Source organism: Balaenoptera ricei, chromosome 15, assembly GCF_028023285.1.
Source record: "Balaenoptera ricei isolate mBalRic1 chromosome 15, mBalRic1.hap2, whole genome shotgun sequence".
In the NCBI taxonomy this organism is placed as follows: Eukaryota; Metazoa; Chordata; class Mammalia; order Artiodactyla; family Balaenopteridae; genus Balaenoptera; species Balaenoptera ricei.
In genome coordinates, this window is record NC_082653.1 from 33,679,295 (window position 1) to 33,823,473 (window position 144,179).

The following is a 144,179-nucleotide window of genomic DNA, read 5'->3' on the forward strand; positions in this document are numbered from 1 at the left end:
CATCTCCCTGTATGGACACGATGGATACTCTTAAGAGTCAGAGTGTTGAGAGAGAGAGAGCTATATATATCCATATACATATATTTCCCACCCTACAGCAACATGTTCCAGTCTGGGGATCAGTTCTAACAGCCTTTCTTGTGAGATCTGGCTTATCTTCCAAACACCACATTTGGTTTGTTTTATTCAGATGGAGCTGCAGTACAAAGAGTAAAAACTTTTTCAAATAAGCATTTTCAATCAAGATACTAAACATATCCATCACTCCCCCAAATTTCCTCATGCCTTTATAATTCATTCCTCCCTCCCCACTTCACCCCCATTCCTCGGCAAGCACTGATCTGCTATTACTGTAGATTAGTTTTCATTTTCTACAATTTTTTATAAATGAACTCATATGGCATTAAATCCTTTTTTTGTCTTGCCTTTTATACTAAGTAAAATTATTGTTGAGATTCTTCTGCACTGTTGTATTGATAGTTTGTTCCTTTTTTTGTAACCATTCAATTGTTAATGGACATATAGGTTGTTTCCAGTTTGGGGCTCTTACCAATGTGCTGCTATGAACATTCACATGCAAGTCTTTATACAGACATTGGCTTTCATTTCCTGTGCGTAAACAATTAGGAGCAGAATGGCTGGTTGTATGGTAGGTGTATATTTAAATTAAAAACTGAAAGCGGCTCACACATAAGGTCAAAATAAAGCCATTGTTCATTCTCTTACAGGTCATAAGAGATTTTTTTCCATTTCAGCCCAGAGTAGCACACTAATTAAAAAAACAAAAAACAAAAAACAAAAAACTGCTACCTGTTCAGATCCAATAACTTACAAAAGGAAACCTTCCTAACTGCCAATATAAACCCTACCTCCAAATCTTTACATCTTTTCTTCTTAGTCTTTAGTAGAAGCAGCCATTTGCCACTGTCACCTTCAGATTAGTAACTCTTCCCAGAGACTTCATACATTCAGCTCATTTCCTATGGATATTAACTAGGTGAGATTATTATGAAACTATTTCACCTGTTATAAAAAGTATTAAATATTTAAATATGGACATATTGGTGGGCCCCTGACCATTTGAGAAATCTATTTTCTATTTTCAGGAGACTATTATGGGGGAGGGGGGAGGGATAAATGAAGAATTTTGGATTAAAATATACATACTACTATATCTAAAATAGATAACCAACAAGTACCTACTGTATAGCACAGGGAACTATACTCAGTATCTTTTAATAACTTATAATGGAAAAAAATCTTAAAAAGTACCATATATATAACTGAATCACTTTGCTGTACACCTGAAACTAACACAACATTGTAAATCAACTATATTTCAATGCAAATTTAAAAAATAATTTAGTTAATTTAAAAAAGAGAGACTGTTACCACCTCTAATTGATGTAGGCTGATTTTGGCTTTTATTAGTTCTCAGAAATTAGAGTATCTGAATTTCCTCACTACCAAAGCAAGAAATTGGATTTTAAAAGTTCTCTATATACATGTAAACAAAGCATTTCTAGGAGCCACCCATAGGGTGTGGCTCTATGATCAGAGGTCCAGGTTCCAGGAGTTGAGGACATGCAGGACCTCAGTCTCTCCAACTGCAACTCTCAAGAAAGTTTCTGACAGCTCAAGAACTAGAATCAGCCATAGAAAAAATCAGCCATTGGTTGTTACTCATTGGCTAACCCAAGTTAGATGATGCTGTCCCCTCTCTAATCATCAGCTGCTAGAGGGGCAACAAAGATTCTCAGTACCAGGGAGAGGTGGGAAGACATGACAAATTAGCATGGAAAGGGAGGGGCCATAAGGGAGGAATGGGTTAGAGATGCTGGGAAGGAAGTTACATGCTAGAAGTTTCAATAAGCAGGTTTCTGAGGTAAGAGTGGAGTCAAATCCTTTTGGGGGCAGCTGGTTTCTATCTTTGGCACTAGGTAATAAATTTCCTGTGTGCGTGTGGGATCTGCTTACTTAATGGATCGAGCAGCACAGATATAATTCCCTGATGGGCACTCAAAAGACAGAAGGCAAGTATATGTGTATAAAGCACTGGGACAAGCTTCTCTGACAAGCCATCAAAGCAACGTCTTGTTCTTTATATCCTGGACTCATAGACACATAAGTATACAAGGCAAGCAACTAGAAAAGAGAAAATTAAAAAATATATATATATATAAATCTCCTTGGACCAGAAATCAAAACGATGCTGCTGGGTGACTCTAGGGTGGGGTACAATGTCCCCAGTGTCCTTCCAGGCATTAATTGTCAGGTGCCATGATATACCTGGATCTAGACTGAGGTCTTGGAGCCCCTAAGGGAGGCAGCCACAAGACCAGCAGAGAGACTGGAAGAAGGAAGTAAAGACACAGAAACATGATCTTGCATACCAAAACTCCAAAACACATGAGGCACGAGGAAACTCAAAGCCGAAAAAGAAAAAGAAGAGAAAAAGAGATAAAGAAAGAAAAAGAAAAAGCCGATAAAATCAAAATCAGAACAAGAGTTCATTCCAGAACAGCCAGAAAAGGATAAAATAATCAAATAGATTGAAAACGTTCAAAGAGCTAAATGGAAGTTACACTTCCATTTAAAAAAGAACTATAAATTATTTAATAAAAATGGAAGGGAATGAAATAAAATCAGATGGACATAAAGAATCAATTAGAAATCTTGCAAATGAAAAATATGTTTTAATATTTAAAATGCAATTAACTGAGTAAGCTGGATATAGTGAAAGGATGAATGAGTGAATTGGAAGACAACACTGAGGAAATCACCCAAAATGCAACATACACACCTCTCAGATTACATGTATAATAGGCGTCTTAAATATTTTTAGCCAAATCACATCTTCAAATCACATCTCTACTAGAAGAAATAAAATTTGTCAAAGCAGAGCCATTCCAGTTAAAGTAGAGGTGGTAGGACTGATTTATGTCGCTAAATGAGCATTAGGATATAGCTTGGAGACTTTCCTTCTATTGCTCTCTTGGACAACTACTACAATTTTGCATTTTTAAAAATATATATTACCTCAACTAAATAATTAGCATACTGAAAACAGAAGTTAACTTTATTCTACTACCCAAGCCCTCAACAAATATCTGATTTTGGTTATGTTTTAATGAATATAAGGAAATTCAATGCAAGCAGACTAGTTAGAAACTAAAAAACAAGATTTGCACTTTATATAGTGTATACGATATATAGTGCATAGTTTCATTATTATAGAAACATCAGGTCTTAGGAGTACATATTTTTCCTTCTTTTTTTAAAAATTGAAGTTCTTGGGACTTCCCTGGTGGTGCAGTGGTTAAGAAACCACCTGCCAATGCAGGGGACACGGGTTTGAGCCCGGGTCTGGGAAGATCCCACATGCCGTGGAGCAACTAAGCCCGTGCACAACTACTGAACCTGTGCTCTAGAGCCCCTGAGCCACAACTACTGAAGCCTGCGTGCCTAGAACCCGTGCTCTGCAAGAAGAGAAGCCACCACAATGAGAAGCCCACACACAGCAACAAAGACGCAACGCAGCCATAAGTAAATAAATAAATAAATAAAATTAAAAAATAAAGTTCTTGTTCCATTTCCATTAAAACAATATTTGTCTAAGATCAGTTCTATTATTCCATTGTATTTAATATTTAAGTAGATTCAACTCGAGAAGGTACAAATAAATCAAAATTAGGTAGAATTTTTAAAACTAAATTTAAGAGCAGTAATGAACAGGCAATAACTAAAGAAGAAACTGTAAGGGCAGTAAAAAAACACTTGAAAATATGCACATAGTTTTATAGGAGAGTTCATCTAAACTTTCAATGAATAAATGACTCTCACAACATATAAACTGTTCGGCGAAATAGAAAAACCTGAAGAGCTTACTCATTTTATAAGGCTATCCCAAAGGTCTCTTAAACTAGACATAATAGCATAAGAAAACTAAGTCGATCTCATTTATGAGTGTAGATAATAAATCCTAAACAAACTAGCAAATCAGAACTTCATAAATACATTTATACCAGTTGCTGAGGGTAATCCAAATTCAGAAAATATATTAGCATCATTCACTACAGTAAAATTCACAAATAACTAGAATTACATTCTAAATCTTCAAATACTTACTGGATAAATTCAAAACGTATCCCTTGGGGGGCAAGGCGGCGGGGGAAGAGATCTTTTAGCAAACTAAGAAGAAAAGGAAAATTTCTTAACTTGATAAAGGTCACCTACTAGAAACTTCAGCAGCCATCATACTTACTTCCTATGATAGGCAGGAAAAAAACAAGGATGCCTACAACTGTTATTAGCTAATGAAACAAGGCAAGATAAAGAGCTGTTACTTAAAATCAGAAAAACACATTTGCAGAAAATATTTATTTATCTATTCAAAAAATCCCAGAGACCCAATACCTATTTTGACTAATTGAATTCAGCAAAGTAGCTAGATAAGAAAAACAAAAATTAACTGCTAATTATTGGTGAAGAATGTATTTAAGGAAAGTAGTGTTTAAAATAAACTTTAAAAAGTATACAACACCTAAATGAAAAAACTCATTTTACAGGAGGACATAAAAATTCTGAATGGAAACACACCTGTGCTATAAATATTTAGATGTCATATTTTTAAATGCTAATCCTTCCCACACATTAATCCAGAAAATCAATCCAACACTGATCAAGATCTCAAGGGGACTTTGTTGGCTTGAAAAGGTGATTCTTGTGTTATTAAACAAAATATGTGAATTTTTTAAAAATTGAAAAAGGATAAATGGACCACTGACCTATCACATATCATAGTTAAAAGTTATACTAATCACAAGGAAATAGGAAAATCATGGAAGACTCCTAGGTGCCACTTACTGAGATACAGAACACTAGAGGAGGTGGGATGGGAGCAGGTTTGGTGAAAGGAGGGAAAAAGAGCTTTGTTGAGGTACATTAAATGTGAGATGCCCATTAGACCTCCAAGTGGAGAAGCGGTGACAGCTGGATATACGAATCTGGAGCTTAGGAGAGCTCTGGGCTGCAGAGAGACACATTTGAAATCATGGGAGGCCATGGAACTTTTACTAGGTTTTAGTTTTCTTTCTGTGAAATTATATAATTTGGCTTTGCAAGTAAGTTTCAGAAGTTCACCCATCCCACCTGTGTTTCTGTTTTCTATCTGAGGAAACAGGTAGACATATGTTTGGATCAATTTAGTAGAGGACTAGACAAATTAATCTCTGTACTTCTTTTATTATTATTCCTGTACTAATATTACTTTCTTCATTATTTGAAAACACATTTCATCTTAATGTCATTTTCCTTTAAAACCACCAATAAAATTTTACCTCCTGCAAGGATGCAAAGCCTCTGACATCCCAAAATCCTTTCCACTGTTGGGATGGCCCCTTGACCCTCTCTGAACACAATAATACTCTGGCCTCTGAATTTACAAAGGCTGTGCCCAAACTGGCTTCACAACTCCTGACCTCCACCCCATTCTGCAAGGGCTTGAGAGCCTAATGAAGTCTTTGTTCCAATCCATGAGCTCTCTTTCTTACCTCCAACACATACTCATGTGATCTTAATCATATGCTCTCTTACTTTTTAAACATTTCACATCCATTTCTCAAACTATATAAACCCACTAAGAGATATTTCAACAAATTTTCACTCATGAACACCAAATACAGTATTTCTAATATTCATACTTTGCTTTCTACCCCAAAAGCACATGATCCAAACCTAAAACATAAAGGAGTAAATCACTTGTATCCAAATCTCAATTAACAGGACTCCACTGTCAATCTAGCATACCAAACCAGGAATAATGTGAAAAACAAAATGCAGTCAAGATGTGAAGAGAGAGTCAAGGCACAAAGGACAATGATGGTCCCTCAGGACTCATGAAACAGCACCCCCCACAGGTCACGCAAGTTCTATCCGAGGCAGTACCTGCTTCACTTAAGGGCCACTAGCTGCAGGATTTAGGTGTATTGCCCTAGAAAGGGACAAGGCCTGGGGGAAAACTGTACCTTATCTGCCACCTATTCCCGTGACTGTCCCCATTCAGCATGGAGTAGAAAATTGGTTGTGGCAACCCCTTAACTATGTGACCCCAAGAAACGGGTGGAGTGAGAACTCCATGTGTAAACATGCCAACATACATGCACATGCAAGCACACACACTCCAGACAACACGGTCACGTACACCGTACGAAAACGTATGTATGTTGTGAAACAATCTGAGTTAGGAAACTAGGATTGTATTCACCACCATTTATTTATCTAGTTCATAACTAAGTATAGAACACTATGGTACTGCTAGAAATGCAAAGAAGTCCTTGCCCTTAAGGGGCTTACAATCTTATTAGGGAAATATAACAGGCACATAAAAAGTGGGACTACAAGAAAGCATATACTAAAGAATGCCACAAAAATTCAGAAGGCAGCGTCGTATAAGAACACGGGTTTAGGAGTCACAAAGCCCAGTTCTAGTCCCAACCCGGTAAGTCAGTTAACTTGTCTGGGTTTATAACCCAGGCTGAAAAAAAAAAAGTGGTAAGATTTAGAGGCTGTCTGTACTTGTTTGCATCATGAGCTGAGGAATGTTTTTTGGAAGAGGTGGCACCTGAGCTGAATGCAGAAGGAAGACAAGGAAAGCGGTGCTGAGGTAGGCCTAAGCATGGGCTTCAGAGGGAAGAAAGACGAGTGTCACAAGGAGCAATGGGAGTGAGGTCACCGGTGGCTGTGGCTGCCCTCAGGCACCGCTGACACAGCAATGAGCTGTATTCCTCACATTTACATCCAGTCGGTTACAGTACGTAATTCCGGACAGTGGAAAATATCAGAGAACAATGGCAGCATTTTATCAAATATTTCACTCAGTTTCCAGAAAATATAAAATAATTTAACATTATACCTCTACATTTAAAACCGACATCAATAAACTGTTCCAACTGCCAAATGTAAACCAATTCAAACTTTACATTCTTGGTAAACATAACTAAATCTCTTAATTCAAAAAGACATTTGATATAAATTATCCCCAAAATTCCAAAGTTTAGTTTCTACTATGTTCCATGCACTGTGGAAATAAAAATTTGTAAGACAAAGTCCCTGCCCCTGAAGAGCCTGCAGCCTGGTGAGACAAACCTCAACTATGTCTACCTAAAATGTACTATGGTACATGGCATGATCAAGGAATGAACATTGGGCCATGGAGTAGAAAAGGTGGATTCATCCCTTCTTAAGTTTTGGCAAGGGTGCAGCGGAGAGAGGTCAATGAATGGCTTAAGGAGAAATGAGTTTGGCAGGGAGAAAGTATCAAGGAAAAAGAAGGCTTCCAGGCAGAGGTCACATGGCTACAGACAGGAAGTAGTGTAGGAATATGGCGTGGCTAGGGCCTAGCACAGGTACAGTGTAGCTGGAGCAGAGTATACAGGGCAATAGCTAGTGATATGGAAGCCAGGACCTAGTCCTATAAAAATGAGAGCCACTGCTTGCTATGAGTTAATCATCCACTAACCCTGGTGTTTATAAGGTCAGGAAGAGACAGGAAAGAAACTGAGCAGTGAGGTTTTGTCCTTGTCATAAGCAATGGCTGTAAGCTCTTCCAGCAAATTACACAGTTCAGGAAACTGACCCCCACATCACTTCCTTTCCTGTTCTTTCATGATCTGCAGGTCTTCAAAATGGAGCTGGAACTGGAAAGGCACAGGGGAGGAGCAAACAAACACGACTTGAAATACACATATGGCTAATCAAGTTACGGTAAGGTAATGGTAATTGTACTGTACCAGGTCTGCAGATCAAGAAAAGTAATTCTTTTTCAGGAGTTTTCTAAAAGTGCCTAATTCACACCAAGTGTTGGAAAATCTCATTCAACATGAGAAAAGTATATAAAACCCCTGCAGAAGACTCCATTTCCTAAACTATTTTCCATTAAATATCAGTGTTACAAACACAATACCATAGGCTTTTAAAGCCTATCTTCACACAATTAAGATCTGACCAAAGCTGCATTGCTTGGCTTAAAAAAATAAAAAGATACAAATATATAATCCAAGTTTCAGGTTCTCAGCTACTACCAAATCATGTCAATACATGAATAAACTGCCTAGTGAGGAACATGCAATAAAAGGTAAATGCAAATAAGCCATCCTTTCATGGTAGACACTAAATTCCAATTTCTCGTAATAATATAGAACCAATGCTACAAAAGTAACACCTTCTTGAAATTTCATTTTATAATGAAGAAAATAAATCTGTGTATTTTATTCAACATTCATTCATAAGTTACAGTTATGCCAAAACAATCTGCTTCTAATGAAAGAAACCTTGGTATAATCCTAACAACATGCATATACATTTAACAGAATGTTCTGCATTTCTAAATAAATTACATGCATGATATTCATAAACCAATAAAGAATACCAATATAAGGATTCAGGACATTTATTTCTCTGCACAGAGATTTAACTACTGTACAACACACACACAAAACAAACCCACAAAGCAACGGTGTGTAATAGGTAGTGAGAGACACTTAAGCATATTTAAAATGCCTACAAATAGGCTTTTTTTTTCTTTTTTTTTTAGGCAACAAATTATTTTTCAGTCCTTGACACCTTCTCACACTCACCTAGCACCACAGATGCAAGGACTTACAGTAAACGTGTACTATCTCATGCTTAAAACAAAAAGCATGCATTCAACAGAATTTATACATTATCATCTACTGTACTAAGTCCTCAATCCATACTTCTAATATTTCATACATTAAGTTACCCTGCAGCTTTTTGAAATTTTAATATTTATGCAAAACAACTTTTGAAAGATTTATGAAACAAGTTTTCAAGGATCACCTCTAGGCTATTTACACAGGCATTGGTTTGGTTAAGTGGGGAAATGGCAGCAGCCTCAAGGTTCATACTGAATGAAAATGGTGTGAATGTCAATTCATGTGAAAAATACACAGATGGCACAAAGGTTTGTGCAGTTGGAATCACCAGTGCAAATGCATGCATTTGAGGTACTTATTTTTCCCATGGTCAGGTATAATTATGCATAGTCATATTCCTTGAGTGCTAAATATTTCAGACCTGATCAAATGAAAAGCTGTAATAAGTGTAAATATGAGATATTTGTATAGTTAATTTCAAAGCGTTATGTTTTTAATGAATATTTGTTTAACATTATAACTTACATATTTAGTTTAAAATATTTACCAACCAATAAATTTTTTCATTGTAAAGAGACTGACTGGTAATTATACCTGGCCAAGTGATTTAAATAGAATACTTGAAATTCTAGCAAGAACTGTAGTGAAATATTAAAATACTTCATTATTGCTTCACTGGACTGAAAACCTAAAAGGCATAGATAAACAATGCTCAGTGATGAAAAGTGAATACCCAGAACAGCGATGCATGCCCCGAATGGTCTCCACCCAATAAACACTAAGCATTCTCCACATTATCTATGCCGTTGGCATCCACATGGATGTCAGGCTCCCCACAAAAAGACGAGGGGACAAAGCGGCTAACAGTGGGACACAAACAGCTCTTAAGCTCTGGCAATTCTTGCTTCAGACGTTCCAACTGCTCCACTTGGAATATATTTGGCTGTTCAGGCATCCAATCATATATCCTGTGATGAAAAAAACACAAAACATAAAATAGGGTAATTTTATGGTTTACTTAGGACATGTCTGACTTAACCTTTTCAGAAGAATTTGCTTACCGAATGCCTAGAACACCTATACTACAGAGTCCTTTTATTTTTTCTTTAAAAGATATAAGCATCAGTTCTATTCAAAAATATTTCTCTTCTCCCAGTCTTTCCAATAATCCTGAATAGCAGCACTGCCTTTTGTACCCCTGAAGCAAAAGAGCTGATTATAAATTGATAGAATATGAGATCTGTAGCTTATTAGTGATTCTTCAAGTATCTTCTCTCCAAGTTAATCAATCAGCAATGCCTCATTTGACAGATGGAAAGTTACTACACGGTAGAGCTGGAATTCATACCCAGTTCTGACTTCAAAGCACTAAAGATCAAGATGAAAAGGACTGCTCAGGACTTCCCCAGAAGTCCCAGTGGTTAACATTCCAAGCTTCCAGATTGGTTCAACATGGTGGAGTAGAAGGACATGCGCTCACTCTCTCTTGTGACAGCACCAGAAGCACAACTAACTGCTGAACAATTCTCAACAGGAAGACACTGGAACTCACCAAAAAAGACACCCCAAAGCAAAGGAGAAGCTGCAATGAGATGGTAGGAAGGGCTCAATCACAATGAAATCAAATCCCATAATCGCTGGGTGGGCGACTCACAAACTGAACAGTTACACCACAGAAGTCCACCCACTGGAGTGAAGGTTCTGAGCCCCACGTCAGGCTTCCCAACCTGGGGGTCTGGCAACAGGAGAAGGAATACCCTGAGAATCAGAATTTGAAGGCCAGCGGGATTTGACTGCAGGACTTCAACATGACTGGGGGAAACAGAGACTCCACTCTTGGAGGGCACACACAAAGTAGTGTGCGCACAAGGACCCAGGGGAAACTAGCAGTGACCCCTCAGGAGACTGAATCAGACCCACCTGCTAGAGTTGGAGGGTCTCCTGCAGAGGCGGGGGGGGCGGCTGTGGCTCACCACGGGGACAGGATACTGGGAGCAGAAGTTCTGGGAAGTACTTATTGGTGTGAGCCCTCACGGAGCCCACAATTAGCCGCACCAAAGAGCCTGTAGGCTCCAGTGCTGGGTTGACTCAGGCCGAACAACCAACAGAGAGGGAACTCAGCCCCACCCATCAGCAAACAAGCGGATTAAAGTTTTACTGAGCTCTGCCCACCAGAGCAAAACCCAGCTCACCAGTCCCTCCCATCAGGAAGCTTGCACAAGCCTCTTAGACAGCCTCACCTACAAGAGGGCAGACAGCAGAAGCAAGAAGAACTACAATCCTGCAGCCTGCGGAAGGAAAACCACTGTCAAAGAAAGACAGACAAAATGAAAAGGCAGAGGACTATGTCCCAGTTGAAGGAACAAGATAAAACCCCCAAAAAACAATTAATCGAAGTGGAGATAGGCAACTGTCCAGAAAAAGAATTCAGAATAATGATAGTGAAGATGATCCAGGACCCCGGAAAAAGAATGGAGGCAAAGATTGAGAAGATGCAAGAAATATTTAACAAAGACCTAGAAGAATTAAAGAAAAAACAAACAGAGATGAATACAGTAACTGAAATGAAAAATACACTAGAAGGAATCAATAGCAGAATAACTGAGGCAGAAGAACGGATAAGTGACCTAGAAGACAGAAGGGTGGAATTCACTGCCGTGGAACAGAATAAAGAAAAAAGAATGAGAAGAAATGAAGACAGCCTAAGAGATCTCTGGGACAACATTAAACACACCAACATTCTTATTATAGGGGTCCCAGAAGGAGAAGAGAGAGAGAAAGGACCCAAGAAAATACCTGAAGAGATTAGAGTTGAAAACTTCCCTAACATGGGAAAGGAAATAGCCTCCCAAGTCCAGGAAGCAAAGAGAGTCCCAGGCAGGATAAACCCAAGGAGAAACATGCCAAGACACATAGTAATCAAACTGACAGAAATTAAAGACAAAGAAAAATTATTAAAAGCAACAAGGGAAAACTGACAAATAACATACAAGGGAACTCCCATAAGGTTAACAGCTGATTTCTCAGCAGAAACTCTGGAAGCCAGAAGGGAGTGCCACGATATGTTTCAAGTGATAAAAGGGAAGAACCTACAAGCAAGATTACCCAGCAAGGATCTAATTCAGATTCAACAGTAAAATCAAAAGCTTTACAGACAAGCAAAAGCTAAGAGAATTCAGCACCACCAAACCAGATCTACAAAAAAGGCTAAAGGAACTTCTCTAAGTGGGAAACACAAGAGAAGAAAAGGACCTACAAAAACAAACCCATAACAATTAAGAAAATGGTAATAGGAACATACATATTGATAATTACCTTAAATGTAAATGGATTAAATGCTCCAAGCAAAAGACACAGGCTTGCTGGATGGATACAAAAACAAGACCCATATATATGCTGCCTACAAGAGACACACTTCAGACCTAGGGACACATACAGACTGAAAGGGAGGGGATGGAAAAAGATATTCCATGCAAATGGAAATCAAAAGAAAGGTGGAGTAGCAATACTCATATCAGATAAAATAGACTTTAAAATAAAGAATGTTACAAGAGACAAGGAAGGACACTACATAATGATCAAGGGATCAATCCAAGAAGAAGATATAACAATTATAAATATATATGCACCCAACATAGGAGCACCTCAATACATAAGGCAACTGCTAACAGCTATAAAAGAGGAAATCGACAGTAACACAGTAATAGTGGGGGACTTTAACACCTCACTTACACCAATGGATAGATCATCCAGACAGAAAATTAATAAAGAAACACCACAGACCAGACAGATTTAACTGATATTTATAGGACATTCCATCTGAAAACAGCAGATTACACTTTCACTTCAAGTGCACATGGAACATTCTAAAGGATAGATCACATCTTCGGTCACAAATCACGCCTTGGTAAATTTAAGAAAATTGAAATCATATCAAGCATCTTTTCTGACCACAACGCTGAGATTAGAAATCAATTAGAGGGAAAAATATGTAAAAACCATAAACACACAGAGGCTAAATACTAGTAAATAACCAAGAGATCACTGAAGAAATCAAAGAGGAAATCAAAAAATACTTAGAGACAAATGAAAACAAAAACACGACGATCCAAAACCTATGGGACGCAGCAAAAGCAGTTCTAAGAGGGAAGTTTATAGCAATACATCCTACCTCAAGAAACAAGAAAAATCTCAAATAAACAATCTAACCTTACACCTAAAGGAACCAGAGAAAGAACAAACAAAACCCAGAGTTAGTAGAAGGAAAGAAATCATTAAGATCAGAGCAGAAATAAATGAAATAGAAACAAAACAATAGCAAAGATTAATAAAACTAAAAGCTGGTTCTTTGAGAAGATAAACAAACTTGATAAACCTTCAGCCAGATTCATTAAGGGGGAGAGGACTCAAATCAATAAAATTAGAAATGAAAAAGGAGAAGTTACAACGGACACCACAGAAATACAAAGCACCATGAGACTACTTACTACAAACAACTATATGCCAATAAAATTGACAACCTGGAAGAAATGGACAAATTCTTAGAAAGGTATAACCTTCTAAGACTGAACCAGGAAGAAATAGAAAATATGAACAGACCAATCACAAGTAATGAAATTCAAACTGTGATTTAAAATCTTCCAAGAAACACAAGTCGAGGACCACACAGCTTCACCAGTGAATTCTATCAAACATTTAGAGAAGAGCTAACACCTATCCTTCTCAAACTCTTCCAAAAAACTGCAGAGGAACACTCCCAATCTCATTCTACGAGGCCACCAGCACCCTGATACCAAAACCAGACAAACATACTACAAAAAAAGAAAATTACAGACCAATATCACTGATGAATACAGATGCAAAAATCCTCAACAAAATACTAGCAAACAGAATCCAACAACACATTAAAAGGATCATACACCATGACCAAATGGGATTTATCCCAGGGATGCAAGGATTCTTCAATATATGCAAATCAATCAATGTGATACACCATATTAACAAATTGAAGGAGAAAAACCATATGATCATCTCAACAGATGCAGAAAAAGCTTTTGACAAAATTCAACACCCATTTATGATAAAAACTCTGCAGAAAGTGGGCATAGAGGGAACCTACCTCAACATAATAAAGGCCATATATGACAAACCCACAGCAAACAAACATCATTCTCAATGGTGAAAAACTGAAAGCATCTCCTCTAAGATCAGGAAGAAGACAAGGATGTCCACTCTTGTTACTTTTATTCAACATAGTTTTGGAATTCCTAGCCATGGAAATCAGAGAAGAAAACGAAATAAAAGGAATACAAATTGGAAAAGAAGTAAAACTGTCACTGTTTGCAGGTGACATGATACTATACACAGAAAATCCTAAAGATGTCACCAGAAAACTATCGGGGCTAATCAATGAATTTGTTAAAGTAGCAGGATCCAAAATTAATGTATAGAAATCTGTTGCATTCCTATACACCAATGATGAAAAATCAGAAAGAGAAATTAAGGAAACAATGCCATTCACCACTGCAACAAAAAGAATAAAATACCTAGGAATAAATCTACCTAAGGAGGCAAAAGACCTATACTCAGAGAACTATATGACACTGATGAAAGAAATCAAAGACAACACAAACAGATGGAGAGATATACAATGTTCTTGGATTGGAAGAATCAATATTGTGAGAATGAGTATACTACCCAAAGAAATCCACAGATTCAGTACAATCCCTACGAAATTACCAATGGCATTTTCTACAGAACTAGAACAAAAAATCTTAAAATCTGTATGGAGACACAAAAGACCCCGAATAGCCAAAGCAACCTTGAGGGAAAAAAATGGAGCTGGAGGAATCAGACACCCTGACTTCAGACTATACTACAAAGCTACAGTAATCAAGACAAAATGGTACTGGCACAAAAACAGAAATATAGATCAATGGAACAGGATAGAAAGCCCAGAGATAAACCCACACACCTATGGTCAGCTAATCTATGACAAAGGAGGCAAGGATATACAATGGAGAAAAGACAGTTCCTTCAATAAGTGGTGCTGGGAAAACTGGACAGCTGCATGTAAAAGAATGAAATTAGAACAGTCCCTAACACCATACACAAAAATAAACTGAAAATGGAATAAAGACCTAAATGTAAGGCCAGACACTATCATACTCTTAAAGGAAAACATAGGCAGAACACTCTATGACATAAATCACAGCAAGACCCTTTTTGACCCACCTCCTAGAGAAATGGAAATAAAAACAAAATAAACAAATGGGACTTGATGAAACTGCAAAGCTTTTGCACAGCAAAGGAAACCAGAAACAAGACAAAGAAACAACCCTCAGAATGGGAGAAAATATTTGCAAATGAAGCAACTGACAAAGGATTAATCTCCAAAATTTATAAGCAGCTCATGCAGCTCAATATCAAAAAAACAAACAACCCAATCCAAAAATGGGCAGAAGACCTAAATAGACATTTCTCCAAAGAAGATATACAGATTGCCAACAAACACACGAAAGGATGCGCAACGTGACTAATAATTAGAGAAATGCAAATCAAAACTACAATGAGGTATCACCTCACACCAGTCAGAATGGTCATCATCAAAAAATCTACAAACAATAAATGCTGGAGAGGGTGTGGAGAAAAGGGAACCCTCTTGCACTGTTGGTGGGAATGTAAATTGATACAGCCACTCTGGAGAACAGTATGGAGGTTCCTTAAAAAAACTAAAAATAGAATTACCATATGACCCAGCAATCCCACTACTGGGCATATACCCAGAGAAAACCATAATTCAAAAAGAAACATGCACCCCAATGTTCATTGCAGCTCTATGTACAATAGCCAGGACATGGAAGCAACCTAAGTGTCCATCAACAGATAAATGGGTAAAGAAGATGTGGCACATATATACAATGGAATATTAATCAGACATAAAAAGGAACGAAATTGGGTCATTTGTAGAGACGTGGATGGACCTTGAGACTGTCATACAGAGTGAAGTTAAGTCAGAAAGAGAAAAACAAATATCGTATATTAATGCATATATGTGAAATCTAGAAAAATGGTACAGATGAACCTGTTTGCAGGGCAGAAATAGAGACACAGATGTAGAGGACAAACGTATGGACACCAAGGGGGGAAAGCGGGGTGGAGGGGGGTGAATTGGTAGATTGGGATTTACATATATTCACTAATATGTATAAAATAGATAACTAATAAGGAAATAAATAAAAAAAATACCTACCCCCCCCCCCAAAAAGACTCCAAGCTTCCACTGCAGTGGGCACGGGTTTCATCCTTGGTCAGGCAACTAAGACCCTGCATGCCATGCGGCGCCACCAAAAAAATAATAATAAAATAAAGTAAAATAAAATAAAGGACTGCTCACCAGTGTGAAAATTATCCTAAAGCTATGCAGTACTGGCAGATGTACCTAGAGTTGAGAGTCCAGAAAAAGCCCCAAGTGACAATGGCAGCGCTAGCATTGCCTATCAGCAGAGAAAGGAAGGTCTTTCATGCTTTAAATGTGAAAGCCAGACAATTTATGTGAGGCACTAACTCTTTATGACCTCACAGTAGGGAAGAATTTCTTAAACAAGAGTTTTAAAGTATTGATTCTATTAAGTATTTGACTATTCTAACATAAAGACTTTCTGTTAAAGACATACATAAGAGAATGAAAAGTGACCTCTGGGTCAAGGTATCAGACGGAACAAAAGCATCTACGTTCACCCCCTATATTCTGTTAAAAATAAAATGAAGGTATTAAAAGAAAATTCACTGAACATGAGAAGAACCAAAGAGACAGTACAACAGAATTTTGGAAGCTAGAAAACAGATGGATTAAGTAATAACAAAGTGTTTCAGTCAGCAGAATGGATAGGCCAAACCACAAGCCAGTAGTTGACAAAATGAAAAGGGTGAGTTAAAAGCAGCCCCAAACTTCTGTAGAACCTGGGGGGGAAGGAAGGGGCTCAAAGAGGGAGGACAGGATGAAGGCTTGAGCAGCAGCAAGTGGTTCCCTTCCTCTTACTCCCTGCTGCGGAGGCTGCTCTTACCCCACTTGGTCGAGGTTTATTTCCAGAATTAAACAGGAAATCTGGAATGGAGGACAAGACCAGGTTAGAGAGTTTGGGGCATTTTATAAAATGGCCATCAGCATCAGGGATATTAGAGATGGTACAAATACAACACATGCTAAATACAGAGACATGCCCTCCTTCCCCCATCTCTCTTCTCACACTTGACTCCAAGAAACCAGACCTGTATCCTCTAAGCAGAATTTATTAAAGCATCTTCTACAAGGAATCTGACCAGTCAAAAAGCAAAGTTTTTTAATCTACTGACAGATGTATGACCAAACAGGTCACCCAGATCACCCCACAGTAAAATCCCATAAGCCCTATTCACACGCTCAGAGCTTCCAACAAGCTTTTTAGATCTTAATTCCTTATCGTAAGAAGCAGCCAAGAATTTCTAAATATCTGAGGAAAGCTTCTAACAGGTAAAATAGTAAGCAAAAGAAATTTTTTTTTAAAAAAGTTCCTTAATGCCTTCAGACAAATAGTACTTTCATCAAATGAGAACAGGATTTTTTAACTATATATAGAAAAAAAGAGAATCCAGAGAAAAAAAGACAGTTCTTGAAAATTAAAAACACAATAGCAGATAGGAAAAACTCAATAGGATGAGTGAAAGATAAGGTTGAGGAAATCTTTGAAAGTGGAAAAGACAAAGATAGAAAATATGAGAAAAGATAAGAATTTTAAGTCTTGTCCAAGAGTGTATAATATACAACAAAAGGATTCTATAAAGAAAAAAAAAACAAACTCAGAAAAATGGAAGAAATAAAAATCAAAGAAATAATTCACTAACTATTTCACATCTTCAAGGACATGTATCAGTAGACTAAAAGGGCTGCCAAGTGTCCAGCACGATGGGTAAAACCAGACCCACAAGACCATCTCTATGAAAGTTTAGAACACTGGGGACAAAAGAGAAAACTCTCCAAACTTCCAGAGAAGAAACAAAGAAATCACATGTGAGGGAGTAAGAATCAACATGGTTTCACATTCCTTAACAGCACAATGGAATTGTGAAGACGATGGAGAAATGCTTTTAAAAGTCTAAAGGAAATGATTTCTAACATGGAATTTTATGCCTGGCCACAATACTTCCAGACATGCAAGACCTCAAAAACATTTACTCTCCATCCTTTCTCAAGAAGATACTGAAGGATGTGTTCCATAAAAATGACAGTAAAGCAAGAGAGAAAAAGATTTGGACTAAAGGAAACAGAAGGTCTGACACAAGAACTGTAGCTCAGCACGGCAGCTGTGCCCAAAGAAGTCAAACAATATGTACCGGAGGAGCCTGCATGGGTGGGCACGTATGCTCAGGGCTATCACTCCAGGAGGGCCACTGCCCATCCTACCAGCTATGAAACCTACGGACAGAGTGCCCTGAGCCATTTAACATGTGTTGATTCAGTGTCCACTCTACCTGACAGATTTACTATGGGTGGCCTACTCCTGAGAACTGGTAGGAGGCTCCAATGAGCACAGAACAGCCCACTCCATGTACCCATAGTCCTACTGTAATTCCAATGCCTGACCCACGGATAGGTGCCTTGTCATGCTGAACTAGAGACCTAGTGGGTCACAAAATCAGTTCAGAAAGTTAAGAAAAGCATTGAAATAGGTGTGAGCCAGTGGCACAATCATTTAAAAAGCACACACATATAAATAAAATATTCAAGGGGCATTATCTTTTTAATTTAGTTTCAGGTACACACTTGTAGATATACATATCTATGTGTGCACTGGGCTACAATGTGAAATGCATTTCTAACTGGTATTGGGGTCAAAAGGTTTAAGTCATTGCCCTAAAGAAACTTACACACATACCATAGGAGACCTGGTCAACGATGTTTACAGCAAACACTGTAATAGCAAAAACCTGGCAACCACCTCAGTGTTCTCCAATAGTAGAATAAATTGTGGTAGAATCATACAGCCATGAAGATGAATAAATTACAGCTAAACATAACAAATGGATTGATTTTAAGGATATAACAAGTAGGAAAAGAGTACAAATAAAGCTTAAAGCCATGAAAAACTAAATGTTACATTGTTTAGCAATAGATATAAGAATTTAAAAGCTTTTAAAAAAGAGTAATTGCTTGCTTATCAGTTATTATCTGAGGGAGGAGGTAGGGGCATAGAATTAGAGAGGAGAACACAGGGGAGTTCAAATCTAATAATAATGTTCTTTAAATGTGGGTGTCTGTTACTGAATTTTTTAAAATAATTTGAGCAGACACAGTATAAAAAGAGGAAACATTGTTCAATTTACTCTACGAGGCAAGTATTGTCCTCATGCCAAAATTAGACAACAACCATTTGATAAAGGTAAATTAAAGGCCACCTTACTCATTACTACAAATGCAGAAATTCCAAATATCAGCAAATCAAGCATAGCAGCTTATAATATATCACAAAACCATGATTAAATGTAAAATCTGTGTTAATGCCTTTGTAAAAGAGAACAAATTGGTTTTTGATAAACTAAAACACATCACAATGCTCCTACATGTAAAATGAAGCAAAGGCTCTGAATCACTATCATTCAAACCTTCTATAGGTCTAAATTTGATAATGAAAAAATAACAGCATAAGCACCTTAAGTACCAAGAAGTAGTTCCAAAAAAAATTAGGGCACAGGAGTTCAGCTAGAGACAATGAAAGGGATAGGTGTAAGGACTGCTATTTTGTTTTAATTTTTATTTTGGCTGCACCTCGCGGCTTGTGGGATCTTAGCTTCCCGACCAGGGACTGAACCCGGGCCCTCGGCAGTGAAAGCACCGAGTCCTAACCACAGACCACCAGGGAATTCCCAGGACTGTTGGTTTTTATTGTTAGTCTTGTAGAACTATTTGAAGAATATACACACACACACAACACACATATATGTAGTTCATATATATAAGTGTGGTTGATTATATATACATATGTAGTTCTTTGACTAAAACTGAAAAAAGAAGGAAAAACTTCCAAGGATAATAAAGACTGACTTGACTCTAACACGGTCCACCTCTCCTTTCATCAGGTCTGAACAGGAGGCCAGTGCTGGGCTGCCTCCTCAACATCCTCCACACCCTCAACACAGTCCTGCCCTGGTGGCTGCTTGCACCTCTGCCTAAAATGCAAATCCTGTCAAAGCTAATTTAACCACCACCTTCACCCAAATCCATCTCAATCCTTCCTCTTTAAAATTATTGTTGTTGACCGTGAGCCAGGAAGAACTCACTTTCTTTAGGGCCTTTTGTATCACATAGTATCTTCCTGTTCTCCTTGCAAGGTCAGTGTTTGGCTACAACCAAGTAAGGCCCTTTAAGTGAAGGATCTAACTAAAATTTGTATACCCTACAACCGCCGTACCTAGTATAATCTCACAATATACTTTTCTTGCCTGAAAATATTTGCAATCATCCCTTCCTCCTCCTCAAAGAAATAGTCCCCCAAAATTTGCTAAATAAAGCACTTCCATCAAATTGTAATTTAAAAATTTTAATTTTCCTTTAATAAGTTGGAAATGTCTATTAAAAAGAGCTATGAATCATGCCACTTAAAGCAGTATTAACCAAACACTTTAAAAGGCAGGCATTATCCTGGTGGCAGTTTTAAAACCAGACTAATTCAGACAAAATAGTTGGGGTGGGGAAAAGCTTTATTAAGAAAGTGATATAACTTTATAGAACAAACAGTAATATAAACTAAATCCAACGACTGTATTTTTAAAGCAGGCCTGGTAACAATTTCATCACTTACTCTTTCTATGATGCTGCTCAAGTATTAGCAAGCCCACTAATCCCCTCAGCAGAACAAATGACATTCCCTCTAACCCAAAATTTCTTTACACTGAGCAACCTTTTCATCTCTCAGAGATCTCAGACTTACATCCTAAACACCCAGGGAGTTTATTTAAAAAGAAAAGATTAGTTCAACAAATATCTGAGCTTCTACATCTAACCTCTGGTGATACAGCAGTGAACAAAACAGGCAAAGTCTTGCCCTCATGGAGCTTCTGCTTGTGTGGGTGTGTTGAGGGTGGGTTGGGAAAGGAGGTTGGGGAGAAAATAAGTAAAATATAGTATGTATATGGATATATCAGGTGGTGGTAAATATATGGAGAAAAGTCAGGAAGTGCACTGTGAGTAGAGGTTTTGATTTGAATTAGGATGTTTGGGGAAGGCCCTACTAAGAAGGTGACATTTTAGTCTTTCCTGAAATCTTTATCAGAAGAGAAACAGCAGGAGGCCAACTGGGGGCGGGGGCAGGGATCACCTCACATAGGGCCTTGTAAGGATGTGGGATTTTATACTAGGAGACACAGAATACGGGGGGAAGGTTAAGCAGTAACATGATCTGACTTCAGTTTTCAGTCCTGCCCGCCCCCATAATGGACAGCAGGGTGCATGGGTGGACGCAGTCCCAGTGAGCAGGTTACTTCCATAATCTGCCTGAGAAACGATGTGGCTTAGTGGAGAGTGACAACAGTAAAGGATTCAGGATATATTTCGAAGATAGAATCAACATGATTTTGATTTTGTCTGACTGGATTTGGGTATGAGATAAAGAACAGAATCATGAAAGACTCCAGGGATTTGGCCTCAGAAACTGGAAAGAAAGTTGTCATTTATACCGAAATCAGGAAGTCTATAGGAAGAATAGGCATTGATAGATGGATATAAAAGTTTAGAGGTCAGGTGAAAGGCTTGAGTTGGGGATATACAAAGGTATGAAAAGGCACAGAACTGGATGAGATCACCAAGAAAGCTGGTGTAGACAGAGAAGAGGTCTAAGGCAGCCACCTTCACCCGTAAGATGACTCAATACATCTGGGTTAGGGCCCAGTCGTCTGAATTTTTAAATAAGCTTCCCAAGTGACTGTGGTATAACTTCAAAATTTGAAAAATTCCACTGACAAATGTTAAGATAATTCTACTACTTTTTTTCTAACAATCCACGAAAATTTTTCATGAAAAACAAATACCTATCATAAATTAGACCATTAACTCCAAATTCTTTTAATTTCTTTCTGTTTTCAGGATCATTGGTATCATCACCCCAGCAGAATATGACCAGTCCCTTAGCTTTTGCCTCATGAATATAGGACGGGTTTCTGAGAAGGTCTTCAGTATGTGCATTTATCCCCTAAAAGAAGAAAGATAAGTTACTCATGAAAAAGAAACTTATTATATGTATAAAATAGATAACTAATAAGAACCTGCTGCAAAGCAGAATGGACAGGGAAAGAAAATGTTAGAATTTTTTCTTACAATTTATGCAATCAAACAAGTTTACAATCTAACCGTTTTAGATGATTCATAAAACCCACTCAGAAAACTAAACTACAAAACTTACTTAACCTAGGCCTGCAAGAAAATTTTTGTTGGTGGTGGTCATTTAACTGTTTTTCAGAGTCTGAGATTTAATATCCTCATTTTAAGTAGAGCTACCTGCTCATTATACATAGGTCAAAACTAACCAATTAGATGTTAAATTAATATATAACTTTATTTACTAGTGCTCTAAAACATTTTTAAAAAATAAATATTAAAATATTCAACCATAGCTTACCAGTAGATTTTCAAACTGTGCAAAGCTCATTGCAATGGGGGTTGTCCGAGATCTGAGGTCCATGAGTTCAGGGTAAATATCAGATTTTCCCTGAGTCAAAAATAATATGGGATATTTGTTCTGCTTTTGCCGAACCCTAAAAAAGACAGTTTAAAAAATACTTTTCATTGGGGAGATAACCATAATATATTGTTTTGAAATTTTAGAAAATACTAAAAATATAAAGAAACAAAATTTTAAAAGCATACTCATTACTGAGATATAACCACCATTAACGTGTATTGCCTTTTAGTCAAAAAAAGAAAAATTTAGATTATTCTATACAAGAGTTAAAATATTCTCAGAAATGGGCAAAAAGAAATCCCTTGAGGGCTTACAATTTGTTAAGGAGGATATTATACATCTGTAAAATGAAATACAAGGCATGAGGTGCTACAACCCAGCGGGTGTGGAGGGCATCCCAGTAGAGAATATATATAATGGGACTAAGAAAAATCAGGGGTGAAGTCTGGGAACTTCCCCACCTCCAACTACAATCTCTGTACCCTTAGTCCTAGCTACAGTCTAAGCGTATAGGAGAAAAAAACTGAATTACTCACATTGTGCAAATATCTGCATCAAATGAAGAAAATACTATTCTCCTCTTCCCAGAATTTTCTAAGACAGTTTTTAAAATTATATCCAAAAACAGATTCATGTCAAAATATGTTGATAAGTTACCGTCCCATATTCCATCCTATATGGAAGAATAGGAAAACAAAAGTCATTAAATACCTTAGAATCACAGTGCTAGGAAAAATTCTCGAGAACATCTAGTCCAACTCTTATTTTACAGATGAGGAAAGCAAAGGCCTGTGTGAATTATTATCATAATTAGGTATAGAGACACTTATATACAAAGCAATTATAACATCAAAAGACTTTTGCTTTAATAAGGTTAACAAAATAAAAACTAAAACTCTGGAAATTTGAAATCTACCATGACTTTAAAATATTTTTATACAATCTTCATAAACTGTAAGTGGACAAAAAGACTCCACTTCGTTTGCTAACTCACTACCCAAAAAACCCTGGTAATTAAGAATTACCAGTTAAAAATCTCATTCTTTGAGTCTTAGGCATATCAAGTGCCCTCAATAAATAATAAAAATAATTTTCTAATTATAGCTAAGATACCAAGAGCCCTGTTGATATTCAAATATTAAAAATTTTAAGTATTAGTCATTACAATAATTCTAAAAGTTCTGAAAACTAAAAATCACCTACTAGAAAAACCATGGTTGTGCACTTACATGTTACATGTTAGCCAGGACCGGCTTATCATAAATAGCTACAGAGAAGACATGCTTTAAGGGCAGTTATAGATTATTCTGACCAGAACAAATACCAGGATTGCCCAATCATGATGCCTGGATTAATTACTTCCAATGTCCCCCCACCCCAATCAGCCCTCTTACCATGCAGCCTTATCCATTTACACATATCCCCATCTGATACATCCAAGAGTTAGTTGTTTTCCTCGACTAGAAGACTGTTAAGTTTCAGGAAGGCAAGGCTTTATTCTGTTTTCTTCACTACTTAAGCACAGAACTCAGAAAATGCCTGGCCCATAGCAGCTTTTCAATAATAATTGAACAAAAGAATGACTAAATTTCAGAGTGATTTAAAACATGTCTGCAGAAATTTCTTTTCCTGATTAATTATTTATAGCTACTGTCACTTAACAGAAAACTGCTTAGGCAATTATTTAAGGTATATATTGAGACAGGGGGTTAAAAAAACCAAAAACTAATCAGAGTTATAAGGTTCTGACTGGCCAGAGTTCTCACTGTTCACTTTATAAGTGTGCCCAGAAACCATCCATATTAATGTGCACATGAGACACATGTAAATTAGAATTTCTGCTATTAATACATTCATCACTACTTTTAAGAACTCAAATATTAGTGTAAGTGTAAGATATGCTTTACTTAAAAGTTCCAACAAGCACTGTGCTTGCTGGAAGAAGCCACGATTTCAGTTTCATTTATTCCATTAAAACAAAGAGATAGGAATGAATGCATTTCAAGAAACGGGGAGGGAGGAACGAAGAATGTGCCACATGGAAAATGACTTACCCTTTGTTGGCAGATCCATTTTATTTCTATGTTAAACCCTACATCTTCTGGCAAAGACTCTAAAACCTAGAGTTGTGTTTGTTGGTGGTAAATTTTGTTTCATTTTTGGTGAGATGAATGGTAGAATAAGAAGGAAAAAAGAAAAACGGATTAATTACAAAAAGCAAACTATAAGAAAACATATCACTAGTAAGGATAAAGTGTTTTGTGCCTTCAGCAAAAACCACTATCTTTTCTTATACTCAAACTGACAACCTGGTTGATGATTAAGTTGAATAAGAAAGTCAAAAGAAATTAAATAGCAAAGGCAGTAGTCTTTAGCAATATCTGTGATAATCGATCACTACTAACCGCAAAGATGATCCTAACCTAAAATCCTTTTCACCATCACTACTGAACAGCTAAAGTGAGCAGTAATAAGATAGGCAGCCTCATGAATTTAAAGACATTTGTCATGTTCTCTGAATTGCATTCAGGTATGTCAGTCTACTTTACTAAGATATGGTTATATGAAAAACCATGATTTCTAGCTTGTTGTGAAGGTGGTGAAGCTTAACTAACACCACAGTGATAACCTCCTGGAAAGATGTTAACTCCAAATTAAAGAGGCTCATAAATAAATAAGTCTATATCTACATAAATTAACAAATAATATAGTGTCAATATATCTAAATTATCTAGACACTTTGGACTTCCCTGGTGGCACAGTGGTTAAGAATCTGCCTGCCAATGCTGGGGACACGGGTTCAAATCCTGGTCCAGGAAGATCTCACATGCCACGGAGCAACTAAGCCTGTGCACCACAACTACTGAGCCTGCGCTCTAGAGCCCGTGAGCCACAACTACTGAGGCCCATGCGCCTAGAGCCCGTGGTCTGCAACAAGAGAAGCCACCGCAATGAGAAGCCCGTGCATCGCAGTGAAGAGTAGCCCCCGCTCGCCGCAACTAGAGAAAGCCCACATGCAGCAACAAAGACCCAATGCAGCCAAAAATAAATAAAATAAATTTATTAAAAAATTAAAAACTAAATTATCTACACACTTTGCAATAACACCACTTGGGCAGCATAACTAGAAAATCCAATCTAAAATATGAAGCTTGGTTATTAACTTACAAGCAGCTGGTTTGTTTAGTCAGTATTTCAAAGTGTAGAAATCACTTAACATGTATAATATATATGGTACTTAATTTTATAATAGCTAATAAAAGAATTCTAACAGAGTAAGAACACAGCCTGGGACTCTGGTGACCTGGGATCTAGCCCCTGCTGCATGAAAAGTACAGTACCTAAAACAGGTTGTACTCAATCTCCTGTGGGGCTTTTTGACTTTGTTCTCTGATATGTTTAGCCTTATTTAGTTAACGTACCTGCCACAATTTTACTGGACTAATGCAAAATCAGAAAAATAGGACAATAGCGTATATTAGTTTTGAGATTGGTATACATCAAATTTGCAGAAGGATTCCCCTTTATACTAAGATTACGTTTGGCCTTTCTTTGGATTTAAACTTTCTGATTAAATTATAGTGATGGCAAAGTGAATGAATAAATGTGTGCTTAACTTATTTGGCTAAACGAAAGTTGTCAAACCTTTGATAAACAATTTTTTAAAAACCTGTTTTTCTGTTCTATGAAATCACAAGTCTAGAAATCATGGAATTTCTAAGAACCAAACGATTTCAGAATTTTGGACTAGAAGGAATGACTTAGCTGGGCTTCATAAATATCTGAAAATTTATACAAATCATGCTCTAAATGCACTAAGACAATGTCTATTTTAGGGGGTCTCTTGTAGCATCCTTTTTTGGAGGGTGGATAATCATGATAAACTGAAATTACCTATTTTTGCCTAAGAAGTCTATTGTACCTGACACATCACCAGAAAAAGACAGTGGAGAAGAGAAAAAATTAGGAAATGGAGCCAGCAAGAAAAGGAGACTCAGCATGGCCAAAGAAGGTATCTGGTATCCACGCAGGCTTGCCTGATGCTGTCAAAGGAATTCCTCTATGAATTGGGTCTAGTTTTTAAATTTTCATGCCAGTTTTTGTTACACATTTTCAGAGTGAATACTTGAAATCTGTATTTCAAGTAACCAGGGTACTTATTTTCTTTGGTTGGGGAATTTCTCTCTAAAAGCTAAGGACCAGCCTTACAAATTGTAAAAATGCCTCTCCCATCGTCACACTCCCCAACCCCTTTTCTGTGCCCTTTCCTTCCTGTTTATATACAGAAATATGTGAATTTCCTATTCTTAGCAAATTAACCCAGTGAGGTAGGAATTTTATTCATTTGAGCAAATAAGTTTCTCAGAAAAAAAAAAAGGCACCATAGGCACACTTCACAAGAATGTATCTTCTCTAAAAAGCATCAAACGTAAGTTTACATTAATGTTGTCTTTTACACAGCCTTTTTAGTGCCCATTTAAAAGATCAAAATAAATTATTCAGATATAACAGAATAATGATAGCCTGCCCTAGTTTTCCTAAGGAACTTACCATCTTAAGAGAAGGAAATGGCTGATTTTCAGAAAAGGAATTTTCCTCCTCAACCACAGATTCTGAAAATTTAAATTACAAAAACTCAGTAGATAAATGCCATTTTATCACTAAGACTTTTCCTAAATTCTGAAGGCAAAAAAAAGGATGAAGTAGTTATGAGATCCTTTCATATATAGTATTTTTGAAGGCTCCTGTATTTATTAATTTTAACCATTAAAACCCCCATTTTCAAAATAAGCATCCTTTATGAAGACTGGTTTACAACATTTAGTAGGAACATCACAGTTTATGACCTCAACAGTGATTATTTTCTTATAAAAACTGTAATATAATTTTAAGAAAGAAGTCACAAGCAGTGATTTGTTATTTCTCAATGGAATTAATAAGGGCTGTGTAATCTTGCTAATACTTCTACTTGAGATACCAAGTTAGAAATTAAGAGAATCTATAGGTAACATTGTGTCTTTGGTATCATTACCATTTAATCCAAAATTGATTATATCTCAAAGCACACAAGAATTTTTTTCCAAAAGAGAAAAATTTTTATATCAAGATTAAAAAAAAAAATCACCCAGGAACAAACAAAAAGCAAAACAAAAAAGGCAACAAAAATAACCAACCCTAGTGCATTACAAATTCAAAAACTAAATCATGTAAAATTTTCCAGTCAAATAAATTAAAGGTAAAATTGATTTTACTATTAATAGTTATGAACTATTTACAAGCTTGTAAAGTCATATTTATGCTCTGAAAATAATCTTTGGAGTCTTTGGCACCTCACTAATTTCTTCATAAAGGCATTCCAACTATCCTGTTATCCTAAATGCAGATTAACATCTAATTAGTACCTACTATAACCAGAGTACTGTAAATGTTTCAGGGAATATAAAAACATTTCCCCCACCCTTGAGAGGTTTACATCCTGGCGGAAGAGGCAGGACATATAGAAAAATAAAGCGTTAAAAAAAGGACACACCAGGCTAAAATGAATGTCACAGACTATTAAATTCTGTGGAAGTAGAAAGTAAAGTGGAATTACAAAGGGATTTTGTGGGTAGGACAAGCTTTGAGGAAACTGAGGCACAGAGTGGTTAAATAAAGTAACCGAGGTCACAGTTGGTAAATGCTAGAGCTGGTTTCAAACTCCTGGCTCTGGAGCCAGATTCTATACTTGATACATTCTGTACTTTGTAATGCTTAAGAATGTCTGGAAAGAGGGATCTCCCTGGTGGCACAGTGGTTAAGACTCCGTGCTCCCAATGCAGGGGGTCCAGGTTCGATCCCTGGTCAGGGAACTAGATCCCACATGCACGCTGCAACTAAGAGTTTGCATGCCACACTAAGGAGCCTGTGTGCCACAACTAAGGAGCCCACCTGCCACAACTTAGGAGCCCACATGCCACAACTAAGGAGCCCACCTGCCGCAACTAAGACCCAAATTAATTAATTTAAAAAAAAAAGAATGAATACGTACAAAATTATAAAGAATTTTTGATCATCAAGCTAAGAAAATTCATAAAAGTGAAAAATCATGCTTACTATACACATGATGTGTATGCATTTGACAATTAATACATATAAAGCCTTCATGTATATAAAATTACATTTATATAACCCAGTATTATATTCATTAAGGTCATCAAGAGTAAGTTAAAATGATAAGGAAATTCATAATGCTAATTATGAAATGAAAACAGTGTTTTCACATTGGTACATACCTTTCAGTTCTTTAGATTTTAGTGCAGTCACATGAGTGAGCTAGAAAACACACATACACACAAAATGTCATCAGAATAGAACTATAACTTGAAAAGCTAGCAAGTTAGGAGAAATTATAAAATGTAGAATCATCAGTTTAATAAGAATAAGCACTTACCACTGTACATATTCTATATTTACATACATATGCATAAGATCATGATCAAATAACCAAGTAGGGGAGAATATAAAAATTATTAGGTTAGGAAACTGTTTATACTCAATCAACCAATTATTTAGGTATCTAATGAGAATAAGAAGAGGGATCATGTAAAATTACATAGTAAAATACAGGAGGATCTTAGATAGTAGCATAGTTATAAAAATCAACAATAGCATAGAAGTCCAAGTATAAAATAAAACAGAGCTAAAGCAGACCAGAGACAACCTAAGATTATGGCTAGCCCCTATGGCCTATAAAGACTTATAGCCCATCTCCTTCAAAAAAGCAAAAAAAAGATGGGGTCCACAGAAACTGTTAAAGAAGACAGATAGATGAGCACAAACCCATTCTTCCTAACAGAACAGAAAACCAAAGCACAGACTCAATACATGCTGTATATATCTAGTCATCCCCATGCACAAAGAGAACATTACTATATATAAACAAGTACAAATAGTCCTAAAACTGAAAGATAATTTACATTTTACACTATTATTACTACCTTTAACAACTGGAGTTGGTCAAAGGTTAATTCTTTTACTGGAATTTCAAATAATTCAACTGGATCAGCATCAAATTTCTAAAAGAGAGAGAGAAAATTGGGCCCCACGTTATTACTGAATGCTTACTCTAAACTGACCTAATATCTCAATTTACTGATGAGAATAACAGTTTGGTGGCCACAGTGAGCCCACGCAGGGGAGCCCTTGCTACTGAACACCACCTCCCAGCTCTTAAATTCTGGCTTTTGTTTTTAATGTAGGTGGGAGTGCCTGGAAGAAAACAGCTGGGAAGAAGCTGTAGCACTAAAGACACACTGAGAACCAAGCCACAAGTCAGTCATTTCCCCTACTTCCTGTCATGCTGTATATATTTTATTTGACATATATCCATGCTACATGACTAGGAAATCAACAGGCATGCAGGATCTAAGTAAGGATTAGTTTCTATCAGTAAGTTTCTAAACTTTTCTAAACCTTTTAAACTGAAGTTTGGTTAAAAATAGCCACAGAAATCAACTGTCATGAAAAAATCATCTGGTTAGCTGTAAGTAGTAATATTTAATAGGAACCCTAATCTATTATAAATGCTTTCCCAAGGAGCAAATCTGTTTTATTAGATTTTAATATCATATCAATTGTCACACTGTTTAGGCACTTCTATCTTAAGAAAATGAGTTAATGTACCACCAATAAATCATCGATCTAACAAATATATTAAAATCCGTTACATTTATATTCATTCATGTATATATAGTATGAGGCTATATACGTATAAATTTCTTCTGGAAGGACACGCAAGAAACTATTAAGAGAAGAGAGTACGGCCAAGGAGAAAAAGTAAAGGAAGATTTACTTTTCATTTCATAATCTTCTGAACTACTTATAATTTTATAAATGAACATAAATTGGTTTTTTAAGGAAAATACCAACTTAAAAATTAATACTAAAAAATATATAATTCATTGCTTTCATTCCGCAATTAACTGAACCAGGTTCAACTTAAGAGCAGGACAAAGTCTGGCGAAAACTGGGGATCAGTTATACTACTCTTCAATTAGCCCTCATGGATTTTTAGAAATTACAGCTAGAGTCATTAATTTCAATCTTGGTTAGTGAGTTCCTTCACCACTCCATTCCTTCTCATTTCGCTTTGCATTAACATTTCCCCACAGCAAAAACCTGCCCCAATTCTATTAAGTAATTCTACTTCTGTCATCTAAATAGGTGCATCTCGGGAATTCCCGGGAGGTCCAGTGGTTAGGACTCAGTGCTCTCCACTGCCAAGGGCCCAGGTTGAATCCCTGGTCGGGGACCTAAGATCCCACAAGCCACACAGTGTGGCCCCCCAAAAATAAATAAATTTAAACAAATAAATAAATAAATTTAAACAAACAAATAGGCGCATCACCTTCCTTCCTTCTCCTAATACCATTTCACAGAAAGGGAAGGGTCCTTTTCTATAAATGATAATCCAAACTGATATGACTGTTTAGAATCCACTAGCAGGCAGAGTTAGGTGCCTTGTCATAGGTGCCTTGCATACTACACCATGCAGTGTCTGGTACATGTTAGCAAATCAAACTTTATTTATCTTGAAGTATACTTAATTTACAATATTGTGTTACTTTCAGGTGTACAGCAAAGTGATTCTGTTATACTTTTATATATGTGTGTATATATATATAAGTAATTATATATCTATTCTTTTTCAGATTCTTTTCCATACAGGTTATAAGATATTGAATATTGTTCCCTATGCTGTACAATAGGACCTTGTTTTTTATCTATTTTATATATAGTAGTTTGTATCTGCTAATTCCAAACTCTTGATTTATACCTCAACCACCCCTTTTCCCCTTTGGTAACCATAACTTTGTTTTCTAAGTCTGTTTCTGTTTTGTAAATAAGTTCATTTGTGTCATATTTTAGATTCCACATGTAAGTGATATCATATGGTATTTGTCTTTCTTTTTCTAACTTACTTCAATTAGTATGATAATCTCTAGGTCCATTCATGTCACTATAAATGCCATTACTTTATTCTTTTTTATGGCTGAGTAGTATTCCATTGTATGTGTGCATATCTTTACACATTCATCTGTATCCATTCATCTGTCAATGGACATTTAGCCATGTCTTGGCTATTGTGAACAGTGCTGCAATGAACACTGGGGTGCATGTATTTTTTCAAATTATAGTTTTCTCCAGAAATCCCAGGAGTGGGATTTCAGGATCATACAGTAACTCAATTTTTTAGTTTTTTGAGGAACCTCCATACTGGCTGCACCAATTTACTTCCCACCAACAGTGTAGGAAGGTTCCCTTTTCTCCATACCCTCTCCAGCATTTATTATTTTTAGACTTTTTGATGATGGCCATTCTGATTGGTGTGAGGTGATACCTCATTGTAGTTTTGATTTGCGTTTCTCTAACAATTAGAGATACTGAGCATCTTTTCATGTGCCTGTTGGCCATCTGTATGTCTTCTTTGGAGAAATGTCTATTTAGTTCTTCTGCCCACTTTTTTTTTTTTTTTAAAGGGTCTCATCTTTTTTTTTTAAATTTATTTATCACTTATTTTTGGCTGTGTTGGGTCCTCATCTCTGTGCAAGGGCTTTCTCCAGCTGTGGCAAGTGGGGGCCACCCCCTATCGCGATGCACGGGCCCCTCACTATCGCGGCCTCTCTTGTTGTGGAGCACAGGCTCCAGACGCGCAGGCTCAGCAGTTGTGGCCCACAGGCCCAGCCGCTCCGCAGTATGTGGGATCCCCCCAGACCAGGGCCCAAACCCGCGTCCCCCGCACCGGCAGGCAGACCCCCAACCACTGCGCCACCAGGGAAGCCCCTGTCCACTTTTTGATCGGGATTTTTTTTTTTTGATATTAAGCTGTATGAGCTCTTTGTATATTTTGGAAATTAATCCCTTGTCAGTAGCATCATTTGCAAATATTTTCTCCCAGTCAGTAGGTTGTCTTTTTGTTTTGTTTATGGTTTCCTTTACTGTGCAAGAGCTTTAAAGTTTAATTAGGTCCCATTTGTTTATTTTTGTTTTTATTTCCATTACTGTAGGATATAGATCCAAAAAAATATTGCTGCAATTTATGTCAAACATTCTGCCTATGTTTTCCTCTAAGAGTTTTATAGTATCTGGTCTTACATTTAGGTCTTTAATCCAATTTGAGTTTATTCTTATATATGGTGTTAGAGAATGTTCTAATTCATTCTTCTACATGTAGCTGTAGAGTTTTCCCAGCCTTAACTTTAGATCAACACAATGGAAAATGATACCCAACACAGTTTTAAAGAAAATGCCAAAGAAAAGAGTTTTAAAGAACCCTCCTAGTTTAAGTCCCTCAGAAATCACTTGGTTAACTTGTATACTGAAGTCCAGATACTATATAATTATTACAATTATTTCTGTACAACAGTAATTATAATTTTAAAGAAATTATGTGCTTTTCAAATCTCCTTCTGGACTTTCTCCTCTATCACGTCCTCTTTTCCATTCTCACCGTCTCTACTCCAGTTCAGGCTTGTCTTAAGTTTTGGCCCACATTTCCACTCCCCTTGTCTCTAGTCTCTGTCCTCTTAAGTTGTCCTTACATCAGGTACCAAAATATTCATCTGGAAGTTTACTTCTAAACATTTCCCTACTTGGTTCAAAAGTCTTTCAAAAAAAGTCCCTAGCTCCTAAGTCTAAACCCGTGAGGCTCTCCACTATCTGGCTCCGAAGCACTTCTCCAATTTTATTTTTCACTGTGGCTCTTCCCACTAGTCAAATCATATAAGCCTATTAACTTGAGAAAAAGCTTGAAGCAAAAAGAGAAAGGAGCCTGAAAACAAACACTCCGATAGCTTCCTTTCCTACCTCAACAGAGGGACAGTGGCAGAATGATACAGAAACCACGTGTAATATCCTTTTTTTTAAATAACATAAAAAAAGGAAAGTTCAGCAATACAGAGAAAATACTCTAGAAAATTAATTCCTGACTCTTCCCTCTCTCTCGATGTTGTAGGAAGGAGCTTGAGAGAGGAAAGAATTGGCAGTAATTCCCCAAGAAAATGAACTAACCAACTCTATTAAATAAATAATTAAATATATAGTCATCCATCAGTATCTGCAGGGGATTGGTTCCAAGACTCCTCACAGATACCAAAATCTACAGATGCTCATGTCCCTTATGTAAAATGGCATAGTATGTGTATACAAAACTTCCTAGTTTTAAAACCTATTGTCTAACTGTAAGAGTTTAAAATAAAGGAATTTCTACATACCTTTTTCATAGTCAAACAACAGGTCAGATCATGATACACTACAGGCACAAAATCTTTTGAAAGATGTACATCAAATTCTACAAAGGCTGCACCCTGACAGAAATAAAAGAAACAAGTATTTGAAAAATATTATCTGGCCCACTATACATCTAAAACTATAAGAACATGAGAAATTTATTGTTCACCATAAAATTACAGACTTGTACACACAAAACTTCTTCATGAATTATTTAATGCTATACTTCAAGCTTTTCCTAAAAGGTAATTTCTTCTTTTAAAACAATTATAATTTCTTTTTTGCAATAGCACAGCAATTTTTTCCTGGCAAAATAATGGGTTCTGATCCTACTCGAACACACCCTGGGGCCCTTCTGTAGCAGTGGATAGCCTCCACCAGTGTCACCTCTGCTACTGCTATTAGCAGAAATGGCGCCTGGAGCATGGCCACCTCGCACCTCGTTGCCCCTACACACCTCAGATGGACAGGGGAACCTCAACGGTGAGGTGGGAACAAGAATAAGCTTCAGTCTCTTAGCTCTGCTCCTTGGTGCACTTGAGCAGTATACTTTACAACCTTTCTTAATAAAACCTCAATAATCATACTGAAGAGGAAACTATAACTTCTGCTGAAAAGAAAGAGAAAGCAGAAATGGGCAACAAGAATGATGCATATGCCAAATTTCCTAATAGAAGCCTAAACAGAAGAAAGGTGGACACAAATTAGACTTAAGTCAGATCCATCATGACATATGAATTAATCCAAATAAAGACTGAGAACATAAACTGACATACAAATTTGTGCATTCACTAAAAGAAAGCCAGCTGGGATCAAAGAATACAAGGTTTGAGGATTCTGTAATGTGTCTATGGCCCAGAGAAGTGCTGTGTAAGAATGGATGGACACGTTTCCATCCCTTACCCTAGCTTTTGGGTCAAGGAAGATGCTCAACTTTTCAGTACATATGGATCAGAGACTAGAACCAAAGGAGCCTACTTCCTCAATGACTTCTGAAGCAGGAAATAAGCTTAGCTCCTTCTGTTGTCAACAAGATGATGACACAAATCATTTTTACCAAAGAGAACAAACCCTATGTCCCCTAAATAGTTACAACGATTAAAAGAAATTATAGCTTGCCAGTTTAAAAGTTTTTTTTTTTTTAAAAGATTTATTTATTTTATTGATTGATTGATTGCTATGTTGGGTCTTCGTTTCTGTGCTAGGGCTTTCTCTAGTTGCGGCAAGCGGGGGCCACTCTTCATTGTTGTGCGTGGGCCTCTCACTATCGCGGCCTCTCTTGTTGCAGAGCACAGGCTCCAGACGCGCAGGCTCAGTAGTTGTGGCCCACGGGCCCAGTTGCTCCACGGCATGTGGGATCTTCCCAGACCAGGGCTCGAACCCATGTCCCCTGCATTAGCAGGCAGACTCTCAACCACTGCGCCACCAGAGAAGCCCTAAAAGTTTAATTTTACATGATCACCATCCTTTAGAAAGATAAATTTACTAAGAGGTAAAACTTGATCTCAAAATTCATGTGTAAGGGACTTCCCTGGCAGTCCAGTGGTCAAGACTCCGCGCTTCCATTGCAGGGGTGTGGGTTGGATCCCTGGTCAGGGAACTAATCCCGCGTGCTGTGCAGTGCAGCCAAAAATTTTAAAAAAAGAAAAAATTTATGTGTGAGCAAGCTTTAAGAAATAAGCCAATAATAACCAAAATCTCTTCAAAGATGTCTTTAACATTAAATCAAACCAGCCTTTCATAACTAACATAAGATCCATAAGAGTACAAAGGGTTTCAACAGAAGAAAAGGGCTTAATGAAATCCTCTCTCAAAAAGCAGAGACCCTAAAAATTCTTTATTAGGGATCTTCATGTGTTGACAGCTAATAAAACCACATTTAGATTACTTAGCTACAATGAACTAAAACTGGTTCCAAATAATGCCCTACAGCACAACATACTCACAGATTTAATATCCTTTCAATACAAAGACAGAACTATCCACTATTAACATTTTTAAACATTAAAATAAATAATTATGATAATCAATCTAATATGTCATGAAATACAAAATGCATCATTATTTTATATACCACTAAGAGGGAGAAAAAACAACGCCAATCAAACCATGACAAGCTAAAACAGCTGTAAAACTATCCCAATTTTAGAGAGATTAAAATATGAAAAAAGTATGTCTTAGAATAGATGTTTGCTCATGTAAGTGATAAAGTTAAACATCTGACAAATCAAATTTATTTGGTGAACTATTTTAAAAAAGCCTAAGTTTAAGGCATGTGGAGGACACTGGAAAAAAACCAAAATAAAATGAGATGTTCCTCCATTTTCCCCTTAGTTTAACTTGAGAACATGAGGCTTAACTTGAGGTATAGTGGAATGCAGGGGGAAATACGCAGGTTCTTGATTAAAAATGTCAAGTTTCAGGTGCTGAAAAAACTAAAAGCTAAAAAAAAAAAGGACTCACTCTGAATAATTATATAAAAGGAGTTAAGAAATTCAACATAATCAAGTTGGTATACAGGATGCAAACTGACAGACTTTAAAAAGTGTTACATAAAATCACTATCAAATCCTTCTGTAAACATTATTTCCAAAGTGAGTATCTAAATGAGCATAGTAATTCAATTGATGAAATGCAGTGCTTAATGGGGAAAGTTTTTCATTCCTCAAACACTTAAAATGATATCTCAAAAAAAAAGGATGCTTAAAAAACAAATGGGACAAAATTAAACTTAAAAGCTTTTGTACAGCAAAGCAAACCATCAACAAAATGAAAAGACAACATACTGAATGGGAGAAAATATTTGCATGTGATTATGACTCATGAGGAGTTAATATCCAACATATATAAAAAGCTCATGCAACTCAACATCAAAAAAACAAAGTACCCAAGTAAAAAACTGGCAGAAGAAATGAATTGACATTTTTCCAAAGAGGAAATGCAGATGGTCAACAGGCAGATGGAAAGATGCTCAGGGACTTCCCTGGTGATGCAGTGGATGAGACTCCGTGCTCCCAATGCAGGGGGCCCAGGTTCGATCCCTGGTCAGAGAACTAGATCCCACATGCATGCCACAACTAAGGAGCCTGCCTACTGCAACTAAGACCTGGTGCAACCAAATAAATAAATATTTAAAAAAAAAAAAAAGATGCTCAGCATCGCTAATCATTAGGGAAATGCAAATCAAAACTACAATGAGTTATCACCTCACAACTGTCAGAATGGCTTTCATCAAAAAGAACACAAATACAAATGTTGGAAAGGATGTAAAGAAAAGGGAGCCCTCCTACACTGTTGATGGGAATGTAAACTGGTATAGCCACTGTGGCAAACAGTATGGAGGTTTTTCAAAAAATTAAAAAGAGAACTACTATATGATCCAGCAATTCCTCTCCGGAGTGTACAAAGAAAACAAAAACACTAATTCGAAAAGGCATATGCACTGCAATGTTCACAGCACATTAGTTACAACTGCCAAGATATGGGAGCAACCTAAGTGAATGGATAAAGAAGGTATGTGTGTGCGTGTGTATACACACACACACACACACACACACACACACAATGGAATACTGCTCAACCATAAAAAAAGGATGACATTTTGCCATTTGTGATAACATGGATGGACTTGGAGGGTATTATGCTAAGTGAAGTAAGTCAGAGAAAGACAAATACTGTATGACATCACTTAGGTGGAATCTAAAGAACATAACAACTAGTGAATATAACAAAAAAGAAACAGACTCACAGATACAGAGAACAAATTAGTGGTTACCAGTGGGGAGAGGGAAGGCGGGAGGAGGGGCAATAAAGGGGTAGGGGGTTAAGTGGTACAAACTATTAGGCTTAAAATAAGCTACAAGGATATATTGTACAACACGGGGAATACAGCAAATATTTTATAATAACTATAAATGGAGAATAATCTTTAAAAATTGTGAATTACTATATTGTAGAGCTGTAATTTATATAATATACATCAACTATACTTCAAATTAATTAATTAATTAATTTTTAAGAGGATGCTTAGGATTCCATTGTTTTAACTCCAATCTTCACCATGAGTCTAAATAAAAATGCCTAGAAATACTTTATCTTCACTTAGGAATATATTCAGAAAAAGCATAAATATTCTCCCTTTTAACCTATTAATGCAGACTGAAGGAGGCTCTCCAGACCTACATTTCTCTACTTTTCTACCTTTGGACCACCAGTCCAAAGTTGTTTAAAGAAAGAGAGATTCACTTACATGACTAGCAGCATTTCTTAAAGAAGCGATAGTATTTTCTTGAACTTTAGCAAGCCTGAAAGAAAAGAAATATATAGAAATATAGTTATCATTACTATAGAAAAGATAAATTTAGTAAAGAAGTCAACTACATTTTCAACAATGGACATAGTACTTATTCTCTATTTTGAGGCTAACTTTGCCATCCCCAAAATAAGACTGTGACCATCACTTGGTTGGTGTGTGCATTCATTCCATAAGTCAAGCTCTAACAATTTTAGGTATTTACAAGCTGAATACAGACATATCCTATACCACCCTATACCTCCCCAAGTGAGGTGACCAGTTAAGGAAAACAATCCTTTGCAATGGGCATGAAGTAGTGGAGAAACTTGCTCCCTGCATTGAAGCCTCAGGTGACTTGATACTGGCAGACCAGGGAAGGGTGGAAAAGGGCAGACACACCAACAGGGTGAAAGTATGGAAACTGTACTGAGAACAGGTGAGGAAACTAAGACCCTGAGAGAAAAACATGCTGAAAGTCAGGACCACAACACAGACACACTGATGTCATCAGGCTGACTGCATCAAGCTCTCCCCTCCTGGCTTTCTAGTTTTAATGTCTCTCTCATCAATTCAGCAGAATACTAAAAAGACTGACCAGAACCTTACAAGAGAGTTAGTCTCTAATTAATTTGAACTGGAAACCCCAATTACCAAATTACATTTAAATCCCAGGGTAAGAATTAAAAGGATCATTTGACCTTTTAGTTGGTCAAACCTATTTAACTTTATCAAGCATGAGCTACCAAATGCTAGTACTACTCAAATATTCAACCTACTGAGCCGTTGTTGTAGAATTCCCTGCACCTCGATGTCCAACATCCAATGGTATTCTTGGCTTCCAATACTTGGAAAATGAAGATTTCATGTCACAATTGTATCCTGGTAACGGCTTAATAATTATATAGTCAACTTTCATGTGAAAAAAAGGGGGGAAGGGAAATAAAGACAATTAAAAAAAGGCTATGACGAGCTCAATTACACTTAAAACCCACTCAAAACAGCTTTATCAATCGACCAAATAGAAAGAAATCAAGTCAAAACGCATTCAAATTAAAGCTTCCAGAAAATTAGATATGTCCTTATTGTTATTGTATTTGTCAATATTCTAAAACAACTTATTAATTTAATTCTTTACCATTCTCAAAAGCTCAATTTGAAACTAATTAAAATCCTAACTTAATCTGCTTATTTGTAAAGGGTCACCGTGCTTCTCCAGGCTTACCTCTCACTTTGCCTATTGTTTTTCTGGAATTTCTGCTCATGATGGGAAGAGTAAGGATTCCAGCACTCTTCCCACTCTCTGCAATGGTGGATGATAAGAGGCATGCTGCACCCACATGTCCAGGAAGAGCATCGCCCTGAACTATGTGTTCACTGAGATCTTCCTGAAAAATGAGGTTAAGAATAACCCAAATTCTTTTACTTCAATATTTTCCATTTAAAGATCAAAAGACACCCTTTAAAATCAACTCAATCTATGGAGGAAGATCAGTAAGAAATACAACCAAATTTATATTCAGGTAATTTAGATAGCTTTATTGTAATGAGTAACACATTTTCTTTTAGCATATAAAGATATTTAGTATATAGTATATTTAAGATTTTATGTGTTACTTTATTGATCAAAACTGTTGATTTGTACTTCTGATCCTCTAACATGTATTAGGTGAATATAAAGCTCAGACTGAAAGTTTTTAAGTACTTTTACATTCCAATACTAAGATACACCTGTAGTGACTTTTAATGTATACTTTATTCATTAAAAATGCATCTACACAGATGACACAGAGGGATAGGACACCGAATACTCAACTTTGAGATTATACAGCATATTTTATCCGCCTAGTCTATGAATAAATTTGTATTTCCAAAACTGCTAACCAAATGAAAGGGAAGTTAGGCTGCTCGAGAGATTATTAAGAGGTAGGTACTAAAAGAACAAGGAAATGTTCAACCAAAACCTCATATTTTTAGAATAAAAGTCTCACAGATCTTATTAATTAGGCAAGATCTAATTATAAGGTTATAACTTTATTATAAGTGTTATGTACTGGACTCTAATCCATCCTGAATTTTGCTATTTTAAGAAACAGTGGCTAGGTGCTACTGTTGGGCAAGGAATATTCCCTACTCTCAAAAAGCTAAACTCTAATCTAGTGGAAATGAGAGTGGAAACACCAAAGAGCCAGGACCTTAGGGGAGGACCCAGTGTTATTCGTGAGGAGCAGCTGAACAGCCCATAAGCAGAGAGCTCTAGTGTAAAGTGGCAAAAGCAGCTCTGGAAAGTTGGCAGCACAGATTCTGAATAACCTGGCACAATTTTCATAGCAACTATTTTTTCCTACATATTTATAATATCAAGTAAAGTTGCAAAAATGGGTCCACTGTTAAAATGAATTCTTATAAAATGCTTCAATAAACCACAGACTTCAGTCATAAAGGACTCAATCATGCTAGTTACATCAGTTTGCCACCAAGAGTTACACAGCCTGCCCTTACTTCTATCCTTGGAAGCTCCTCTGGATACAATTCATTTATATTTAGAATAGACACAGACATCAAGACATCTGGTCTTGATTTAAAACATCAATTCTGAATTCTGCAGCCCGTGGAATGAAAACCCCATTCACAGAAAGATAGACAAAATGAAAAGGCAGAGGACTACGTACCAGATGAAGGAACAAGATAAAAACCCCAGAAAAACAACTAAATGAAGTGGAGACAGGCAACCTTCCAGAAAAAGAATTCAGAATAATGATAGTGAAGATGATCCAGGACCTTGGAAAAAGAATGGAGGCAAAGATCGAGAAGATGCAAGAAATGTTTAATAAAGACCTAGAAGAATTAAAGAGCAAACACCTAGAAGATTAAAGAACAAACAAACTGAGATGAACAATACAATAATTGAAATGAAAAATACACTAGAAGGAATCAATAGCAGAATAACTGAGGCAGAAGAACGGATAAGTGACCTGGAAGACAGAATGGTGGAATTCACTGCCACGGAACAAAATAAAGAAAAAAGAATGAAAAGAAATGAAGACAGCCTAAGAGTCCTCTGGGACAACATTAAATGCACCACCATTCGCATTATAGGGGTCCCAGAAAGGGAAGAGAGAAAGAAGGGACCCGAGAAAATATCTGAAGAGATTATAGTCGAAAATTATTGAAAACATCAATTCTGAAGTTCTCAATTATATTTTTAATAGTATCTGAATCTGTCAACTCTTGCGTTTTTAAAATCTGCTAACATGTATAGAGGAGTAAGCATCTAAAAAGTTGTATGAATGATGCATTTACACAAATTAAACTATGATAAAAATCAAAACATATGTAAAAATAAGCTCTTGTCTGCATTGTCCCTCACCCCCCTCAGTGAAATATACTCACCTCAAAAAAATCAAATATTAGTTCCAGGTTATCTGGTTCCATTGTCTGTATACTATACTCTGTCCAACGATCAGGCTGTAAGCCATACCCACACTCCGGCTGTGAATGCCTGCACTTGAACTCATTGTCGCTTATTAAGGATATCTCCAGAGTATTGGACATTTTGTGAAGAACAGTGGGAGATACCCTATCATCGTCATCTTCCTCCAGACCCTCTAGTGTCAGCTTTACCCTACATAAAAGGAACAAATAATGAAATGCAAAAAGTGAAAAAGAGGGAAAATCCATATAAATGTTACCAAAACATTAAATTTAAAAATGCTCCTTGTATATGCTAAACCCTCAAATAAAAATATTACACAGACTACACATACTACAGGTTAAGGCATTAGTTATACTTTATAAAATAGTGATGTTTTACCTCCACACATTTCTGCAAAGTATTAAAATGAGATAAATGCTCATTATGCCTAAGGCTGTTTTCATTAATTCTTTAGGTTTTTTAAAATGAATCTAAAAGGACATTTACTATTATCCATTTATAATTGGCTATCTCAATTTCTTATGAGAAGTTTCACAAATATATATATAAAACAAGTACAAATTTGAACCATATTGTTAGTGTGCATTAGAAGACTGTTAGAGTTGGCAGTTGTAAATTTTTACATTTCCTCTTTCTTCTCCTCACCACAGTGAGTCCAGGTACTTTGTGAACAGTACATCATTAAAGAAAATTATTGTATTAAATATATATATTTGTATGTATTCATGGTTTTATGTGTATGTATGTACCTTTTTAATGAAACAAATGAATAAAAAAATAAACCAAGAGTCTAAAACTCTTATAGACTCCACAGCAATGAAAACAAAAGACAAGTTACCCAGGCTACTGGGTCACAAAGACTAGTTTACTCCCAATGAGAAGCGATTAGTTGCACAGAGCACTTGTAATGCCAAACAGTCAACTCAATTCTAGAATATTTCTTGCACCAACTGGAATGTACATAGATTAAGCAACTCTAATACCAGTGATGTAGAAGCAACGTTATTGTACAGAATACAGCTGCGCTAGGAAAACTTTTCATTCTAGATTTAAATGAGATCCACTTAATAATACAAGTAACAGAACTGTATTAGTGAGGCCTGCTCTCTCCGAATGACGTTGCTGCCTTCAACCACCGTGCAGACTTGCCTCACAGGCACACACTCTGAGACCTTCCAGAGGGGATATGAACACAGGTTATTCAATTAGTAATAATGTTCCGTAATCATACTGTAAAACCAAAAGTAGCACCACTTTAATAATCCAAACAAAAATGATCATCTCTTCTCTCCAAACTCTTAGGAACAGTTCTGAACAACTGATTTACTGATTTTGTTGGTGAGCCTGAAGGAACAAACATTCTCTACCAGGACGTATGAAAAGCGACCACAAGTGGATAGTAATGAACAAGCAAGGAAGGAATGGAAGATTAAAAATGGCTATTCTAGGGACTTCCCTGGTGGTCCAGTGGTTAAGATTCCACGCTCCCAATACAGGGGGCAGGGGTTCGATCCCTGGTCAGGGAACTAGAATCCCACATGCCATAGCCAAAAAAAAAAAAAAAAAGGCTAATCTACAAATAGCAATGTGCATCTATCCGCCCCCCAAAAAAAATCAAGTTTAAAGGGATCTATGAAAGAATTTAGTTCTAAATGAACTAAATATTAAAGGTTTTACTCAAATAGCTATATAAATGTTATAGTCTATCATAAGTAACATTGCTTTCCAAGTTCTGGTGGAATCAAGCGAAAGAGAAACTTGTGTTGTTGAAAACGTGGTGGTAATGAGATAAAACATCATGTCTAGTGTTTTATTTAAAATGTAAATGCTGTTGCTAAGTTTTTAAAAGTCCTGATAAACTTGCAGATAAATTTATTTTCTGGCCAAGGAAGGCTTAACCTATCAATAATATGAATTTGGGGGAAAAAAGATGGTCAAAACAAACATTGGTTTCTAGCTATGCACAATTATTTCAGTAGGAATCAGTCATTTAATTTGTAGAGCCCAACTAAGTATGGTTATAAAAATCTTCCAGTTTAAGCCTAAGCAATACAATAATACATACAAACACTCAATTACTATATAAACAAGAACAGTACAGGACTCAGTATGCATGTGCAATCCAATCAGAACCCCATTAATTATCTATTAATTTTTTTTTTTTGGCCATACCGTGGCATGCAGGATCTTAGTTCTCCAACCAAGGATCGAACCTGTTCTCCCTGCAGTGGAAGCAGAGTCCTAACCAATGGACTGCCAGGGAATTCCCTCTATTAATTTCTTAATTACAGTCAAAGAAAAAAAAAAATCCTAATAAGCCCAACTAACCAAGGCTTTATCTTCTACTGCTACCTTTATTTCATGGTCTTATGCTAATAAAACACTTTATAGCGGTTAATACAATTTATTTGCTTCCTTTAACATGTAAATAAAATATTCAGTTATTTATGACTAACTGGTTAGAGAATCTGTGATCAAATGGATCTTGCAGATCAGCCACGTGGTCCAATTACCTAGGTTTTTCAGAAGCAAAGCAGAGGCCTAGAAAAGCTAATGAACAGAGGCAAGGTACACCCAAAACTCTTACTCACAGAATAGCCAATGGAAAGGAATGTGAAGTGTTACCCACCCTTTCCCTTAGGTATTTTATGACTGGTATAGGTAAGTACTATAATATTTTCAGCAGTTGTTGTAAAACATTTATGGATTTACAAACTGCAACATCATTATCAATTTTATTCTGAAGATAATAAGTATTACTATTAATTACTTCAGTTACTGAAAATGGCCCTTTCAACCCAGCCCTGACATTTTGTCAGAAAAAGCTGCATAACGTATCAAGACTTAGAACTCTCAGTCCCAAAGTTACAAAAATTCAAATGATAGGGCTGCCTCGGTCGTTGAGAAATCAGTTCACTCAAAGATATACATGGTGACATTACAGAAAAATTAACTTACTTACTATTTTGTTATTTATACAAAGCTTGACATCTAAATCTTCTTAAGATTAAAATTAAACTAATCTGGAACTGCTATGGTAACTGTGACCTCTCCTTAACGAAAAAGTTTCTCGTTTTCAAGCCACTGGAAAATTTAGGACACTGAAGTATATTTCCAACAATCATTTTTCTCTGTTCATGCCATTCTCCCCTCATTTAGCACAAAATCACTTCGTTACGTCAATTTTAAAACAAAATATTTACTGCTATACTAAGAAATTTTAAATGGTAGAAACTACAAAGATACATAAGCCTAGAAATCATTTATCTAAGTAAAAACAAAATTTTCTGGTTTCCAATTTGGAGATTAAGACTAACATAAGTACATTTAACTGTAGCAATCTTCAGGCAGGGAAGCAGTTCACTCTCACAAGACACTGTATTTATTAGAAAATGTGACATTATCTGTAAGTGTGTTATTTTCTTAGTTTATACACATAAAGGCTATAACCAGATGGATCAGAAATCTACAGCATTAGTGAAAATAAATAGCCTAAGTAACAAATACACATGGTCATACCTAAATCTAGATTTTTTTAATTTTTTCTTGGTTATTGAGACAGGAGGTTTCTCAGAATAATGCAAACGTAATCTGATTTCAGTCTGACATGTCAGCCATCCAGAATCCAGAGTTTCAACACCATCTGGCAAAGTAAATATGAAGAACAGTAATTAATATACACATTTTTAAAGCCAATCCAATAAGTACAATATATATTGACAATTCTAGTTCACATTCACAGTTTAATATACTCAGGTTATCTATCACTGGTATTTCTCTCCAAAGCAAATATATAAGTAGTCTTGTCATTGAAAAAGAACTTTTATATCAAGTAGGGGGGAAAAGTTAAATGAACATTAACAACTAGCCAAACTTTAGCACTAAAGTAAATTAAAATACTTCTGTTGAATATATTATTGAAGTAATACAAATCTATCTCAGAAAGAATACATATTCCAAGAAAGCTTCTAACCTAGCATTTGTTCCACTGGCAGTGGATCACTACTACACTTCCAAAGCTTCACATGAAATATTCAGCTGAAACTAGTTATTCCACTAGTGCTGGCAGTGGAGATATGAGGTGGTAATAACAAAACAAATGTATTCTCCATTTACATATTCTGCCATAGATAAACTGCATGATTGTGATAACACTGTTAGCACTGTTTAACTTGAAATTTCTTACTAACAAAGGTAACAACATTTTCATAAATACCAGGGAGCTGACAACTGTTTTGGGCCTAAGTTCTTCATCAAGAGGACTTCAAAAAAAAAAAAAAAAATCAAGAAACTTTTCTCCTTAGGTATGATTTCATAACTATCAAATTTCATACATGAAGAGAAACCATTACCATCTCTTAATTTTAAACTGTTTTCAGAAATGGACAGAGTTGGAGAAATGGCTTTCTATCCTGAAGGCCAACTAAAGCTGAATTTAGGAAGATGACGACAACAGCAACAGATGACAAAAGAAATGCCATGCGTTTATAACCATGCATAGTAACTAACATATAATAGAAGGATATAATGTCATCACCACAGTTGAAGAAATGAGAAAACAACTTCTCCATTACAAAAGCTCTCCAAAACATGTAGCATAAATTTTGCGTAGTCTCTAAAACACTAAATAAAACTATTTGAGTATGTTAGACTACCTTATGATGTGATATAAATAATCCCAACAAAATCAAGAAAAATAAGTTAAATTCCTGCCCAAATACTGCAAAAGCATGTACATTTCTAAAGTGGATAAACATATGTACTAAGTAAAACCACAACCAAAACATTCAGGCCCTATTCCTTCCTCAACAGGAATGCAAACTGGTTATGAGCAATTATCTCTGGTTCACAGTCAATGCAAGCACACATTCTGTCCACCCCCTTTACACCTTTTGACTCCTACAGTATAGTATCTAAAATGAAAATGCAGTTTAGCATGATAATGCTGATACATTGAAGAAACAACTTGAATCCTTCGGATAAAGTATTTACTGATGCAGAAAGTATATGAATGCATATTCCACTGTAAATTAATTGTTTAAATACTCAGCCATAATTACTAGAACATTCTGCTACTTAGTCTTGATTTTACTATAAATGCACATACAAACACAAAATGCACAAACGTAGCTTATGAGTAACACTTCACACTTTAAATGTTGAGAACAATTAACATCATTTTCAAACATAGTAGTGTTAAGTGATGATATAGTAACAGTTAAGTATAATACTTTTAAATTAATTATATTAATTCATATACCTAAAGTCACCAGCCAAATAAAAACTAAAAAATTAACAAAATTTTAAAGCATAAGAATTATACTGGAGGGAATTCCCTGGCGGTCCAGCAGTTAGGACTCTGCACTTCCACTGCAGGGGGTGCGGGTTCAATCCCCCTGGTTCGGGAACTAAGATCCCACAAGCCATGTGGCATGGCCCAAAATAATAATAATAATTATTATTATACTGGAAACTATTATTTAACACAATGCATTTGTTTTTTGGATCTAGTCTTCTAGTCTCTATTTCCAATATCATACTCTCATATTTCCCTGTGCTGTTTCTAATGAAATGTAAGGTAACATCTCAACCATGTGAATAAAAATTTTCAAAACTCAGTCTCACTTACTGTGGATTCCAAATAGTCCATCGTCAATAATAATTTCACTTTCTAAAATTGAAGAAAAATAGAAAATCTAGTTAAAATTCATGATGTATATACAGAATGAACAATTGAGAAATTACCCACCTTAAGGATTTTTTTAAAAATTAATTTAGAATTTAAAAGCAGCCCAAAGTGAATAAGCATATTTATTGTAGCCCTCAGTAAAGAAATCCCTTTTAAGGAGGCTATCAAACAGTAATGGTTCTTATATTCATGGTGATTATTCACAATGTTGTAAGGAAGAGAAAGAAAACTCCTCAGAGAGGTGCTCTAGAGGCACTGGTACAAATGTTTATACCAACCAATGTATGAGACTGACAAGTTGCTGGACAACAATATCTCCTGGTTGAGTTTTCAAACCAAAGGTCTTGGCACAATTAAAATGCTTATTCTTACGTAGTGCGTATTCTGAACTTACCTAAAATATAATGCTCCTCAAACCCCAACTATTCTCTATAGCCAGCTAAAAGCTTTTTAAACAGCATAAACTTACCTGTATATATAGAGCTATGAGGAATTACCAAAAAGTAAGTGTTTGCACATTGCCTCCTAACAGAAATTTCAACTAAATGAGAAAAGCTGTTAAGCCCCACCCTCTGAGTAAAATACTAATTATCTTCCCTGCTATTTCCTTTCCCAGTTTACTTTAAACATAAATCTGAATTTGTCAAAATAAGTGTGACAGTTCCCAATAAAGATTCTCTGGTATATTTCACGCAGCTGTTAAGTTCAGAAGTTATATTTTTCAGAAGTTATATTTTCCAAAAGTATAAAATACATTTATTAAAAAGACAAGAAACAAAATCATCCTTTCTCAAAATAAGAAAATATATTTAACTGCAAGATGCTTCAAAATGCAATTTTTTAAATATCCAATTCCTAATAATTTCCAACCTCAGTATGGCACTATTTTATGGCATTCTAAAGTACACTACATAAAAATTCTAAATATACTATCAAAAATATATTACAAAAATGTATATACAAAAAGAAAATCCAATAAAGAGGATGGAATGAGATAGCTGTTTAAACGAGATGTGTCCTTGCTGCATACAGGGTAAAGCAGAATCTCTCACTACTTTCTAATCTAAGCTAGTAACTAACAAGCCATTTATTCTTTAAATTCTAATTTTCTCTGGAAACTAAAGTAGAGTTTTCAGCACACTAAGTCAATTTATAGATGAAACCAAGTAGGTAATTTAATGTATGTGAAAAGAACTTCAAATTTTAATCTCAGTATGGAAAAGGAAATTCAAAAATACTTGTATGAAGAGAAATGCCATTTTTAGGCACAAGAAAACTAAATAACGTTTAAACAAACAAACAAAAATTATCTGAATAGCAACTTTAACACAGCCAGCAGGGTATTGGGGGAAAATGTCTGCTACAACCAAGAAATCTGAATTCATTCATACAAGTTTATTCAAGTATTTACTAGTTTAAAAAACACACACAAATAGAATAACTTATTCTATTACTATTCAAAGTTAAAAATGTAAGAATCATTGTTTTGGATTAATTCTTTCCTCAAATGTTCTAAGTTCTCTGAGCAAGTAATATCAAAGCCACGGATGGATGCTCAGTTAAATAAATGCTATTTTATAAACTTTTGTAAATACTCCAAATGTAAATATATATTCCACAATAAACCCATCTAATTCAAGAAATTAAAAATAACTAGGCAAGCATTTCTAAAGTTTATGAAGAAAGGCAATTAAGAACTGTTTAGTTTTGAAAGTAAGACCCATGATATGCTAAGTGAAACTTGTAGTACTGACAATGCATTGACCTTAAACTTTAAAATAAATATTTATTAAATCCCACTAAGCCATTGTGCAGCATATTAGTAACTTTATGCATATGCCTCAAACAGATGCAGTTAATGCCCATACCTAAAGGGGTTATTGATCGTGGTTGTAGATGAGTCTCCCACTTGTGAACTATGACTTGACATGGACCACCGATAGTCTGCAATTTAAAAGTTAAACGTCTGCAATAATTTCTTGTATCTTATTTTCTACCCATGACGCCATTAGATGTTTGTGGCCTAAGTCTTATACTAATTATGAAACCAAGAGATTCACCTTGTTAATATCAATATTATATGCGAAAAATCAGGAATGTACCAGGTCAAAAAACATGATAAATGCTGGAAGAAAATGAGGGTGAGGCAGTAAACAAAAATAAGATGAACTGGCACATAAAACCATTTTAAACCCATTCTTAAATCTGCCTACAATACTCAGTTTTAATCTTTAACTGATATTCTGTCGTAAGTTAAAGTTAACAGCAAATATACTTTATGTTTGGTATGTCGGAAGTCAAGGAAGTATTACTGGAAGATTGAAGTAACTCCTCAAGTGTTTGGAAAAAGCCTAAACTCTCTGATAGTAGAAATACTGAGAACGAATACTTCAAGATCAATTATCACAAGTTACTCAAGAAACTAGAGGGCATAATAAAGTTCTTTATTACATATATTTAACTAGTAAGTAGGTAACAGGAAGAATATCAGATTCTCGTATCATAGTAACCAGTGTTTCTAAGGAACACAGGAAGCCCTTTCCTTTAGGAAAGGACACATGCATGGGTAAATCTGAAGAACAAGTTTGATTAAAGGGGAATGAACATCCAGTTTTACTCTTAATGCCTTAAAGTTTATAAATTCATACAGTGTGAAAAATTTTAATACTGTCTTGTTATCAAATTCTCTTACTAAAAAAGAAAATAAAGCTTTATGTATTGTTGATAATGTCTACAGCAATTTAAAAGCAAGAATGAACTACCACAAGGATTCCCTTGTGTGTTCCTAAAGTACTGAAGTATGAAGTGTTTCCTAATTTTCCTTGAAGTATTTAAAACAAAACAAAAAACCCTAAACTTGTCTAATTAAACTTATGTGCCAAAATACAATCCTTAAATACATATTTTAAAAGCAAAATTTCAAACTATATCCTTACAAGGTATTTTTCTTTCTTCTTCTCAAGAAATTTAGTAAAATACAGAGAAGCAAAAAGAAACAAAAATCACCCATTATCACACTACTTAGGGATAATCACTATCAATATTTTCACATATCTTTAAACCCTTGTCTAGGCATATATATACTCTTAAGTCTGGAACATATAAGCTTCTCTCTTTATTACATCTGTAGATGGCATTAAATACTCTTCTATAACATTTTATAGGATTTCAATATTGATTTTATTTAATAATAAATGTGCCAAATGATAACAAATAAGTATGTAACAAATCAGGCAAGAGATAATTCTGTCACTTAAAATAACCAGAGGTTAAAATCATTTTTAAAACTTGCAAACTTTTGAAGTTTGAAAACTAAAATTGCATTAGATATACATTCAATTCCTTAATCCTGGGATAATACAGGAACTCATTTTCTCTAGCTGAATACATCCTTGTTATAAGGGTTCACTTGTGAATTGATAATAAACTGTGTAGACGTTTTTAAAAATGTAAATGTGAAAGTGCTAATCTTAAAATATGGTGAATTACGCTAAAAAAACAAGAAACATCTGATCCTGCATCTGCCAGATGTTTTTTACAACTTTTTGCTGTCACTTTTTTGAATTTGTTTTCACACATCAAACTTTCTAACCCTCAAAAGATGCAAATGTATACATTAAAATAGGAATGTTTCTTAGCAATAATGGGCAACCAGAAATAACTAATCTATTCCCTTCTTCCACCCCTCCATGTCCCCTGCACTCCCCTCAAAAAAAAAAAATCCTCTTCGCTACAAAAGTGGTGTAGATCCATATTCTTATAAAAGTTACTAATCAAATGTGACTTGAAAGGGTGCCATGAACATAATAGTAAATATCAGCAGGGATTAAAAGTGGGTAGAAGAAAGGAGAGACTTTGTTTTTGTTTTAACTTTTTGTTTTAATTCAATGAACATAATAGTAAATATCAGCAGGGATTAAAAGTGGGTAAAAGAAAGGAGAGACTTTTTGTTTTAACTTTTTGTTTTAATTCAGGTGTCAGGGGAATTCCACAAAAAGTGTTGATTACAGTATCTATACTTAATCATGTAAGAATAGCCCTGTGGATTAAACACTTGAGAGGGAACATATTTTAGTAGTAATTTTTAAAACTCCACCCCTAACTGTTTTAGTAACAAACCCACTAATCATAGCATAAAGCAAACTAGGCTTGAACAGAATGGAGTCTTGAGGAGCAGTCCAAAGGGCCAATTCAACAGATGGCTTATAATTGTGTCTACTGGCGTTCACACTACAAATTCATGGTTGGTACACAAAATGTTATAATATTGACAAATGAACCAAGTTTTAAAACACACTGAATTTCCAAAATTGTTATGACTACTTTATTAAACTTTAGTAGGTAATCTTAAATTTTAGCTTACCAATGTTCTTTAAAACAAAAAAAACCTTAACACCTGAGCACTGGGAAATTAAAGATCTTAGTAACGATTCCAAAACATGCAATCCTTTTTAATATGCTAAATGCAGTAAGTCATTCTTCAAGATCTTAGGGAAAAAAGCAAGAGTTCCATTCTGTAAAAGACTGCCACAATTTTAAGCACTTTGGAGTCAAGCGGAAAATGGCTCTTTGGAGACAAAAGTAACAATATCAGTCCAAGACAGTACTCCACTAACAGGACTGGTAGAGTTATTTCACATTTTAGCATGTGTTAAATCAGATGATTGCTGGAATGTTTCTCAAACATGCATATTAACAAAAATACAAAAAACCTGTTTCCACAAAAAAGTCATAATGTCTGCTTTCTTAAACAGTTATTGATTGACATCACTCAGCTATATCAAGCACTGAGAAAAAGAAACAAGATTATATAAGAGGTAGACTGGGGTTTTTGTTTTTAACAGACCACCAAGCAAAACTATCACTATCGTGGAATATCACTGCTTTCAAATATCATAAAAACTGTTAAGCGTAAACTTTAAAAATTTCACTGTTTCCTTTCTACGATTTTGAAAAAAATGGAAAAAAAATGCCCATGTGAAAGGGGCTCTGAATTTTTAATCTATGTCAGAGGCCAGAGCCAGTTAGTTAAAAATCACTATTTTTAACAAGACTAGGAAGAAAAACGGTCACTTAGGAGTGAGTAAAGCAAAGAAGGCTAGGCCGACATACATCTCTGAGATGGTTCAAATTCAAAGTTAACAGCTGAGGGTATTTAGCATCCAGAAGAATTTTATTAAGAAACCATTGTACAAAATGACAACCTGGGCTATTCTGAAAATAAACAATTGTCTGCCTACCAGATGATTGATTCTTTTGTTAAAGGATTTAAATAAAAATCAAGGGACATTAAGAACAAGGTAAAAGAATTTGTAATGAATCTAATTATGAGTGAATGTTAACACCTGTAAAAATTAAAAGCAGATGTTACTGAAAAATAAAGAGCTATTTCACTGAAATGAATGAAAATTTCAAAGACAATATAATTAAAAAGTGGCTAACATCTCAGTATGAGACAACAATCCCTAATTCCAGCCACAAATAAAAAGGGGTGAACATGGATTAAAAAATGTTTAAATTACACATTAATTCAAAAATTATCTTTGGTGAAGATGTGAAATTAATGGGTTATCTGCAGACTCACAGCAATGTTTCCATTCCAGGAATATCTACTACCTTTGTTTGTTATGTTTAAATAAGATAATATTTGTCACCTGTAAAAAATTATTTTAGAATTTAATATATTAACAACTTATTCTAATTCTACAAAGTATAAGAACATACAGCTGTGAGAAATTAAGAGAAAAAGGACTTCAAGACTCTTTAACTTCTAAACTAAAAGGAATATGACAGAAAGAACAAATTACGGAAGAGAAACTATGAATGGTAAAATTTTATTTATAGAAAAATTTTAGCAATGGAAGGGATGTAAGAAATCTATAGTTCAAACCCTTCATTTTATAGATGAGGAAGCTGAATTCTGAAGGTCAAGTGACAAGATCACAAGATTTTTAGCTTAGGTTCTACAACTGCTTGGATAACCTAAAACTTTGACCCAGTAAAATTAACCTTATTACCCATTTCAGTTTTTCAATGCTTTCATAATTATTTTGCTTTCCAATCATTCTTTATATTCATAAGATATATACTCCAATAATTTACATCATTTCACGATTTAAGATTCCTTGCACATTAGTTCTATCATTTGACAATGCACAATTGAGACAAAGTTTCTAATTACTTCTATTAAAAATTATGATTCATTTAAAAAGCGCCACCAACTTTAAAAAGAAAAGAAGTGTCACTTTAAGCTGGCGTGTGGGAAAAAAAAAAAAACCTCTAGCCATATGCATGGGATTTTATGTGGCTATTTACTCTATTCCATGAAAAACATACTTACCATGGCAGCCCCTGCATCACACGGTACATGTGTACACGATACAGAGCACCTACTTAAAGAAACACACTCACCAACACATACTGTAAACTTTTGCAAGTATTACAAGGGGAAAAACTTGTTTCTTACGGTAAGCAGACTTCGTGCCAATTTTTTGGAAAAGGCATTTTGGACGGATTTGCTGCTTTTGGTTACATTTTCAATGAAAAGAGAAAATACTGTAGGTTGGCTTAATTTGACCTGTGTTGACAACAGTCTTACTTTAGGAAACTACGCCCAAAAGACTCATTATGATTTTTCTTGTCCAAATGCCCCCTTAAGTAAAATTTAGTTAATTTCACATACCAGGATCCTCAAATAAGCTTTCAAAGTCATGAGTGCTATGATCTACATAACTACGCACAAATGTTCACTTTATACTAAAGAACTTTGCCACAATGCACAACCCCTATGCCAAATAAATGATCTTTTCCTTAGTCATTAAAGTGAGACTATTGTCAAGATAAGCCAACATAATGATCAACTATAATGTAATTTAATTTTAATTACTGAGTATATTCACAATATATTCTTGGAATAAGAAACGTAATAGGTGCAAAAGACAGCTGAAGTGGGTTTGTCAGTTTTTCTCTCTTTTATAATGGTGGCTAAGAGACTGAGATAACAGTGGCTGCTTGCATTTTTTTTTTTTAACATGTAACAAGTATTCAAGGACCCCAAAGGGAAATAAATTTTTAAAAAGATCTAATCCATGTTTGCTTCCTAGACTCCTCCCTAAGCCCTTGTTCACATGCAGCCCAAAGTGTGCTCAAAGGTAAAAATCTGAAAGAAAAGAATCCTTTCAGCAAATAAGTATCTTTAAAATAAAGAATCAACTTTCTTTTTCTAAATATGAAAATGTTCCCAAAATAATAAATAAATCATTGTGAGCAAGCAGATTTAGATCTAACTGATATTCCAAAGGCCTTCAGAAAGATCCTGGTCTATCAACACTATCACTGAAAAAAATCTAAAAGGAATGACTTCATTTTGATAGGAGTTAATGCAGCCACTAAGAGATGGCTGCGTTGAAATAATTTTTTCAAAGTTACTTAAAGCTGGCTATATACACCTCTAAATATATCTATACCACAGACGAATTAAAAAAATGAAACAAAAAGAAAAACCCTTACTACTGGTTACTAACTAGTTTACAAAAGTTACAGAAAATGCACACCTATCAAGAACACTTATCATTAAAACCAATTTCATGATAAGAATATTGCAGAACATACTTACTATTAGTCTTTTAAAAATTCCATTGCACACACTATTTGCCTCTGAAGAGGCTACTTCCTTTCTTTTTGGTACTAAAATATTATTAATCTAGAGTTCTTTTTTCCTTATTTGATCTAAACAAACTCATTTTATTTTTAATGTTTCCAAACTTAAGTTAGTTGCTTTTGAAAGAAGTCTTCTAAAGAAACTGGAAACTAGATAAAGAAAACATACCTTTGGTTCTAAAAAGCACCCTTTGAAGTAGCGGTACTGAACTGATACTCCTCTACTAAGTACAATGGTTGCTTTCCATAACATGCTGTGAGAAAAAAGAATTAAAGCAGCAGCATCAGTATCAAACTAAAATGCATAAGGTCTTCATTAATTCATAAAACCCCTCAAGTAAGGTCTGTGATCAATACCATTTATTTATTCCTACACAAAATTTTACTCCAGGCCTATCTGAACCAGGTACTGGGAACACAGTGATGAATAAGGCAGAAAGAGCTCCATCTTCAAGGAGATTGCTTGCTTATGTGGATAGACAAATATATAAGCAAACAGCATACATAGGAAGGGCTAGCTGACCTTTCTGAGGTAACAAGTTTTGGAGGGAGACCTCAACAAGAAAGAACTGTCTGAGTTGAGACGTAAATGATGAGCCATACAAAGAACCAGGAGAAGTAGTATTCCAAACAGAAAAGGCAAGCAGTGCAGACCTCTGAATCTTCTCTAACTTTCCACTTAGCTAGGGATGTTACATGGCTGCTAAGAGGCTTTCAGGCCAAGGCCACTAACTTAAATGCCTGTTCCCAACCTCCCTTATTCTGTCCTGCCCAGCCTCTGGCTATTTCCCTAGCCAAGCAATCAGTGTCTGCATCTTACTTGTACTTGTATCTTACTCAATGTCTTCCTCTGAACTATGTCATTCTACATATTCTAATGCTAATTCTAAAGCTTGGACTCAACAGTGAAAGAATTCACTACAATTCATGATTATAACTGATTTTTAGCTTCAAATCATAGGCCAATGATATTCAAAGTGTGGTCCCAGGACCATCAGTATCAACTGGGAGCTTGTTAGAAATGCAAAATCTCAGGCCAGGGCTTCCCTGGTTGCGCAGGGGTTAAGAATCTGCCTACTAATGCAGGGGACACGGGTTCGAGCCCTGGTCCGGGAAGATCCCACATGCCGCGAAACAACTAAGTCCATGTGCCACAACTACTGAGCCTGCGCTCTACAGCCCACATGCCACAACTACTGAGACTGCATGCCACAACTACTGAAACCCACGCGCCTAGAGCCCGTGCTCCACAACAAGAGAAGCCACCGCAATAAGAAGCCTGCGCACCGCAACGAAGAGTAGCTCCCGCTTGACGCAACTAAAGAAAGCCTGCATGCAGCAACGAAAACCTAATACAGCCAAAAATAAATTAAAAAAAAAAAAAATCTCAGGCCACATCTAGACCTACTGAATTAGAAACTCTGGGGGAGGGCCCAAGCACTCTGTAATTTAACAAGCGTCCAGGTGACTCTGATGATGAACACAAGTTTAAGAGCCCATGTCATAGACCATTACCCAAACATTAATTCAGCATGAATAGTTCAGTGACTAAACGGCAGCTCCAAATATTCTTCCATGATACCAGATGGCTAGCACTGCTCCCCACCTGGCTCTGCCAAGACAGACTTAGGGCGTTATCCTCACTCTGACTCAATTCTGATTTCTAACAAAATATCCACAACCAGCTGTCACCCCTGGTCCTAGCTTCAACAATCAGATTAACCTGGTAATAATAAAATACATATGCCCTGGCTCCACCCTGGGAAACTCTGGTTTCACAGATCTGGGGTGCAGCTTGGTCTCGTGGAGTTTGATAAACTGGACATATGTGATTGGTTGAGAAACACTGCTGCACAACAAGGACAGCCTAAATGCTCGGACATGTGCCCTGACTACTTCTCCCTGATAAGCCTCAGAATCCTTTTCAACACAGGGTTCCAGGCAGATTCTACCAACTCTGAGATGAAATTTATTTCCCATCTCTGCTACCAAAAAAAAAAAAAGGCAAATTTCCAGTATTATTTCACCCATAAAACCAGCCAGAGTATGTGAAACTAGCCCCAGATGTGCACAGCAGAATTAGTGGGAAGCTTTAAAAATGTGCTGGGGCCCCTCTCTCGTGCACTATTTATCAATCTTACAGGAGCAGCGTCTAGGCATTTTTTTAAAAGCCCCCTTTTTTAAAGTGCTTTAAACCAGTTAAAGTGCTTTTTAAATCATTTTTTAAAGTGATTCCAATGTGCTCCCCTGGTTCAGAACCACCAAACGAAAAGATAAGATGGTGAGAACAATAAAATGAGTCTTTTTACTTTACTTCCCTAAGCAAACATAGCAAAGTTATAAATGAACCAGAGGGACTTCCCTGGTGGAACAGTGGTTAAGAATCCGCCTGCCAATGCAGGGGACGCGGGTTCGATCCCTGGTCCGGGAAGATCCCACGTGCCGCGGAGCAACTAAGCCTGTGCGCCACAATTACTGAGCCTGCGCTCTAGAGCCCACAAGCCACAAGTGCTGAGCCCACGGGCCTAGAGCCCACGCTCCACAACAAGAGAAGCCACCGCACCACAACAAAGAGTAGCCCCGGCTCAGCGCAACTAGAGAGAAAGCCCGAGTGCAGCAACAAATACCCAATGCAGCCATGAATGAATGAATGAATAAATAAATAAAATTACTTAAAAAAAAAAATGAACCAGAACTGTTCAGTGATGTCAAGAATGAACGTAACCTGATGAAACTCAAGAAAAACCAGGAAAGAGGGGCAGTGAGAAGGTTTAGTGCACCTGTCTGATTTTGAATTGCCCTCATATCCTCCCCACAAAAATACCATAAAATCTCCAAGGAGGGCAAATAAAATCATGAGTGACCCACATTTTCTGCATTATTAGGAAATAACACCACAACCTTCAAATTGTTTGTAAGAAAAAAATTCCAACAGAGCTCTTGTCACCACAAACCTGTAGGTACAGAGAGACTTAAGAGACTCTGAAAAGGAGGAACAGAGGACTTAAATGCAGAGTACACTGAAATCCCAAAGAAACACAGTTCTAAAACACAAGACTGGGGAATTCCCTGGTGGTCCAGTGGTTAGGACTCTGAGCTTCCACTGAAGGGGGAAGGGTTCAATTCCTGGTCCGGGAACTAAGATCCAGCACGCTGCCAAAAACAAACCAACCAACCAAAAACCCCCACAAGACTGTTGTTTACAGGCAAACAGATTTGTTTACCTTTTGTATCATCTTGTATCAACTACTTATATCACCTGTGTCATCTACTTCCTTTCTCTTTGTGAAGCACTGTTTATCTGCCATATATGAATCAATTATACTTCATTGTACAGCAATGTCAAAATGGCTGCTTCCTTAAAATTAAGAAGTTAACTGTTCTCATTCTGTTCACATCACTTTGACCAGGTTGGCTAGAATGGACTTAAGACAGGTAACAGGGCAGCTCAAGAGTTCAGAGCAGAGGTAAACAAGTTTAGAAAGATATGAGGTTTCACTTCAGACGGGAGTGACTAATCCACAAATCAAGGAAAAAATAGCCACTAGAAGAGAATAAACATCTCGTTTTCCTGTGATCCCAATATCATTTGTCAACAGAACTTAACTTATAAAAACAGAAGAGAATTGGCTGAGAAAATGTGTCACACTAATGACAAATAGAGAAACAGGTGTTCTATGTATGTTTTTTGTTTTCTTTTCCTGAGTTTACATTATGGTATTGTTTTACTTTCCTTGTTATTTCCCTCTGCTTTGCCATCAGTGCTCCTCAAACTGTCTGCTGTGAAGGACCAGTTTCTGTTTACTTCTTTGTGTTACCCTACTTGTCCCGTGACCAATACTTCTGGTCTATGATGTACCCAGTTCAATGAGGTAAGTCCATGACATGCATGGGTATCCCAGCAATGTCAAACTGCCATAAACATTTCTAAATGCTTGCTCTCAATTTTTCTATTTCTCACATCGTGCACTGATAAAAAAAATGTTTTTTGTCTAGCACTGAGTCCACAGGCCACATTTTTAGTAGCGCTGCTTAATAATCATCTAATCTGATGTTTCTCCCTGGGGGCACTGCATGTACTTGTATACTATTTAGAATCTCCTCATCTTTCCTTTACCCCCACACATACATCTTGACAATCCATAACACTTCAAAATACCCACACAGAGAAGGACCACCTTTGTTGACAACACTGATTCTATCCTAACGCCTTTACCATGCAAATAAAGGAACCGAGGTTTAGAGGTATAAGATCTGCCCAAGATCACAGCTAACTGCGGAACTGAAACTGGCACCCAGATCCTCCTTTCCCCACTCCAATGCACCAACACACCCATGCTAAGTTTAGTGCTGCATTTAATGTCAGTAGTAAACTCATTTCATTACATTAGCTAAAATTTCTAAGGATGTGTTCCACTCTCTGCTACTTTTAAAAGAATATATGTCTCAAGAAAATTATTTCATAGGCTAAAGCAAAAATTAGATCTTTTATCAAGAATAGTACTGAGAAGCCAAAAAATGCCTTAAAAAGTTTTTGAAAATAAGAAATAACAATATAAGCCTGTTTAGAAATATGGTATTAAGCATCAAAAGAACCAGCCAACAGCCAAGAGTTGAAAATGACTTTTTGCAAGGTGGAAATCGAGAAACAGAGGAACTTGTTTATTCACAGCAAACTTTGTAAAATGATTTCACTCTTTATACATATGTGATAAGTTTGATAAAAATTAAAAGAAAAATATAGCAAGGTATCTTAGAAACCCCCAAGTTTATAATCTGAATGTCACAATTATTCAGTATTATGACATGTCCATGCTTACCTTTCACCTGTCTCATTCTCTGGAAGAAGAGCCACAGCATTTTGAGGATTCCAGTTTCCCAAAGCATCAGAGCTTCCACATATTGCAAAAACCTCTCCTAAAGAAACGTAACGAGTTATAGTGGGTTAAGTAGGAACATCTCATTTTAGTTTTAGGAAACTGCACTAATTTAATGGGATGCAGAGTCCCTTGCAGTGGAGATGGAAGAGCTTCAGCGGAGAAACGGGTTTGGACCCATGTGCCACTCACACTAGCACCTGCGTTATTAACCTGACCCACCTCTACAGAACCAAAGGCAGAGAAAAGGAAGGATGTATAGGGACAGACTCTTCTTCATTTTTCAACTACTTACTGAGCCAATAATGAGCACCAAGAAGACAAGGTGATCAAACGGCAGTCCTTGCCTTCAAGGCAGCTTCCAATTTAAAGGAGCATATAAGTATCCTACAGAACCAGTACCTGATATATTCCAGGAACTCAAACAGTAGCTACCAAGAAGCTAAAGATCAAGAAAATTATCAATGGGACATGAGCAATGTAACAACAACAACCAAAGAAAAAAAAGTCCCCAGAACAAAGACTAGTGAAAAACTAGCCAAAAATCTCGTATTCCTTACTAAAATAAAGACTATCACACTTCATCTGAACACTTGTCATCAACACACAAACCAACATATAGCCATCACCTATGTTTGCTAATTTCCATATATTTAGCAAAAGTCTACATCTTCTTGAATATAAGTATGCAGATATCTTTAACTTACATATCAACACATTCTGAATTACTATAACTAAAATCCATAAAGAAAAAACAAGGAACTGAGCCCAAATGAACAAACTTCAGGACAAACTCCTCCACACTCTTGAGAGTAGCTTGGTTTCCAAGCTCTGGGCACTACTATAGTAAGACTAGAGTTCTAATTGGCTTTAGCCACCTGCATGGCATTTTATATGTTTGGACTGTCTAAAACTTAACTAAAATCCCAAGTGTGGTAGTCATTCAGGAGTTTTCAGGGTTCTAAACACATGTCTGTAAAAGCATACGGTGGTTACGTATAAAGATTTCATGTTAAAATATTCACCAATCCTTTAAAGTAACCAGATTTTTTTTTTTGCAATTAACTTAGGTTATCACTACCTCTTCGGATTAAAAAAAAAAAAAAAGATAAACACTATTGCTAAATACAAAGCACAAATATTTATTCTCAAGATCATATATGTTGCTCTGCATATGCACAGCATATGCAGCTCAAAGTACAGATTACCATCTGTACTCACTGTAGCTCAAAGTACAGATTACCATCAAATCACTGATTCAGGCCGGTTGCGCTTCCTTTGTAAAGGAGATTCTCATTAACCTTTCTCATGGAGTCAGTTATTTCTTATCCCCATTCAAAATAGCAGCTATTCTCTGCTCTGCAAAGAACATGTATCCCACATGGAAAAAGTGAAACTTGGACAATCTGTGGTTACTTTCCTTCTATATAAGTGCTCCTGCATTTTACCAATTCCCTCCTGCAATGTCTCTTTCTGCTGATTGCCTTTGAATATGGCTTCTATGAGAAAAAAAGGGAAACTTTTTACCAGAACAGACCTCTTTCTTTAATTGGATTTTATTTATAAAAGATTATAAAGACCTGAATGCTAACTAAAGGAATCTGCAAACAGCACCCCCACATATTCTTTTTACTTGTTCCCTCTTACTTCACTTCTCTCTGCAGTCTCTCCACTTTCAGCAGAGAACACTTCCTCCTTGCTTTGGGGAGGAAATCAAGGTGACATGAGATCTGGAGGGGAGGTGAGAATCCACCCCAACAACCCCTCCCTGTCCCTCTACCTCCTTTCCTTCCCACCTACAGATTCACCTACATTCACATCTGCCACTAGTCCTTGAGAAGGAGTTCCACCTTGTCAAGCTGACCCTTCTGTGGCTAATTCTGTGGTCACCACATTTGCCTGATGTGGCCAGCTCCTTCTAGCTTAAACTGCCTATGCACAAAAGTATGATATAGGTCTGCAGTCTTCTCTCCACAGAAGAGGTTACACACAGGACAAGAGGTGAGTACTAGACCCAAGGGAGCAACCCCATCAACTGACTAGCAATCTTCAATCTGCAGAATCTTGCCCAGAGGTGGAGCTGTACAAAATCATCTTGGCTAAGAATCTGAACTTGGACAAACACACACCGTCAGGTGCTGTGATGGATGCTGTATCAAAGATGCTTGACATACAGAATGAATCATTCATTCATTGTTCGAACACATACTTACCCCTGCTCTGAGCCAGACACTGTGCTAGGTACAGGAATTCAGCACGAATAAGATAAAGTCACATTTTTTTTCATAGAGCTTACAATCTGTCCACAAGAAAAATTACTCAAATAACTCCATAAAACTCATAAGAGGTACTACAAAAAAGAACCTTGAATTTCACAGGGACCTTAACCTAGTTGAATACGGGAAGTTGGGATAAGGAGAGTTAGGGGGGTGGCGGGTGGGGGCACAGATCTAAACAAAGGAAACAATTTGAGAAACCCCTAAAGGAGGAAAGGAATGCAAAAGATTTGAGCAACTGGCCAGCATAGCCAGAGTGTGTTAAACAAGGAATTTTTTAACCCAGGTGTGATACTGTTTGTTTTTTGTTTTTTTTGTTTTTTGGGCCACACTGTGCGGCATGTGGGATCTTCGTTCCCCAACCAGGGATCGAACCCGTGTCCCCTGCAGCAGAAGGGAGGAGTCTTAACCACTGGACCACCAGGGAAGTAGCAAGGTGTGATACTGTTTTGACATGCTACCTTACACTAAAATTATTTCACACTGCTTCAGTAGACAGCAGAAAATACAATAAAGCTTAAAAAAAAAGATGTACAAGTAAGGAACAAATTTACCTTCGCCAAATATTTCACCAACTTCTCAACACTAGAAAAACTTCCTTCATTTTCATGACTTAAAAATCATAGCTCAGAGAATTCCCTGGCGGTCCAGTGGTTAGGACTGCACGCTCTTACTGACGAGGGCCCAGGTTCAGTCCCTAGTCGGGGAACTAAGGTACCACAAGCTGCACAGTACAGCCAAAAAAAAAAAAAAAAAAAAAAAATCACAGTTCAATTATCTGTCCTGTGCAAAATTCACAGCTTTCCTGGAAAACATGAGACTAAGACATTTACTGTTTGGGAAGCTTTTTTTTCTTGAATTTGTTATGCTCCGAGCACATTCCTGTTATCAGGCATGTCCTAAAGATACTTTCATCTAATAATTAGGCTCACTCTAGTAACAACTCTATATTTAAGATAATCCAGATAAGAAAAACGCTCATTTATTTATTTTTTTTAAATGTTTAAAAGTAAAGTTTTACAATACCTGGTAAAAGAGCTCCTCTTATTTCAAAGGTAACTTGAGAAGGTGTCATTCTGATGGATTTATTTTAGGATGTCGTGCTAGAAAGAAAAAGATGTCATTTATAGTACATGAATATCAGCTCTAGATAGCTACCACCAAGAAACAAGTTAAAAAACACAAAAACAAAAATGAATCTCAGCTGTGAGCAAAAGATTTCAGAGACCTTATATAAAGAGACTGAATTATTTAGGAAGTACCTAGCAAGTTTTAGGACCTAGTGTTACAAACCTATTCTGTAAGAATGTATGGACCAGAAAAATCTGCAAAACAAGTGTGTCCAAACTTTTTTTAAGAATTCAAGATTATCTTGTCATATACCTTCTCCTCTAATAAGCGGCTGTTCTGAACTCAACCTATCTTTCCTGACCAGGCTCATGTTTACAGTGGAGGGAAACACACACACCAACAACTAGAGACAGAAAAAAACTTGGCTCTAGAGAGCATTTCTACTTTAATTAAGAAGGTTCCAATTTTAATAACAAGAAAACAACCAAAGAACTTAATTAAGTACCACCCACTGAAACAAACTAGTTACGTTCTGAAACAAGTTTGAGAACCTGCTTCTAAGTGACCTAACCAATGGCTTAAAAAAAACAATAACAAAAACCCCTTCCCCGTCACAAATCACTCTTTTCAAGTGTCTCTTTATTAACCACAGGCCCATCATTACTGTAGTTCTGCAGACTTGAATTTAGAGTCTCAACTCTGCAATCTATTGGGTTGGCCAAAAAGTTCGTTCGGTTTTAAGTAGCCATTTTTCTTTTTTTTTTAATATATTCATTTTTGGCTGCATTGGGTCTTCATTGCTGCGCGTGAGCTTTTCTCTAGTTGCTGGGAGCGGGGGCTACTCTTCACTGCGGTGTGCAGGCTTCTCACTGCGGTGGCTTCTCTTGTTGCGGAGCACGGGCTCTAGGCGTGCGGGCTTCAGTAGTTGTGGCACACAGGCTTAGTTGCTCTGCGGCATGTGGGATCTTCCTGGACCAGGGCTCGAACCCATGTCCCCCGCATTGGCAGGCGGATTCTTAACCACTGTGCCAGCAGGAAGTCTGCCATTTTTCATTTTCACCAAGAACTTTATTGAACAACATATTCCTTAACCGAACGAACTTTTTGGCCAAGCCAACATTATCAAACCCTGTAGATTTTAATTGCTCTTACACACATGCCTTTCTTTCTAAGTTTAAACTTCATTAAAAACCCTGTCTCCTACTTATATTTTGGCTTCTCAACAATACATTTTATGTCAATGAGAATATCCCTCACATTCCTGGCTTGGAATCACTTCCATTACTTATAGAAATCTAAATCCCTAAGTCTTTGATGTCCTTTATTCCTTATCCACATTTTCTCTCCAGCTTACTTTTCATTTCTTCACTGTTTTTCCCAGCCTAACCAACCTATTCACCTTACTGTCCCTTAATTTAAGTACTTAAGAAAAGATAGGAAATTTAAAATTTTTTTAAATTTTTATTTATTTATTTTTGGCTGTGGCACGCAGGAACTTAGTTCTCCAACCAGGGATGGAACCCCATGCCCCCTACAGTGGAAGCACAGAGTCCTAACCACTGGACCACCAGGGAAGTCCCAAGATAGGAAATTTTTAAAAAATTTTAATGTACATCAATTCTCATGCAGTTTGTAGAATTTAAATATAGAAAGAACACGTACTCCACACAAGGCCACATCATATTGTACATAACTTCTCCAACACCTCCAAAAAAACTTTTGTACCCCCAATCCATCAATGTTCCTAAAATAATTCCAATGATGTCTTTACATCATTTCCTTTAATTTACCAACTGAAATTGCTTATCTTCATTTACACATTATTTTATTCAAAAAAAAATCCTCAAGTACCTTTCCTTGCTATTCTTTCTTCCATTTTCGCTATGTTCCCCTCCCTGTGAACACATGTACAACTCTGCAATGGTCATTTAATGAACACCAAAACCCACAAGTAACCACGCTTCCAAGTCAAGGCAGATAGATCGATAGCAGCAGTTGCCACTGGAGGCAATTTTGTCCTCTAAAGGATATTTGGCAATGTCAGGAGACATTTTTGGTTGCCACAACTGTGGCTGATGCTCCTGGCATCTAGTGGGTAGAAGCCAGGAGTGCTGCTCAACACCATACAGTGCACAGAACAGCTCTCCACAAATAATTGTCCAGCTCCAAATATCAAGAGGGCTGAGGATGAGGAATCTCTAATATCTAACCACAGGGGGGCTGCAATGAAGATCATAGTTTATAGCTAATGTTAGCTATAAACTATGCATCATCCCATCTACATCAATTACAAAATGTAAATACAGTATATATACTAAGCAAGACCACCAGTCAATGTGGTTTCATGTCACTTGGCTAAAGAATTCCGTATCTGGCGACTCTACCATTTCAGTTAGAAAACCCAAGATTCCACACTGGAGGAAAAAACACCTGTCCTTGATACCTTAATCTACTTTCTGTGTCTAAGAGTGAACATGATCTATTTAAAGCATATACATCCAGTTGTAGCATGGCCAAAGAATGTTCCAAATCTAAAATTAGTTCTAGATTGTTACCTCACCTTTTACCTATATAACCCAAATATCTTAATAGTTCTTTTAATATGACATCTGATATGAATCTGAGTATAACCCTAAGATAATAAGACTATTTCCTTTCCTAATAAATAAAATGATTCATTGAAGCACTGCAATCTTACATTTAATTTATCTATATCAATCATATCAAGAAGAAACCTTAAGGCTAGCAAAAAAGCTTGGCTTTTTAAGTTACTGAATTAATTTTGAGACATAGCAAAAAGCCCCATCATCCAGCAAATTGCTGAATAACCAACCACCATCTCAACATATAACCTGTACTTTCACCCAGTGTTTACTGCCACAGTTACTAAGAACAATCTCATCTACATAATTAAAAGTTGGTGTTCAGTTATTTGTTGATCAATTTTAAGTAACTATTTTAACCAATTTTAGGGAAATCAGATGTAATTATTCCTATGTATTAAAATCAACACCTAGTACAAAATTATCTCTAAAGTTCTACTGCGTTAAATGTGAAACATGTAAATTTAATGAAAAGGAAATCAACTGATTAAAATTGAGCTTCTCATTCTTAAGGTTGCTTGTAAAAGTGGCTATAGTAACTTGACTGGAACCAGCTGCAGTATCCAGTATTTACTACACCATAGCTACATACACAAGCACAAAATTACCCCCCCAACCTCCCCAGGTGTCAACAAAGCATCACCTCCAACTTGGATTGCCTTAAGTCATATAATCTGGTTAATTTCCATTCCCCCCATTGCCCATATTTAATACCGTACCAAATAAGAGCCTGCAGAGCTGCTCCTACAACAGTTTACTTGATCATGGACAGGGGCCAAAATTCTGGTGCAGAATTGAAGCGTACAATTTTGGCACCCTGCTACCACCAAAGTAAAATACTGTTCTGTTGTGGAATGAAAAATTTATACAACCAACACTTCCTCTTCTTCCAAACAAGCAAAGAAAATCTCAACTTGGACAGGGGAGGTCTTCTAGATATACATACAACAAGAATAAGATGAAAAATGCTAGTCATTTTTACATACATGAGCTGACTGCATATGTAATTTAACCAATTTACCTATAACCTCACATACAGACTTTCTGAGACAGGTTTTTGGTTCGGTCTGGTTTTTAAACATAACCTCCACTTTGTGCTTTTTGAAGATAAGCATTGAACAGCATTCTCATCGGGGACTTTGAGTAGCATTTTACACTACTTTAACTTTTTTAAGGACTCACGTAATTTGCAAAATGACATTGTAATTTACATTTAAAAAAATATTTCAGAGTTCACACTACCTGAAATAAGTTTTACTCTATTCTTTTTGTCAAATAAACTATCCCAACACATTCCTTTACTGGTTTGCCAGCTTGGGGAACAAAAGGGAGATTTAAGCAAACAAAGGTACAGGAACATTTACTTTAGAGCTAAACTGAAGTCACAGATATTTTCAGCTAAAATGTGTTTTTTTCCTAGCCAAAAAAATTTCACTGTTTTCCTTCAAATACTTTTTCAAAGAAAAAAGCTGTTTCCAATTCTCCTTGCTCTTTCCTAGGCTCCAACAGCCTAACTGACTAACTGACTATATGAAATGCCTGTATTTTCCTGAGTTAATTCCTGCTCATCCTGTTGGAGGATCATTATGACCCCACTATTCAGACCCCAGTATATTTTGAGCCAGTATTTTAATCAAATGTACACAGACATGAATGGATTTTTATTAAGAAAGCAGTTCTGGAGATTTCATTAAGCCGGTTAATTCTTTAATCACCTTCTAAACAATGCCATAAAACTATTCCAAATTTTTTCCATTTCATCTTGATATTATTTTCATATGCATTTCATTTATTTTTCCTGGTTAAGTTATACACAAAGATTTGATTCATCAACTTACTTTTTGTACATATCAAATTTTACTCACTCTGCCACTGAGATTTCCTTTGTGGTCATTATTGGAGTCCAACTTTCCTAATCTTATTTTGTCTAGAATATTGGTTCTCCCTAGTGAAGTTGAGAACCACTGAACCACCGTGTAGTTTTACCTGTTTGTTTTATCTTGTGTTATTTGTACCCAGAATGTTAGGAGTTGGAAAAAGGACTGATAGTTTGTATTTATTTCTTAGCTAAGTCACAACTGTCAGAAACGTAGCAAGATACATAAGGGGTGGGGGGGGAGTAGTGGATAGGAACTGGGCAGAAATAGGAAGGGCTAAAGAAGAATATGAAGAAAACATCAAGTCCAAACATCCTGCTTCGTTCTATCAGTTCCTCTATGTGTTACAGACCAGGCAGCTGCCTCAATGGTGAAAGATTTCTCTACAATTCGTGGCTGAATTCACGCCTAATTTCCTTTATAACCGGGCAGTGGGATAAGAGGGGGCCGATGAAGCACCTAACTGATGAAGGCTTTCTCCCAGAAGTCATCAAGGCAATTTGAAGAGCTTTGGAAAAAGCAGAGCTTTATAAGAAGGGGAAACTGTCTTAAAATTGTATCAAGGGCACTGATGACTGTTCCTGGAACCTTTTCCTAAGAGACTTAGGCGCTTTGGTTTCTTGGAATAACTGAATTATACAAGCACACCCTAGACTACTTGGTTAGGCAATTTCAGAAAATAAGCAGTTGTCAAAATACTATGAATTACTTATGGATAAAGCCAGAGACTGGTGGTGAGTAAGACTCGTTTCTTTGAATACTCATGGTGGTCCTACGGTTTATGCATTCTCGTATATCGAAAACGCTGCAAAATTTTCGGAGGGGAACGAAGCACCAGCAGCCCAGCGGAATCGCGGCAGCAAAGGATAAATACAATAAACATGTGTCACCCACCGACTTACCGGGGCGAACGTCCAGGCCGCTGTTTCCCCGACGGGCAGATCCCGCCCGGGCTGGGGGACCCTGCCCATGCCTCGCCTCCCGCCCCGCCCGCGTCCCCCAGCCGGGTCGCCCTGACAACTCGGCCGCCACGTGAGCGGCCGCCACAGCCCCCGCACCGCGCGCCCGGCCCCCCGGCCTCCCGCCTCACCTGCCGGGTCCGCGGTCCGCGCCGCCACCGACGCCGCACCCGAGAGCCAGTGCCGCGAGCCGAGGTGCCGGGCGCCCGCCGTCCGCGCCTCGCCAGCGCTCCCCCAGGCGGCCAACCGCGGCGCCGAGCGGCAGGAAGCGGCTCTGCTCAAACCGGTTTCAGCTGCTCCAGACCAAACCGCCAGGCCACTCCGCGGGGCGGGGCCGGAGAAGTGGCGGGGCGGGGCCTGACGTCACGCCCGGCGCCGTCGGGCCAATGGGCGGCCGCGTGCGGGGGGCGGGCCCGCGCGTTCCTGGAAAGGGCCTGCGTCCGTGGCCGAGGGTGGTGGGGCCTCTCTGCGGTACCCGGCGCTGGGTTTTTCTGCTGGCCGGGAGCCGCCGCAGAGACCTGGCCTGGGTTCATACACGCCTACCTTGGTCCCCTAAGTCGTCTTAGGACAACCTAGGATGGAAGGTGGAGCTGCGATCCTGAACTGCGTTTTTTTCCCATTGGAAAACGAGGGAAATTAACAGGCCTGACGTTCTGTGGAAACTTTCTTTCGTTACAAAATAACAAGCACACTTGGATCAAATCTTTAGCGTTAAGGAGAATTAGGTGACCTAAGATGGTTGAGAGTTTATACCTCTGCTAAGCAAAGCATGGTGTTCCGACCGGCAGTATCACCTGAAGGCTATCAGAATTGCTCTCTCGGGACCCTCTCAGACCTGTCTGGTGGAATTGCGTTTAACAACATCCCCAGGTTATTTGTACGTAAAGTTTGAGGGAAGCTTTCTGGAAGCTAGAAAGAACGAACCTCTCTGCAAAAGTTGTAGTCATTTATTTTCTGGTAAAAAAAAATTGGCCCTACCAAGAAAAAAAAAAAGGCAAGAGTTGTTCTCTCCTTTGACGGTTCCAAAAAAATTAATCAGCATTTGCTACTCACCCAAATTAAACTGTTACTTTCCAGCATCAAGGTTAACCACTGGTTCACCCGTAATAGAAAATTGTTCAGATTTCATTTAAATCGAGTGAGATACTGAAAATTTAAAAAGAGATGTTGAAGGACTCTAAGAGATAGCTCGAGCAGCAAGTTGTGGTCCTATTGAAAAGGCGTTTGAGTTAGATAAGCTCTAGCTTTTAGACAGCTTCTAGTTTTTTTTTTTTTTTTTAAAGAATTTCACTTTATTTATTTATTTTTTGGCTGTGTTGGGTCTTCGTTTCTGTGCGAGGGCCCTCTCTAGTTGCGGCAAAGGGGGGCCACTCTTCATCGCGGTGCGCGGGCCTCTCACTATCGCAGCCTCTCGTTGCGGAGCACAGGCTCCAGACGCGCAAGCTCAGTAGTTGTGGCACACGGGCCTAACTGCTCCGCGGCATGCGGGATCTTCCCAGACCAGGGCTCGAACCCGTGTCCCCTGCATTGGCAGGCAGACTCTCAACTGCTGCGCCACCAGGGAAGCCCCAGCTTCTAGTTTTATAAATCGGATCGTTCATGACGGAATTTGATATTTGAGCTTGGATTAGATCCCAGAGCATGTCTGTTATCCATTCAGTTAATAAATAATTACTAAGTGCCTGCTTTGTGCGAGGCACAGAATGCAATGGTTTCTTTATGGCACTCGTTTTAATCCCAAATTTCTTAAGGAATTAAAAATTCCTCCCAATTATGTACTATAAAGTCTGCTGTTGTACATTTCATAAGAGCTTGGAGTTGATTTCATTCCTCTGCTGTTAGTCACACTTCAGTGATGAATTTCTTTCACATGAGTTTGCTTCTTTTAAATGTTTATAGTAGATCTTTATTTTCCTATAATCACCATTTAATCAAGCTATTATTTGCCTAATATTTATAGTCCAAGTTGATGATCTAATCCATGCTCCTTCCCAAAATCCTATTGAAATAGCAGAAGAATTACACATATTTGAAAGTTGCTATCAGTGGGCCAGAAACTGAGGAATATCTAGAAGATATAAAACAAGTCAGCAGCATTGGATAATTGAAAAAATGAGAACAGAGAAACCTGGACCCATGCAGGGGAAGAAGGGACTCCTGGAGCTGCCACTTTACACAGCCTTGCTTAAAAACTCTTTAATAATGCAATATATTTTAGATTATATCATGTATACCCTGTTCTGATTGAGATACTGACAATAAACAATATAAACAATAAATTCCTTCCTCCTACCTCTGCGGAATGTTATAACTATTCCGAGAAATGTTTAATGAGATTAAATTGGATCTTACCTCATTTAAAAATATTTAACATTATCTTATTTGATTAAATAATGAAACATGTTATCTCGTTTGTCTAAAATCAGCTGCATGATCTCACTTTATACCTTCATTTTTTTAAAGGTGGTAGTGGCATTGGTGGAAAAACCTCTAGACTTAGGTCCCAGACTTGAATGTAAATCTTACCCCTCACTATCTGTGATTAAATATAAGTCTTTGGAAAAATTTTTACCACTATTGATGAATTCTGAGGCTTTATTCTGGAGAAAACTCTCTTAAGCCCATTACTTTCTTACTTAAATTTTCTAGAAGGTAGAGTTAAGTTGTTGCTAGTTTGTTCCATTTTTATTTTATTGAAATTATTTTTATTGGGTTCAGTTTTTTTCATATAAATTTTACTGCTTAAAAAAATGCTTTATGTTGGTATCATTTTCTTTTTTTTTAAACCAGCTATAGCTTCTACCATTGTGAGTTTACTTTTGTGGCCCTTATTTTACCAAGTCTAGTTTTGCAAGCCTATATTTTTGTCGCAAAATATTGGTTCCTCCAACAACATTTAAAGCACATTTTACTTTGGCGATTTTAAACATCTTTGTTTTGTGCTGAGTCTTCTCCCAGAAATACTCATTATGACTTGGATAAAAGACTGATCATTTGTACTTATCTCTTGATCAACCCATGAAAATACTATGAGAATTCTCCTGAGATAGATACTTCACAATTGCTGTACTGTCAGAATCTTTTTACAGACTCAAAAGGCTATCAATTTTGTGTTCACTCATCTCACTGGTGGCCCTGTTCCTCGAAGGTAAGGTCCATGCCTTTCATTCCCTCTACATGAGTCCATGAGCAATTCCCAAGTTATAGGAGGCGCCACTTATTCATCATATAAGTGACACAATTGTTATAGTTCGTTTTTGCTGTTAATTTTTCTTTCATATGAGATCAACCCTACATGGAGGAAACCAAGGAAATTGCAGATTTCCAAATAAATTTAAGTGCTGCAAATGTGAACCTTTAAACCAATTTCAAATTGGCTGCAGCTTTTCTGGTGTATACTTTCCAAGCTCTCAACTGTACCATTAGATCAAAATGTCTGTAGCGGGAAAGATTCAAATGGGAAGCTCAAAATGCCTTCTTTGACCTGTTTTTTCATCAATGAAGTGGAAATTTAAGTACCATAGGTTATTTCAAATGAAGTTTGAGAAGGCACCCAGCACACAGCACACAGTACCTGCTGCTACCTAATGCCTGTGTCCCTCCTAGACTTTCCCTGTGCCTCTATTCTATGAAAGAACTACCAATTTCATCAAACCTAAAAAGTTGATTGTAAGACAATACTAAGAATCAAAAAGTGCTGCCCTTTAAACTATGCCAAAATACTTATACTTTATAATGTTTCATTTTACTTACTGAAAGTGTTCTTTTATACCTTTTTTTTTTTTTTTTTTTTTTTTGCCTGTGGCTGCTTTCACATTGCAACAAGATAGTTGGTTACTGTCAACAAAGACCTTGGCCCACAACCACTACCTGGCTCTTTTATACCTATTTAGACATAAATTTTATTATATATTATTCTTGTGCATATATACGAGAAGGAAAATATAAGTGAAATAAATGGTTTAGGTATTTTTCAAACTTCTTCACATTTATAGTTCAACCATAAAAAAATATTGTAATGCCCTTGTTTTCTAAACAATATTATCCAATAACATTAGTGACACAACATTTTTCTAAGTGCTCAGATATTATCTCTAGGACATAAACCACTGATAGCCATTGGGCAAGTTTTGATGCCATTGTTATTTTTGATCCTAAGAGAAGTTATCAACATAGGTCTACAGATAATAGCCTGGACACCTACTCCATCTACAAATGGTCTTCAGGGAAAACAACCGCATTCAAGTGTGTCTAAGGCATGACAACTATGTCAGGGCTGCTGCCTGGCCATCAGTGATTTCAGAGGTTATATTTTAAAAAGGGGACGGCAGAATGGATGAAATAAGGTAATGTCCACCCTAACTCACAGAATTGTGGCAATTAAGCTAATTGTTTAGATAGATACAGTTATTTACCCATTAGCTTTCCTTATCCATATTTTAAATGTATGTAATCAAAAAGGGAGAGCTTCAAAAAAATTTTTTTAATTTAATGGAAGAATAATCGAGAAAGATTTGTCAATTACTATATAGAGTCTCCTCCACAAAAAGGGGCAGTAGAATAACCATTTTTTCATGAATGACTGGGAAAGTCTTTCATTCAATTTTGACTAAATTAACTTTTCATCTATAAATAAGTCATCTGTGGACCAGCAGCCCCATTCAAGGATTAGTTCAAATTTTCATGTTTAGCTACTGTAGCATGCTACAGAAACATCCAGAGTAGTGAATACTGTTTGTAAATGACTAGCATATTGATAAAACTGGATATAATGAAGCAATCTCTAAAGAAAAATTGCCATGTGTAACATAATTGTAATTCTGGAAGTCCTCTGTCCTATGGACTCTTTAGGAGTTAATACCTTGTAAAACTAAGTAGCAAAAGTTATATCAGATTGAAACCACAAAACTCCTAGAAGAAAATAGGCAGTACCTCTGACATATGTCTTAGCAATATTTTTTTGATCTATCTCCTCAGGCAAGGGAAACAAAAGCAAGAATAAATAAACAGGACTACATCAAACTAAAGAGTTTTTGCACAGTGAAGGAAACTACCAACAAAACAAAAAGGCCACCTACTGACTGGGAGAAGATATTTGCAAATGATATATCTGATAAGGGGTTAATATCTGAAATACGTAAAGAAGTCATACTACTCAACATCAAAATAAAACAAACAAACAACCTGATTAAATAGCGGGAAGAGGACATGACTAGACATTTTTCCAAAGAACACATACAGATGGCCAACAGACACATGAAAAGATGTTCAACATCACTAATCATCAGGGAAATGCAAAACCACAATGAGATAGTGCATCACACCTGTCAGAATGGCTATTATCAAAAAGACAAGAGATAAGTCTTGGCTAGAATATGGAAAAAGGGAAACCATTGTGCACTATTGGTGGGAATGTAAATTGATGGAAAACAGTATGGAGGTTCCTCAAAAATTAAAAATAGAGCTACCGTATGATCCAGCAATTCCACTTCTAGGTATTTACCTGAAGAAAACAAAAAATACTAATTCAAAAAGATACATGTGGGCTTCCCTGGTGGTGCAGTGGTTGGGAATCTGCCTGCTAGTGCAGGGGACACGGGTTCAAGCCCTGGTCTGGGAGGATCCCACATGCCTCGGAGCAACTAGGCCCGTGAGCCACAACTACTGAGCCTGCACATCAGGAGTCTGTGCTCCGCAACAAGAGAGGCCACGATAGTGAGAGGCCCGCGCACTGCGAAGAAGAGTGGCCCCCACTTGCCACAACTAGAGAAAGCCCTCGCACAGAAATGAAGACCCAACACAGCCAAAAATAAATAAAAAACAAAAAAACAAAAAAAACCTCCATCCCACACCACAATCTTTATTAAAACAAACAAACAAACAAACAAACAAACAAAAAACAAAAAGATACATGCACTCCTATGTCCATAGCAGCATTATTTACAATAGCCAAGATATGGAAGCAACCTAAGCATTCTTCAAGAGAGGAACAGATAGGGGCTTCCCTGGTGACACAGTGGTTAAGAATCCGCCTGCCAATGCAGGAGACACACGTTCAAGCCCTGGCCCGGGAAGATCCCACATGCCGTGGAGCAACTAAGCCCATGTGCCACAACTAGTGAGCCTGCGCTCTAGAGCCTGTGAGCCACAACTGTGGAGCCCACATGCCACAACTACTGAAGCCCGCACACGTAGAGCCCATGCTTCACAAGAGAAGCCACTGCAATGAGAAGCTTATGCACCGCAATGAAGAGTAGCCCCCACTCGCCACAACTAGAGGAAGCCCATGCACAGCAAAGAAGACCCAACACAGCCAAAAATAAAAGTAAATAAATAAAATTTTTTAAAAAGAGGAACAGATAAAGATGATGTGGTATATATACATACAACAGAATATTACTCAGCCATTTAAAAAAAGAAAAAAGAAATCTTGCCATTGCGGCAACATGGATGGACCTGGAGGGTATTATGCTAAGTGAAATAAGTCAGACAGAGAAAGACAAATACCGTATGATTTCACTTATATGTGGAATCTAAAAAACTAAGGAAACAAAAACAAAAACAGACTCATAGATTCAGAAGGGGGGAGGGTGGGGATGAAATAGGTGAAGGGAATTAAGAAGTACAAACTTCAAGTTATGAAATAAATATGCCATGGGGATATTAATGTATAGTATAAGGAATATGGTCAATAATATTGTAATAACTTTGTATGGGGATGATGGTTACTAGATTTATCATGGTGATCATTTCATAATGTATGCAAATGTCAAGTCACTATGTATTACATCTGAACTAACACTGTAGGGGCTTCCCTGGTGGCGCAGTGGTTGAGAATCTGCCTGCCAATGCAGGGGACATGGGTTCGAGCCCTGGTCTGGGAAGATCCCACATGCCACGGAGCAACTGGGCCCGTGAGCCACAACTGCTGAGCCTGCGCGTCTGGAGCCTGTGCTCCGCAACAAGAGAGGCCGCGACAGTGAGAGGCCCGCGCACTGCGATGAGGAGTGGCCCCCGCTCGCCGCAACTGGAGAGGGCCCTCGCACAGAAACGAAGACCCAACACAGCAAAAATAAATAAATAAATAAATAAATTAAAAAAAAAAAAAAAAAAATGAACTAACAGTGTATTTCAATTTTTTTTTTAAATTGTTTATTAATTTTCTGGCTGCATTGGGTCTTTGTTGCAGTGTGCGGGCTTCTCATTGCAGTGGCCTCTCCCATTGCGGAGCATGGGCTCTAGGCGTGTGGGACTCAGTAGTTGTGGCACGCGGGCCTAATTCCTCCGCGGCATGTGGGATCTTCGTGGACTAGGGCTTGAACCCACTTCCCCAGCATTGGCAGGCAGACTCCTAACCACTGCGCCACCAGGGAAGTCCCTCAATTTTTTTAATACACACAAAAAAAGTTATGTCAGAAAACGCTGAACATTTTGTCTTCAGCCTGTTCAACTTATTACTATTTTTTGTCTTTCCAAATGCCTCTCAGTCTTGTGCATTTGGCACTAAAATGAATCCCCCAAAGGAGTTCCCTTTACTGCTCAAATTGTTCCACATTTGACTGGCTATCATCATTTTACCATTTTAGTGAAAATATTGATGACTCTCCACAGAATGAGCTGCTGTTTTCAGGGCATATTCTTTTTTTTTTTTTTTTAAATTAATACAACTGAGTTTATTTATTTATTTATTTATTTATTTATTTATTTATTTTTAAGAATTTCACTTTTTAATCTATCTATTTATTTATTTTTGGCTGTGTTGGGTCTTCGTTTCTGTGCGAGGGCTTTCTCTAGTTGCGGCAAGCGGGGGCCACTCTTCATCGCGGTGCGTGGGCCACTCACTATTGCGGCCTCTCTTGTTGCGGAGCACAGGCTCCAGATGCGCAGGCTCAGTAGTTGTGGCTCACAGGCCTAGTTGCTCCGCAGCATGTGGGATCTTCCCAGAGCAGGGTTCGAACCCGTGTCCCCTGCATTGGCAGGCAGATTCTCAACCGCTGCGCCACCAGGGAAGCCCCACAGGGCATATTCTTACTCCGAACAAAATAACACTAACAGCACTGCTACCACACACCAGGCTCACAAGCCCAGCTGCTCACTTCAGGCTGGCAACAGGCCAAGGAATGCTGGAACTGGAGTCAGGAAGGCAGAGGTTCTTGGCATTGGTGGTGCCTCTATTATGTGAGTGATTTAGAGGTGGTGATTCTACTCTCTGTTATGCTGTCTCGCACCATACCTTTGTTATTTTACCTATAAGATGAAAACAAGCCCGAGAACTAACACTTCATTGCTTTTGTCTGTTACATTTCTGTTTTGCCCTCCTGTAATCAGGCCTTCAAGAGCAGGAATTATTGATCCCAGCATAGTGCCTGGCACATAGCAGGTATAAACATGCTTGTAGGAATAACTGAAAAGTTCAGGAAAAAATATTAAGTAGTTTGTCAATGCAGATGTCAATGTTTAATAATAAACAATGTCACGTGTACCCATTGGAGAAGTAGGGACTCACTGCTACATGTTCCATAGCATGGCCTCCCCTTGCACCCATATCACCGTGTCCAGTTACCATTAATGACATTTAGTCATATGATATATTTGACCCACAACTGTAGATATATAGTGATTTTTTAAAATTTAATTTTGAATGCGCACCCTAACCCAACACAGAGCCAACTCCCTGTTACTAACCCACTGTACTAATCAGACATGTCATATGTCCTGCCTGGCCCAGATAGGCCTGGAGTCTGGGTTCCAGGACAACAAAACAAACTACTGATTATCCTAGTCCTGCTGGGTTAAAGAGATCCTTATTTTCCTTTCATGAAAATAGGCAGATGCCATAGCTATGCTCCTTACTGCATTTTCCTGCTAAAAGAACAAATGTAAATCCCAACCCACGGGGCATGGAGAGAGGGTGGAGATCATCCTCTTGGAATTCATCAACATGGCCATGCAATCAATTAATGTGATTATACATAAAAATGCTAAGACATCAAAAATAAAAAATAAATCAAAAAATAAGAAGAAAAATAAAAATAATCAAAATATTTTCCTTAAGGAAAAGAAGAAAATCCCAAGGACCTATGAAAATGATGGTAGAATTCTGAGGCCATCTTTTTTTCACCAGATTTAGTTAACTACCAGGCATTTTTTTAAAAATCTGAATAAATGACCTTTAACACAAATATTATATCTATGATTCATGGTCAGAGGACTCAGTTATGGTGTGTGGAGTCAACCAAAGTCCATCAGAAATGGAAATCATCACCCAAGTTATTTTATTACCCAGCCAACTACAGAAATGAGCATTAGTAAATACAACTAATTAGTTGGTTTTAGAGATGTTTATTTTACTGGATTTGGGGAGTGAAGTTCCCAGTTGGGAGATTATTACAGAAAGGTTCTTTAAGAAAATGGCATCATGGTCTCATAAAACTTATTAAAATCAGTGATTATTTTTTTAGATCCCAGATCCCTGTCCAGAGAATCCACTGTCAAGTCACCAATTCATGTTTCAAATCATAGAATAATTGAAATTGAGCAGGACCCTGTGGGGCACTCCCAGGTACAAATCCTTTCCATGTCCCTTTCTTTTATTTATTTATTTATTTATTTATGGCTGCATTGGGTCTTCGTTGCTGTATGCGGGCTTTCTCTAGTTGCGGCGAGCGGGGACTACTCTTTGTTGTGGTGTGTGGGCTTGTCATTGGGGTGGCTTCTCTTGTTGCAGAGCATGGGCTCTAGGCACATGGGCTTCAGTAGTTGTGGCACGTGGGCTCAGTAGTTGTGGTGCACGGGCTTAGTTGCTCAGTGGCATGTGGGATCTTCCTGGACCAGGGCTTGAACCTGTGTCCCCTGCATTGGCGGGCAGATTCTTAACCACTGCACCACCAGGGAAGTCTGGTGTCCATTTAAGGGAGGGAGTGCAGGAACAAAGGAAGGGCAATCAAGAAACAATAGTGCAGGGATGGGGCAGGGTCCTGGTTCCTCCTTAAGGAATATACATAACAATATATCTTTGAGTCCTTCTGTAGGAACTAAGGGCCCCACCCAGGTGGAGGATGGTAACTTCAGGCTGAGCACAAGATTCCTGGAACATCACCCTGTTACCTCACCACTAACCAATCAGAAGAAAGTCTGCACACAGTGGAAGATAACAAAGACTCTTGACACCTTCCCCAAATGATTAACTTCCCATTTCTCCCTTTAAGAAACTTTCATGGTCAACCAGAATCTTCAGAGTTGGTTCTTGGACATGAGTCTGCCTTCTCCCCAGGTTGCTAGCCCCCTAAATAAAGCAAACTTTCCTTTCCAACCAACACTTGTCTCTTGACAAGTTGTCTCTTGCATACTGGCTTTCAAGCAGTGAACAGCCAAATATGAGTTCAGTAACATCAATGCCAAAGCAGGCACCCACTGTATAAGGCAAACAGCCAAAATTCCTTTTGTAGGAGACCAAAACTCATCTTGGAAATGTTAAGGAATTCAGAGACCTAAGAATTCTGTAATAGCCAGAAATTTCTGTCTTCAAAACAGAGAAGCCTTCCTCTTTGCTTGCTTCATATAATTCTCCACTTTTATGACTTAAATGCAAGATGAGGAGGAAGAGGGGGAGGAGAGGACAAAGAAAGGGAAAGGGTAGGAGATGTATTCTTATACTCTGCCTCTCTGGATTAGATTTCACCACCACCCCCAATTAAGCACTCCTTTTTTAGTATCCCAATGGCTCTCCACAATTAGCTGGATCCTACCTAACCCTAAAGCTTTATCTCTGATCCAAGCCACCCCCTTCCCTCCCACTTATACCAAAGGATTTAGGGTCACCTCAGCCTAGAAATTTGCCATTCTAAGTGTGGTCCTTGAACCAGCAACCATGATGTTTCCTGGGAGCATGTTAGAACTGCTGAGTCTCGAGGCCCCACCCCAGACCTGCTGAACCAGAATCTGCATTTTAACAAGATTACTAGGGGTTCACTGAACACAAAGTTTGAGAAGATCTGCTCCAGAGAAACCTTCTTCTCTGCCCATCCCCCCCCCCACTTGAACCACTGTAAAATTAGCTCCAAGAAGCCATCAAGTTATCTGCACCTTATCTTGGAAGCCTTTCCTTACAAGCCTTTTCTTTCCTCCTGCTTTCATCTTAGTTATTTTTTTTGGGGTGTGACAAAAATTTATGTGGGTAAATTTGCATAGGCAAATGTCAACCACACCTTGATTGGTATGGCTTTTGGTTTTCAGTCTCCCCCACCCTACCCAACTAATTTGTAAACTCCTTGAATTTACTGAATCTTACCTTATTCTATTTGGAAGCCCAGTGTCTAGAACAATGCCTATCAAATGGATTTGGTAACTTCTGTTGCCTGAGTAAATAAATAATTGACTTCTAAAGCCCACTCTCTCTTGTAATTAGACTCAGCCACCTGAAGGGCCATCTAATCCTTAGTAGAGTTTGAAGGGATTTCAGAATCACACATCTTTAATTTCACATGACTTTTAAAATTTGGCACTAAATTATTCTTAGAGATGCAACCCCTCCTCATCCTGTTTCTAGTAGAAAGGATGCTGCCCTGAGCCAAAATGAAAGGGTCTGCCATCTTACTATGCCACCACAGGCTTACACTCTGTGTAATCCTTTGGCCTAAGGGCAAGCATGAGTCTCTTCCTGCCCAGACCCCAGAATGGCCCTCTTTGACTCTAAAGCCAAAACTCTCCTAGCAGCCAACAGAACAATCCATTCCACCACATTTAGTTCTGTGACCTTCAACCTCCTGGGTTTCCAAGAATCCTTAACAAGGAGAAACCACAGGAACTTATCAATAATAGAAGTAAGAATTTATAACACCCAGTTTTGGAAGGATGTGAGAAAATGAATAATCTGGCACATTAATGCTAAGGGTGTTCATTGATAACACTCTTGGAGAGTATTTGAATCATAGCTGTGAAAAATTTTTGTGCATAGCTACCAACCCAGAATTTATATTTCTAGAAATATATATTTACAGGCACATAAAGATATACCAAGAGTATTCATGTAACGTAGCTTGAAATTGCCACACACACACACACAAATCCACAAAAACAAACAAACCAACAAACAAAAATTTAAAAAGTAGAAACAAAGTAAACATCTCTCAATGGGATGTTTGGCAATGGTTACATAAACATGCTCATTTATTTACATGAGAAATAAACAGCCACGAAAAGAATTTGATTATTCCTTATGTACCCACTTAAAAAGATGTCCGCAGTCTATTGTGGTTTTTTGTTTATTTATTTATTTATTTATTTATTTGGCTGCATTTGGGTCTTTGTTGCTGCGTGAGGGCTTTCTCTAGTTGCGGCGAGCAGGGGCTACTCTTCGTTGTGGTGCGCGGGCTTCTCATTGCGGTGGCTTCTCTTGTTGTGGAGCACAGGCTCTAGGTGTGCGGGCTTCAGTAATTGTGGCTTGCAGGCTCTAGAGCACAGGCTCAGTAGTTGTGGCACACGGCCTTAGTTGCTCCACGGCATGTGGGATCTTCCTGGACCAGGGATCGAAACAGTGTCCCGTGCATTGGCAGGTGGATTCTTAACCACTGCACCACCAGAGGAGTCCCTCATAGTCTATTGTTAAGTTAAAAAAGCAAGTGGTAGGTTATATAGTATGAGCCCACTTTTTAATAAACGTATTTGTTGATATATGTATATATGTGTTTATAGAAATATATTTTTGGTATACTACTTTTAAAAGGCTGAGTGAATGCGCAAAAAGGTAGTGGAAATATGTGAGGTTGTTGCTTTTTTGTGTGTTTCTCAGTTTTTCAAATATTCTATGTGAATATGTGTTAATTTTTTAACCATGCCTGAGAACAATAGAAAAGACATAAACAAGCAAACTAAACTACAAGCTCATCTTCTACTGAATTACAGAAACAAATTGTGGTAACACAGATAAAACAAGAAATTTGTTTTGTTTTGTTTTTTGGCCGCACCACATGGCTTGTGGGATCTTAGTTCCCCAAACAGGGATTGAACCCATGCCCTCAGCAGTGAGAGCACAGAGTCCTAACCACTGGACCGCCAGGCAAGTCCCAAGAAATTTGTTTTGAACACAAAAAAATTGTGAAATTTTCAGAACAAAAAAAAGTATCACTTTCTGGACTTCCCTGGCAGTCCAGTGGTTAAGACTCCACACTTCCACTGCAGTGGGCATGGGTTAGATCCCTGGTTGGGAAGTTCCTCATGCTGCTGCGGTGCAGCCAAAAAAGAAATCACTTCTTGTTTCCCCTGAAATCCACTGAAAATCCTCAGTCAAATCAGGAAGAGAAGAACTGTGATTTGAAAATAGCCCACAGCCCCCCTGCACCCCCTCCGCCCCCACCCCCAGAGGAGAGGCTCCACTATCCTTTCCAACACAGTGCTCCAGGGAGCTCTTACAAATGACTTAGCTTGGAAGAAACACATTAGCTCTCCTTAACTGTGAATCTGTTTGACTCAGTCCTCTCCCCATCTTTCTTGCAGCATTCACCAGGGATATACTTTACAGCCACCATGTGCACCCATGGATGTCCCATCCATGGTTATTACATGCCCTGGACCTTGGCTTCACGTTCTTTCTTAGGACTCCAACTCCAGAGAGAACATCATATCATACTCAGAGTGACAATGACATTATTGTTCTTGCTCTAATTTATTTTTAGAAGTAATTTGCACACATTCATATGCAACTTAAGCTTCCATCATGATCCAAACAGAATTGCACTTAATAATTGCTCAAATGTTTCATCATTGAAAAAGTATTTTGTATGCTTGGATTGCCCTTCATAAGCCAGAACCAAAATTCTGCACCAAGATTGTTAACAGTGAGAAGTATTTTAAATTTTCTTCTTTTTTGCATATTGGTACTTTTTAACGTTCCACACTGAATATTTATTGCATTTGAAATAGAGAATGACTGCACAGCAGGCAATGTGCTAAGAATTTTACATGCATCATCTTAGAAAATCCTCCCAACCGTGTCTGAGGTACTATTATTAACCCACATTGCAGAAAAGGAAACAAAAGCCACTGAGGTTAAATAACTTGCCTAGTTCAGCTCCACTACCTGACTTTATACAAACCACTCATTCTCTTAGGCTTTCAATTTTATAGCCTATAAAACTAAGATAGTATCTACCTCATCAAGTATAAGAATTTAAAAAGAATGACAACTGTGAAGGAGTTCTTATGTGAGACACCTGGTATAAAGAAAACAAATTCTAGGAGTTCCCTGGTGGTCCAGTGGGTAAGACTCCACGCTCCCAATGCAGGGGTCCTGGGTTCAATCCCTGGTCAGGGAACTAGATCCTGCATGCATGCCACAACTAAGAGTCCACATGCCACAACTAAAAGATCCCGTGTGCCGCAACTAAGACCTGGCGCAGCCTAAATAAATAAATAAATATTTTTTAAAAAAGAAAGAAAACAAATTATTTTAAGTTCTCTAAAGATGTCAGGTACAACTATTAAACAAACCCCTAAGGAATCCTGTGCAGGAGCTAGCTGTGTGTAGGTGGTACATATCTCCCAACTTCAAGTTCACTGTCTTCAGGTTAGTGACTTGAAATCAGCCATGGTGGGAGTCTGAAACCAGCAAATGATGCAAATCAGGGCCTTTCTCCCAGGAGAACTGGTTTTGGGGTATTTGCCAGCACACCACAGCTCCCAAATTGAAAGAAAATGGAGTTACTGGTCTGGCTCAAATTCAGGTTTTATTTATTTATGTAGGGGGAATGATTCATAACTTGGATCTGCAAGTCATGAGGCCTATTTTCCCAACTTCAGTGTGAAGGAATTCCAAGAACGGCAAAAAATCCCCAGAAAGTGATTTTTCCCATTTCAGCTGTTTCAATCTGATTAGGAAAACACAATATGCCAGACACATCTTTGGGTGTTGATGTGGGTTTTTTGTTTTTTTTTAAGTCTCTAACCTGTTTATTACTACCATAAAGGGCCCAGATTAATAATTTTATGAAGAGCCCATTTTGTTTGGCATACTTGTGTCTTGGAGTAGTTAGTTCATTAACCAGTGTTTCTTCCTCTGTAGAACCATATCTTGCAAGAATGGCTGGCATGGAGAAACTGAGATATTTTGTCAAAATAAGGCAGTATTGGTCAACATTATTTCAGTGGTTGGTGTTCGACCCCAGAAAGCTTCCCTTTCCTCCAGGATAAAATAATGAGACTACTTTATTATGGCTGAAGAAATGGGAAACTTTCTGTTGGAGTTCACTGTGCCCTCCTGAAACTCACGCTTCAACCCAAGGAGTTAATGAAGGTAAGTTCTGCTTCCCCCTCTATGTCATCCAGCAATGGCCACCTTCACTGGCCTTTCTCCCATGGGTCCTGCCAGCTTTCCTGTACTAGACATGTAGGTCAAAGTGTCCCACTCATAGTTACTTAGGCTGGGAGGCAAAGCTAGGCTGGCCTCTGACTGGACTAGTGTTAGGCACCCAATCAGAGGGAAGCTTCTCTCAGCAACTTCAGTTAGGATGCCACATGTTTCCTAGGTCTATTGTAACAAAGTACCGCAAACTTAGTGACTTAAAACAACAGAAATGGGGCTTCCCTGGTGGCGCAGTGGTTGAGAATCTGCCTGCCAATGCAGGGGACATGGGTTCGAGCCCTGGTCTGGGAAGATCCCACATGCCGTGGAGCAACTAGGCCCGTGAGCCGCAATTACTGAGCCTGCGCGTCTGGAGCCTGTGCTCCACAACAAGAGAGGCCATGATAGTGAGAGGCCTGCGCACCGCGATGAAGAGTGGCCCCCGCTTGCCGCAACTGGAGAAAGCCCTCACACAGAAACGAAGACCCAACACAGCCAAAAATAAATAAATAATTATTGGAAAAATAAAAATTTATTCTGTCACAGTTCTGGAGGTCAGTCAGAAGAGCAAAATCAAGGTGCCAGCAAAGCCATGCTCCCTCTAAAGGCACTAGGAGAGAATCTGTTCCATGACTTTCTCTTAGCTTCTGGTGTTGCCAGCAATCCTTGTCATTCTTTTCTTTTCTTTTCTTTTTTTTTTGGCTGTGTCGGGTCTTAGTTGTGGCACATGAGATCTTCATTGCCGCGTGCTGGATCTTCATTGAGGCATGCAGGATCTTTAGATGCGGCATGCGGGACCTTTTTTTTTTTCAGTTTCGGCATATGGGATCTTTAGTTGTGGCATGCGGGATTTACTTCCCTGACCAGGGATCAAACCCAGGCCCCCTGCAGTGGGAGCATGGAGTCTTAGCCACTGGACCACCAGGGAAGTCCCAATCCTTGGCATTCTTTAACTTGTAGATGCATTACTCCAATCTCTGCTGCCATCATCCTAACCCTGTGTGTCTGTCTTTACATTGTCTTCCCTCTGTGTGCATCTATCTCCTAACCCTGTGTGTCTGTCTTTACATTGTCTTCCCTCTGTGTGCATCTATCTCTGTGTTTCTTCTCCTCTTCTAAGGACATCAGTCATATTGGATTTCCCACCCTAATGACCTCATCTTAGCTTGGTTGTATCTGCAAAGCCCCTATTTCCAAATAAGGTCATGTTCAGAGATACAGGGATTGGACTGGAACATATCTTTCTGTGGGACACAGTTTATCCAATAACATACTAAGAAGGAAGTCCTGGGCTTCCCTGGTGGCGCAGTGGTTGAGAATCTGCCTGCCAATGCAGGGGACACGGGTTCGAGCCCTGGTCTGGGAGGATCCCACATGCAGCGGAGCGACTGGGCCCGTGAGCCACAACTACTGAGCCTGCTCGTCTGGAGCCTGTGCTCCGCAACGGGAGAGGCGGCGATAATGAGAGGCCCACGCACGGCGATGAAGAGTGGCCCCCGCTTGCCGCGGCTGGGGAGAGCCCCCGCACAGAGACAAAGACGCAAAACAGCCAAAAATAAATAAATAAATAAATAAATTTATTTAAAAAAAAGAAGGAAGTCCTCAGTGAATGCTCTATAGGCCAGGAGTTTGTAAATAACCAGGCCAAGTCGAGATGAGTCAACAGGGGAAGGCAATGGGAAGAGGAAGACACAGGCAGAACAGATATAAAGAGGGAAACAAAGGGAACAGTCTCTGAAAGATGGACAGTATGGCCTCCACTGCATCCCTTCCATTAACTCATTAATTCCCTCCTTTGGTTTTGGTTTTGTTTTTTTTAAATTTACTTATTTATTTTTGGCTGTGTTGGGTCTTCGTTGCTGCATGCTGGCTTTCTCTAGTTGCGGGGAGCGGGGGCTACTCTTCATTGCAGTGCACGTGCTTACCATTGCAGTGGCTTCTCTTGTTGTGGAGCACAGGCTCTAGGCATGTGGGCTTCAGTAGTTGTGGAATGCGGGGTCAGTAGCTGTGGCTCACGGGCTTAGTTGCTCCGTGGCATGTGGGATCTTCCCGGACCAGGGCTTGAACGTGTGTCTCTTGCATTGGCAGGCGGATTCTTAACCACTGCGCCACCAGGGAAGTCCCCCCTCCTTTGTTTTTGTTCACTTGAGAGACTTTCTTTTTCTATACTGTAAACCATCAGAACCTTGATGAGAAGAGAGATTGCTCCAAAGTCCATGTGGAATGGGTAATAATTCCTGAAGACATGTTTACCAGCCACAAGAAAAGTGAGAAATGCAAAGGAAATGTCATTAGTTCTTCATGAAGCCAAGTTTATCTCGTAAAAACATATCCTATGATGAATGACATTTATTTCTACTTTTTAAAGGTTAAAACATCCTTTGAAAAAACAGGAGTTTGTTTCATTTTATAAAGTTCTCTTTGGGGCAAAATGTAAAACTGGCAATCCTACGTCTAGATCCAGAATTTTTTAAAATTTACTTTGTTAGATCAAAATTTCTAGAAGTCTGATAAGCACTGACCTAAACCACACTGAAGCCTGTGAGGTGCACACACACAACATCCACAAGCTTTGCTGAGTAGGAGATTCAATTCCTTTCTCTGATGAATTCCACATCAGCTTCTTTCCCCCAAAATGTCTCATTTCATATAAATTTTCACCAGGCTGAGAGTTACTTCAGGTTCCCTTGCAGTAACTATGGGACTCACGACAATTCTTTGTTGCTTAGAAACTGCACTCATCTATAAGGGTGGATATTCAGTGGCCAGCTCTGTGCTAAGAGGCCAGCCTCCCTGACTATAGCTCATTGTTCCAACAGCAATGTCAGCTTGGAATCACCTGATTTTTCTTTCCTATTGTTTTAGTTTGCATTACTCTGAGACAAAGAATTGTGTGCGAATGGCTTATTTGCAAGGTGATCTCAGAAAGTATTATGAGGGAGGGGGAAGGGGACAGGGGAGGGAGAAAAGCCAATAAAGAATATATAAGTCAGTGCTTTAACAGTTGGCTCTCCAAAAAAAATTCCGATTTGTAGCGTTTGCCAGTTTCCATGGTACAAATACTCTCACCATGGCCATTTTTCAGCTACCTGTGCAACATGACTGAATGTTGAGTTGGGATGAGATGCATAACTGAGGACATTATACAGTATTTCCACCATGCAAATATAATAGTATATGCACCCCAAAATATGCCGCTTTATTTTGAATTAAAAGTACTTGAGAAACGGTGGTGCAAGGACACTCTGACCCTTCTTTGTCCCCCTGAAAGCAAGAGATGAATCTCCCCTGTGAAAGGCACCTTCCCTCTATCAGGAGGGTAGATGGCACCTTTATCAGCAGAGATAGGGAATTTAGGGCTGAAAGCCTATATTAAAAAAATTGTTACTTCTTCACCGATTTACTACCCAAGCCCAAACCCCTCTGTCTTGTCAATTCTTCACAAATTTGTTGTTTCTTTGTCTAAAAAGTAGTCCTGCTCTGGTCACTTCTTTGAGTCTCATATCTTTGTGGGGCTCCCATATGTAGTGTTGACAAAAAAATTAATCAGTCCATGTAGGAAAGAAATGAAAAATTCTATTTAAGCCAAATTGAAGAGAGTCTCCTTGTTCTTAGGAAATATACACTGAAGTATAAAAGGGTAAGAGGCATGATGGATTCAGCCTGCTAACAAATGGTTCAGATAATAATAATTTGCATATATGTGTATGTGTGTGGAAAGAGAGAGAGCATGCAAATATGGCAAAATGTTAAAAATAGTGAATCTGAATAAAGGATGTATAGGAGACCTTTGCATCATTTTTGCAATTTTCCTTAAGTTTGAAATTATTTCAAAATAAAATGGTAACAGAAGAAAGCAAGGGGGGCAGAGTCACAATGTCTAGCCTCCTCTTCAAAAGCCTGAGTAAGTGATGAGACCTCAGTGACCGACCTCAGGCTGATTTTGGACTCACGCAGCAATAAGCGGCAGCTTGCAGAAAGCAGCAGTGAGCAGTAGCTGGAAGCAAGATCTTAGTTCCTGGACAGGGAGTCCTAACTGATAGACAATGGAGGCCACCGGCCAGGGCCTAAACCCCCAGTTCTTGCCTGGCTTGTCGGGAAAGAATTCAGGCGAGGAGGCAGAAGGTAATGAGAAAAGTAAAATGTTTATTGGAAAAGCAGTGTACATGCAGAAAGATGCACGGGCTAACCCTGAGAGAGAGAGAGTTGTGTCTTTAGGAAGTTTAAATCCTTTATAAAGAGACACTTTTCTGGGTCTTTGTCTTCCTTCTGGCCAATCATTTTGTTGCCCCCCTGCCCCCCCCCCCGCTAATTTGTCTCAGGACCCTCCCCTTAGGTGCACACGCACCTCTCAGCCAAGATGGATCTTGACATGAAGGCTTCTGGGGGAAGCAAGACTCACTACGGCCTGGCATTGTCCCCTGACTTTTGACCCCCAAGGAGCCTTTCTGTGCATGTGTAGTGTCTCCTTTGCCTCAAGGAGGGGGGAAGTAGAGATCCCTTGATCCTTTATTCAAACAAGGTTTTGCCCCTCTTTGTTCTTGCCATGACTGCTATCTTAAGGTGTTCATAGGAGACAAAGGCTGGTTATTTACCCTATTTCTGTTGTTACATGCATTTCAGAGAGCAAACAGGAGGCTGATTGTAAATGCCTTACCTGGAGCCCACCTATCTCCTGTCTCAGGAAATGCAAACAGGAGGCTAGTTGTAAGAGTCCAGCCTGAAGCCCACTTTTTTTCTACCTCAGGGCTGGGAAAGAAGGGAGGCAAACCCCACACCTTCTGGCTTCCACCTGTCATTCTCCTTCCTCACTCTGTTGCACTGAAGAGAGAGCATCTCAAACTCAGTGGTAAGAACAATAACCCCACATTCTTCACCACTGTTCCAAGACCCAGTTTCAGCTCCTTTACAGATTCATATTCCATGTAAGCTGAGTTATTTGATTTTGTGAATATGCATATGTATGCATGAGTTAAAAGTCTCTATTTTCCTAGCATATATTCTATAGATGAGAGAAAGAGGAGAAAGAGGATGGGGATGGCAAGGGGAAGAGAGAGAAAGAGAGGGAGGAGGAGAAGAGGGAGGAGGAAGAGAAGAAGGAAGAGGAGGAAAAGAAGATGGAGGAGAAAGAGGTAGAAGAGGAAGAGATGGAGAGAACAAAAGAGAAGTGGGTAGAAGGGAGAGAGAGAGGGTTGTCATGGGTCACTTGGATAATTTGCAGAAATGAAATATAATTATGGAATGCCCTAGAATCTAGGACCTAGAGCAGTGCCTCTCAAACTTTAACTTACCCTTGAATCACTGGGGATCTTGTTAAAGTGCAGATTCTAATTCAGCAGGTCTGGGGTCTGAGATTCTGAATTTCTAACAAGCTCCCACGGGATGCTGATGTTACCAGTCTCTTTGAGTAGCAAGTACTCTTTGATCAGCAAGGCTCACCACAGTCTAGACGCAGTGGATCAATGCTCAAAGAATATATCATTCTGTAGGCCTTTGGCATCTGTGATCCATCTCTCATCTGATGTTCTTGGGTTAGTTCATATATTTTCAGGAGTTCTATCAATAGATGGTAGAACACTAACCGAACTTGAAGGCGAAACCAAGACAAGTCATCAAAAATTACATGCACCTAAAATCGTAGGGTCATTTCTTAAACAAAACAATTAGTCACTGCACATGACCTGGTGCTGCAATACTGGGTTTAAATTGCCTCCCTGCAGGCAGAGGCTAACTGATATTTCACACCCCACTGTTATGCAGTCACCTTAGCATAATGACTCATGAAAGCAAACAAAATGTGGGAAAATATTTGCACAGAAGGTAAATAACAAATATCAGGACTGTATTCAATATCTTTGCTTCCAATTTCATTTACTTTTTCCCACATTACATTTGTGGAGAACTTAGATAAATCACCTAACTTCTTATGTTATTTCTATAGCTAGTAAGCAGAGAAAATAATATTTACAACCCATCAAAGATGTTAGAAGCAAGTGGGTTGTGTGCTCTCCCTCCCCAACCAAAAAAAAAAAAAAAAAAATTGTAAAAACTGGATGCAGAAGTCACAAATTCAGAGGTAAATTCTATAAATTTCCCAAGTCAAGTAGAAATTAAGGTGAACTAAATTATACCATGTCATTTTTACCTACACAAATCTTTGATATGAGCTTGCAGATCCCATACATCTCGATTATTTGGGGAAAATGTCCTCCTATTTACAATCTCAGTTGCTAAAAAGGATAGCTATTTGCATTAAATATGTATAATCAAAACACTAATTTGGAAAGATATATGCTACCCAATGCAAGGATAGTTTAATAACTGCCAATCAATGTGATATGCCACATTAACAAATTGAAGAATAAAAACCATATGATCATCTCAATAGATGCACAAAAACTTTTGAAAAAATTCAACATCCATTTATGATAAAAACCCTCAAGAAAGTGGGTATAGAGGAAACATGCCTCAACACAATAAAGGCCATATATGATAAGCCCAGAGCCAACATCATACTCAATGGTGAAAAGCTAAAAGCATTTCCTCTAAGATCAGGAAAAACACAAGGATGCCCATTCTCACCACTTTTATTCAACATAGTATTGGAAATTCTAGCCACTGCAGACAAGAAAAATAAACAAAAGGAATCAAAATTGGAAAGGAAGAAGTAAAACTGTGACTATTTGCAGATGACATTATACTACACATAAAAAACCCTAAAAATGCCACCAAATAACTACTAGAACTCATCATTAAATTTGGTAAAGTTGCAAGACACAAAATTAATACACAGAAATCTGTTGCATTTTTTCTTTTATTAGATCCTGACTGTTTCATTTCTGTACACTAACAATGAACTATCAGAAAGAGAAATAAAGAAAATAATTCCATTTACAATCACATCAAAAAGAATAAAATACCTAGGAATAAATCTAACTAAGGAGGTAAAAGACCTCTACTCAGAAAACTCTAAGACACTGATGAAAGAAATTGAAGATGACACAAACAGTTGGAAAGATATACTGTGCTCATGGAATGAAAGAATTAATATTGTCAAAATGAACACACTACCCAAGGCAATCTACAGATTCAATGCAATTCCTATCAAAATACAAATGGCATTTTTCACAGAACTAGAACAAATAATTTAAAATTTGTATGGAAACACAAAAGATCCAGAATAGCCAAACAATCTTGAGAAAAAAGAAGAAAGCTGGAGATATCATGCTCCCCAACTTGGAACTATACTACAAAGCTACAGCAACTAAAACAGTATGGTACTGGCACAAAAACAGATACATAGATGAATGGAACAGAATAGAGAGCCCAGAAATGGACTCACACTTATTTGGGCAATTAATCTATGACAAAGGAGGCAAGAATATACAATGGGGAAAAGACATCTTGTTCAATAAATGTTGTTGGGAAAACTGGACAGCTACATGGAAAAGAATCAAACTGGACTAATCTCACACCATGCACAAAAATAAATTTGAAATGGATTAAATACTTAAATATAAGACCTGAAACAATAAAACTTCTAGAAGAAGACATAGGAAGAACACTCTTTGACATTGGTCTTAGTCATAGTTTTTGGATATGTCTCCTCAGGCAAGAGAAACAAAGCAAAAATAAACAAATGGGACTACATCAAACTGGAAAGCCTTTGCACAGCTAAGGAAACTAAACAAGATGGAGAGGCTGCCTACTGAATGGGAGAAGATATTTGCAAACTTTATGTTTGATTAGTGGTTAATATTCAAAATATGTAAGAACTCATACAAATTAAAAAACAAAAAAATTAATTGAAAAAACAACCAACCTGATTAAAAAATGAGCAGAGGATCTGAATAGACATTTTTTCCAAAGAAAACGTACAGGCATATGGAAAGATGCTCAACATCACTTCTTTTCCTTGTATTCAAGGAAATGAAAATCAAAGTCACTATGGGATATCATCTCACACCTGTCAGAATGGCTATTATCAAAAAGACAAGAGATAACAAGTGTTTGCAAGGATATGGAGAAAAGGGTACCCTCATGCACTGTTGGTGGGAATATAAATTAGTGCAGCCACTATGGGAAACAGTATGGAGATTCTTCAAAAAATTAAAACTAGAACTACCATAATGATCCATCAATTCCACTCCTGGGTATTTATCTGAAGAAAATGAAAATTAGAAAAGATAGCTCATTGCAGCATTATTCATAATAGGCAAGATATGGAAGCAACCTAAGTGCCCATCAACAGATGAATGGATAAAGAAGATGTGATACGCACACACACACACACACACACACACACACACACACACACACACAGAGGAATATTACTCAGACATGAAAAAGAATGAAGTCTTGCCATTTGTGACAATATGGATGGACCTAGAAGGTATTATGCTAAGTGAAATAAGTCAGACAGAGGAAGACAAATAATGTATGAGTGTCACTTACATGTGGAATCTAAAAAATAAAACAAAATAAAAACATAGTTATAGATACAGAATTCAAACAGGAGGTTGCCAGACGAAAGGGGTGAGAGGAGAAGAAAGAAATAGGTGAGGGAGATTAAGGGTACAAAATTCAAGTTTCAAAATAAGTAAGTCACAAGTATGAAATGTACAGTATGGGGAATATCATCAATAATTGTGTAAGATCTTTGTATAGTAACAGACATAACTAGACTTACAGTGGTCATCAGTTTGAAATGTATAGAAATACCAAATCACTATGTTGTGTAACATAATGTTTTAGGTCAATTATACTTCAAAAACAAACAAACTCATAGAAAAAGAGATCAGCTTTGTGGTTACCAGAGGTGGAGTTGTGGGGGGAGAGGGAATTGGATGAAGGCAGTCAAAGATACAAGCTTCCAGTTAGAAGATAAATAAGTACTAGGGATATAATGTACATCATGAAAATATAATTAACACTGCTTTATGTTATATATGAAAGTTAAGAGAGTGAATTCTAAGAGTTCTCATCACAGGAAAATTTTATTTCGTTAATTTTTTATCTATATGAGATAATGGGTGTTCACTAAACTTATTGTGATAATCAATTCATGATGTATGTGTGGCAAATCATTATGCTGTCCACCTTAAACTTATACAGTGCTGTATGTCAAATATATCTCAATAAAACTGGAAGAAAAAATTTAAAAATAGACTTAAATGCATGGCATGGTGGTTTACCAAACATTTGCTCTTCCCATATTTCTGTGAATTGTTTTCTTCCCTTTTGAAGTCCCAGACCCCTACTTCCTTCTCCTTAGCTCAGGATGACATGTAAACCTCAATAGCCTGACTGTCGGAAGGTCTCTAATCTTTGGGCTCCCCCTATGTACAAAGTTAAATTAAATCTGTTTTTCTCCCCTTAATCTCTCTTTTATTACAGGGGATGTCTCAGCCAAGAATGTAGAAGGGTAGAGGGAAAATTATTTTTCCTTCCCCACACTATAAAAATCTACCTGTTTTAATTTCACAATGCCACTTTTTTCAATAACAAAAGGATTAAAAGCTACTAAAAACTACATATGGAAGAGACATATTGGTACCTCTTTAAAGTGTTCTTTAAATGACAAAAAACAAAGTTTTCCGAGTTGAATGAGAGATTCACAAAATATCCTACACATTTATTTTATCTGAGATTATAGAATTATGGTTGATTTGGTTTTCAAGATAAGTTATCTATAAAAACTTTTTTCAAGGTATGTAGAAAATAACTTTTGTCTTTTACCTTTTTAGTGAAATGAAAGCCAGTTTTCCCTACCCCTAAGCTCTTGGTGGATGTGGTGGGGTATTTACATTTGATTGTTTCTGCTCCAAATCTTTTCTGAGTTTCTGGGTATTTAGTGAGATTAAAAACCCAGCTCTGTAGGCATCTGTAGTACTTATTTTATGCCCAGTCAACACAGTCATGGGATGAAATCTTGGGCTTGGTCTGCATTTACTTTTCTCACTTTTGTTTTGTGAAATTGTAACTACTTGCCAGATAGGATGGGTTTAGGCCTGTTTTAATCATTTGGGAGTGGCTGTTGTGGAGTTTGTAACTTATTTGCCAACACTGAGACCGCTTCTACAGAAACGCCAGACAATAAGTCTCACACTTTGTTCTCCAAGTAGAACACCCTCAAAATAGTGGGTGGTACAAGTCAAGAAAATAAACTTCAGTCCTATGGACTCTCTCAATAGCATGTCCCTGCATGTTCTGATAATAAACCCCCTTATTCTTGACTATCCAGTAGAAACCATCCATTGATAAGCCTAAGGACACTTAGCTCCAAAACTCCTTCTCTAACCTCTCAGGTGCCATCCTGTTGCCAGCCAGAGGCTCTGCCAAAGGCTTATATTGATAAAAATCATCCTGCCTTTCCCTACCTCCCTGAAGAATAAGCATTTTCATTATTAAATGGTATACTTAACATCCGAGTCTGAAGTATTTTCCATTAAAAGCCTGCACCAAAGTCAAGAGCCACCTCAAGACTGAGGAGGTTAACCTGACCAAGAAAAGTCATCATAGTGACCAACGACAGTGATGGAAAGCATATCTTTAGTTGTTTTGAAAGCTTCCAGCACTCTGCTTCATGATCAAGATAAATATTAATAAGAGGATGTTGATGTTTCTTCTTAAAGACCAAATACCTAGCAGCACTACAAACTTTTGTTGAAGACCTGTTTAAAGCATAGGGCATGAAGCTACTATGATGTTCAAAAGAATAAGACGGCCCTTGTCCTATTGGATGTCACCATTTCATAGCTGGGATAACTCAAGTGCCCAAGTAACTATAATAGAAGAGACAGAAGTGTGGATGAAACAAGGTGACCAAGAGTTCAGAAGAGAAATGCTAATGGTCTGTGACTAGCGCTTTTTTTTTTCCTGTAAATCTTGTAAGATTTTATTTTATTTATTAAATTTTTTTTTTTTTACTTTCAGCACAGTTTTATTTATTTTTAAAATATAGCAGTTTGTACTTTTTTTTTTTTAATAATTTAATTCTTTGGGCAACACTGGCTCTAGACAACAAGTCTTTGGGCACCACAGCTCCATTTTCTGGATTCCTTTTCTCCTTTTAAAATCAACCGAGTCTTGTTATATGCCTATTTATCACTCCTTCAGTGTTTAATGTCTCTTCATGCCATTGGCAAAATAATAATCTTGCAAAGCCTTGCAGCTTCTGCCTGTGTCTCATAGAATGTTTGTTCTGAGGGATGCTAGCTGCTATGTAAGAAATCTGAGTACCCTGAAACACTATGCTGTGAGGAAGCCCAAGCTAGCCATGTGGAGAGACTGGGTAGAAAAAGAAGCCCTCTGACTGCCACCATCTGAGACACTCCAAGTAAGAACTGCCCTGCTGAGCACATCAGGCCCAAAATTCTAGAAGATAATAATAAATTGTTGTTTTAGCCACTAAATCATCATCATCTTTACCATCATTATCATCATCATCTTGCATAAGTGCTACTATCCATTCCCTCTTCCTGAAACTAAGAAGCTGAGCTAGAGAAAGTAACACAGCCAGACAAATGGCATCATTATAAACTAATGATCACCAGCATAAACAGGCACTCCTAGTGTTCTCTGATCAATTTCCTCTTTCAGTGTTCTAATTATTTTTGCTGCAGAACAAACCATTCCAAAAGTTGGTGGCTTAAAACAACCATTTTGTTATCTCTCTAGTTCTGTCAGCTGACTGGGCTCAGCTGGGAGGTTCTTGCTCAGACTTTCTCATGCAGTTGCAGTTAGTTGGCAGCTGGGGCTGGAGCTGGCTGAAAGGCTGAGTGGACCAGATATCCAAGATGGCTTCTCTACTCACGTGTCTGGCACCTTAGCTGGGATGACTGAACAGCTCAGGCACCTCTCTCTTTTCAAATACTTCTCCAGATAGATAGCTTGAGCTTCCTCCCAGCATGGTGGTCTAAGGGTAGTCAGACACCTTACATGGTGGCTGGCTTCCCTAGAAAAGACTATGTTTAATCTACCATGATAATCTACTTCAATGAAATATTTTTTTAAAAGGAAGGAAGGAAAGAAGCTCTGACAAGAAGTACAGGTTTAGAAGAGGTTTGATCTAAAAGCAGGTTATCAGGACCTACTTAACTATATATTAGTATCTTCTGCCCTCTCCTACTTACCAAAACATACATATGCCCAGAAAATTATCTTCTCTCCTTTTTCCTTGCCTTGAATCTTTCATTGCACTTTTTCTGTTGTCTGAAAATTATCAATTATAGATTTGGGTTTTAAACTATCCTCTTTAGAATATGTAAACTTTTCTGGAAGGTTGTGGGCCTCTTGTCAGTAATTCAGTTTCAGTGATGCGTTTGTTATCTATTCCTATGTAAACTCAAAACTTAGTGTTGTGAAACAATTTTATACCACAGTTTTGTGGGTGGGTAACTTAGAAGCAGCTTAGCTAAGTGGTTCTGACTCCAGGTCTCATAGGAGGCTGCAGCAAGATGTTGTATGGGGCTGTAGTCTTCTGAAGGCTTGGCTGGGGCTGAAAGATCCATTTCCAAGATGACACATTCGAATAGCTCTGCTTATAGGCAGGAACTTTTAGATCCTCCCAATGGGGACCTCTCCATGAATTGCTTTACTGTTCTCATTACGTGGTGGCTGCCTTCTCCCCGAGTAAGCAGTCCAAGAGAGAGGAAGGTGGAGGCCACAATGTTTTTTGTGACCTAACCTTGGAAGTCATCCTCTGTTGTTCCCATAATATTCTATTGGTCACAGAGGTCAGCCTTATTAGTGAGGGAGGAGACTACACACAAGTACGAATACTAGGAGGTGGGGTATCATTTGGGGTCATCTTAGAAACTGAGCTCAGTTAAGCAAAGGAAAAGATATGGTTCAAAGGAGAAAAGAAGAGACTAAGGAGGTATGTAATATTGGAACCAAGAGCATTTTATGGAAAAGTCAAGTAATAATTGGGTCCTGGAGCTGGGAGTGGGGTAGGGAGTCTTGAGAGCTTATAGTCCCTGACACATCTTGTTGAACAGAAGCTAGAAGAATGACCAATTTCTTCTCTTCCAAAGTTATTCCTGCACCAACAACAGGAGACAAACTGCTCCATGCCCTTAAAAGGTCATTTTCAATTTCTTGGCTGCACTGTAAGGGGAATATTTCTTCTGAATAATTAATTGGTTTTCTGAGACAGAAAGATATTTTAAGTTTCTAACAAGAAATCAGGGTTGCCTAAATGACATCTTTCTTCAGCAAGGACACAGTCTTTCAGGAAGTTTACTTTTGCCAGTGTAATTAGTAGTTACTTTACAGGACAATAATGTCCAGGTTTCATGCTGTGGTGAAAGGAGGTGATTTTCCAGTTAGTGCTAATTGAAAATTGAAGCAAAGAGAACTGTGCAATCAAAACAGGAAGGGAAAAGCAGATTGTAATGTGGCAAGAACCTTAGAGCTTTGTTCTTTCATAATATGTAGGGAAGCAGAGTTTTTAAACTACTTTCAACAGAGCCAAATTTCTTGGAAAAATGCCCTCTACATGCTGTTTCTACTTCTTCACCTCCCCAGTTCCCTCTGGCCTGGCTTTTGCCCCCACCATTTCATCGAACCTGCTTTCGTTGTGGTTAACAACGACCGACTTGTTGCCCAATTTGATGGACATTTTTCTGTTTTTGTACTTCCTGATCTCTAAGCAGCATAACCCAGTTGACCCCCTACTGTTTCTGGAAATACTCTCCTCCTGGTTTCTAGGATATTATTTTCTCCTTGTTTCCCATCTCATTGCCATCCATGTAAGTTCTTTTTCCAATATCCAACCTCTAAATTTTGGAATTCCTGATCATTTCTCTTGTTTTTCTGAGCTCTTTGTGCATAATCTTATCCAGTACCATGGCTCCAATACCATCTAGATGCCAACATTAATATCTCCAGCCATGATCTCTTCCTGGAACTCAAGATTCCTATATCCAACTGCCTTCTTGGTATTTCCACTAGAGAATTTCAGAGACATCACAATGTATCTCCTGGTGCTTTTGGTTCCTCACCTCCCAACTTGTTGCCCCAACCTAAGCCTTACCTGTCTTGTAAATGGCATCATCTCTCATTTAGACACCCTGGTGAGAAACTTCAGTGTATCTTGATTCATCCTTCTCCTCGCTCTCTATGTTCGGTTCACCGGAAGTGCTGTTGATTTTATCAACCTGTCCTTCATTACCACCCAATCTCCTTGCCCTACCCAACCCATTCTCTACATAGACAATAGGTGCATCTTGAAATAAAAATTTGTTCATGTCATGGTCTATTTAACCTCCCTCAATGGATTCCTACTACACCCAGAATTAAATGTAAACTTGCAGTGCCCTCCAATCTGCTACAGGACCTGGCTCCCACCCACCTTCCCAAGCTTATTTCAAACCACTCTCTCTTTGGCTCATTACACCAGCCTGTCCAGCCTCAGGACCTTTGCATATGCTGTCTTTTCTTCCTAGAAGCTCTTCCCATACTTTTCTTATTCTGGCTTTCTCTTCCTTTAGGTGTTAACTGAATATTGTCCACTCAGAGAGGCTTCCCCTGACTATCCTACCTGAAGTATGCCTCTTTGTTCCCTTTATTCTCTTTTTAGCAGCTTTTTCCTTTCCACCATCACAGTTATTCCCATAGTTATAATGCCAGCCCAATTTTTCCAAAAGGAGGACATTGGAAGACTTTTATGCAACTTGCTAGATTTGAAACAAATCAGAGGCCACATAAACAATGAACTACTTCTCTCCTAACTGGGGATCCTGCTGGATGTGACCAAGCCCACACAATAGCACCCATATCTGAAAATGGATAAAGTGACTCCACATCTGAAACCAAAAGTAAGGACATTCTTGGGACCTCTTCAGTGGAAAGTGTTTAGCAAAACAGTTCCTGTTTTGCTGTGGTTGTGGCCCTCTGTGACACAGCTGCAGTCAACCTAACATGCAGGGACTGGAAGGATTTTCTCACGACATCTCATTTCCTGTGTTTCTCATTGGAGTTTATTATTGTTCTCTTTTTTCCTCCTCTAAGACCAAAATCCCATGAGATGGACATTGTCTTGATGGAGTAGGAAAAGAAGGTTTGAACTCAAATTCTTCTGTATGAGCACATGAACAAAACTCCAGATTAGATCTTGGCACTTTAAAATCCTTACATTCATAGAAAATATCAACATTAAGAAACTATAGCCTTTAGAGTAAAACTTCTCACTTTTATGTCTATGGCAAAACTTTGTGTCATCATATACACTGAGCTGAAAATAGATCTCCTAATAATTGTGCAATTGAAGTTGTCATTTACTTGGCTAAAACTTACCCAGGAGTTTGAATTCTGTTCTAATACCTTAAACAGCTTCTCTTTTATTTTGTTAATAAATCACAAATCACCAGTAAGTTTTCAATGGAATTTAATCCACTGAAGCTCCTACTTTCCAACATTCATAAAAGCCATAAATCACTTTTACTGAATTACAGATCCTGAAATTTTAGCTCACAAAGGGGCCTGTATTCTGTTAAGTGAATTCAAATCATCCCCCAAGGAACCAAAACTGTTTCAAGTCCTTCAAAATAAATCATAAAACAGTGAGTGGATAGATAAAATTCTCTGGGAAGAAATCTACTTTGCAGGGAATAGACCTGTATTGGAAAATCTTCAGACAACTAAAATGTTTTTTGAATATAAAGAGTGAGTCACCAGATACCACAGGGTCAAAGATCCCAGGTTCATCTGTTCCTGAGGAAACTATGAGGAGGAAATGTGCTCAGTTGTTCACATTTGTTTCTATGAGGGATAAAGCTTATTTTAGAGCTAAAATACTTTTATATTTTCTCCTGACAGTTTAATAGAGTCTCTATTCAAGACTCAATTAAAAAATTTATATGATATCAAGAGAAGCAGTTTTGTTTGGTTTTTTAACTGTAAGGATCTAAGAGATTGTCCTAAACCATCCAAGCATGCTGTATCTGTTAAGACCATATTCTTGGCTGCTTCTAAAGGGAGTTGTTTGTACTGAGCCCTGCATTGAGTTGCCCAGCTTAACTTCTATGTAGAAAATTACATCAGTTCCATCACTAATTCACAGTGTCTGCTGAACTTCTGGAAGAAATTATGAGATGCTACTAACTATAAGACATAGCTCTCTTTTTATTGCTCAAAAAATGCAGAGAGGGTGCATTTCTGCTCTCGATAAGTCAGCCAAATTGACCAGCCCTGAGCTTGGTGCCTTTTCCTTTAACTGGGTCCTGTGGACATGGCCTCCTTCAAACACCTCCACTTTCAGGAAGTAAGGCACGACACACAACCAAAATATTTCAGAGCTGGAAGAGACCTAAGGGATTACATCCTCAATGCTCCTTTTTTTTTTTTTTTCTGCACTGAGTCTTCATTGCTGTGCATGGGCTTTTCTCTAGCTGCGGCAAGCAGGGGCTACTCTTTGTTGCAGTGTGCGGGCTTCTCATTGCGGTGGCTTCTCTTGTTGCAGAGCACGGTGTCTAGGGGCACAGGCTTCAGTAGTTGCAGCATGCGGGCTCAGTAGTTGTGGCACGTGGGCTCTAAAGTGCACGGGCTTCAGCAGTTGTGTTGCACAGGCTCAGTAGTTGTGGCTCACAGGCTCTAGAATGCAGGCTCAGTAGCTGTGGCACAAGGGCTTAGTTGTTCCGTGGCATATGGGATCTTCCTGGACCAGGGATTGACCCCATGTCCCCTGCATTGGAGGGCGAATTCTTAACCACTGCACCACCAGGGAAGTCCTCTCATTTAAAAAAAAAAAAATTATTGACCAATCTTTTACTTTGGAGTTGATAAAACACTATAGAACTTTCTTACATTCTCAATAAATGACTTAATTAGAAAATGATCATCAGACATACAATTTAGAGGGGAAATCTGAAAGAAAGGAATTAATTTTCCTACTCTGAAGCATAACTGGCAATCACACCACAACCCAGGAAGAAACCCAAGGATGATAATTTTGTATTCCGGGGTTTTAACCAGCACAGCTAGCAATTGCTTTTCAGTGGGACAAATATTTAGTAAAACTCAACTCTTACTGTTGTGACATGTATTCCCTCTTACCTTGACAAGGCAACACTGTCAAAACTCTTCATTTTTTTTCCCTCTTAGCTGATTAGTTCTAATGAAAAATGTATGTTGGCTTGACCGTTCTCCCCTTTCTGGGCTGTTTCTCCACATCAGTAACCCTTTCCAAAACCTGTTCTTGAATAAATTCACTTTACATAAATACCTGATTGTGGTTTCTGGCAACACTCATAGGAGTATGTGTATTTTAGCAGGAAGAAACACTTTAGGCCAAAATAATGAATCTCTAATGGTGGAATTTGCAAAACTCATTTTAAAGAGAAATCTGAGGCTCCAAGAGGCCAAGGAGATGTGCCTGAGAGTACCCTGCTGGCTGGTGGTAGGCTGAAGTTGTAGCTCTTGGCTTCCTATCCCACATCACTTCCCTTTCTTGCTACCTAAACGTCCAGCCACGCAGCAACATCTATCAAAAAATATACTTGGATTTCATGGAACTGGTACATAAAGAACACTTCCAGATAGTGATGTTGGGCCCATGTGTAGTAAATTTCTCTCTTTAAGAAATACACAGTTCCCACAACTTCTATGATCAACTGCTAAAATCATTTCGCATTTCCACCACAGGAAATATTGAACAAATATTTTCAGTTCTGTAGAGCAATGTTTAGAATGGACTCTTAATTACTCTCTGCTTAAAAAAAAGTTTAACCAAACCCACTTATAACTCAAGGTCAGTGTTTTGGACCCTTAAGTGCAACCACTTTTGTTTTAGGATCCTCAAGAAGTTCCTGGCATCCAGATCATTGGAGCCCAGCAGCCCGCTAGGTCTGAGAGGCCTGCTCTTCTTTTCTCTGCCTTTGATCACCACAGGCTTTTTCTGTCTCTCCCCCACATCTTGTGCCCCCATATCACTACAACTCTCAAGGTTTGTAGGTATATCAGATTTTATTACACTCTTGAGGAAAATTTAGACCACCTAAGAAGGAAGCCATTTATAATGAAGCTAAGAATTTTCCTCTAGCTCAAGGGAAAACTTTCCGAAAAGTTTAATTCTTCACTGGGATTTCTTGTTGGCACACCCAAGTTCCTAAATCCGCCCCACCAACTCATATTCTACTTTTTGTAAAAGATTCTCTTTTGCTGCCATGCATAGCTCTTCTGCTTGTTCAAAACCCCAGGCCCTGCCCCTAGGACTTATTTTTGGGTCATCGTCAGTGTTCTTCCCTGAGTGGTACATGGTCCAGCGTATGATTTATTTGGCCTGGGTCAACATCTTTGGGGCATGAGTGTCAGCTCAGTTCTTGGAGGTTTTGGTATTCTAGGTCTCTTTGAAGAGTCCAGAATGGCCATGGATCCCTAAGTCCTAACCCTGAACTCCAATCTCCCTACCAGTGTAGTTGCAGATAAAATCTCTTAATTTCCTAGCTGCCCATCAGGGACCTGAAAGCTCATACACACACAAACACAAATACACAGTCTCCCAATGACAGACATTAATTTTCCCTACAGTCTAAACCCAAAAGGAGGAAGTAAACCATTTTCCTAACACACCCTGTAATTCCCTCTCCGATGAACATAAAATTTCATGTTTTTGTATAAAGTAGTATGCATTCCTTTCCCTTCCCCTTTCAAATTGCTTTCTCAGGACTATTTGGAATATGAAAGAACGGTTGCATTTCTCAACAACTGTTCTCAGCTACACAGCTAAAGCTTTGAATGAATATGTTTGTGTGTGTGTGTGTGTGTGTGTGTGTGTGTGGTTATTACTTTAGATTATTTGTGCTACATATATTCTATTTACTGCTTTTTAAAAAAAATCTTGTGACCCAAAGCTGCATTCAAAGTATCCATTATTCAGAGAAAATAGTCATAGTCATCAAATTCCACCATCGTTTGTACTATTGTGAATGCACTGGAGAGGTTTTGCAAGAAGTACAAGAGATGATAGTAGTGTATACATCACAGGGCTGTCAGGAAGTTTCAGTGAATTCATTATTGCACAAGCATGCACATATATCCTAAAAGTAAAGTGCTAATCATGGTACCTGGCACGTAGCAAGTGCCCTATACTTTTTATTTATTATTATTATTATGTGTATACATATCTATGGTTTCCACATGAGATTTCAGTTTTTAAAAATGCCACTGCTTACAAATCGAAAATCTCAGCTCTGGATCAAACTTCAAACTACAGGTTGAAGGACAGTCCCAGATATTGTCCAATAAAGACTTTGTACCTCTGAGGAACCCATGCTTAAGGGAAATGCAATGCCTTCCATTATGTAAATCAGCCAAGGATTTTGAAAGCCATGTGAATCGCTAATATCCATGGTGTACTTCTGATGTGCTGGATACACTGATAATGTATTCTCCAAAACATCTTTATGAGAAAGGTTCTAGTATCATCAGTGCTAGATGGGTGAACCTTCAGAGGGGTCTGGAGTTGGAGCAAGGTGGGTGGGAGTGAGGGGCCCGGGCTTTCATACCACCCCTTCTCCCCCTTGCCCTCCTGTGAACCAGATATTGTTTGTGAGATACCCAGGAAGGAAGCATGGTCCTGAGGGGTTGGCTCTTTTTAGGAGACGGCAATTTCTGGAGAGGGCCCCGGCTGTTAGCTGACAACACTTCCAGCAGCTGGGAGTCCTTTTGGTCTGAAGAGGAATCTGGGCAGTGCCTCCCAGTAATCCTGAAGCAGTTGTGGCAAAGGAAGCAAGTCACCCAGCTTCTAAGCAGCAAAGCCCAGATCTGCACATAGTCTTTTAGAAAGCACTGCCCCAGTTCCCAGCTATTTGCTACTGTTCGGTCTGTGCTGATTTCCACACACTGACTGCTGTAGAGTGTTTCTGGAAAGAATCCCGGATACACAGTATCTGTCAGCTGCCTATCCATGTGTGTCATGTGAGTAACTAAGGGGGCTGAATATGAGGAGGAAAGCAATGTTGCTACACCTCATTAGGTGGTTGGGGAGACGAGATGTCTGGCCAGACTCTCACCAGAGAACTGGCCTGTTTAAACAAATGAGGGATGTGAAGATCTTGGAAAGGTAACTACAATGTCACTACAGTGATGTATGTTTTTCTGAACCAGCACAGTCCGGAAAGAGAAATACTGCAAATCAGTGATGGCCTTAGTGATCTTACAAAGTGAGATGATCCCTTTTACATTGTGATGCAAAATTCAGCGTGCACACACATAAAATTTACAATTACAGCCTCCTTCTGGCAAATACACTAAATTATTTTATTCCTGACAAAATAACCAAAATCCTACAAATATTAGGTTCATGAATTTTAGCCATTTTATCTCAGACGTTTTGGGTGTACATTGATAGTGAAATAAACACACCTGTTGGAAGAAAATACCTTGGTACCTTTGGAACACCTAAAGTGAGGGTGAAACCCTGACCCAGCTTTAGAACATCAGTCCATGGAAGCTGCATCCAATAAACTACTTAATCATGTCTGGTTCCCATAGCAACAGCCACTGAAGCAGCTTCACTGAATAAGACTGAATGTGATCAACTGCCAACATGGAAATATAAATCCTCCCCTATTCTCTCTGTTTTTCAGCATTTCTCTCTCCAGCACGTTCTGTGTACCAAGCTGGACTTGGTACACTGCCTGTACCTCCCTCCTCCTACGCTCACCAAATTTCATTGGCAAAGCCCCCTCTCCACTGTGTTTTCAATGTAGAACACAGAAATGGGGGGAGTGGAGCATTCTGTACATTCTAAAACACAAGGACAATAAATAGTAAATAGTTTAGATAGTTCCTTACCCATCCATATCCCTCAATAAGAGCTCTGTTTTTCTTTTGGTCAGTAATGCCTTTTTATGTTGGAATCAAATCAAAGCATATTTGTGTTCAGGAGCAAGACAGATTTCCTAAGTAATAGAGAAGCTATTTTTAGAGGATTTTGGGAGGGGAAAAATCTTGGAATCCACCTAAACTTAGATTCAGCTTTTGGCACAGTAAGTCTCACGGGGTGCATTGCACAAACATTTCCTCTGGCTTATTATAAACTTTCTGATATGTAAATGTCCTCAAAGCCTGTGCTGGTAGAACCTAGAGCTGCCAACTGGAGCATCACACATCCTTTCCTTTCTTTTCCTTTAGAGCATATTGTCAATTTTCTAGTTCTTGAAGAACCCTACAGTGAGGTCAGGTTGTGCTGAAAATGACATATTGGAGATATATCTGGACTGTCTCTTAATTTGGGTGAGTTAGCTTTGTGGGGACAATGTCAGTAGTAGTTTGTGGTTAGGGGTTAGCTCTGTAGATATGAATGTGAACTGGAATTTTGCATCCCAGGTAGGTGGCCTGGGGGTGTGTGTTCAGGGGCAGATAATAATTTGTGGTTCAACCAATGTGGTAAGGGATGGGCAATGGATAAATATTATATATGTAATAATTCAGTGGAATAACTTTATTATTTGCAAAGTGTGAACTTTGGATCTTGATTCATACAAATAAACTATTAAAATTATTTATGAGATGATTAGGGGAACTTGAACACTGGCAGAATATTTGACGGTATTCCATTACCAAATGCAGATGATGACAGGTGTTTGAGGTTCATGATGCCGTTCTCTCTGAGGTTTTCTGAGGAAGCGTCCTCTAAATTGAGACCTCAAGGATGAGGGGAGTTGGCAGGTACAAACTGAGGTGAGAGGATGAGATGTGAGATGTTGGGTGGATGTCTTCCAGGTAGAGAGAACTGCATGGGCACAGTCCTAAAGGTGAAGGAGGGTTACTTGGGACTGAAAGCAGCTCAGTGGGATTGCATCAGAGGGCAGCAAGAGAAGAGGCTAGGAGGTAGAACTGGGGGGTTGGAAGGCAGTGATAAAAGAGTCTGGACATTTTCTTTAGAGCAATGGAAGACATTGAGCAAGGGAATCCTGACTGAATTCAAGGTTTAGAAAATCTGCAAGCAGGCTTGAAGGTCCCAAGGGAGTCTCAGGTTTAGAAAGTCTTCTTTGAGTACTCCAACCCTCCTCTTTCTGAGCTTTGGATTCTACCTTCCTTACTCACTGTTATTGTTTCGTGCATTACAGGTTCTCTGGTGGCTAAATTGAAAGTTCCATGCAGAGAAGAGGGAAGGGCTGCTTACTTTTTGCTTTGGACTGAACTGTGTCCTCTGCAAGTTCCTATGTTGAAGCCCCAACTCCTAATGTGACTGTGTTTGGAGATGGGGCTTTTAGGAGGTAACTAAGATTAAATGAGGTCATAAGGATGGAAGTCCTTGCCTAATAGAATTGGTTGCCTTATAAGAAGTAGAAGAGAGAGAGGGCAGACAGCAGAAGCAAGAAGAACTACAATCCTGCAGCCTGTGGAACGAAAACCACATTCACAGAAAGATAGACAAGATGAAAAGGCAGAGGGCTAGGTACCAGATGAAGGAACAAAATAAAACCCCCCAGAAAAAAAACTACATGAAATGGAGATAGGCAATCTTCCAGAAAAGGAATTCAGAATAATGATAGTGAAGATGATCCAGGACCTCAGAAAAAGAATGGAGGCAAAGATCAAGAAGATGCAAGAAATGTTTAACAAAGACCTGGAAGAATTAAAGAACAAACAAACAGCAATGAACAATACAATAACTGGAATGAAAAAATACACTAGAAGGAATCAATAGCAGAATAACTGAGGCAGAAGAACAGTTAAGTGACCTGGAAGAAAGAATGGTGGAATTCACTGCTGCAGAACAGAATAAAGAAAAAAGAATGAAAGGAAATGAGGACAGCCTAAGAGACCTCTGGGACAACATTAAATCCAACAACGTTCACATTATAGGGGTCCCAGAAGGAGAAGAGAGAGAGAAAGTATCCGAGAAAATATTTGAAGAGATTATAGACGAAAACTTCCCTAACATGAGAAAGGAAATAGCCACCCAAGTCCAGGAAGCACAGAGGGTCCCATACAGGATAAACCCAAGGAGAAACACGCTGAGACACATAGTAATCAAACTGGCAAAAATTAAAGACAAAGAAAAATTATTGAAAGCAGCAAGGGAAAAACAACAAATAACATACAAGGGAACTCCCATAAGGTTAACAGCTGATTTCTCAGCAGAAATTCTACAAGCCAGAAGGGAGTGGCATGATATACTTAAAGTGATGAAAGGGAAGAACCTACAACCAAGATTATCCTTCCCAGCAAGGATCTCATTCACATTCGATGGAGAAATCAAAAGCTTTACAGACAAGCAAAAGCTAAGAGAATTCAGCACCACCAAACCAGCTCTACAACAAATGCTAAATGAACTTCTTGAAGTGGGAAACACAAGAGAAGAAAAGGACCTACAAAAACAAACCCCCCAAAATTAAGAAACTGGTAATGGAACACACATATTGATAATTACCTTAAATATGAATGGATTGAATGCTCCAACCAAAAGACACAGGCTTGCTGAATGGATACAAAAACAAGACCCATATATATGCTGTTTACAAGAGATGCACTTCAGATCTAGGGACACATACAGACTGAAAGTGAGGGGATGGAAAAAGATATTCCATGCAAATGGAAATCAACAGAAAGCTGGAGTAGCAATATTCATATTAGAAAAAATAGACTTTAAAATGAAGAATGTTACAAGAGACAATGAAGGACACTATATAATGATAATGGATCAGCCCAAGAAGAAGATATAACAATTATAAATATATATGCACCCAATATAGGAACACTTCAATACATAAGGCAACTGCTAACAGCTCTAAAAGAGGAAATCAACAGTAACACAAAAATAGTGGGGGACTTTAACACCTCACTTATGTCAATGGACAGATCATCGAAACAGAAAATAAATAAGGAAACAGAAGCTTTAAATGACACAATAGACCAGATAGATTTAATTGATATTTATAGGACATTCCATCCAAAAACAGCAGATTACACTTTCTTCTCAAGTGAGCATGGAATATTCTCCAGGATAGATCACATCTTGGGCCACAAATCAAGCCTCAGTAAATTTTAAAAAATTGAAATCATATCAAGCATCTTTTCTGACAACAATGCTATGAGATTAGAAATCAATTACAGGGAAAAAAACGTAAAAAACACAAACACATGGAGGCTAAACAATATGTTACTAAATAACCAAGAGAACACTAAAGAAATCAAAGAGGAAATCAAAAAATACCTAGAGAAAAATGACAATGAAAACACGATAATCCCAAACCTATGGGATGCAGCAAAAGCAGTTCTAAGAGGGAAGTTTATAGCTATAGAAGCCTACCTCAAGAAACAAGAAAAATCTCAAATAAACAATCTAACCTTACACCTAAAGAAACTAGAGAAAGAAGAACAAATAAAACCCAAAGTTAGCAGAAGGAAAGAAATCATAAAGATCAGAGCAAAAATAAATGAAATAGCAACAAAGAAAACAATAGCAAAGATCAATAAAACTAAAAGCTGGTTCTTTGAGAAGATAAAAAAATTAATAAACCCTTAGCCAGACTCATCAAGAAAAATAGGGAGAGGACTCAAATCAATAAAATTAGAAATGAAAAAGGAGAAGTTACAACAGACACCACAGAAATACAAAGCATCCTAAGAGATGACTACAAGCAACTCTATGCCAATAAAATGGACAACCTGGAAGAAATGGACAAATTCTTAGAAAGGTGTAAACTTCCAAGACTGAACAAGGAAGAAATAGAAAATATGAACAGACCAATCACAAGTAATGAAATTGAAACTGTGATTAAAAATCTTCCAACAAACAAAAGTCCAGTACCACATGTCTTCACAGGTGAATTCTATCAAACATTTAGAGAAGAGCTAACACCCATCCTTCTCAAACTCTTCCCAAAAATTGCAGAGGAACGAACACTCCCAAACTCATTGTATGAGACCACCATTACCCTGATACAAAAACCAGACAAAGATACTACAAAAAAAGAAAATTACAGACCAATATCACTGATGAATATAGATGCAAAAATCGTCAACAAAATACTAGCAAACAGAATCCAACAACACATTAAAAGGATCATACACCATGATCAAGTGGGATTTATCCCAGAGATGCAAGGATTCTTCAATACAGGCAAATCCATCAATGTAATACACCATATTAACAAATTGAAGAATAAAAACCATACAATCATCTCAATAGATGCAGAAAAGGCTTTTGACAAATTCAACAACTTTATGTTAAAAACTCTCCAGAAAGTGGGCATAGAGGGAACCTACCTCAACATAATAAAGGCCATATATGACAAACTGACAGCAAACATCATTCTCAATGGTGAAAAACTGAAAGTATTTCCTCTAAGATCAGGAACAAAACAAGGATGTCCACTCTCACCATTATTATTCAACATAGCTTTGGAAGTCGTTGCCACAGCAATCAGAGAAGAAAAAGAAATAAAAGGAATACAAATTGGAAAAGAAGAAGTAAAACTGTCACTGTTTGCAGATGACATGATACTATATAGAGAGAACCCTAAAGATGCCACCAGAAAACTACTAGAGCTAACCAATGAATTTGGTAAAGTTGCAGGATACAAAATTAATGCACAGAAATCTCTGCCATTCCTATACACTAACAATGAAAAATCAGAAAGAGAAATTAAGGAAACAATCCCATTTATCATTGCAAAAAAAGAATAAAATACCTAGGAATAAACCTACCTAAGGATATAAAAGACCTATGCTCAGAAAACTATAAGACACTGATGAAAGAAATCAAAGATGACGCAAACAGATGGAGAGATAGTCCATGTTCTTGCATTGGAAGAATCAATATTGTGAAAATGACTATACTACCCAAAGCAATCTACAGATTCAATGCAATCCCTATCAAATTACCAGTGGCATTTTTTACAGAACTAGAACAAAAAATCTTAACATTTGTATGGAGACACAAAAGACCCCAAATAGCCAATGCAATCTTGAGGGAAAAAAATGGAGCTGGAGGAATCAGACTCCCTGACTTCAGACTATAATACAAAGCTACAGTAACCAAGACAATATGGTACTGGCACAAAAACAGAAATATAGATCAATGGAACAGGATAGAAAGCCCAGAGATAAACCCACACATCTATGACCAACTAATCTATGACAAGGGAGGCAAGGATATACGATGGAGAAAAGACAGTCTCTTAAATAAGTGGTGCTGGGAAAACTGGACAGCTATATGTAAAAGAATGAAATTAGAACACTCCCTAACACCATACACAAAAATAAACTCAAAATGGATTAGAGGCCTAAATGTAAGACTGGGCACTATAAAACTCTTAGAGGAAAACATAGGAAGAACACTCTTTGACATAAATCATAGCAAGATATTTTTTGATCCACCTCCTAGAGTAATGGAAATAAAAACAAAACTAAACAAATGGGACCTAATGAAACTTAAAAGCTTTTGTACAGCACAGGAAACCATAAACAAGATGAAAAGACAACTCTCAGAATGGGAGAAAATATTTGCAAATGAATCATCGGACAAAGGATTAATCTCCAAAATATATAAACAGCTCATGCAGCTCAATATTAAAAAAACAAACAACCCAATCCAAAAATGGTCTGAAGACCTAAATAGACATTTCTCCATAGAAGACATACAGATGGCCAAGAAGCACATTAAAAGCTGCTCAACATCACTAATTACTAGAGAAATACAAATCAAAACTACAATGAGGTACCATCTCACACCAGTTAGAATGGGTATCATCAGAAAATCTACAAACAATAAATGCTGGAGAGGGTGTGGAGAAAAGGGAACCCTCTTGCACTGTTGGTGGGAATGTAAATTGATACAGCCACTATGGAGAACAGTATAGAGGTTCCTTAAATAACTAAAAATAGAATTACCATATGACCCAGCAATCCCACTGGCATATACCCAGAGAAAACCATAATTCAAAAAGACACATGCACCCCAATGTTCATTGCAGCACCATTTACAATAGCCAGGTCATGGAAGCAACCTAAATGTCCATCGACAGACGAATGGATACAGAAGTTGTGGTACATATATTCAATGGAATATTACTCAGCCATAAAAAGGAATGAAATTTGGTCAGTTGTAGAGGCGTGGATGGATCTAGAGACTGTCATACAGAGTGAAGTAAGTCAGAAAGAGAAAAACAAATATCATATATTAATGCATATATGTAGAACCTAGAAAATGGTACAGATGAACCAGTTTGCAGAGCAGAAATTGAGACACAGAAGTAGAGAACAAACGTATGAACACCAAGGGGGGGAAAGCGGCAGGGGTTTGGGGTTGTAGTGTGATGAATTGGGAGATTGGGATTGACATGTATACACTGAGGTGTATAAAATGGATGACTAATAAGAAAATAAATAAATAAATAAATAAACAAAAAATAAAAGAAAAAAAAAAAGGAAAGGAGATCCAAGCAGTGCCTCACAGTGTCCACATACTCCACACACCCACATGCATACCTAGTGCTGTCAGTGTTTTTCATTTTAGTCATTCTGGTGGGTGTGTAGTGGTATCCCATTGTGGATTTTACTTTGCATTTCTCTAAGGTCAGTAGCATTCTTATGCTTATTGGCCGTTGGTTATCCTCTTTTGTGATGTACCTGTTCATGTCTTTTGCCCATTGTTTAAATGGGTTGTTTGTCTTTTTCTTGTATATAAATACTAGTGCTTTATATTTTCTGGATGTATATTTGTAAATATACTATCCCAGTACAAAAAAAAAAAAAAAAAAGATGTAGAAGAGAGAGAGGTCACTCTTTCTCCACATGTAAGCACTGAGGAAAGGCCATGTGAGGACACAGCAAGAAGGCAGCCACAGGTAAGCCAGAAGAAACCCCTCACTACAACTGGACCATTCTGGTACCCTGATCTCAAGCTTCCAGCCTCTACAACTATGACAAAATAAATTTCTGTGGTTTAAGCCACACAGTCTATGGTGTTTTGTTATGGCAGCCCAAGCAGATGAAGACATTCTTCCAGGCCCCGCTCCATCCAGTAATTCTGGGCTGGGACAAACCTTAGACATTTCAAAATCTCTTAAGTCACTGATCTTGATCAATCATTAAAGACTGTCAATATTATACTCCCCTCATAACCACAGTTTCATGTTTATATACACAAGTGCTTTTCTCAACCATTATGAAGCCAAGATAATGAGTGAGGAGATGGTTCTACTGCAGCAGTAAATATGTATAATAATCTGATGTTAACATAATCACCCATCTCTCCAGTTTACTCTGAAAAGACATGTCTTAGGTCTGTTGGGTTTTTCCTACTTGAAAACTCTCGATCATTACATCAACATGCAATTGCTAACTCCCAAGGTTGGGTGAACTGCATGTGGTATTTTGGGCACGTGTTTATAAGAAGATAGCCTTTGTTTATGTTGATAGTACAATGTTATCTTCTGCTGGCTGCCTTTCATAGACAAGGCAACTGTTCAAAACAAATTGCTTGGCAAATGCAAATTGTTTTGAACAAATTTTGCAAATTTGGACATGATGCTTAAGTTGACTTTCAATTTCCTACATAACAGACTATTAAAGTATGTTTCTTTGCAAGGTCTCTAAGTCCAAGTAAGTGAGTCTCTCAAGAAAGCAGGATGAGAAGTACCCTGCAAGCTTCTCTGCAAGATCCCAGGGGAACGAGGAGCCTTTTTGCTGCCAAAGGATTGTCTCACCACTTCTGTCAGTGCCAAAACCACCTTTAGTGTCCTTTTCTCTGGCTATTACATCTTCTCTAACATCCCTCTATTAATATGATTTTATGCTCACACACATGAATCTCTATGAATTTGTTCCATGAGAATCAAACACAAGAAGTGTCAACTTACTTTATATTCTTTTTTTTAATTTTTTTTATTTATTTATTTTTGGCAGCATTGGGTCTCCATTGCTGTGTGCGGGCTTTCTCTAGTTGCGTCGAGCAGGGGCTACTCTTTGTTGTGGTGTGCAGGCTTCTCATTGCAGTGACTGTTGCAGAGCATGGGCTCTAGGCGCATGGGCTTCAGTAGTTGTGGCACGCAGGCTCAGTAGTTGTGGCATGTGGGCTCTAGAGCACAGGCTCAGTAGTTGTGGTGCACAGGCTTAGCTGCTCTGCAGAATGTGGGATCTTCCCGGACTGGGGCTCGAACCCGTGTCCCCTGCATTGGTAGGCGGATTCTTAACCATTGCACCACCAGGGAAGTCTCTTACTTTATATTCTTAAATGAAACTAAATCTGGCTCAACCTCTGTTGGCTTTTGTAGTGGAGAAATCCAATCCCAGACTTTTGGTGAAAAGTTTCCTCCCACTGCATTCAGATCATACCATCACCCAGGGTTTACTCAATCCAGGTATTTTGCAATTTGATTTGGAAGAAGTGGAGTTGCACTTTCCCCCTCCATCATATCCTCCCCTCATTTGGGTGAGGGCTCTTTGTCAAAGCCCCTGAGTAGCAACCAGGATCCCAAATTCTTTGCATACTTACAGTCAGCCCATTTCAGAGTCCCTGTCTCTGCAGATCTGTAAACAGTTCCTAACATCCTCCATTCCAAGTCCACCTCTCATCCTTGTGCAATATACCTCTACTTTTTAACAGAGTTCCCTTCCCTGACCCCAAGCCTCAATCAACTACTGATTGATTTTCTGTCTAGGATATACTATGCTATCCATTCACCAGTTGGTCAACAATTAGATTGCTTCCAATTTTTAGCTCTTATGAATAATGTTTATAACATTTCCATATAGCTTTTGTATGAACACGTCTTTATTCTCTTGACTAGATGTTTAGGAGTGAAAATAGAGATTATGGATAATTGTATAGGTATATGTTTCACTATAGTAAATTTTTGTTTAACTATAAAAAAGTTGCCCAACTATTCTCTAAAGTGGCTGTACCATTTTGCAATCCTACCAGCAATGTATGAAAGTTTCAGTTGGTTCACACCCTTGCCAACAATTGATATTGTCAGCCTTTGTATTCTTAGCCATTCTAGGGAGTGTGTATTATGTAAAAATTTAATACATTTCTATTCTAAATATACATAGAAATGACTCCATATAATAATACTAATGCCTCTGAGAGGGATATCAGTTAGTTATCACGTTATCACTCAATGTTCTGTGATAACCTATCAATTAGTTTAAGATGGTATCAGCTAACGTCTTAGCTAGTACTCATTCATACAATCATTTCAGCTTGGGGTCTTTGAAACTCAGTGACTTCCTAGAGGCCAAAACAATGGTTCTTAAATTTTCATTCAAAAAATTTAATGTTATTTCATTGGAATGGGAAGGCGGGAAATGGGAAATGAATTATTGCCATTACTAGAGAAGACGGACTCTTTTCAAACATAGGAAACCAGTTAAAGGGATTCTTTGTTGGGAATGTTAGGAAAACCATTAGAGATCATTAAGGTGAGAACTAGTTGAGAGCAAAATCTGGAGGAAAATATTGTTTATTCTTATCGCTACTTTGGAATTACTGTAGTTAGGTCTGCTAGGTCTTGTTGAATGTGTTCATATAGAAGCAAAAAATATTTTATTTTATCACAAACTTGTTTTAATATTTTGATTTCTCTCTTCCACTATAAGTGAATTCCATTTTAAATGTAGGTTTTTTTCTTATTTTATGCCTTTTAAAAATGTTATTCTGAGGAGGAGTCTATAGGCTTCATCAGATGGCAACAATGTCCATGGCATATAAAAAATTCCAGTGCACGGGCCCATCCCTAGAGATTCTAATTGACCTTGAGTGACACCAGGAAATCTGTATATTTGTTTAAACCTACTGTCATGCCAGGGTGAAACCCTTTGGGGTTAACACATGTTATACATGTGGTAGGGACCAGTTCTACAATGTCATACAGAACGGGTTAATGTGATATTGTGATTTATAATAAATATATATTTGTGGTACAACCACTATGGAGAACAGTATGGAGGTTCCTTAAAAAACTAAAGATAGAACTACCATATGATCCAGCAATCTCACTCCTGGGCATATATCTGGAGAAAACCATAGGTTATCCCGTGTACCACAACTAAGACCTGGCACAGCCAAAATAAATAAAAATAAATAAATAAATATTTTTTTAAAAGAATGAATATATGTATATGTATAACTGAATCACTTTGCTGTACACCTGAAATTAACACAACATTGTAAATCAACTATACTCCAATAAAAATTTTTAAATGTATATATTAATATATATATATGTGTATATATATATATATTTAGTCTTCATCTCCACTTCTGGCACAGAGCTCCTAAAACTCCTGGATTTTCTGAAATAATAAGAGTGACAAATGTATCTTTTGCTATGTTGATAAGGTAACTTTTAGACTACACCTAAGGCTGGGGGCTTGTTGCCAGTGAAACCAACCATGTGACTGACTGGCAGGTTGGAATTTTGAGTCCCTCCTCCCTCACCTGCAGAGAAGGGGGAGGGGCTAGAGGTTGAATCAATCACCAGTTATCTGTGTAATGAAGCCTCCATAAAAACCCAAAAGAACAGGGTTTGGAGAGCTTCCATGTTGGTGAACACGTGGTGATTGGGGAATGTGGCTCTCTCGGAGAGGGCATGGATCTTTAGGCCCTTTTCCCATACTTTGCCCTATACATCTCTTCTGCCTGGCTGTTCCTGAGTTCTATCCTTTTATAATAAACCGGTGATCTAGTAAGTAAAATGTTTCTCTGACTTCTGTCAGCTACTCTAGCAAATCAAACCTGAAGAGGGGGTCCTGGGGACCTCTGATTTATATCCAGTCAGCCAGAAGTACAGGTGATAACCTGGGCTTGCGATTGGTGTCTGAAGTTGAGGAGGGAAGGTAGTCTTGTAGGACTTCACTGTTAACCTGTCAGAATTGAGATGAATTGTAGGATACCCAGCTGGTGTCTGGAGCATTGCTTGTTCATGGTATGCCCCCCACCACGACCACCTCCCTTACCATGAATCAGAATTGGTGGCAGAACCCAATTAGTTAAGGAAGCATCTTGATTAGGGAAAGGAAAAACTAGTAAACAGAGAAGTAGGCAGCCCCATCTTCTTTCATACCTCAAAGAAGGTACGCCAAGACCAGGGCTTTGGTGGACATGCTGTGAGTTCTATTCTAGTGGTAAAACTTCCCACCCTCTCATGGCACAGACTAGTGCCGAAAGGTCTGGATTTGAGATGTCAGCTGTTGAATGAAGTTGTCTGGGAATGCCAAATGCTTTGGAGCTAGGGCAGTTAGGAACCTTGTAGTATGAGAGCTATTGCGTTCTCCTCATGGCCAAATATCCTGGTCCAAATAGCACTAGAGCTTGGGTGCTTTCCTTTTGCTGAAGTGGGCCCACGATGTGTCCAGCTGCTGTCCTGGCTCTGGCAGATTGCTCCTTGATTTAATGAGAAACTGAAGACCATGCATCTGTCTTCCTCACCCTTGTCTTGTGGATTTTGCCTTTTCACAATAAAGATTTTTTCTCAACTGATGCTGTGTGATGTAGTAAAATGTGCCCAACCCTTTGCAGGACAAGTGGCAACCCTAAAAGGACCCATCTGGCACCACAGATGATTTTCAACAAGCAGCCAGGAGTGAGATAACCAGGAAAGCATGGAACACAGGCAGACATTTAATGATCACTTGGGTCCAACTTTACATTTTACTGATAATATACTTTGAGAATCCATTGGATTCCCAAGACTTATCACTCATTTCCCATTTGGGGTGGCTGTTTAGCAGCAAGAAGATTAGGTCAAGGCTCTGAGCCCAGAGAACTTTGTCTCTGAGAGTTTTCAAGGTTTGAGGGACCACTTTGGAATTTTGAGAACATATTCCAAAGGAATTTTCTTTTGGCTGTTTGTGATCTGATATTCTTGTGTACAGGATGTATCAGTTCATTATTGTCCCATTAGCAAACTACCCATTTTACTTGCTGATGATTCTGTGGGTCAGCCTTTGAGTTGGGCTTAGGTGTGTGGTTCTTCTGATGCTCTCATCTGGGGTCACTGTGGTAAGTAGAATAATGTCCCTCCTCCAAAGATGTCTATGCCCTAATCCCTGGTGTTAGGCCTGTGTATTTTACATGGTCAAAGGGACTTTGTAAATGGAATTAAGTTTATGGACCTTTGGATAAGAAGATTATCTTGGATTGTCTGGGTGGGTCCAATGTATTCACATGGGCCTTTAAAAGTGTAAGAAGAAGGCAGAAGAGTTAGTCAGAGAGATGTTATGGAAGAAGAGTCAGGAGAGATTTGAAGTATGAAAGGGACCTGGCCCATCATTGCTGGCTTTGAATATTGAGGAAGGGGTCCATGAGCCAAGGAATATAGGAACAACCCTCACTAATGGGCAGCAAACAGGGGACCTCAGTCCCACAGCTTCAAGGGACTGAATTCTGCCAACAATCTGAATGAGCAAAAAAAAAAAAAAAAAAAAAAAATTTCTCCCCCTAAAACCTCCAAAAAGGAACGCAGCCCTACTGACAGCTTGATTTTAGCCTGGTGAGACCTGTGTTGGACTTCCAGAACTGTGAGGTGATAAATGTGTGTTGTTTTAAGCTGGCAAGGTTGTGTTAACTTGTCCTACAGCAATAGAAAACCAACACAGTCTCTCACATTGCTACAACAGGCATGATGGGCTGGGTGACCTGACTGTCCCATTTGCATGTCTCGTGATTGGTGCCAACTGTTGACTGGACCACTCTCTCCATGGTCTCTCATGCTCAAGGAGATGAGGCTGGCCTACTTCACCTGGCAAGAAGGTGAGAGCAGCAGCTGCAAGTGTTCTTGAGGCTTTGCTCAGAACTCCCCACAATGTCACTCCTGCCACATTTTATTGATCACAACAAGTCATTAAGGTCTGTCCAGATTCAACGGGGTAGAGAAATTGTTTCCACTCTTTGATAGGAGGAAATGCAAAGGCACATTGGGAAGGGGCAGGCAATGCATGAATAGGAGGAATTTGTGGCCTTTTTTCACAATCTGTCAGACAGAAAACTCTTGTGCGACAACTTCTTATAAGAGGGATTTCTTATGTTGCCACCCTGTTGGCATTAGGGGGCACAGCTGAAAACAACAAACGCAAGCACCTCATGTTCTAAGGAGAGCTGTCAACCTCTGGGGTTGATGCTTCCCTCTGGTGAGTGGTGTTGGTAGGAACTGGCTTAGTGGGGAGTGGAGAGGAGAAGGGATGCTTTCCCCCGTCCCTAAATCAAATGATTGGGGAGGCTCCAAAGAAATCACTTAAACAAAATGATGGATTTGCAGGAAGTAGAAACCAACATCTTAATCCTGGCCACCTAGATTAGGAATCTGTAGAGGAGACTGATGATGGGAGCTCATCCACTTGTTAAGCAAATGTTTCTTGGGCACTGTAATGATTAATTTTATGTCAACTTGGGGGGGTCATGGGGTGCCCAGATATATAGTTAAACATTATTCTGTGTGTGTCTGTGAGGCTGTTTCTGGATGAAATTAACCTTGAATTTGTAGACTGAGTGAAGCAGACCGCACAACTTAATCTGGATGGGCCTCATCTAATCCATTGAAGGTCTGAATAGAACAAAGAGCCTGAGTAGGAAGAATTTGCTCTCTCTCTGCCTGACTGTCTTTGAGCTGGGACATTGGTCTTCTCCTGCTCCTGAACTCAGATTTTGACTGGAACTTACACCATCAGCTCTCCTTTTTCTCCAGGTCTTGGGTCTCAGACTGGAACCACTGGCTCTCCTTGGTCTCTAACTTGCTGACTGCAGATCTTGAGACTTCTCAGCCTCCATAATCATGTTGAAACAGGAGGGAAGGGGGCAGGGCACTCCCTTTAAAAGTATGACATAGCCCGAGGACACGACATAAACTGATTAGAACTAAATAGGTCCAAGATGGCGGGCGAGTCAACTTCCACTAGACCTTAAATCTCAGGATACTCTCATTGTTAACACATCAGCAAGCTAAATGACACACCCACAAGCATCATGACAGTTCCAAAGCCAACCATAAAGGTCAAAAAGTAGGCGGTGGCTCAATTTCTGGAAATCCCCACCCCTTCCCCAAAATAGCTGGAATGCTCCTCCCACTCTTTAGCCTATGAAATTACCCACCCCTATAAAAACTGACAACCCCATACCCTGGTGTAACTCTCGCCTTCTGATATGGCCCACACTCTGTCTGTGGAGTATGTTTCTCTCTAAATAAATCCACTTCTTACCTATCACTTTGTCTCTCACTGAGTTCTTTCTGAGGTGAGACATCAAGACCCTGAGCTTCATTAAGTCCTGAGACCAGGTGTGTGATCTCAGTTAAAAGGCCGTGGGTTCAAGTCTCAATCTGGATTTTGGCTGGGTTCAAGTCCCAGCACATGGGTTCAAGTCCCAATCTGAGATGCATGGTTTCAATGTGAGTCAATTTCTTATAATAAATCTCTTTATATATGTTATGGACTGAATGTTTGCATCACCCCCCCACCCCAATTCATATGTTGAATTGCTAAACCCCAATGTAATGGTATGGGGAAGTGGAACCTTTGGGAGATGATTAGGTCATGAGGGTGGAGTCCTCATGAATGGAATTAGTGTCTTTACAAAAGAGACCCCAGAGAGCTCATTCACCTCTTCTGCCATGTGAGGAGACTGTGAGAGGACAGCTGTCTGTGAACTAGGAAGGGTCTCTTACCAGATCTCTTACCTACTCTGCCTGTACCTTGGGTTTCCCAGCCTCCAGAACTGGGAGAAATAAAATTTCTGTTGTTTATAATTCTCCCAGTCTAGGATAGTTTGTTATAGCAGTCTAAATGGACTAAAATATATATGTCCCAGTATATATATCATAATCTCTTTCTATGTATATATATATACACACACATATACAGTTGACACTTTAACAATGCAGGGATAGGAGCATAGACCATTTTCTCAGTCAAAAATTCAGATATAACTTTACAGTCAGCCCTCTGTATCTGAGGTTCTGCATCTGTGGATTCAACCAACCATGGATCATGGATTGTGTAGTACTGTGATACATATTTAGTGAAAGAAATCTGAATATAAGTGGACCTGTGCAATTTGAACTCGTGTTGTTCAAGGGTCAACTGTATATATAATTGATGTTATTTCTCTGGAGAACCTGACTAATACAGGTTCTTACTGTGCATCACATATTGTTTTAAGTTCTGGGGATTCAGCAGTAAACAAAACAGACAATAATTCCTGTCCTCATGGAGGTTACATTCTACTGGGGATAACAACAACAACAACAACAAAACCACAACAAGACAGATAAGTTAAATGTATGGAATGTTAGATAGAGACAAAAGTTAAAGGGAAACAACAAAAGCAGGGCAAGGGAGGGGCTGACAATTTTAGATAAAGAAGTCCAGGTAGGACCTCAATGCCAAGGTGACATTTGAGAAGACATTTGGACATTTGCAATTCTTGGGAGAGTTGACATATTTCCCCTGAAATTTGGGGATGCTCATGAACTTAGAGATCAGCAATGCTTCTTAAATTTTCTAATTTTGAAACAGGGAGGCCCTGATGAGCAGCCTCTACTAGGTGAGCAGTGACCACACTATAGCATGCCCCAAGAGGAGAGGATGGGGAGCCTTTTCCTAACCTTGTTTCTCTTAGCCTGAGGACATGAAAGAGAACATCAAGGGGTCCCCAGGCTCCTTATGAAGGAGCACAGGGTAGACTAGAAGCCAACGCCAAGGAGCTGCCCTAGTTGTCCAGCAAGGAGATGCTTCACCCTGCAGAGGGCCTGCAGCCTGGAGGCTGGCGGCAGAGGCTGAGGGGACACATGACTGTTCCCGCCTGAAGGGGGTCTTCAGTGGAAAAAATGTTCTAGATGAGGTTATGTAGCACTCCAAAAGTACCACATACACCATCTCAGCAGAGCCCAGCAGAGGGGCTACCAGCTGAAGGAGTCCTCCCAGGAGGCCAGTCACAGGAGGAGGTCATAACTCAGAGCCTCATCTCCTCATGGGAAAGGTACAGGGGTGGGGAGGGGAAGAATCTTGGAACATAGATTTCCAGCTCTCTGAGAGGGTGAGTCTAACTTCTGATGACCTTCTGTGTTATCTCATTTTTTGGTGGTATGTAACAAGTTAAGCTAGTTTAAGAGAAAGAGGGGAATTTATGACACTTATATTGGCATAACTCACAGACCAGGAACCAGATGTAGGAGGGCCCAGGAAGGAAGGGAGCCTGGAATAGGAAGCTGTCTCTCATCTCTGATTCTCTTGTCCATTCTTTTCTCTCTCTTTCTCTTTCTCCATCCCTTTATCTCCCTTCCTTCCTCCATCCCTCTCTCTCCCTGCAAACTGACTTTTTCTGCTTCTCCTACCCATTAGTACACTATAACCCCACAAGTCTCCCTAGTTCACATGAGAGAGCCTCCAACTTCCTGCAGACAACAATCAGCATGTTCTCTCTCCCAATACAAGATTCCAGGGAGAAAAAATGTGATCAGAGCAGGCAGGTGCCCAGCTTGGGTCCAGCCAGCTACAGCCAGATGTTGGGAATGGATTGTATAAGCATTGCTGCAGGCTTCCCATAGAAGCAGACCAGAAGACAAGGATGTTCATGCAAGTAGTTTATTTGGGAGATGATCCCTAGGAAGCACCTGTAGGGGTGCTTAACATATGGATATGTTAGTAAAGGGTGGACAACTGTGCCTTAATTCCACAAGGATCTCTGGGAGAGTATGAAGAGCACACCTCACAGTGTGCAGTGAGGGAACTGGGGTACTTATCCACCACCTCTCATCAGTTACTGGTTGAGGGCTGCTCCCAGAGGTATTAATTCCCTGCCCTCCCTGGAATTAGCAAGCACTGGCATCCAGAAGCACTTGGTGTAAATGGTGAGAGCCATATGGTCAAGGCACCAATAGCATCTGCTACAGATAACATTCAGGAATGGGAAGGGAGTCTCAAAAGAGTGTGGTTGAAAATGTGATCAGAGAAAATAAAATTTTCAATACCTCTCTGCCTTAGATTTCCTGATGAATTGACAGTACACATGAATTAAACTGTGAGGGACTTATTAGCCAGAGAGAGGTCACATGTGTAGTAGAAATGGACAGAAGAGAGACAGAGAATCTGTCCTGTACTATGAGTGATTTGAAGTGAGAAGAGGGAATTGAATTTTTCTTTTAAACATATTGCTTTTGCTGGAAGGCATAAAAATGTGAAAACAGATGGTAGTAGAGCAATGAATGATTATTTTCTTTCCTTTACCTTGTCATAATGACGTTTGTGTAGTAATTGGACTTGAGAGTAAAACAGTGTTCCTAAAATGCTTTTTTTTTTTTAACTAAAATATGCCTCCCATCTTTAACTTTAGAAGCTCAAAGTCACATATTTTTCTAATGGCCTCAGGAGCTCAGTTAGTGCAAAATCTCCTTTGAAAACAATGGAAACTTTGTGCTCAGCCTCTTTACTGTCTGGAGCAAGACAGCAAATGAGACCCATGAGAATTTAGGGCTTAAAGTTTAGATGAAATGGCTTAAGTGCTCAGATGGGGCCTGTGATGGAGGGAGGAAGGGTTGCACCCAAGGGGTCTTGGTTACCCGTTTACAACACAACTGTAACTAGAGATGTCTGGGGGTAGAGGGTCCTGGTGGGGGCAGAGGCAACTCCCTAACAAATGGCGCTGCTTGTGCTCCTCTGAATATCCTCCCCTCACCTTGAAATAAAAACTGGTAAATTCTACCAACAGCTTGGAAATATTCCCTCTGCATTTCTCCAGCCCAGATTGTAAGAACACAGAACTTTCCTTTGTATATAATAATTACCCTACAGTCTTGAAAGTGTCTTAAAACAGTTCACAGACATTAAAAAATAGTTACGTCAGAACCTTCTTTTAAAAATGGCCCTTAAAAAAAATAGTGTAGGGACTTCCTTGGTGGCGCAGTGGTTAAGAATCTTTCTGCCAATGCAGGGGACACAGGTTCGATCCCTGGTCTGGGGAGATCCCTTATGCCGCAGAGCAACTAAGCCTGTGCACCACAACTATTGAGCCTGCGCTCTAGAGCCCACATGCCACAACTACTGAAGACTGCGTGCCTAGAGCCTGTGCTCCACAACAAGAGAAGCCACTGCAATGAGAAGCCCACGTACTGCACCGAAGAGTAGCCCCTGCTCACTGCAACTAAAGAAAGCCCACGCACAGCAACGAAGACCCAACACAGTCAACAATAAATAAATAAATAAATAAACAAATTTAAAAAATAGTGTAACTATATCTGTTCTGTTTGAAATATTGATGGGAAATACCCAAAACATTAACAATTTTTATTTGTATCTGAGGGATAGAATTATATTTGATTTTTACTTTTAATTTTTATCTGTAGTGCCTATATTTTCTACAATAAACATGTGTTATATGCTTATATATATTTTTGTAAAGGTGGGCAGTAAGAAAGACTCAACTTCAAAAACCAAAAAGAAGACTGATGAACTTGTCTTTATAAATATTAAATACTTCTTGAATCAGAAGACACCAAAAATAAATTTAAAAGACAAGGGATAGACTGAGGGAAAATATTTGCAATATGTATAGCAGAAAAAAGAATTGTAATCATTATATACATATATATCCTACAAATCAAAAAGAAAAAGAAAAGCAGTCCGATAAAAAATTAGACAAAACATAAAAGCAATTTATGGAAGTTGAAATTAAAATTTCCAATAAACAAATAAAAAGGTCTCAACTTCACTAAATACCAAGAAAATAGAAGTTACAACCAGTAAGAAATATCATTTTTGCCTATCAGCTTAGGAAACACTTTAAAAATTGGTAATCTAGAGCTTGTGAGAATGTGAATTCTCCTAGAAAATTTAAAAGGCTAATAGTACCCAGTAGGATACATACTATTGAAAATTCTCCTCCCGAAGAGAACTTAGTGCTATATGTCAACACTTTAAGTGTGCATACCTTACATTCCAATTTTAGGTACCTAGCCCAGAGAAATAGTTATCCTCGTGCACAAAGAGTTATGTACAAGAAGAGGCATGAGTCACAAAACGCTGGAAACAATACAAATGTCCAGCATGTGAGAATGGTTATGTAAACGCTGATTCGTCCATGCTATTGAAAACAATGTAGCATCTAAAAAAATTTAGGAAGATTTATATGTAATGACATGACAAGATCTTAAAGATGAGGGCAATATAGCACAGGGGTAACCAATGAAGGTTCTGACGCTAGCCTGCCTGGATTCAGATCTTGGTGCTGGCACTTCCTGCCTGTCTACACTCAGATAAGCATTCCAGTCTTCCACTTTCCCATTTGTGAATGGCAAAAATAATAGTATTTGCTTCCCAGCATTTTCCTTTTTCTATCTTTTTTTTTTTTTTTTGAGAATTAAATGCAGGTCAATGCATGTAAAGAATTTTAAATTATACCTGTCTCATAGAAATTTATCAATACTCTTAGCTCTCATATATTATTAGTTGAGAAAAGCAAGTGGTAGAAAACCAAGAACGATATCAAAGCTTTTAAATAAAGATAATATTTCTATGTGCACTATTTCTATATGCACATGCCTATACTTGCATAAATAACTGTCTAGGAGAAAACACACATTAAATAGCAATGTTTATTTCTGGGAAAAGGAGGGGCTCGGGTGGGGCTGAGACAGCCAAGGGCTTTATTCGGTCAACTCTACACTTTGTATTGCTTACTTTTTTACAGAAATAAATGTAACTTGTGAAAATACCATAGACAGCAATTAAAATATTTTAAAATCTTAAAACCACAACCTTGCACATGAACACACACACACACACACACACACACACAGAGCTGTACCTAAGGCAAGGCAATACAGGCTTTGACTCTAAGCTCTAAGATTTAGAGTTACAGATGTTTTACTCAAGGAAGTACAGGGATTGTGCAATTTTCAGTACTGTTTTGTGTCTACTTTGGCTATACAAGTAACTTCCTTAGTGATATGAAAACAAATGCACTGAGGCCTTGGTTAACAATAATTTACCATCCTCTAACTGGGTGGAGGCCTTAGTTTCTGCAGAAGAACTCAGAAATATTGTTATATGTATTCCTTGAGGAAGAACCAGGACCCTGCTTTATCTCTGCAGTACTTTTTCTTGACTGCTCCTCCTTGTTTCCATATTCCCTCCCTTCCCTGATAAGCAGCTGTTTGAATCTGCCCTTTGGAACTCAGGAAAGGTCAAAGAGACTGAATGAAGCCTATTTCCTACAAATAATAAACAGGGGACATGGAAAGGATCTGTACCCTGGAGGACCCCACAGGGTCCTGCTCCATTTCAGTATCTTAGTTTAAATTGCACCTCTGCACTTTCCCACAACTTCCAGGCAAAGAGGGTGGGACAGCTTCATCCAATTGTGCAGAATTTGTCTTATGTCTTTGGAAGAAGTGTTGGTGAAGAGAGGATCTAGGGTGAGGGAGAAGAACTTTCCATCAGGTGCAATGTGCCTTGGGCCTCATGTTACACTCTTGTATCATCCAGAATGAGGAAGCATTTCACTTTCTAAAGCTTGTTATTAAAAGAAAACGTTTTCAGAAATATTTCAATCAAAACACTCTACAACACCCATATGTATTAACCTCCCAGATTTAATTGAATTAAATATTTTTACATAATAGTTTCTGATGTGATTTCTTAAAATTTATTTTTTTTAAAGTGCAAATACACCTGAGCTAGGAGGAAAGGGGGTAGGGCACAACCCTTAAAGAATGACAAAGCTGTTGAAAAAACAGAATACTACAAAAACTTGTTAGAACAGATTAGGCCCAAGATGGCAGAAGATTCAACTTCCAGTGGACCTTGAGCCTCATTATATACTCATTGTAATACATTAGCAACTAAATGACACACCCACCAGCGTCATGACAGTTCTGAGGCCAACCATAAAAGGCCAAAAAGTGAGCAGTGGCCCAATTCCTGGAAATGGCCACACCCTCCCCAAAATAGTTGGAATAATCCTCCCACTCATTAGTATGCGCAATTACCCAGCCCATAAAAACCAACCACCTCATATTTTGGGCCCACTCTCACCTTTTGAGATGGACCACATTCTGTCTATGGAATGTGCATCTCTGCCTTAACTTTACTGTGGCTCGCTCTTGAATTCTCTCCCGCAAGAAGCCATGGACCCTCACTTGGCAACCCATTCCAGGAACACACCTGAGACCTGGGATGTGATCATCCTCTCATGTCCCATTTTCCTGCAACCTCTCTACAAAGGATATTAATAAATCTACTTCTTACCTATCACTTTGCCTCTCACTGAATTCTTGCTGCGCCAAGACATAAAGAACCTGAGTTACATTTAGTCCTGAGATGAGTTGTGCAGTTTCACAGCTAAAGCCCTCCTCTCCCCTTCTCCCTGTCTTCAATTCCACTTCCTTTCACAGCAGTCACCAGTCTCCTAAGCTGAGTGTATAAACTTTGCAGGCATAGTTTTAAATCTCCCCACATTGTTCAGGACCTTAGCAGACACTTGCAAATGGGCTGATTGAAGTAGATTCTATTTGTAAATGTGTAGGCTGTGATAAGGGAACTCAGCAAAGGATGGAGAAGCACCTTGGGGACAGCAACTGAAGGGAGTCATTGTCAGGCCTAGGCTTGAAGGGACAAGGGAGGTACCTGTAAGACCCAGAAAGGCCTATAGCTGCAGGATGGGACCACAGCAGCTGTGGTCTTCAGGGAATAAATGCAGGTTTGCAGACCCACAGCCTGCCCAGCCAGGAGGGAGTGGGTAGGGAAGGGGGCAGAGTTAATACCCATCCTCCCTCCCTCCTCCCCTCAGACTACTACTGGTGCCTCCCATTGGATGAACTCAACTAAAGCCCGAACAAAGGGAGCTTGTGGGTGAAATCCCTCAAGCCTCCCAGGGCCTCAGTGTGGTAGAGAAGGCTGAATGGTGGATCTGACAACTGGAGAGTATATGTCCACAACAAAACCCAGACAAAACACAAACATTGTTTGTATGTTTCACAAATTTACTTAAATGGTATATTTTTACAGCTTTTATAGCTTGCTTTTTTGTCCACCATTATGTTTTTTATATTTATCCATGCTGAAAAAAATGGAGCTCTAATCCACACATTCATTGTAACTGCTCTACAGTACTCCATCACTTCACTATCACAAGTAATTTTATAATGAACAGGCTTATGTACACATGGCCTGACCCATACATGCAAAAACCCTGCTTGTGTTAGTGAGTCCAAGCTCACTCTGCTTGCCACATGACAGGCCAATAAATCGGGAGTTGTGGTGCTGAGGCAAGGAATAACGACTTTATTCAGAAAGTCAGGCCTCCAAGAAGATGGCAGACTAGCGTCCCAGAGTACCATCTTATTGGGGTCTGGATGCTAGTTTCTTTTATAGAACAGAGAGGGGGAGGAGATGAGGAAGTAAAATAAAAAGGTCATAAGTCTTGCTAAATACCTCCTGGTTTGGCCAGCCTCAGGGAGGGGATATATTAATTTCTTCTTTCTTGCAGCCATCCACAGGTGGGCAGGGTCAGAATGTTTCCTCTGTGAGCTGAACAAAGGCAATTTAGTTTAACATTTAGGCAGAGGGGCAGGGTTCCCTGAGGGAGGCCATTGTGTATGCCAATAGCTACAGACAACATCATTTTAGTGATTATAGTAACAAAAAGCTATGGAGAGCAAAGGTTAAAATAAAAGAAACAGATCCAACATGGAGTCAGATTTTGTTCTTTCCTGTTACAATTCCCCACTGTCAATGTCCATTCCACAATCTTGTGGGAAAAAGGGCGATGACCTTACACTTACATAGTTACACTCTAACTCTTTCCTGATGTGTAAGGGCAATAAGGGGTGATTGTGGAATGGAATTGATCAGCTTTGGGCAGGTAATAATTCTTAGAATTTTTAGTAATTAGTACAACTCTTGATTATTTGAACCTGATCCTGTGTCATTCAGTAGAACAGGATTAAACAAGTAGATTGACCCACTCTTGTCCAGCTTTAAGGAAATGGCAATCTCAACTTAAGGAATTTAGTGCTTTTCTATGTATGGAAATATGCAAGAGTTTGGGCTCACTGAAATGATCCTTTTGATATGCACCTCACTTATCTGGGCCCAGTATCCTGTGTTTTCACATCTGAGTTTCCTCAAGGCTCACTGTAGGGAGTGGCTGCAGTCTGATGGCTGCAAGATGGCAATCATTCTTTCCTTCCTGAGTTCAGTCAGGGCTCACCAGCTCACCATATGTCTTGGCTGCAATCGCTGATGACTGTGGCAGGAAATTTTCCATTTCTCAGATCCTCCTCTTGGTCTGGAATTTGACCAATATTTGGGAGACATTTCATGACCAAATTTGTCCCACAGTGCTGGGAGGCTCATCCCAGATCAGGTGAAAATTCTTGTTGATATGCCACTCCAGGTGCTAATTTCTAGATTAGTCCCTGTTGATAATTAAATATTCTCTGGATCCTCTGTCTTTCTAGTATATTATGATCCAGGAAATGTTTTCCCTTATTGCTTCTTCCCATACTTAGAATCACACTATTACAATTATTCATGAGTCATAAATGTGATCTATTTCCTCAAGATGTTTGGCTAGCATTAATTTTGTTGGAAACCTGGTTACACACTGGGTACTGTAACAGACAACGATCTTATAAAATAGACAGGATGTAAGTAATGCAGCTAGTAACATTGACAAAGTCATAGTGCAGCAGAGAGACACAAAGCATAAACAATTTGGAAACAAAGAACAAATTAAAACAGTGCTTAGTATAACTAGCTGTAATACAGTTACAATAAACCATCAAGTCCACAGGAGAGCCAACTGGAGAAGCCAAATTCTGGTAGGATCAGGTAGAGAGAAAAAGATAAATGTTTCATCTTTGTTTACAAGGGTATAATTTATCAACCTGTTTACAAGGGTCACAGCATAAGAGAAAATGTTTTTTCTAGAAAACAAAGATTAAGGCTAGTATATTTCACAAAGTCATAAATTTATAAATCATATTCATCAGTTTATTCAGTCCCATGTAATTAACTCCTGTTGATCTAGATGAAGTAATCAGGTTTTCCATTAGTTTTGTCATTTATTACCCAGTCCAGTGGTATTATCTAAAGGTTATCGGAAACTTATATTTGTTAGAAAAGTTCCTTTTTACGAGCCTTCTTGAAGATGTGGCAGTTTTGCAAAGCATCACCTTAGCTGCCTATGAATGATAAAGGTCTTAAAAAGGCAAAGTTAAAGACCTGATTACAATTCTTCTTGGCAAAGAAGCTTATCCAAGTTGTTGTGACATACAGCATTTTAACATAACAACTAAAACTATAACATTATACCAGGACATATGCAAATTTCAGAAACTTTATATAATTTTTAGAATGTCTATATTAATAACATTTATTCATACCATATAATCTGAGGAGGTTTATAACTCATTTGACAATGCTTTCCATGTAATTTAGCACACCAACCAATTCTAGTCTGTTTTATATATATATATATATATATATATATATTTCCCCCCCCCGAGGTGCCTCAGTGTCACAGTTCCCTAGCCACAAAAAAGGAAGATTCCCAACAAATGTCTCATCAGTCTAAAAGGGGAGAACCCCAACCAATGTCGCATTGGAAATGCAGCTGAATGAATGACCAAGGCTAGTTCAAAAGGGAAAATCCCAACCAACGCTCCACTGCAGGCAAAACCTATGCAATAGGGAAGGCTCTCAGGGGCCCTCTGAAGCATCCCAAAGCTAGCTGAATTCAAAAGAACTTTAATTAGAATTTGATAGGAAATTCATCAAAAATATTAAAAAAATTTTTTTGAATATTTAAGAACAAATACAGGCTCTTGGAGGTTCCAAGATGGAGGAGGAGTAGGAGGATGTGGAGTTCATCTCTCTCCACAGATACATCAAGAATACATCTATAGATGCAACAATTCTCACAGAACACTAGCTAAACACTAGCAGAAAACCTTGGACACCAGAAAGGACTATAAAGATCCCCATATAACTGGGTAGGATGAAAGAAAGAAGGGAGAAGGAGGAGAGGAAGCAGGACAAGACCTGCACCCTGAGTGGGGGGAGCTGAAGCAGAGGAGAGACTCCCACATCTGGGGAAGCCCCTTCACCAACAGGGAAATCAGTTGGGACAGAAAGGAAGCATTTGGGGCTGTTGAAGGAGGGTGAAGAGACCAATATGTGGCAGAGAGGACAGAGTGAAAACTACACAGATGGTCTGTACCATGGCCCTATGTGCCCTGGATGGGGAGGTGTGTCCACCGGTGCACACGGGGACTGGGACCTGGAGCATGGGGATTAGAGAGCAAACCTGGAGCAAGGACTGCTGTTGGCTGTGGGGAGATGGCTTCAGGGAATGGGAGGGAGGAAATCCACAACAGGGAATGCTTATGGAGGAAAACTGGACTGCCATGGAAGACGGGCTCTACTGCTGAGTCACATGAAGGGAGTGGAGCCACCATTGTAGCCTCTCTTTCCTCACATGACAGCATCTGCCACTGGGCAATAGAAAAAGCCCACCCAGGGCTGGCCTTCATGCATCTGCTGCCAGGTGCTAGAAAAGGCTCCCACTAGGAACATATCTCTTGTGCCCATGGTTGCTGGCTTCCCTGCACACCTGGTGCCACCAGGGCTCCTGTGATCCAAGCAGCCATGCCACCTCTGTGCCCTGTCCTCACCAGGACAGACCCAAGTGCTCCAGGGCAGCCTTGGGAGCAGATTTCTGTGGGTGGCCCAAATGGAGAGGTGGGGATAAAACCACAGTTGAGTCCCAGGGGCAGGGCAACTAAGGAAGAAGATCAAAAATCTTTCCATCACTTGCACAAGCTGCAGATTAAATCCCTGCAATTAGCTGGGTAGACCCTGCATCTATGGAATATCTGCTCAGACAACGAGTGTTCCCACAAAAGAAAACAGTCTAGCTCTGGCAGCTGTGGACTTTGGGGACAAGCACATGCGGGAGTGGGGCCAGATCAGTCTGAGCTGTCACCACAGGACCCACAGCAGTTCCGAACCAACCTAGAGGCATTGGAGGACCTCTTAGTGAGGCAGAAGTGAGCTGTGCCTCACAGCGGGGGCAAGGACACTGACAGATGAGACCCCAGGAAACACTATTATTATTATTTTTATTATGTTGTGATTTGTTCTCTTCTTGGTTCTGATTTTTTTCTTTTTCTTTGTTGTTGCTGTTTTTTATTATTTTTTTAATTTTTATTTTTATTTAGTCTTCTGGGATTTTTTAACACATTTTTTATCTTTTCATATTTCTATTTTTATTTGCTTTTCTGTTGTTCTGTGTTTTTTAAATATATTTTTTATATTTTATTTTTACTTTGCTCCTCTGTTGTTCTATGTTTTTTTCCGTTTTCTTTTTTTATTCTTTTAATCATTTTTGTCTGTTTGTTTTGTTTTCTTGGCTTTATTATTCAGTTGGCACTCTGCTTTGGTTTTGTTTTTTTGTTTTGTTAGTTTTTTTTTTATAATTGTTTGATTTTGTTTTGGTGTTCCTTTTTTTGGTCTGTTTGTTCTCTTGTTTTTTGTTTTCTTTGGTTCTGTTTTTGTTTCTTGTGTGTGTGTGTGTCTGTATGTGTGTGTTTGTTCTTGTCTGTTTGATTTTGCTTTTACCATTTGTCTGGGGTTTTGTTTGTCTGGTTTTTTTTCTTTAATCCCCTTAATTACCATGACAAGTGGCCTGTGGGGTCTTGGCTCCCCAACTGGAAGTTGGGCCTGAGGCTCTGGGGTGGGAGCACTGAGTCCAGGACACTGGACCACCAGAGAATTCCCAGCCCCAGGGAATGTTAACCGGTGAGAGCTCTCACAGAGGCCTCCATCAGAATCCAAGACACAGCTCCACCCAAATGTCTGCAATCCCCATCACTAGATGTCTCATGCCCAACAATAAACATAGAGGAACGTAAACCCACCTATCAGCAGACAGGCTGCCTACAGTCATACTAAGCTCATATACACCCCAAAACACACCACCTGACATGACCCTGCCCATCAGAGGGAAAAGACTCAGCTCCACCCACCAGAGCGCAGGCAGCAGTCCCTTCCACAAGGAAGCCTACACAAGCCACTGGACCAACCTCACACACTGTGGGCAGAGACCAGAAGCAAGAGGAACTAAAACCCTGCAGCCTGGGGAAAGGAGACCTCAAACACAGTAAGTTAGACAAAATGAGAAGACAGAGAAATATCTTGCAGATGAAGGAGCAAGGTAAAAACCCACAAGACCAAATAAAGAGGAAATAGGCAATCTACCTGAGAAAGAATTCAGAGTAATGATAGTAAAGATGATCCAAAGTCTCAGAAATAGAATAGAGGCATGGATCAAGAGGATGAAAGAAATGTTTAACAAGGACTTAGAAGAACTAAAGAACAAACAATCAGTGATGAACAAAGAATCAGTGATGAACAACACAATAACTGAAATGAAAAATACACTAGAGGGAATCAATAGGAGAATAACTGAGGCAGGAAAATGGATAAGTGAGCTAGAAGATAGAATGGTGGAAATAACTGCCACAGAGCAGAATAAAGAAAAAAGAATGAAAAGAAGTGAGAGTTTCAGAGACCTCTGGGACAACATTAAGTACACTAACATTCAAATTGTAGGGGTCCCAGAAAAAGAAGAGAAAGACAAAGAGTCTGAGAAAATATTTGAGGAGACTATAGTTGAAAACTTTCCTAACGTGGGAGAGGAAGTAGTCAATCAAGTCCAAGAAGTGCAGAGAGTCCCATACAGGATAAACCCAAGGAGAAACAGGCCAAGACACATATTAATCAAACTATCAAAAAATAAATACAGGCTTCCCTGGTGGTACAGTGGTTAAGAATCTGCCTGCCAATGCAGGGAACATGGGTTCGAGCCCTGGTTTGGGAGGATCCCACATGCCATGGAGCAACTAGGCCCGTGAGCCACAATTACTGAGCTTGCGCATCTGGAGCCTATGCTCCACAACAAGAGAGGCCGCGATAATGAGAGACCCGTGCACCACGATGAAGGGTGGCCCCCACTTGCCGCAACTAGAGAGAAAGCCCTCGCACAGAAACAAAGACCTAACACAGCCATAAATAAATAAATAAATAAATACAAAGAAAAAATATTAAAAGCAGCAAGGGAAAAGCAACAAACAACATACAAGGGAATTCCCCAGAAGGTTAACAGGTGATCGTTCAGCAGAAGCTCTGCAGGCCAGAAGGGAGTGGCAGGATATATTTAAAGTGATAAAGGGGAAAAACCTACAGCCAAAATTACTCTACCCAGCAAGGATCTCCTTCAGATTTGATGGAGAAATCAAAAGCTTTACAGACTAGCAAAAGCTAAGAGAATTCAGCACCACCAAACCAGCTTTACAACAAATGCTAAAGGGCCTTCTCTAGACAGGAAGCACAAGAGAAGTAAAAGACTAACAAAAACAAACCCAAAACAATTAGGAATATGATAATAGGAACATACATATCAATAATTACCTTAAATGTAAATGGATTAAATGCTCCAAGCAAAAGACACAGACTGGCTGAATAAATACAAAAACAAGACCCATATATATACTGTCTACAAGAGACCCACTTCAGACCTAGCGACACATACAGACTGAAAGTGATGAGATGGAAAAAGATATTCCATGCAAATGGAAATCAAAAGAAAGCCAGAGTAGCAATACTCATATCAGAAAAAAATAGACTTTAAAATAAAGACTATTTGGACTTCCTTGGTGGTGCAGTGGTTAAGAATCTGCCTGCCAATGCAGGGAACACGGGTTTGATCCTTGGTCCAGGAAGATTCCACATGCCCCAGAGCAACTAAGCCCACATGCTACAACTACTGAAGCCCACATGCCTAGAGCCCATGCTCCACAACAAGACAAGCCACGGCAATGAGAAGCCTGTGCACTGCAACGAGGAGTAACCCCCACTCAATGCAACTAGAGAAAGCCCACGAGCAGCAATGAAGCCCAAACGCAGCCAAAAATAAACAAATAAAATATATAAAATAAAATAAAATAAAGACTATTACAAGAGACAAGGAAGGGCACTACATAATGATTAAGGGATCAATCCAAGAGGAAGATATAACAATTGCAAATATTTATGCACCCAAAATCAGACCACCTCAATACATAAGGCAATGCTAAAGCCAAAAAAGGAAAAGCAACAGTAACACAATAATAGTGGGGGACTTTAACACAGCACTTACACCAATGAACAGATCATCCAGACAGAAAATTAATAAGAAAACACAAGCCTTAAATGACACATTAGACCAGAAAGAATTAATTGATATCTTCAGGACATTCCATCCAAAAGCAGCAGAGGGACTTCCCTGCTGGTGCAGTTGTTAAAAATCTGCCTGCCAATGCAGAGGACATGAGTTCGAGCCCTGGTCCAGAAAGATCCCACATGCCGAGGAGCAACTAAGCCTGTGCACCACAACTGCTGAGCTGGTGCTCTAGAGCCCATGAGCCACAACTACTGAGCCTGCATGCCACAACTATTGAAACCTGCATGCCTAGAGCCTGTGCTCTGCAACAAAAGAAGCCACTGCAATGAGAAGCCCATGCACCACAATGAAGAGTAGACCCTGCTCACTGCAAACAAAGAAAGCCCACACACAGCAATGAAAACACAACGCAGTCAAAAAATTTAAAAATGAAATAAATAAATGTTTTAAAAAAAGAACAAAAGCATCAGAATACACTTTCTTCTCAACTGCACACAGCACATTCTCCAGGATAGATCACATCTTGGGTCACAATTCAAGCCTTGGTAAATTTAAGAAAATAGAAATCGTATCAAGCATCTTTTCCAACCACAACTCTATAAGATTAGAAATCAATTACAGGACAAAAACTGTAAAAAACAGAAACACATGGAGCCTAAACAATACATTACTAAATAACCAAGAGATCACTGAAGAAATCAAAGCGGAAATCAAAAAATACCTAGAAACAAATCACAACAAAAAAATAATGACCCAAAACCTATGGGATGCAGCAAAAGCAGTTCTAAGAGGGAAGTTTAGAGCAATACAAGCCTACTTCAAGAAACAAGAAAAATCTCAGATACAACAACCTAACCTTACACCTAAAGAAACTAGAGAAAGAAGAACAAAACCCAAAGATAGTAGAAGGAAAGAAATCATAAAGACCAGAGGAGAAATGAGTGAAAAAGAAATGAAGAAAACAACAGCAAAGATCAATAAAAGTAAAAGTTGGTTCTTCAAGAAGATAAACAAAATTGATAAACAATTAGTCAGACTCATCAAGATAAAAAGGGAGAAGACTCAAATCAATAAAATTAAAACAAAAAGGAGAAGTTACAACTGACACCACAGAAATACACAGGATCATAGGAGACTACTACAAGCAACTATATGCCAATAAAATGGATAATATGGAAGAAATGGACAAATTCTTAGAAATGTTCAACCTTCCAAGACTGAACCAGGAAGAAATAGAAAATATGAACAGACCAATCATGAGCATTGAAATTGAAACTGTGATTAAAAATCTTCCAATAAACAAAAGCCCAGGGCCAGATGGCTTCACAGGCGAATTCTACCAAACATTTAGAGAAGAGCTAACACCTATCCTTCTCAAACTCTTCTAAAAACTTGCAGAGGGAAGAACACTCCCAAACTCATTCTACAAGGCCACCATCACCCTGATACCAAAACCAGACAAAGATATCACAAAAAAAAAGAAAGAAAGAAAATTACAGGCCAATATCATTGATGAACAGAGATGCAAAAATCCTCAATAAAATACTAGCAAACTGAACCCAACAACACATTAAAATGTTTGTACACCATGATCAAGTCGGATTTATCCCAGGGATACAAGGATTCTTCAATATATACAAATAAATCAATGTGATACACCATATTAACAAACTGAAGAATTAAAAACCATATGATCATCTCAATAGATGCAAGAAAAGTTTTGACAAAATTCAACACCCATTTATGATAAAATCTCTCCAGAAAGTGGGCATAGAGGGAACGTACCTCAACATAATAAAGGCCATATATGACAAACCCACAGCAAATGTCATTCTCAATGGTGAAAGAATTTCCTCTAATCAGGAACAAGACAAGGATGTCCACTCTGGCCACTTTTATTCAACATAGTTTTGGAAGTCCTAGCCATGGCAATCAGAGAAGAAAACGAAATAAAAGGAATCCAGATTGGAAAAGAAGAAGTAAAACTGTCACTGTTTGCAGATGACATGATACTATACATAGAAAATCCTCAAGATGCAACCAAAAAGCTACTAGAGCTAATCAATGAATTTGGTAAAGTAGCAGGATACAAAATTAATGCACAGAAATCTCTTGCATTCCTATACATTAACAACAAAAGATCAGAAAGAGAAATTAAGGAAACAATCCCATTTATCATTGCAAAAGAAGAATAAAATACCTAGGAATAAACCTACCTAAGGAGGCAAAAGACCTGTATTCAGAAAACTATAAGATACTGACAAAAGAAATTAAAGACGACAGAAACAGATGGAGAGGTATACCCTGTTCTTGGATTGGAAGAATCAATATTGTGAAAATGTCTATACTACCCAAAGCAATCTACAGATTCAGTGCAATCCCTATCAAGTTACCCAGGGCATTTTTCACAGAATTAGATCAAAAATTTCACAATTTGTATGGAAACACGAAAGACTCCAAAGAGCGAAAGCAATCTTGAGAAAGAAAAATGGAGCTGGAGGAATCAGGCTCCCTAACTTCAGACTATATTAGAAAGCTGCAGTAATTAAGACAGTATGGTACTGGCACAAAAGCAGAAATATAGATCAGAGATAAAGCTCAGAGATAAACCCATGCACCTATGGTCACCTAATCTAAGACAAAGGAGGCACAAATAAACAATAGAGAAAAGACAGTCTCTTCAATAAATGGTGCTGGGAAAACTGGACAGCTACATGTAAAAGAATGAAATTAGAACACTCCCTAACACCATATGCAAAAATAAACTCAAAATGGATTAAAGACCTAACCATAAGGCCAAACACTATAAAACTCTTAGAGGAAAACGTAGGCAGGACACTCTTTGACATAAATCACAGCAAGATCTTTTTTGACCCAGCTCCTAGAGAAAATGGAAATAAAAACAAAAATAAATAAATGAGACCTAATGAAACTTAAAACCTTTTGCAAAACAAAGGAAACTACAAACAAGATAAAAAGACAACCCTCAGAATGGGAAAAAATATTTGCAAATGAATCAACAGACAAAGGATTAATCTCCAAAATATACAAACAGCTCATGCAACTCAATATCAAAAAAACAAACAACCCAATCAAAAAATGGGCAGAAGATCTAAATAGGCATTTCTCCAAAGAAGACATACAGATGGCCAACAAACACATGAAAAGATGCTCAACATCACTACTTATTAGAGAAATGGAAATCAAGACTACAGTGAGGTATCACCTCACACCAGTCAAAATGGTCATTATCAAAAAATCTACAAACAGTAAATGCTGGAGAGGATGTGGAGAAGAGGCAACCCTCCTGCACTGCTGATGGGAATGTAAATTGATACAGCCACTTTGGAAAACAGTATGGAGGTTCCTTAAAAAACTAAAAATAGAACTACCATGTGACCCAGCAATCCCACTACTGGGCATATACCCTGAGAAAACCATAATTCAAAAAGAGACATGTACCACAATGTTCATTGCAGCACTGTTTACAATAGCCAGGACATGGAAGCAACCTAAATGTCCATCAACAGATGAATAGATAAAGAAGATATGATACATATTTACAATGGAATATTACTCAACCATAAAAAGTAACAAAATTGGGTCATTTGTAGTTATGTGTATGAACCTAGAGTCTGTCATACAGAGTGAAGTAAGTCAGAAAGAGAAAAACAAATATCGTATATTAGCACATACATATGGAATATAGAAAAATGGTACTGATGAATCTATTTGCAGGGCAGGAAAGGAGAGGCAGACATAGAGAACAGACTTGTGGACTCGGTGGGAGGAAGGGAAGTATGGAACGAGTTGAGAGAGTAACATTGACATATATAGACTACCATATGTAAAATAGATAGCTAGTGGGAACCTGCATTACAGCACAGGGAGCTAAGCTTGGTGCTCTCTGATGACCTAGAGGTGTGGGATGTGGTGGGGGGTAGGAGGGAGGCTCAAGAGGGAGGTGATATATGTATATATATAGTTGATTCACTTTGTTCTACAGCAGAAACTAACACAACATTTTAAAGTAACTATACTCCAATAAAAAATAAAATAAAATAAAATAGAACAAATACATCTCAGTTAAAGGCAAGATAGTTCACACAATCTGTTTTCAAAAGCAGCATTCTAAGTAAAGTTGTTCCCTTAACAAAGAGGAACCAAGTCAGGCCCTGCACCAGTCTACTTTTAAAAGCAAAATCCATTTACCCAATTAAGTTTAATCTAATCTCAGCCTGACTATGCATAAACTCCTTTTACTCAAAACATATATCCCACTTTCCTGTTATATAGTGAAATGTTTTATTATTTTTAGTAGCTTTAATTACACATTTAAATTAGAATCCCCAACTCTTAAAAACCCTAATTTCTAGTGAAAACCAAGAGGCAAGTAATAGTTACTGAAATATGGAGAGACTATTTTAGATAGTTTTCAGAACATAATTATTCCTATAGAGTTTACCTAAAAGCTCTTATCTCATTTACATTTACTTTAAAGTTTCATCCTATTAAGTTATTTTCCTTGCAACAGATGTAATAAGGTCTTATTTGATTCCTAGGTACAGTAAGTATTATGCTTAATATTAATGACTCTAAAGATATGTCTATATTAATTAGATCAACAAGCTTAAGCCACATTCAATACCAGATATCAGTTTAACGTTGAATATTTTCTAGATCACATGACATGAACCCAAAATTCATTCTGGCCAGTTTTATATTCCTGAGTGTTTATATAAGCACTTAATTTTTTTAAAGTCAATTAAGTAGAGCTCTTTTATTAATTAATTTTGGTAATACCATACATCTGCAACACATATAGACACATACAAACGGAGAGATCTCATAGTTCTCATTTCAAAATTTCAGCCCTAAGTCAGGTACAGCAATGTAAAACCCATCAGTTTACAAAAGAGGTTGGATTAGAAATGGGTTTCTCACAGAGGGAACAAATCAAGCTCACTTGTCTAGATGGCTAAATCTTTTTTACCAATATTTCAAGAAAAGGCACTTAGGATTTTTACTTATCCTTGACAAGTCTAGTTCTAAATTACTTTACCCTCTTTCAAAATTTGCATTTTAAAAAGATGGCAGAGATAAGGGTTCCTGAGAAGACCAGGTAGGACATTTGTATCTAAAAGATACAGGCAAGTTTCTCCTAGGATGACTTTGTTTCCCTTTTATTTAATACTTACAAGCCTCTTAAGATACATAGGGTAGGTTTTGGGAGTGGTAAAAGGATTGGTGGGCTTTGGATTATTTTTGGAGCTACACCTCCGGTCCTGTAAAGAGTAGATTTGTAAAACAAGGACAGTTTTTTCTTTTTTTCAAAGAATTCGGTGGCTACCTCAATGATAGTGAAGGACTGACATACCCAGTGTGTAAGTCTTGGACTACTTCATTAATAGCCCTCAAATCTTGGACAAAGTGACATTCTGCTGAGTTTGGCCTTTTGACCAGAGGATAGGGGTGTTATATGGGGGCCTGCAAGGTTTAATCAGTCCTGTTTTCAAAAACTTTTCCAGAATTGCTGGAATTCCCTTTGGGGTCTCTTGTCTCAGAGGATATCGTTTTAGATTAGGTGTTCCAGTGTCCCTTTTTAATGGGATTTGTATTGGTCTTGTGTTTTTGGTCTTCCCAGGAGTGCCATCAGCCCATACTTCTGGCTTTACCTGTTTGTAGACCTCAGGGTAAAAGAGCTCTGTCTATTTTTCTGGGGCTCCCATGAGTGCCATTTGTAGGCTTAAAGTGTCCTCTGATGGGACCCTGATGTCAAGCTGTTCTGGCAAAAATGCTACTTGAGCATTTAATTTACAAAGGAGATCTCATCCCAAAAGGGGGATTGAACACTCTGGCATATATAAGAAGATATGTTTCAGGGTAAGGTCCCCTAGTTGGCATTCTAGAGGTTGTAAGCACAAACGGTTTTGTAGTTCTCCAGAAACTCCCATGACCGGGATAGACAGATGTTTTCTGTGCCACCTTGGTATTTACCACAGAATATGTGGCACCCAATAGACTGAGATGTTTTCTGTACCACCTTGGTATTTACCACAGAATATGTGGCACCCATATCTATTAGAAAGTCAGTCAATTTTTTCCCCACTGTCAAAGTTACCTGGAGCTCCTGTGGGGAAATTAGAATCAGACGCCTCAAGTCCAAGGGAATCCCCTGGCCTCTTCATTTATTATCAGAGTGTTCCTCTCTTTCTACTATATGAGAGGTTCCTGTCTTCCTTCTATTTTTCTGATACATATTCTTTAGTCTAGGGCAATCTTTTTCCCAATGCCCTTCCTCCTTTCATCCCCAGTAAGCATTATATTCATGAGTGTGAATGTCCACCTAAGAGAGATGGTGAGTGGTAAAGAGAGAAGTGAAAAGTTCAGTCACATAGAGTGGGTCCTCTCGGTGAGCAGGTTTATGGTTTTTCCAGTTAAGCAAATCCAAAGTTGAGAATGAGCTGTGCATCCATAGAAACCCAGTTGGTTGGCCATTTGCATTAAGGTCTCCTACAGGGTATTAGCACAAGGGAAATTGCCCTGCTGCAATGGCTCCTGGTCCAAATTGGGTGCCGTGTTGGGTCTTAGATGGTGATAATAAACCAGGTCCCTGTGTCCTGGGGGTTAACATAGAAACTTCTACTCGATCCCCATGGGTAGGGGAAACAGGAGGCAGTGAAAGGAGTGAATATGTTGGCAGCAAGTGGGGGTGGGAGGCAGGTGGAGCAACTGTTGGTGCAGCCTGTTTGGCTGTTGGGTACTGGATAGGCTAGAGGGGGGGTTAAGTTTTGAAGTAACACGTCACCACTCTCATTTTCTCCCTCTTCCCCTTGTAGAACATTTTCTCCCTTGAGTTTCCTTTCAGACCACTGCACCATAAGGTGGCAGCCTTCTGACTTCTTTTCCTCCTGATGCAATAGCATAAATGCTTTTATATATGGAATCTCACCTCTTTCTTAGTCATAGACTCATGGCTGTGTTTTGCCCATTTATCTAATATACTACCTAAAGGGCTCTCCTTCGGGATAGATGGAATATTTCCCATTTTTATAAGTTTGATAACACCAAAACACAAAAGACACAAATTCCAACACAAAAAGCACAAATTCCAATATCAATGCACACAAAACAAAAGCAAATGAACCAGTTCCCAAATGACGTAGAGTCCAAAAACAATTCCCCTCCCCAACAGGGTACTCCAACCAAATGCAAAACAAATTGAGGGGGGAATTTGTTTCCCGTTGTACACACTGGAGTGACTTACCCTACAAAGATCGAGTTCATCACCTCTCAGAAGTTTGTCACTTCGTTGCTCCAACTGCCAAGTGCTGAGGTAGCCAGTGCCACTTCAAGGAATTTTTTGAAGGGAAGATCCTCAGGACAAGTGGTCCTGACAGCTTCTAGGGCCTTGCCCCCAAATTCCCTGACTGGGGCCGGCTAGCTTCAAACAGCAAGGCTCCTGGCTGGCTTGCCAAATTTGTTACCAAGTCCAGGCTTGCTCAGCTTGCCTCACGACAGACCAGTAAATCAGGAGATGAGGTGTTGAGGCAAGGAATAGCGACTTTATTCAGAAAGCTGGGCATCCGAGAAGATGGCAGACTAGTGTCCCAGAGTACCATCTTATTGGGGTCTGGATGCTAGTTTCTTTTATAGAACAGAGAGGGGGAGGAGGTGAGGAAGTAAAATAAAAAGGCCATAAGTCTTTCCAAATATCTCCTGGTTTGACCAGCCTCTGGAAGCGGATATGTTCATTTCTTCTTTCTTGCAGCCATTCACAGGTGGGCAGGGTCAGAATGTTTCTCTGTGAGCTGAACAAAGGCACTTTAACACTTAGGCAGAGGGGCAGGGTTCCCTGAGGGAGGCCATTATGTAGGCCAATAGCTATATACAACATCCTTTTAGAGATTATATTAACAAACAGCAATGGAGAGCAAAGGTTAAAGTAAAAGAAACAGATCCAACATGGAGTCAGATTTTGTTCTTCCCTGTTACACTTGGTCATACACATATATATTTGTTGAGTTGACATTATGCACACATTAACTTTATTAAGTATTGTAAAATTGCTCCCTCTTGCAATTATTCCAATTTTCACTCCCATTGACAGAGTATGAAAGCCCTGTTTCTGATTTTCCACTCTCACCACAGATAATGTTTCCAGACTTGAAAACTTTGCCAGTGTAAAGGCTCAGAAATCAGAGCTCATTGTTATTATAATTTCCATCTCCCTGCTAAAGAGCACTGTTTACATTCCTATGCCTTATAATCTCCAACAGTGACATTGAAGTCAGGACAAGAAAATTATCACGAAGGACACATTAGTGCTACTAATGTTCACTCTGTGTGGATGAATTGCAAAAAGTTTGCACCCTGTGCTTCCTGCTTACACAAGGAGTAACATCTCTCACCCCCACTTTAGTGTCTACACCGATCAGAATTGGGTTTTGTCACTTGCAACCAAAGAATTCTGACATAGATGTTATTTAGTGCCATGAATTAAAGTGTAGGCTCTCACAAATAATTTCCTGGAGGTGATGTGTTAACCCAAATGAGGTTCCCAAAGGTGCTGACTTTGGGGCCCTGTGACTGAGTCAATGCAGGCTTATGGTTTTGCTAGTTAGGGATTGAGATGCCCCTTCAAGTTCATGATTTCATTTCCTCCCTATGACACCTGTGGCAGAAGCTGTTGTCCACAAACATGACTCCATTGGGGGGTGGGGCCCTGCTTCTAGCTGCCTGGATTTCCTCTGCTGCCAGAGCCCACATGATAGGCCAGAGTGCCCAGGAATTGCCAGCACCTTGGGAGTGGCCCTTGATGTCTGATTGATGGGAGGTCAGCTCCCTCTCCTTGCAGTGGGACACTCTGAGGTGTGCTCTGCACTGGCTCCCAGAGGCCCCCTGTGGGACCTCCCATCCTCTGAGTGGTAGCCCACTTGATAACACACCTGGGTGGGCTGCCTTCCCTCCTCCATCTGGCCTCTTCACCCTCAACCCCTCCTCCCACTGGGATTTCCTGGGATCACCTCCCACATAAACTACTACTCTGTCCTGACTTAGAGTCAGCGTCTAGGAGTTTCCACATTAAGACAAGACCTAGGTGTAGAGTCATTCTAGGAATTAGTGGCCCTAGCCAGCCACTAAGTGACCTCCTGGCCTCAGGTTAACCACTTAGGACCTCAGTTTCTGTATGGAAAAGGAGGAGGTCAATCAGTCTAAGGAGGATTTTTTTTTAAGATAAAGTATTAGAAAGACTGACTGGATAATTAAAAATTGTTTTTAAGAAAACCCCTTTTTTTCTATCTGGCTAAAAAGATAAAACATGACGATTATAAAATTTTGGAAAACATAGAAAATTAAACATAAAAAAGTTAAATTACTCATAAGTCCACCATTCAAGGATATTTTCTTTGAAAGTATAGGGTAAATTGTGTCCCCTCAAAACCTAACATGTTCATTTTTCCCCAGGTTTATTGAGATATAATTGACACACAGCTCTGTATACGTTTAAGATGCAGAGCATAAAGATTGACTTAAATGTATTGTGAAATGATTACCACAAAAGTTTAGTTATCCTCCATCATCTCATATAGATACAAAAAAAAAAAGAAGAATAAGAAAAAAATGGGTTTTTTCCTTATGATGAGAACTTTTAGGATTTATTCTTTTAACAACTTTCATATATACCATACAGCAGTATTAACTATGGTCATCATTTTATATATTACTTCTCTAGCACTTATTTATCTTATAACTGGAAATTTGTACTTTTTGACCACCTTCTTCCAATTACCCCACTCTCCACCCTCCATCTCTGGTAACCACAAATCTTATCTCTTTTTCTATAAGTTTGGGTTTTGTTTATTTTTTAAATTTCACATATAGCTGAGAATATTCTGTGTTTAGAATCTGGCTCTGCAGAAGAACTATGATCCTAAGATTTCTGCAAGTGTTCTATTGCTGTGTGTAGACGCAGCTTGATATAAACTAGTTTTACAGCATAAGGAGGAAATGACTCTTGGACCCTTAAGTAACAGAACAGGAAACTCTAAATGTAAACAAGGCTTTCTTTGTCAAGGAACGGAAATTGGTAAACAACCAGTGCTGTCAAGTTCAGACCAGGAGTTTAGAAAAAAATAGGAAGTTACAGAATGTAGTAAAGAAAATTAGGAAATGGAAATCTATAGCCTCAGCATGAAGTCTATTTAGATTATTGGACAATTTTTCTCAAACAGTGAGGCAACAAAGGGCTGGAATAAGACAAATCTAGTTA

General features: G+C 38.4%; 1 protein-coding gene across 4 annotated transcripts; it reads right to left on the reverse strand.

The window, feature by feature from the left end:
* Positions 1-8,433: 8,433 nt before the first annotated feature.
* GPCPD1 (glycerophosphocholine phosphodiesterase 1) lies at positions 8,434-68,665 on the reverse strand. 4 transcript variants are annotated; one of them, XM_059897228.1, is made up of 20 exons: positions 68,525-68,665; positions 62,910-62,986; positions 59,551-59,647; positions 54,900-54,984; positions 48,940-49,015; positions 47,012-47,053; positions 44,902-45,025; positions 41,340-41,571; positions 39,172-39,334; positions 38,726-38,858; positions 37,905-37,959; positions 33,640-33,732; positions 29,365-29,442; positions 28,660-28,699; positions 26,939-27,000; positions 24,442-24,507; positions 22,924-23,060; positions 22,325-22,460; positions 21,738-21,898; positions 8,434-9,643 (listed from the first exon to the last, which is right to left on the reverse strand). In XM_059897228.1, the coding sequence occupies exons 2-20, from the start codon at positions 62,956-62,958 to the stop codon at positions 9,454-9,456; spliced, it is 2,019 nt and encodes a 672-aa protein (XP_059753211.1). In that variant the 5' UTR covers positions 62,959-62,986; positions 68,525-68,665; the 3' UTR covers positions 8,434-9,453. The 4 variants fall into 4 exon arrangements, with proteins under 4 accessions (XP_059753211.1, XP_059753212.1, XP_059753213.1 ...); XM_059897229.1 differs by lacking the exon at positions 68,525-68,665 and adding an exon at positions 68,337-68,414; XM_059897230.1 differs by lacking the exons at positions 48,940-49,015; positions 54,900-54,984; positions 62,910-62,986; positions 68,525-68,665 and having other exon boundaries at positions 59,551-59,628.
* Positions 68,666-144,179: the final 75,514 nt, after the last annotated feature.

Coding starts and splice junctions, on each gene's coding strand:
- GPCPD1 (XM_059897228.1), bottom strand. CDS start 62,958: ATGACACCTTCTCAAGTTACCTTTGAAATAAGAGGAGCTCTTTTACCA. Junction 29,443..33,639: donor GTTGTTTGACTATGAAAAAG/GTATGTAGAAAT, acceptor TCTCTCTTTTAG/AAATTTGATGCTGATCCAGT. Junction 21,899..22,324: donor CACAGTTTGAAAATCTACTG/GTAAGCTATGGT, acceptor TTCTTCTTTTAG/GGGATAAATGCACATACTGA.